We start from the raw sequence: 144,179 nt of genomic DNA on the forward strand, positions 1-144,179 counted from the left end.
GTAGGTTTATGAAGAAATTAATGCTTATTTAAAGAAAATATACCGGCTCCTCAATCGATTAAATATTACAGACCTGTTTACTTAGAACAAAATCTTAAAAAGCACAATCTTTTTAAGAACTGGAAAATCTCTAGGCAACAATTTGGCAACAACGAAAGCTGATGGCTCATCAGCGCGAATCTTTTCGCGACGCCACCGGCTCTTCGCGCTCACACACGTTTCCAAACCTGACGAAACGGCGCGCCGTTGTCGCTGCTCGACGAAGGGGAAGGGGCAACGTCGCGCTCTGTGCTGTCACTCATTTAGTCCGCGAAGGCGCTGCTCGCGAGAAGGTTGCTCGCCGCCACTTGTTCCTGATACTCATTTGTTTTTCCCCTGATTGACACGATTGCGGCGAGTGACAGTCGTGACGCTCTCATCGCTTTGATGCGCCCGACGTCGACTGACAGTTGTCATTGCCGATCGCCCCCGATCATTAACGATGTATACGACTATGTGATGTGTGTTTGTTTATCTACTGGTTATCATTTGTTTGTATCTTGTTGTTGTAAATAAAGTATTGCCGCACGCACTAAACAACCTGTTGACGCGCCCCGAGCCCCCCGAAGCCCGTGCTGGGAGGCCAGACGTTTTAGGTTAAACTATGAACTGAAGTTTGTGGTCTAAAATGTGAAAGAACAATCAGTCAAAATTTTGCGCCACTTGAGGAGGCTGGAGGCGGCCGCCCCATCCACTAAGATGCCCAGGAGAAAGCAAGACTGCCCCAAGCGAATGAAATGTAAGTCAATGTATATTAGTAGTTGTTCTCAAAATAATAACGTTCCTAACACAAATGAGTCCAGTTATCGGTTTTCGGAAACCTTAAGTGTCATCGATGAACCAAACCAAACAAAAATGTTAAAAGAGTCGAACGGCATTCGGTTCGCCAACGAATTTTCAAAGGAATTTACTCCCGGTTTATTCGGTGTTGGCGCGCTTGTCACCCTCGCAAACTCGTCGTGTAAACACGGTCTTTTTTGAGGCATTCCATTCAATTTGCGGCTATTTGTTGCACACAGGCTTTTTTGTTCTATTTATCCACTTCAGGATGAACAGATTTCCATTAGTTACTGAGTGGCTGATTTTTGAAGATTAATGTTCACTTTTACGCAAAATACTTTGCTAAATATCGTCGAGCAGAACTCATTTGATACTGCTCTCATTTCATCTCACCTGAATTATTCTTGTTTAATTTGAATATAAAGAATTTTACGAGTTGATTTTCGCTAGTAATCCCAGGCAGCTATAAAGCTGCATCTAACAACAGATTTTTAAATTTCCTGTTCAGCGCATTAGCAGCCACTTGTTGAATACATACACTCGTTAGGCGAGAATTTTTTCAAATGTCGACTTTGTCAACTCTCGCTTTGCGAGAATTTTCTTTTTTCTCTGCTTTATTCTTACTTGCAGTTTATCGGGAGGTGCGACTGCTAGCGATCAATGTTCATCATTTTCATTCGAAACGTTCAATAGGATTAAGAATATCAACCATATAAACGTTAAGTTGTTATTTTTCCCCATGTGGTTTACTACCTAGCTGAATGAATAATCAAAATTAACGAGAATCAATGACGAGGAATGACGAACGTATTTATAAGATTTATTTTATTAATCTTATTAAAACAGTTGCAAGATTTTATTTTTTATGTCAGATATGTTAACTTCCTTTTCCCCCGTAAAGTGGTTTCTCCAGGCAGTGACTGTCAGTTCCGTTCATTAATAAAAAATTTAAAATGCCATATAAATGTCATCAGATCGTAGTTTGCTGTCGGATAAATTAGAAAAGGAAGAGAACATTCTAGTGGATAAAAAATCAGATAAATTTCGTTGTCAAGTCACTTGTGACTCATCACGTTTGAATGTCGTTCCTTTTCTAACTGTGACTATTAGCACTCTTTCATGATTTTATTCATGGGACCGTGAGATACCAGCCGAGCTCAGATTTTTAGCTTCTTCCAAAAGTACTCGAGATGCGCTCTACTGATTTTGATACAAACAGGTCTCGTTACTTCTTACTATAAAGAAAGCACGAGAAGACAAGCAATAAAATATCCGGCCAAATCTAAGACTCTGCAAAGATCTCTACGAAAACCAATAGCTGGTACAATATTATAAGATACAAATTGCAAAGTTTCCAGTGACAGAGGCCTTAAAACGGCGCTGAAAGTGGAAGCCCTTTGCTTATCTACCGCTAATTTCTCGTATTTTCCGACTACTTGTAAGTTTTAGCTTAGAACAAAATCTGAATGAATATCAAAATTAGAGGCATCGTGTTAAGCAGTTGATGAAATTAGAGTTGTAAACATGTAAGAGTCGTAAGGCTTTATTTTTGACTTCTATAATCTTTCTTAATTCTATGCCCATTTAACCGACCCTCTGCCCATTATCGTAGATAATGAGAATCGAATTGCAAAGACCTCTACGAAAACTAATAGCTGGTACGATATTATGCGATATAAATTGCACAGTTTCCAATGACAGGTCACCTAAACACGATTTCACTGCTGTAATATTGAGACCTTTCCACCCACACGGCCAAGAGCTTAGACATGATTTAAGCTATATTATGGTATCCTTCCACCCCTGTCCTGATACTGAATGCTCAATTCTCTCCAAAAAGCCGTAAAGTTGGCCTATTTATGATAGACTCAGGACGTTTCGCCCCCGAGTGCTTGTCGCACGTTCGTCCATCCGATATCTCGCGTAGGACGTTTCGAAATTTACAACGTGGCCCCAGCTTTACGTTGACAGGCCGTTGTTTTCTTCTCGAAAGGCGGCCATTATTTAGAAGGTCCATGGAAATGGAGAAAGAAATGAGCTGAAATCAAGTAATCGGATCATCACCATCGTCAAGTCGAGCGTGGCGGTTTAATTACTCACAAGTCAGCGAGATGAAATATAGATTTGGGATCAATATCACCTGTAATTAAGCCACATCTATCACAACATTCCGACTCGATGTGAATGTTCTTCGGTAATGTGCGTGCGTATGCAACATGGCGGCCGCAGATCGCAGAGATAAGACGTCGCATCGCGGGCATTTTTCAATCGAAAGAAACCTGTTCCGGTGGCTTCCTTTTGCATATCGCTCCGAGAAGACTTTGGGTCGAGGGAGCAGAGATAGGCACAATATAGTGGGACTGAAGCCTCACGGAATTCTATTATTCACTCAACGCCACAAGCAAACCCTATGGGTGTTATATCATTTAAATATTAACCATTTCAAGGTCATTCCGAAAAGACGAATTTGACTGCGTATTGCAGGGACTACGATAAGTATCGGCTTTATGGGAAATGGGCGGGGGGAGCGAAATTGGACGATGGTCCAGGGTCGCGGACCAGGAAGGGTGTTGGACTTTCTTTGTCGGCGGTTTTTCTTGGGGGTAGGGGGGCGGTGATTAAAAAGTTCACCCGAGCCGTCACACTTGCGAAGGCCGTCTTTCGTCACAATAGGACCAAAAGACTTACTTAAAAGGTCTCGTCAATTATAGTCTATAACTTTTGGACTTCATAATAAAAATCTTAACCCGAACTAACCTAAATATGTCAAGAAAAGCGATAGACAGGCTGTTTCGTAGAACTCATAAATCCACATATTAAGAGTGTGGTTTGGTTAGTTCAGGTTATTTTTCCTTTCAAGCCGTTTTTGTGTCGTAGAACTTTTTCCATTTAACCAAAAACGTCACCTTTTCAACGTAATTGCGATGTTCTTCTTGTGTGCGATTTTTGGAAAGGAACCGTTTTAATTTCTATATTTTACAGTTATTGATTTGTCGTATTGGTTTACATATGCGCGTGATGTTTTTCGCAAATATTCCATTCTTCTAACGAATGTTAACTGCCATCCCTCAGGAACTAAACGTACCCACACTACTATATTATTTCTCATTTTCCAAGTTATTAATTAAAATCTGATTATAAAAATTTCATGAAATTTTTTATCGTTTATTAATAGTTTTATCGGCCATGTTTGAGGTAGGTATATCAGTGTTCGTATTCATTTAAAAATCTGGCTTAGGATTAAATATTATAGCCCAGTGTTCATTTTCATTTTTCATTTTAAAATTTTCATCTACATCAAGTGAATCTATTAAAATACTGAAGCGTGCCGGGGTCAACGGTTTAGTTATTTTACGGTATATCCAGATTTTATGACATTTCTGATCTAATGTGCAATTCTAAATATGTATATTTTCTTACACTACTGAAGCGACCTAAAATTCTTACTTTTGTTTCAAATCGAGGGTCCAGTTTTCATCAGATTATTTTATTTTGATTAGTTTTAGTTTAGGTTAGTTCAAGTTGCTTCGGTTTTAGTTATCTATGCCATATATAAACATACTATACTATAGGTTGTATATATACATATATGTACGTATATGTATGTATATGTAATTTGAACCTATAGTATAGTATGTCTTCCATACCTCATAGCGGTAAGGATAACTGCACAATAGATTAGCTAATTATCTGATTAGGAATTTCTTAGAAGCCAATAGTGACGTACGACAGCTTCAAGAAAAGTATGTTTGCCAATAAATCAAGCACTTTGTCGATAATTCCAGTAAACACTTAAACTGAAAGAATCTTAATATTTCTACTGATTATGAATATTCATGCAAATCTGCTGGTTAGCCATCCGCAATGCAATTGATGGAAAAGACTGGTATAGCGACTTCAAGGCAAAACAATTTAGCTTGCACAGTAAGAACTTTAACCCAAATGGCTCTAACTTTCACTTGAAGGCTAAGTAAAATCCATTAAGTCGCATATATATAGACACTTGAAAATAATACGCCGCCCAAAGAGGCTATCCGGCACTGTCTACAAGACCGTAAAACATTTTATTACACAATAAAGGCCCAGTTTGATCCCCTAAATGACAGGTTATAAGCCAATTTGCGGACGTTGCCGAGCCATTTAGTTTTTTCCTCGGTGCTATTTTTGAAATCGACCCTTTGGGTTGATGAAATTCTGATGATCATAGTAATCAGTCATAACCGGCATATTACATGGTTTAATTTCATTCGATCAGATAACAGGTTTGTAGGTAAATTGCCTTCTTAGTGGTGCAAATTGTGGCGACAACAGTCCTCTGAACAATAAAAAATCCCGAAAGCAGGCTAATTATTATTACAATCATTAGTTCCTAAAGAAGATATTACAAAATAAAATAAAACAAGATTATTAGCACATTAACTGTAATTAATGTTCTGGGCGGCCATTAGCATGGTATCGTCTGCATGCGGGCTTTTAGAAATCATATTATGAATTAATATCGAATATTTCAACGTATATGCGAACCCAGAGAAATAACAAATCATCTATAAAAAAAATCGTTTAATTTAGTTGATAAACAAAATTGTAAATCACTTCTGATGGACGTTAAAAACATTCATCTAGCTCAACTTCTGGCCTCTGATGTATCACCTAGCAAAGATGCAAGTAAAAACGGCACGATCAACCGCAAGTACGACCAAACAGGATGTGTCGTAAAAGATGTATTTAATATCGTAATTTAAATTATAATTTACATATTTCTCTAATTAATAGCCCAACGTATTCAAGACCCGTGGCGAGTTTCAATAGTAAAAATTGCCTGTTAACAGCATGTAATAATGTGTATGGGAATGTTTGTTATATCAGGTGGATTCTGTATATCTTAGTGCATCGACCAATAATAATAATCGTGTGTAATAAAACAAGTGTGTTAGCGATGCTTTTTAGGGAAATATGAATGAATACACTTTGAGATGAATAAAAAAAAATTCTAAACTAGATTGCATGAATCCATATCGTTCTAAAATTATCTAAAAGTTTCAATGCGAGAATTATGATGGATGAGGAGAATTCGTGAATTTATGAAACATTTTTTTCTCACAGACATAGCAATAAAATTTCTGTCAGTGTTATTTCTACGGTACAATAGGTGGTGAATGGAATACTCAATTTTAAAATGAGACTTCTGACACTAAATTTTCATAACTATCAAACGTAGGTTGGAGTGAAAAAAAAACGCAGTTTTTGAGGAAAACATTAGTGAATATGTAAAAAATTGTGTTAACTCCGTGCAGAATATGAAAGTGCCTGAAGACGATATAAATAGTAGGAAAAATAGAGTGAATGTGGCGAATGTGAAAATCTATGAACAAGACGAAAGAATGTATAAAAAAGAAGGGAAAATTCATGATAATTGGAACATCTGGATTGGAAAAGTACTACCACTGAACTAACCAAGAAGGAACTGATGGAAGGAAGAGGAAATGCTATTAAATGACTAACTTACAGATAGAAAAAGTATTATATTCCTTATCGTTTTCCGGGTTCTGAAGCCTTGTTTCAAGGACATTTCGTCTGCATCTGCGGTGAACATAGTCCAAAGCGATAAGGCAATGAGTAATCTTCTGTGCTCGCCGATAAAAATTGAGGAGGCAATTTGATTGTCATAGTTATACTTGCCATCATCCCATGCTATAAGCTGTCCAAAATCCATAAGCGGGAGATATCATTGAAACAGATAATTAGCGTTATAAGAAGTCCCACATACGAAGACGTTCTCATTGGTTCTGATGTGGTTTCCTTAACTAATGAAAATGGTGCTAATCAAAGAAGTAATGGAACACATTGAAAGAGAATTTTCACTAGACATTGCCAAACTGTTCAAATATTGCTTAGAGCAAGTTCTATGAGCAAACTAATTTGTAGAAAATCTCTATTCAGTGCTCGTGCAATGTTCACTTAAGATCGGACAAAAAAGTTTAAATACATTAGAATAACGGTTTAAAAGCACTAAAAAATGTGCGTGCTTAAAGAATTCATTAAATGGCACATGGCGTCAATAGTATTTTCCACTGTCAATCACGGTCTTACCTAGCGTTGCATAAAAAACTGCATGAATGTAAAATGCACGGGTCATGCTTTATTGTGGCATTTCTTTCTTAGGAAATCGTAGCTTAAATAAATATTGAAAAATTGTTGGGAAATTAGAGCTGCAAGTTAAGCTGTATTTGTCTGCCCATTTCTGGCACAGAAAAATTCTCTGAATATTATTAGTTTCTTCCCTATGCTCCCTTTTGATTGATTTTAAGGATTTAACGTTCGCACTCTTAGATACATAAATTGTAATACATACGTAATACATCCAAAATTATTGATCTGTTAGAAGAATCAACAGGCGAGTATACGAGTAACTTCAATTAAATAAAATGATTATAATAGTGAATTATATTCTTGCTAAGTTATTTAGCCTAATAGGTTAATCTACGATTAAATGTTTTCAAGGGTTAAGTTATTAAGGTGGTGCCAACTTTAATTGTTTTCCATAGAAAGTAATGCAAAATATTAACTTGTCGCTAAAGTTAACAGCACATTAATAATTTAGCTCTAATCAGTTCGTTCGTTTCACAAGCCGGGCTTGAAAATTCAGGCGCACTGCCTCGTCCTAAGCAGTTTCAACTTTTTTTCACTAAACTAAAGCCAAAAAATGGTCGGTTGCTATGCCTTTAAAAATCCAACGACTGCAGCTCCTTATTAAAGTTTCTTTATCTCCCTAATTCTAAAGCAATTTCCCACTTAATTTAAGGACTCCCACTCCTAGCTGCAACGTCAACTCCTCCGACTTGCATCCACCCGGTATACTGGGAAGAAAAACTAGGGCGAATAACGAATATGAAATCAATGCCACTCCAGAATCCCGCTGCAGTTGCACTCGGAGTGTCCCTGTCCGTCTCCAGATTGAAACGTCGACGTCTCCTTGCAGTGACAGGCAGGCGGGGGACCCCCCGGGGGAGTGGAGGGGGAGAGGTCCCCGAAGGGGGGGATAAAGGGGGTATTGTCGCCGGTGCCCGGGCAGACGTCTTTTGACCTGAACGTGCATCGCTTTGAGCCACAGACTGATCGATCGACGGCTGACGGGCTGACGGGAGACGGACAGCTCAGAAACTGGGAGAAAGGGGGGTTGGAACGAGGAGGGGGATGCCGTCAGGCGACGCTACTGACTGACCTGGGAGAAAATGCAGTTTGGCGTACGGGGGAAAGGGGGCAACGCGATGCGGCATTCTTTGTTCTGTTTAAGGTGTGCCCTTGTTTCGATGAAGGGATTCTATTTGAAACGTCAGCTTTCATTATTGAAGGCAATCAGTTTATGAAAATGTATATGAGAAAATGACATGTTGCAATCCTAAAGATTTTCTGCATCACATTATTACATGCACGATATTTTAACAGTTTCCTTGTTTGGCTACAGACCTCCTGATTTGTGTCGTTTACACAGTCGTCTCTTCAGGTTTCTGACAGATAGTTAGCCGTACCACGCAATGAAGAATTGCGATGTTACACAGACTTCCTCCTGTTTGTTTCCAGGTAGAAGGTTTGGGTTTTTACACCCGAGTGGTTTATTTTGAAACTGACGATGATTACTGTTCTCTTCTTGATTTTTATTCCTTTTTAATATCTACACTGGAGCTGTTTTGCAGTCGATACTTGTAAGTTGTCATGTTGAATGCAGAAACTGTTATTTCCTGTAGGCTTTAACCACAGTGTAGCAAGTGGGTATATGTAGTTTCTCGCGAATAACTTGATACTTCCTGAATATAGTGAGACGATCTGAAAAGCCATGCCATGCTAAGTACAGTAAGAAAAACTCACTGGTCGACGACAAAATTTGAAATCTGAGCGCAGCAATGCCTCTTGATGGTCTGAGACCAATTAGGTGGTTAAGTACGTGATTTACTTACTGTTTTAGGACAGTAAAAATTTCTCTTTCATAGTCACCTCGAAAACAACTAACAAAATTACTCGAGCAGTTTGTTTTTCTTCGCAGCAGTACAGCGTCGCATTGTACCATAAGGGGTTGCGCTCTTCGTAACAATATCGTCCAGGCAAAGTTTAAAGGCAACTGTAAATCTTTACATACCGGGCAAAATTTTATAAATTTTAATTGTCTTTATACGTTTACCGGTTCGTAACAGGTAAATTTCATGCAAAAACCATAAGATTGAGTAGTTGGTAACAATTATTTTTGGGTGTAAAAGCGTTTAACTGGACTGAACAGATGCGTGGTACTCATCGTTCTCTGGTTATGTTTTATCATTATTTCCAACGTCACGTAAATAAAATATTCAATAAAATAGATGAGCTTTAATCAAACGGTCGCTATCAACTCCGAAACACGGCCATTTTAAAATTCTGCCGATTTATCAAGTCCGGCAAAAAACTTCGTAATTAATTCGTTTCAATCGTTAAATTTAAACAAAATCCTGGACACAACCGGGTTTTATTTATTATATAAAATATGTCCAATACCTGATTCGAAACCTGAAAACATTAATTCACTCCATTCGGACGTTTCATCATACTGTACGGTGATTAATCTGCTGATGAAACAGAATTTATTTGATTGTTTTTCGTTATTTATTGCAAAATTTAAAAGGAAAAACAGTTTTATGGCCGGAGTGACTCGATTAATATGCAAAAATGTCCGGCCCGAAAAAGGTTAATGTCGAAACGCTTTTTTGATCCGAGTGATTTCTATAAAAATATTGCGTCTGATGTTTTAAAGCTGACGTTTTGAAATGATCTCCATATATTGGAAAGGTCCGGTCATTATCATTATAATGGTCGTTAATTATTATGCGTAATTGCCATCTCGAGATATAAGTTAGTAAAAAGGAAACGTTAAAGTGTATGATAGGACACATTCCGTTATAATTGAAGTTCAGCCTGACTTGATAGTAGGGAGAAAGTATTCCCCACCAACCTGTTTACCCCTGAAGAATGTTTTTCTCTGGTTTAGGTGTCGACGAGGGGCCAGATTTGATGACGAGGTCTCGATAAATGGTGAAAACTCAATATGCAGTATATTTGCCATTATAGAAAGGCTTCAGATTCCTGCAATGTCGTAAAGTAAAGACATTTTTCCAAGTTTACATTATAATAATTTACTGTGCTTACTTATAGCGAGAAATTTGCTATGATGGTAGTCATACATATATGAAAAAGTCTTTTACAAATAGAATTATTTAAGCTATGAATAAGTAATGGCCTGTCATAGAATGGGTTTCCTGTTCTTGAATAACTAGATCAGAAAAAGATCTTAAAATTGACTGACTAAATGATGACTGAATTTATGTCAATGATGTGATCTGGAATATTGGTCTGATCAGCACAACACCAATGTTTTGCCCTGGTATTACAATAGATGGAGTAAAACATCAAAACAATATAACAGATCTAGAAAATTCCTAAAACGTCAAAGCTGAGATCATAGAGCGCTTATATATCGTGATTTTTAATCCGATTCTTGGATCGAATAAAGCTCATATCAACTTTAAAAATATAGATATACACGTTCAGAATCGAAATTTAGATCAAAATGAAGAAACTGCATCAAATCCTCTTTTTCAAGAGAATTGTACCGAAATTGATGATGTGAATTGTATATCAAAGGTGGTATTTAGTGGGATAAGGTCGGGATTAGAAACCAATTAAGACTGAAATAACATATGAGTCAAACTGAATCTGTTCTTTTTGGATATTCTTCTCTTTCTGAATTACTTTCTGTTCTTCTGTAATTCTCCCTTCAATAATTTTAAATTATTGAAATTGAGCTTCCATTAGATGGAATAATCAAATGGGTTCGGTATCACTAAATAGATGCAATTGATTCAAACTTCTACCGATCTAATCAAAGAATCGGATGGATTTTTACTCCAATGTATCCTTACTCACAGAGCTCCAAAACACCTACGAATTAAGTCTCATAACCAATATCCATAGAACGAACTTTATTTGTGTTATTAAGATATCTTGGTAGATACCTCGCCATTACTATTATTTGGCAATTGAAAGCACTATTATATTTAAACTTATAGTTTTCTATGTTCAAATAAACAGGGTGATAGTGAGTAATAAATGAAAAGTGAAACAGGTGCCCAGTCTATAAAACTAATGATAAGAGAGCTAGTTGAGATGACTGATCTTTATGTGGCATTGTACTAGGATCTATACAGGGTGTTGTTGTGGTGAACGTACAAACTTTGAGGGTTGTCTTCTCTCAATAAATGTTGAAAAAATTAAAACAACAAAATGTTCACCAATGTGTCATTTTCATCACACATGGTGTCCAGGTTAACATCTTTGTGTTAACACTGTCTTCAGCTCATATTATTTAACACTGGTTGCATATTTGGCCATAGAAGTAACATATTGCTCCCTGTATAATATGACAGGCAACTAATTATAACTTTGAGCCCCATTGGTACCGAACCTGTTTAAAATATGCAAAACTTCAGAGTTGAATTTTTATGGACTCTTATTTTGGTTTTTTGATTTTTTCGGCTGCGCTAGTTTTGAGAGTTTGAAGAAGGAGGAAATAATTGTCTTTATCAACCACAGTCAAAATTTCACATGCAGGGGAAAGATCTCTAGTACACTTATGAGATTGATTCTTGCATAAACTACACCCATCGCAATATTTGTAAATTCTTCTTCCAGGATCCAGAGAGTTGGTAAAAAGGGGTAAAGTAAACGCACGTACACGGGCGGTAAAAAGTTTTCCGGCAGGTACATCTATGTCTTACCCACAAAAAAAATTGACATTGACATATGCCATTTTGAATTTTGGGCAGCATAACTTTTTATAGTAAAGTGCTACTTTCAGCTTACAAATGCATGCAGTAAAATCATTTTACTGCACTTTCGTAGTAAGTAAAACCAACACTGATTATAATTTACTACAAGCATTTTTTCGAACTGTCCTGCAAAGTAGTATTCTAGGCGTATTTACCCATCCCTGACAGTGTTTCACTGGCAAAAAAAATACGATAAGTCTAGGTAATGAAAAACCGACTTTATCTCTCTTTTTAATCCTCAGTAAACATGAAGAGTGAGGCCTGAGTTGAGTGCATTACACTGCAAGGCTTTATACCATATTTTACGGGTTTTACTTGTCTAACAAATTATCCCATGCTGCCTTTGTTTCTTAAAAAATATTTTATTAAAAAATGAATCCGACCCTTCGAAATAACTTACATCAAACCAGTCGCAAAAAAAGGAAGAAAACTCGGCGAAGCATTTCAGTAATCAAAAGGCCAAATATTAAGGAAAATTAATACAGTAAAAAAGCCAAATTTATTGAGACAAGGCCTCGGCTCGGTCACAACTCAGGCATTTTATGAACTTGATCCGCCATTGCTTGCATGCTGAGTGTGTGTATTGTCAGTGATGTATACATTCGAGAAGCCAATAATTTAGCCGCTATAATGCTCTGCCCAAGAAATTATGGAGATCCTGCTTCAAGAAAGAATGTTTTTGATCCAACTGGCCTACTATGAACGCGGCCATTCGAATTGGACGTGATTTGTGTCTTATTAAAAAGGACGCTACCTGAAAATGTTTGTTTATGGTCTCAAAAATTTACGTTCATTTAGACAGAACTAATTAAGATAACTTTGTTCAAGGACAGCTTGCAGAAAGTGGCAATTAGGGCCGATACTGAGTGATTTACAAACTAATACCGATACAAACATTCGTTTCCAAATATCAAGATTTTATTGACTACGACAAGTATTACGATTGTCTCGCACCATTCCTTCAGTCAAATTGAGGTGAATGTGCGTGTTTAAATTCTTTGCTAAAATATCTTTTGCGTCGAGTAGATATTAACCTGTTTCTTTAATGCATGCAAAATCATCCATTAATGACCCCCACTAATGCATGATTTTGCATCGATAAATAGGCCTCGCTTGTGGTTTGCGTCCCACCAATCGTAATGCTGTATACTTGTCATGTGATGAGTGTCTGTAGATTTTCTTTTTTCAATCTCAATGAAGTTCAAAATTCGGTTTTCAATCTCTTTTTAATTTCTTTTTAATTTTTAATTCCGAAACTTTTTTACTCTCAAGGAAGAAGAGTGACTTTTTAATTCCGAAAGTTGAATTATTTATAATTTTATTGCGTTACGTTTTCTTTATTCACAGGTATATTAATGAGCGATTAATGCACTTGTTCATTAAATAGCTGTTATATCTTAAGCTGGATTTATAGTTTCGTTAACTTACGACGCAAGATGTAACGTTAAAACATAAGAAGAATGGACATGTCGATTGTTTTAAGCTTTTTTCTGTTTTGAGACGAACAAGTTAACATAAGACATGACATCTATCAAATCCATCATCAATGTATTATTTAATATAGATTCTTAACGACAATTTTTACGGCTTGCATTAAAGAAACTAGTAATCCAACTTTATCCTTCTTACGTCTTAGCCTTACGTTACGTACGTACTTTAACGGCATCATGAATCCCGCTTTACTTAAAGCCACTTCCAGTCAGGCCTGAGTCCATCATATTTAAACGTAACATTAATTATATTCTGCAAATTCTGCATATTCTGCGAATATTTTGAGATTTAGTTTGTGTTAGTTTTTGGTTCTGATTGCTTATATTTCTTCTGTAGTGCCACTTGTTACACAATAATGATTTTGAACCTCAGTAAAATTGTTTCGTTGCATAGTTTTTGCCTTAGTTGTTTTATTTAGAAAGTTGCATATCATACAACCTTGAATTACGAGAGAAATTACACATCCCTAACATAGACAGATCGATATCGTGGTGCGTAAACTCGACGGCGTGACTCGACGTAAAATTGTCTAACCATTCATTCAGCTCATTCATGCCGTGGCTCACGATGAGATGGCAAATATTGGGACGAGGACGGGAGGAAACGTTCCCTTTCTCAGCAATCGAAATTCGATTAAAATCCATGTGGAAAAAGAGACAATAAATAATTAAATTACTTCGACAAGGCGACCCATCAAATGCCCTTTGGGATATTAGCCGTCCAATATCTAATATCACTTGTCTGCTGTTCGGAAAGAAAAAGAGAATATTTCCAGTTTGATTTTCAATAATAAAGGGCTAAAAACAGAGACTGTCGCCACTGAGCCGTCAAAACGTCCTGCAAGCCTGCAGGAAGGGAATCAAGAAAACTAATTAAAACATCAAAGGTTTCCGGAGAACGACAACGTCGACGGACGTGAACCGTAACTGACGGTCCGATTGAAACGTCCCTTGTCTATCCCTCACTGAAAAAGGGTTCACGGAATGCGATTGGACAGGTTTCACCTTTTGAAGACTATATTGCTTTAACTAATAATTTAAGGTACCAGTTGTTGAAGGACCTGTGTTATTGTAGGAAATATCCCAAGTAGATAACCTGATACAGGTTTAATCGAGGGTTTAATAGAGTTTCGATAAAAGTGAAGATAAACGGCTCATTATGTCAAGTCTCGTAAAGAGTTGAATCTCGTCTCCTATGTTATGACAATAACACTTATTTGCGCGCCTAACCGACGACTGTATTTACTTAGGCCAGGCTCATTTAGTGCCATACCTCCTCGCTTAACTGCTTTTATCTAAGATCAGGTCTTTTTCACCGGTTTAAGTTATACATACCGGTTTCTGAACGCATTCCCACTTATGGGCTTTTAACCAGATTTATTTGAATTCTTCGAGAAATTAAATATCTGCGCGTAAATGTCTTTCGGTCGACGCAGAGGAAGGTCGTTTTATATTGACGATTTGATGAATAAATGCAAATTTTGTTTGGAGAACTGGAGTAAGTTGAATGACATTCGATAACTTAAAACAAATCTATGGTTGCTTGCTTTATGATTTGAAGTGTCGGGATGTTATGCGTATCACCCCACCAGGCCAAATTACAAGCAATTTGTCTCCATTTATCTTGAACAGAAGAGCGACCCATATTTTTTACTGCAATTTTCCAGCAAATTGCTTCATATAGTGTATTCAGCGTTTCGGAAAATAAGCGATTTAGACTTTCTCTTAACAGGGACTCTTCCTAATTCTCTTTTTTTTCTTTTTGCTTACATATCCAGAATATTTTTTCATTATCGTTTTGGTACTAAGTTTGCCAAAGTAATGTTTACCTCAGTAGACTCTAAGCACCATATTTTCCCATTATGTAAGGTTCATATATTTAACTCAAGATTTGAAACCATCTAACCATTATCAGTTGGTAAATTATGCATCCGTGTTGCATGTAATAGGCACAGTAAATAATGAATTAATCCATCTTTTTTGTTATGTAACAAACAGGGCGAAGCGTGATTCAACAACGCGCGTTACACCCATGCAGAACTTCATTGTTTGGTGCGCTTTAACATTATAAAGAATTATTGCATCAATCCTCTTTGAAGACGTTAACAAGAATGCGATTAAGTGGTACAAATGAGCGATGTCGCAATATAATTCAAATTTTCTTATCAGGCCTCTTAATTGGTACATATCCATCTATGAATAAAGTACTAGTAATACACTTTACAAAACTAATTAAATATACATACACTTGTTTAAATTGAACTTTATTGCTTTTTGCTATCTGTCAATTATTTCGAATCATTGGGAATAAAATGGAAATGTAGAAACGCAAACAACCATGTTAGCTACTAAAAATTTTACATTTAAACCAAATACGTTTTAGTAATTTCTCGGCTTTGCGGTACATAGAATAAATCAAGACAAAATTGAAAATTTTGCTTTAAAACTGAATATCACCATTTTCTGTGCAGCGGTAATAACATTCCATTTCTGAACATGCCATAGGACAATCGCATTTATGCAAATTTCAAAAGTGCTACAGGGTCATAAAAGTAAAATCGCCTAGGATCGCTTCAACATCAATTTAATTAATGGACATTGAAAAATATTACCAAAAAATTAAAAGAAAAGAAAGCGGGGTTGTCTTGTGAGTAGTACGAAAATCAGCATTCAGAATGGTTCACTTGTGACAATTTTCTTTCTATCTTGCCTGAATTTTAGTAGTCCTTCAGTTCTTCTCACATGTATGAATTTGTATAATAATTGGGATTTTATTATATTGTTCCAGAATTTTTCGCACCATAATTTTGGGGTCAATATTGTTACTTCTAAACGCTGTTACATTAAATATAAGTAAAAACTCCGAAAATCTGTCATATTCTGTTGCATTTTCTTCTGCTCTTCCCTCTTCTTTTTTTCTCCTTTTTTCAGATTGTTCCACATCATATTTTGGTGGATAAGTTAGTCATCAATTCTAATTAAGGAGAAAATATAATCAGAACTTTCAAAAAATTAGCAAAAATTTAAAATTGCCTCTACGTCACCTCCGGCCTCACCTCTTCAACTCTGTTACATCGAACATTGTTCTGTTGTCAGGGAATTGAATACAAGATGGTTTTAATACATCAGTTTTCACGAGTGAAGCTATGAGCGAGTTGTACGTAATGCATATGAATATTTGTACGTAACCACATTCGTACTATAATTTCAAGTGGGCTTGAAACTTCAATATATTTAAACTGAATCCTGATCCATTGATCGTATTTCACGAAGATGAAACGAAACTTGAATGGTTATTTAGCCAGAGAATCATATTTCACAGGCCTTCCACATATTTAACACTGGAACTAACCAAGTTTGTGTGTAATAAAAAGGATTTAATTATATCGTGATTTGGAGTCACCCGGATGAAGTAAATCCTGAATTATTTTGGGATTGGCTCGAACAGTTTGAGCTGCAAGAAATGTTGATTGCCCTATTTTTTGCGATTTTGAAAGTGCTGTTTAATGAAGGTTCTTAAAAATGTTTTTCCAATGCTCCAGGACATTACTGGAGGTAGCCAGAATCAATATAGGACCCATATCGCTCTATTAAACAGCACATCAAAAATTTTTACATTTTTACCAAAATGTCCGAAGGGAGCAAGTGTCTACTTTTTGCCACTTTCAAAATTCATATGTTCATATCTTGCGAATACGTAGAGCAAATAATTTTAAAAAATCGCTCAAATGAATCGTGTCGATGTGCTCGAGGTTCTTGCTTAAACGGCTTGTAAAATCTCTTTTGGTTTTTGAGGTACGGGATCACTGTTTATCCACATTATTTTATAAAAATCAATATACACATAAAATAAATTTGTACTAATATAAACAGTTTCATAAACAGTTTCATAAAGGTCATATTATTTTGAAGTTAGTAAAAAGGGTCAGATCAGATCTGTTTATATTTAATATGCAAATTCGCAGATTCGGGTAATTTTTAAACAAATAGTTATTTGTAACGCACTAATTACAAAATATTTTGAGATCACATATTTCATAATAATGGAAAGTTTTTTTTCGTTGATAAAGGTATTCTGTAAGCTGGAATTAAAATAGGATTATTATTAATACCTATCATTCCATTACAAGCGTTCTCTAAGGGAAATGCGATATGCTTTGTTTCTAGGCCATGCAAGTTGAGGAGGGTTCTGTTACTCATAAATCTATCACGGAGCACAATAATTAAAAAGAGTAGCATTAGTTCTGTTTCCAAGCCTATCACGATACGTCAACTGAATTTATTGTTACCAACAGACAGATTGTACCGATACAGGTCATGACATGGCCAGATATAAAAAAAAATAGAACAATCGATACATTCTTATTGTTTCTTGAGCTTCAACCTACAGAATGGGTTTCTATACTTTTCATGGTTAACACTGGTTATATTAGGGCTGTCTGGGAATGAACAGAAAAAGTTGTTATGAACATAAAGTCAGAAATGCCTTCGAAGAGCGAAAATAACGGACAAACCTATAGCTTTGCAAATGACTCTCAATAAATGCTTTTTTCTTAACTTAATACCTCGGACGCTATTAATAACCCACGAGTGTTAGCGAGGAGCTTAAGTTCTTCGAGTGAATAAACAGGTTTAAGTCATGAGTTTTACGCCACATTTTTTCAGCTTTGAACAAATTATGATGAAAAAATAACGATTAAATATCCATGATATTTCATTCTGGAAATGCAATGAATTTTATTTCAAATTGTCACCTGTGTTAATGGATTATTCTTTTTTTATCACTATGAATATCTCAAAATCGAATGAAACTATATTTATGAATGAAATCCTTTTTGGGAAACCAATTAACTGAGAGCATCAAAAATTTTGTATCGTAAAACGAAAAACGTAAAAAACGTAAAATGTAAAAAGTACGTATGCACCTATGAATCTATTAACTCCGAAAGAATATTGCCTAACAGTAAAGTTTTTGGACGACTCGTAAAAAATTTTAAGGAATGCGAAAGAACAAAAAGTGCATATGTTCTTGGTTTTTAATTAAAATTTGACTTAAAATACTACAGGTATTTAGGGAGTATACCATAGGACAGGGGAGAACCAAAAATCTTTTTAAATTTAGCAAAATTGTGCAGGAATATAAATCACATAAATAGGCAATTACTCGCATCTTTGACCAGTCCATTCATCGGACATGACTCTGGTAGATTTTGTTGAAAAATTAATGCTCATTCTTGATAAACGAAATATCACAGAATCAAATATATGCATAAAAGTGCAAGTTGCGTTTTTATGTATCTGAGTGGCGAAATGAAAAATATAATAAACTTATTCCCGAAAGGGCGAATCTATCTGTATCCATCTAGGTCGGACATCGATAAGCCTGAGGCCATAAAAACGTCAATAGTACATCACATAATCTGTGTACATTATCGACAGCAATTCCTGCAAAATATTCATGACTGCTCCATCCATGCATCAGGGCGAATGGTAAATGTCCGTTGACGTCGTGTCGTATCGCCGAAATGAATCATACTTTGCATGCATCAAACCCGTCAATCATTCGTCACATAGTTTCAGTTGTGCTTGTCGGGGGCTTTTCCATCAGCCCGACATAAACTTCATTGAAATATGAACTTGTTATTGCCGTCAGTTTATTATCCTGACAGTGGCGCAGTAGTGACAGTCGAAAAAGGAACCATAAATTGCGGTAAAGCAGACACGAGATAGTCCGAAGTCAACAGCATCAGAAAGGCTAGGTAGTACCCGGTAGAAGTTATCGGGTCGATCACGAGCACCGGCAGTTGATTTTAGGCGAACCGCTAATGAGGAATTCCGATCTTTTACTTAAAAAGTTAAAAAGACACTAACGAAGGCTATTTGTTAAGCCGGGTCTTGACTGACTTATCGGGTCCGATACGACGCGACGATATGTTCAGTTTTCGTGGCGATTTGTTGCCGTTTTGCTTCTTTTGCGGTTTGCGTTCAGATTTAATTGAGCGCAACTTCGTACCGAGCGCATGTATTATGCAGATAACGGACGACGACGGGTACGCCACTGTCACTCCCAATGGAACTTTATTGGAACTGAGCCGAACGGCCCAATATCGATTCCCCATTACAGCAGCAATTCGCACCATACACACAAAGAACCGAACGAATAATGATAATAATTATAATCCGATTGTGTGCACTGCCCAAATATTATAAATTACCCTCGCATTACGGACTATTACGGTGCATTACATAACGATCGTATTATTTCATATTATTTTATTACGCAATGTCGTATAAGGGCATAGTTGTGCTTGGTTGATGAGGACGAATATTGTAATTGTAATCCCGACAAATAAACCCACTTATAAAGGAGTAGCAAGATATGCAGTTTGTTAATTTTGTGTTTGTGATAAATGTTGCGTGAGAGTACAGTGGTGTTTCGTTGATGAGGGCAAATGTTGATACTTTAATATCGACGAGTAAATCGACTTATAAGGAGTAGCAAGAGATGCAGTTTATTGATTCTTTGTGTTTGTGATAAGCGTTGTGTGAGGGTATGATGGCGCTTGGTTGATGAGGGCAAATATTGATATTTTAATACCGACCAATGAATCGACTGATGGAGTAGTAAGATATTTGTTGATTTTGTTTTTGTGCTAAGAGTATTGTAAGGGTATCTTTAGCATCCAATGGTTATATGTTCTATTGTTTCTGGAATACCCTGTATACGTAAATAACCATTTTAATAGGTACTTTATTTTCATTTAAATACCATAAAAATAAAAATTTTTACCTCGCTTAGAAAGCTCTTAAATCAAAACTTGACAATTTTTAAAGCCGACCCTGTACACATCGCTAAGTGGCCGTGAAAAACAGGTGTATTTATCAGCCAACCTGTCAAAAGCGTTATTTTCCCAACGGAATAAAATGCTGCAAACTTCGAACTTTATCGGTATTGAAGAAACAATAATGCACTGGATGACGCTGTTCAAAGCACTCGATTGAGCCGGACATCTATCGGCCTATCGACGCGTCCATTGTGTCGGACGGTCGATATTTTTAGAAAACGAAACCTTTATGGGCTCATTTTTCTCGGGTTTCGGCTATTGTGGGCTGGAAGACTCTTTTTTTCTGTTCAGTTTTGTTCTGGTTGAAATTATATTCGCAACTAGTGGCTCCCTCGCGGGCTTTGAAGAAAAGGCAACTGGAAGACATTCTCCTTTCGAAGCCACTGTATGCCAACAAATTTAACTCTATTGTTACAAACGACAACAACAGCAACTATGCGGCCGTATGTCACGGTCTTAACCGAGAATCCCGGGGACAGACACAAAGATAAAGGTTGTTTTTTCTGCCCGATCTGTGACATTTGCTTAGTCGCAAATCTTGTGCAGTCAGCGGTCTCCACGTCACTTTTGAGTGATTTACGCGACTGAGAGGACCCGACTTGTCTCTTCTTGGCAACGGGCTTTACGTGTGTGCCCCGTGACTTGCAGGGTTAGAAAAGACATGTATCGTCTTTTATAGTATAAAACATAAGTTATTTTGAAAATACCCATTTTAAGCTATAATTATTATTATTAAACAAATTCCGGGTGTTACTTAATAAAACAATATTAAGTTTCTTCTGTGATAATCATTGGAGTTAGTAGTAGAATTTCTTTAGTTTTAATTATTTCTCATAAAAAGCCATTGAGAGAAATAGTATAGTCCAATGCCGGTAAGAAGGTAGTTACTTTTCAACGATGCCTCACCTAAAAATATTTTGCTTACTGTTGTCTGATGAGTACTAACGAGCACGAAACTGGTAACGGTCTGGCTTGGAATTTTGCGTCCACTGCAATATGGAGCGTTCTGTTTGTTGGTGCATGTCACTAACTTCGAATCACTTAGTATAACGTAATTACATTAATTAAGGACAAAATAAAGTAGGTAGTCGAATTCTTAAAGCCAGTTGCAGCATCCATAAAAAATCGACAGTAAATATTGTCAAAGCTCAATTTCACTTCGCATAATATAAAATTTTATTGTCGCAATAAAATAAGAGCGATTATTTTAAAATGCTGCAGATACCGTCGTAAATTATACTGACCTAGTTCCAGTTGGTTTCATGAAGATGTTTTCGATGTTCGAGATTTTGGATAAATCTGTCTTAATTTCAGCATTATGAAATTAACATGGAACTACTGACCGTCATTAGTTGGCTTTTAATCATTTTTTGAATTCGTCTGGTGAATTGAAATGTAATATTTTTACGACACTTGATGAAGTCAGCAGAAACTGGAAGGAAGAGAAGCTCAATATGAATTAAGGACCGAATTCGAGATAGCTATAATGCGTTCCTGAATGTTATTGATTTCCAGTTAATTCGTTGATCATTCGTGATCATGGTGATGTAGAGTTGAATACGTTCTATATATCTATTAAAATAAGTGCTGCACATCGCGGTTTTCGTAAGAGTTTCTTTGGACGTTTGTAACTATAATAGTTCCCTCAGCTTTGGCATGCGGCCAATTGTTGATTTCCGTTTACGAGAGCCATACTGGCTCTTCTGTATTGCGTCTTTATGTTCTCACTTTCTCCAGTCTGTTTGATAAGGGTTTAGAGAAATATTCCTTTTGGTTTGGAATTTTTAAGAGATTCACCAGACCTCAGCAACATACAAGTCATCACTTGAATAAAATGTAATAAACCAAAACACTTTTGCGCGCATGACGCAACTTGCTGGTATTTTGTTAAACCATCCGATACTTCGAGAATTATAGTTTTACAAATTGTACTTGAAAAATCCCTCCTTGATATGATGGTTGCTATAGAAAAAAAGTAATAATTATAGATAAGACTTCAATTCCCCAGACTTGGACAGACCTACTTATAAACATTTAACACTACTTAGAGCTTTTATTCATCACGAGAATGACATCATGAAAGCTTCTGGTCCGGAGTCGTTTTAAATGAATCATTTTTATGTGCTCTTTGCTGACAGTCGACTAAAAGCATTCTGTCACAAACATAATAAGGATTTATAGGCTGCATGTATTGTTTATGGCTGATGAAATTAGGCGACATGGTATAAATAGGCTTATTTGGTTAATCGCTTTTAAGTTAACATGCTTTGCGAGATAACTGGCTATGAGCTATTATGTTTTTTTATGACTTGAAAAAATCAACTTTTAAGGAACTGCACCGATGAAAATTTCTTTGTTACCTACTTAAATAATAAGTAATGCATTATTGTAGCAGGTGATACACACCTTGCAAAGGCGGTGAGTTAATGGAAACATTGAAAGCTGACGTCTATAATGACTAAAGCTCAATTAAAGCAGAAAAATAATATTTTTTATTGATGCGATTAACGCACATTTTTTTGTAATAAATAATGCTTGTTTCGTTTCCGATAAAATATTGTTGTAAGGTAACTGATTTATGAATAATAATAGCAAGGCTTCGATTATTCCACATTCGATTTATAGACGTTGGTAACGTCTATCAGTGGCAATGAAAAGAATAGCAGAACTCATAAACTTATTAAATGCATAATTTTGACATACATAATTCTAATACAGAAACCTCTCACTCGAAATGAGAAAATACAGAGCGAGAGAGATTTTTAATAATCTAAGTCAAACCGTAAAAATTTGAAAACGTTTCCATGCTTAATGGACCTCGAAATATTCTTAGTTATTATTAATTCATTTAACTGCTCTCCATAAAATGAACGTTATGTTGAATAGACTGTAATGTAGCAAATATTCTCCCAACACTTTCTTTTATCTTATCTGCAGTTTTGTAAAACTGAAAAGCATTTGTGATTGAACAGCCAGATCAGTTAAACGTATAAAAATCTTAAACTTGTAAGAAATTAAATTTGTCTGACTTATTCATTGTCCGATTATTGTGCTTTAACGTGAGAAATTTTCATTTAAACGATATTTAGAAATAAAAATTATATGAGTTTCTACAAAATACATAATTTCGGTGCTACAAAAGATTTTAAAAAAATCAAAGGCAAAAAGTTAATTCGGTGAATGATGATTGGTTTCCAAAAAAACTTTTTAAAATTTTCTCCACTTGTCTTCCTGTCCTAACTCTTGAAATTTCTGAGATACTGCTATATTCAGCGCCAAAAATGGTGCTGAACCTATATTTCTCAGGGTGTTAGATATTACAGCGAAGGAACATGTCTTTTAGGCAAACAGTATGTATATGTGCCTTGTTAAACTTAATATGTCTTTTCAAAAATATCTGGATCGGAATAGTAAATAAATGGTAATATTCAATCAAAAGTCGTTTTCAAAACGTGCACTCGAAATGTCCTAGTTAATAAGGAAAGCAAAATTACGTCGCTTCAATATTCATGAAACAACATTCGTATGCAGTGAAAACTTTCTATTATTTTTGTATCAGGGAAAAAATTGAAAAGTTCAAGGTAAAAATCTGATGGACAGCATCAACATATTCATTAAATACCAATTATAAATCAATTATCATTTATAATGATTAACCTACAGCCTTCCATAAACATTTTTATGGATCTATTGACCTATTAGAGCGGGCACCGCAAGTGTACCTACCTGCAGTAACCTATAAATCATAGAATTATCATATTCATAATCATTCTAACATTTATTACTTCAGGCCGCCATTTTATCGCTTTTTTACGATGTATTAATTTGGTTTGATTTCCTTTTTCAGCTAAACCAGTGTCGAGAGTCGACCGTTTACTTCAATAGGGGGTTCCACATATTGAATAGTCTAATAGTCCTTTTAATCAGTTACACATTCCTTACAAACCTCAGTAAATGTTAGGAAACGCATAAACGCGTCGAACTTATGAAGTTCGGTCCTGGTTCTTTGGGTGTGAAAAGAAAACCTTGAAATCGATCTTCTGTGTGTGTTTGGACTTGACTTCTGACTGGTGAATTCTGAATGTTTTGACTCTACGATTGGTTCTTGCAATTGAATAGGAGGAGTGGTCGACATGTGTTGCCGAAGAACCATTTAAAATTATAATCCGCTTGCGGCTGGATGTTATGAAGACGTGAAGGATTAGGTGTTTGACACTACAATGGCACTAGTTACTACTTAAAAAATTCACGTTGTTTATAACTTGATTTTTCACTTAGCTCAAATTTACCTCCGCTTTTCCAATGCCGTTAACAGTAATGCATGCAAACTGCCATGCTCGTTGGTCGTCTTGATGAGTAACACAATAACGAGCAAGAAATCCCACACATATTTTCTCGGTATAATAAATTTATTATAACAGAATTTGCATTCAGAACAGTGACGTGTCAGTTGTATTCCTATACTGATCACGTCGTTCTTTAGTTCCTTCATAAACTCAAGTGTTTGTTCTCTGGTTGATCGTTATCACGTTACCGTCAACGATTTGTGATGTGTGAGTTTTCACATGAGGGATTGACATTCTAGTTCGATGTTGGATATGAGAATGAGCTACAGGTGTTATGAAAGAGTAAACTGGTGTATTAACTTCTCCCAAGTATTCAAAGTTAACCTGTCATCGATCGAAATTCTGTGGGACTTAACCAACTTTCTACGGTACAGGCAAATTTAACCATGGCTTAACCATAGAGTTCTCAATTAAAAATATTAAAATTCTGAGTTGAGAAGTGACTTGATGATATAAAAATTTAAAACAATTTTTGAATTCTCCTTAATTGTGGTTTCATTGAACCATTATCAATATTTTCCATACGATGAACATAAGCAAAAGAGGTGACGTCCAAAGTTGAGATATCTTGTTCAAGTTATTGAACTTTTAAGCTCGGAATCTCGTAAACTAAATACTTCTAATCTGAATATAAATATTCGTTATAGTGAAACTGTTCTTGTTCATGCTCTCATTTTCATTTTTCGCTTTGCTCTGATAAAATTAATCTCTCTTGATTTGGAATACGATGATGATATTCGAATTCTTGTTTCGCTTATGAGCTTTTTTGTTTGATATTATTTGATTGTATCAGTTGTGAATGAATCGAAAAAATTGATCAATTATTAATCCTCCTTTTTGGTGCCTTGACCTGACATCATCGTATGTTCTTGGTTCTCTTTCATTTTGGAAGTCATTGCGGCACTCCTGAAGTTTTGGATCCCTTTAAGACACGTGTAAATTTTTGATAAACTGCCTTTCGGAAATAGAACACCCCAGAAGTCTTAACTAAAAAGAAACTTTGGTTAGTTCAGTAGTTTGTTTTGATTACCTTTGCCAATGTAGGAGCAGTCGTTGCCAAACGCAGCCAAAGACACCAGCTTCTTGCCAAATGTAAATAATTTTTTGATTTTTGATTTTCTCTGGAAAAAACCTAATCTCTTCCTTATTCTATCTGAGGGTTCTTTCTTTTGTCTTGCGTTTTTTCTCTCTTCTAATTCTTGGAATTTCCATTTCTTCAGATGTAAACCATTCGAAGCTGCTAGGTATTTCGCTTAAGAATTTTTAAATTATCATAATGGCAGGTGTTTTAAAGTGTTGTGGTGCGAATAAACACGTTTAAGTGACAATTAATAACTAGCAATTAATAAACAAGTAATAACTACCTGAATAGGAAAAAAAATAGTATAAAAGCCATGTTTCATACGGCCATTGGCGCATTCAACCATTGCCAACTCGTCGCTTTTTTCCTCGTGTTGCAAACTTAGATTCGGTCGTTAATGCGTTATCTTATGAAACTTGTATCTTAATGTATTATTATTACATACTGTCAGGTGTGTAAGCAAATTAGATATGTTCAAATTAGTAGTAAATATAATGTTATTTCGAGCCTTGCTATCTATTAAATAGTCGACTCCTAATATTTTAAATTTGAATAAAATGAATGTAATACTACGTACTCGAAATAAAAATATTTGTTAAATGAATTAACGTTTAAAAATGGAAAACCGGGCGATTAGAGAACGTATGATCAGCAAATGTTTACATTTATTTAATTTTTCCCAGGAATTATTGTAACAATACGATCTTCGTCCTACTTAGACTTATAAGTAACTTCTCGATACAAATCAATTATTATTCTCCGATGTAAATAAATTAGCATAAAAACAATTATAAATGATGAATATTTAAATGATGAGGTATTCAAGACCTAGACATGCCCGGCCAATAAATATGTTCAACTTCATGACAAGCCAATATTTATTGGAACGTAACATACAAGAAATAATGGGAATATTTTAAAAAAGGCGAAATATACCCCGCTTATTAACAAGATTTATGGGGCTTCATGGTTATGGAATACCATCTTAAGGTTTTATATAACAAGGAAAAACGCGTGGTTTATTAAACCACATACTTGCTGCGGATGGTTATTTGGGTCATATTTGCTTGGATGAATGTAAATCATGTATTGATTAGGCTGATATTTTAATCGTCAGTGATATTAAGAGATACATTTTCAATCTATTGCATAAGCCACACTGCCTTATATTCGTTTGAGTTTTCTCAAGCCGAAAACTATCGGTAACCATATATCAACAGCATGGCGAGTAATTTATACACGTTTGTGGGATTGTACTGAAGAATTATGACACTGGCAACGAATAATGGCAAATGAGAAAACGAGAAACTCACAAACAACTTTGGATGCATGGCAGTCTCGAGATCGCTTACAGTACACACCTTTGAGATGGATGATTGATAAATTGTATGAATTATTATCCACGCGAAAGGTCAAAGTTGTGTAGAAAACCTGGACTTTGCGTAATAATTTTAAAGTCTGAGAAAGCTACTTCTGGAAGAAACGTGATTAAAAATGTCGACTGTATGATCATAAATTATCCATATTAGTACTTGAACTATACAAAATCAAACCATCAAGAATTAACGAGGATTAGTCATGCATATCACTGATGTGTATCATATTTCAGCCGAGGAATTATTACGGTACTGTTCTACTTTCATCATCAGTTCTAAGTGGATAATGCACAGCGACTATTGTTGTTGGAGCTATTTTTTTATAACAATAGGTATTGATAGGTTTTATTGCTTAAATGTCAATCTTGATATTGGTTCTTTTATATGCTTTCAAATCTGAATAATAATATGACTTTAAAGCAGGCACACGATTCGATTAATGCCTTAAGTTCCACTTTCCCAGACAATCTCTAACACTTCAAACACTGCTTCACTAATCTCTCCTAGACATTGCAGAATAATCTTCATGAAAAATGACCATTACTTGCATATAACTTCAATCATATTCCCCACGTATCAAGGTATTAATGCAAATATATTCATTCATTATCATTACAATCTGTCTAAAACACATGTCTCAAGCCAATTTAGTGCTGGTCTAAGGGACTTGGAAACGTCAGCAAATCATTCACGGGATGACGGACAAGCGGACTTGCTCAGACCCATTAAATCAGTCACACCTGTGACAAAGACTTATCGTTAATGCTAATTAGGGTATTACGAATGGGGTATTGCCTGGACGTGTGTATTGTGGTGTCCTGATTGTTGTCGATTCAATTAGCTGCGTAAATTTATTGCTATTGCTATTTTCTTGGACAAATATTATTTCATTGTTGACCATTGGGAATAACATTAAACTTTTACTAGATGACCAAAATCATCTTAGCGAAACTTGGAATAATCCAGGCGAAAATTTCGAAACTTTCGAGGTGCTATTTATCTCTTGATCCGACAGATATGGATCCTATATGGATTCTATATTGGAATTATGGATCCTTAAGGAGGCAACTCGAAGAACCTTCATTTTGAAGTACTTTCAAAATCGCGAGAAAATCGGTAATAAAATGAGTCCATATCTTGGAAATGAAAAGAGGTAGCGCAATGTGCGCAGTGCAAACTGATAGAACTCGCCGAGGGGGTTTATTTATATCATCGCTATTTTTTTATGATATTGCTCTTTGAGTTCCCGAGATATCGACGTTTAAATTTTGAAAAGTGTTTAAAATTGCTTTCCTTAATATTTAATTCATAGCTGTAAGGTATCGTAACTAAAATAATGGAGGCTCATCTTATGTACTTCAAGAAAACGAACACAATTGAAAAATCATGTAGGCATCGTTCTGGTTCGAGGTGTGGAAGGTACAACCCGAACCAACCATCTCACGTATGTCACATATAAAGCCTTAACAAGGACTGGGAATGGCATTTGAAATGCCGGCCTTTTCTTGAACAAGATAAGGTATTTCATTGTCCTACACCCGTTAATTTCATCATCTAGACGACGCTGATTCTACTATACTTAAAAATAAAATTATAAGACTTTAAACCTCCCATATATTTTACACACCAAAGTCCATAAGATTTGAAAGGTCCAACTGGGTTTTAAAGGAGAAGTAGTAGTAATAAAGAATGGTGATTAGAATAGAGTATCTATACAGAGTATGTGGGGCTTTGTGATCAGGATTTTATTAAAAATTGTTTGAATTAGTAGCTGTGTAATATAGTAATTATTGACTTAATATTTCTTTTTTGTTTCAGGTAAGTTTTGCCACACTTTCTAGAACTTCACGTGTATGTAAGTACCTAAGTACAACGGTGAAATTTATGATATTTATGGGTTTGAAGAGGCACTTGCTAAGTAATATCTTGTTCAACTAAAAATAGACCAAATTTTAGTAAATAATATTATTTCTGAGAATCGAAAATTTGGGTACCTTTTGTATATATCCACGTTTATTTTTGGCTGCAAACTTGATCATAATTCCTCTAAAAACAACTTAGTGTCTGTCTAGATTTTGGATGAATTTGTGAGACTTGACGAAAATATCATACATCGTAGTTAAATGCCTGGTTTAAAATAACGAACGAATTTCATAGCCAAGTTCATAACTTTTTTATAAAACACCTCTTAGAAGATGAAGCGGCACAAAGGGATATTTTCCGGAAAGCCCAGAGAATTGATCACAAGTCATACTTCGCTTAAAGGCAATTATGGTTGCATTCCTCATTCTTTTTCACCATGGCCTTCTTTAAGCACATGAATAGAATTTAAAAAATCCAGTAGATCTATAAAGATTGATGATGACGTGACACATTGCATCTTACTTGACGTCCATTTGATTGAATACGTTAACAGACACGAAAACTTGTGAGGTCATGGTCAGCGTTTATTTCCTGGACCTTATTATTAGAGCAAGCGATGTCGCACTAGATTTTGATTATTGGTATTTAATAAAGTGAAGAAAAAATAAAAACGTTTTTCTAAAATTTCAATTTTTTTTTTACACCTCCGAAAGCCATTGGAATTTTTTTAATTTTGAAACTGCATATTCTCTAACTCCAAATTGCACAATTTTGCTCCAATTTAAGCGACCTTGTATGTTTTATGGTTACCAAGATTCTCTGAGACCAAATTTACATGATTTTTATGATTTTTATGACATCTGTGATATGTCTATGATTAATGTTCACCGCTCAGATGCAACCGGCTCGACAGCAATAAATCACAAAAATCAAGTTTAGGGTGAAACGATGACAGATAGGAAAAAATATCACGGGGCACTTTTGGTATTTCATCAAACACTCCATCCCATGATGATGCTTATTTTGCGTTTTCCCCATGCGAATTTGTTTTTTGAGGAAATTATTAGTATTCAGTATACATATCTGTGCCACTGGTGAAATGATGATCATTGGATAGTGTTTATTCTCGTGACATTTTATCAGAGCATTCTGTGTGTCCAAATTGGCGTGAACCGCTGTGACAGTTCGGGAATAAAAAAATATTTTTTACCAAACTTGTGATGTAAAGTGAAGAACGAGATGTTGATGTTAAAAAAAGTGATGGAAACTGATGATGGTCTTGGAGTTTCACTCATTTCTTCTTCTCTTTCTTACTACAAATTTTATAATGCTATTGACGCATACATTCATTACCATTTCATTGCTGCGCTCGTGCGCCAATTTGCTCTCTTATGAATCTTATATTTTAATATACCATTGGCGCTATAAATATTTCTGGCGTTTTCTTCTCTTGCATACATTTTATCATCATACATTGCACTATGAACAGAAAAATTTGTAATATTGCAGCTTCATTCATTCACTCACGTGTTTATTGTTAGAAACGGCCCACGGTCTAAATTCCCGTTTCGAAACGAGTCAACATTTAAAAACTTTTCAATCGTCCTAATGCAAAAACAACTCCTCTAATCGAGTGGTGGCAAGTCGTTCATCCCGCATTAGTGGGCCCATAAATCGCCCGATAAAAAACGGGCGACATTGTCGCTGTATGCAAATAGGGGGACCGGGGGGGCCCGCAGACGTCCCCGCAGTGATATATGGGGCACCGGGTGTCACTCGAGTGATGCATGGAGACAACCGCTCCGAGACGACTCGACTTGGCCTGAGCTGCAAGAAATATAACAACACTTTCCGTAATTGGGAATTTCTGATGAGAATTATTGTTCAAGGAGGACACTTTTTGTCTTTTTCTGTATAACGTTTCGTTATCGTTAACTGTGCTACGCCTCTGGCTTCCTTCTTCTGGAGACCAGAGGCCAAGACGCGCGTTCCGAAAACTTTCACTCGAGCTGATGGATTGAAGTGGACATTAAGGCTATTCCGACACCCTAAAGAAATATCTGTCCATTTGCTTATGGCTTGGTCATCACTGTCCCCGGAGAGGACAGTTACCCATCACTGTCACCTGTAGGGAGAGACAAACATTTGTTCTTGGATTTGTCTGGATTCGCGTTCATGTTATTATCAGTATCGATTTCACAACGTAAAAATTGCAAATATAAATCAAAATCGGGGCCCCCACCCCGTGCACGTCACCGGGGCACAATTCATTTGTTTGATTGACGTACAGTTGTGGCCCATAAATTTTAAATAAATAATAGATGTCGAACAAAGGATAGATTTGCTCTTTCAGGGGCCCGGTTGTCAATGCACGTAATGGTGAAAAATTATACCCATATTTCTGAATTTGTGCGGGTTTGATGGTTAACGGTAGTTTTAATGTCGATGTACTGTTGTGTAACGTGTTGAGCATAGTTGTTTAATTTCACATGATTTTTGGGAGATTTTTATCGGAACAAAACGCAACATCCAAAGATCAGTTTATTTTATAATTCAATAGCTTCAGTCATCAAATAATGTTTTGGTTTACCGGCAGTCAATGCTTGGCCTTTCTCCTGTTCATTACTCTAAATTTAGTAATAAAACGTAACGACTTCTAAAGGAAAGCATTTTTTACAGGAAAAGCTGTAGCTAATAAGGTTCCGTATTTTTAGCAATTGCTCCAATATAAATTATTACTAATTAAATTTAGAAAGTCCAAAGTTCATTCTGAGTGATTACGGTTAATTGCTCTTAGCCATGAGAGCACATCTCGTCGAATGCGAAACGCCTTTGGGAATAGATTTATCTATCGTCGCCGTAAAGGTAAAAAATTTTAGAAACATCAGCTAGACTTCAATCCCGCAAATTCAGTTCGAATGTTTGTTGAGCAATTATTTAAATTTAGGTATTTCGTTCACATTTTGTTTGAAAATCAATTGTCACAGTTCTTAAATGAATGTTTTGTAAATAGTTGCAAAACGTTAATTAGGTCTAATTAACTGACAGAGTTATAGCTCAAGTACTAAATAACTGGATTTCACAGTAGTACATTAAGCCAAACACACATTGGCTCGCAAAGCCAAGTTTGCACAATGAAGGGGCGAAGCGACGAGTTGGTATTAGACGACGAAACGTGCATTTTATATTATTTTTTGTATTGAGACCGAACAATCATAACAAAGGCAAAAAATAATCAGTAATTTAAGATATCTAGTAATTATAGGGTTGTCGAAAGTTCGGTTGACAGTACTAGGGAAAATTATTTATGGCAACGGTAATGTAGCTTTTAATCAAACTGCTACCAGTGCGCTAAAGTACTTTGATGATGAACTTCGATTCAGTTTCAGTTAATGTTCCAAATCATCTTGTATCATTTGATATTGCTATTGTATACCATTTGATATGTAAAACCTCACGGAAGTAATAAGGCCAGGGGTAGACCAATTAATCCCACCCCGTATATTTCAGCGTGTATAATAAAGTCTCGTAAATAACTCAAGTTTTCGTTTGGGAAACAGCCGGCTTCACGCCACATCAGGGCCTGAGTGACGGCTATCGAGATTTATTACCGTTTACTTTCACTAATAATTCATTTTTCGCAAAGAACTCTGACACAAATAGAACAAAGGGACGCCGCAGGGGCTGCAAAGCCAGAGGCGGAACACTGAATTCAATGGTTTCTTCCTCCGTTATTTTCAGAATATTTAGGTTCCAGTCAAATATATTCAAACCTAATGTATGCAGTTTTGCACCAGAGAACAATTATTTGCTATAACTCCGTAGCAGGTACCAGAAAATTAGTATCAGAACCATTGGAAGGGAAATCTACCCAAAATTGCGGATTCTTTGATATACAAAAACGAATTTTTCTCGGAACTCGGGCGTTATAAACATTTTCAATGAAATATTTTATGTTGCATAGAAATTATTTTCATACATTATTTTCATCATCAAAATTCATACATATAAGTAGGTACGCTACTTCTCAAACAAAAGAAAACTTGGCATTTTTAGTCAAGCCACCCCTTGATTCTACGCCATTGAGGACGAGTAATATATTTTCAATATCGGCAATGAAATTGGTATATAAAAAAAAATCAGTCATCCACCCAGTTTTTTATGATGCGCCACAGGGTATTCCGTTTTGGAAATTTAAATTGGTTGTCAAATTGAGAAACTTTTTTCCTGACATTATAATTGTGAGAATTTTTTACTTTTTTGAGTAAACCAGATGCTGAAAGTTTTAAAATAATTTGACGATTTTAGCAAGTATCAAGTTTCTGTCATGAAGAGAATACTAATCATCAACATCCTGATGTCTAGATAGCAAATTAGTGTAATTTCTTTTGCCTAGCTTGTTACATTGATAATTAGGTATGAAAATAAATCTGAGTACTAAATATAGAGCTTAATTACATGCTTAAAGCTACATATTTCAATTTTCGTTTAAAATCCATCATTTATTGATATTACTAAAATGAAGAATAAACAAGCAAACAAAACCATGGGAAAGAAATTATGCAAACCCACCATCTGGAAATTGCAATTATTCCACGTTGTTCTCATATAGTTTCAATTACTATTTTCATATAATTACCACCCCAAGTACTATAATTTCTATAAACATAGGCATAGTAATTATCAATAAAATATGTGTGTTTATTCGATTTACCTGAAAGTAAAACCTAATTAGGTTCAATAATAAACGTTTCGATGTATCAAAAACACGAAACTAGTTACTAATGCTCTTTCGCCATAAAGAGCATCAGTTTGACCAGTCGTCTGGAAAATTTCTTGTTATGTTATTGTAGGTGCTTTTATTTGTCTCTAGTCGAATTGTTGTAGGTTTACCAATGTTCGAGTCAGATCTGGGTCATTCTTCGGACTATGACATGCAATCCTGCTATTTGTTTAACAGTTTTATTGACTTTTACTTTAGAGAATAGCCCATTAGGCCTATTTCATGCACGAATTGTTTCAGCCGAATGCTCAGTCACGTGTCAAAATTTAATGTGGATATTTGGGAGATATCAAAGAAAATTAAATAATTAGCGCACTGTAAATTCAGTGATCTACACAACGATTACTCCACATACATAAACCGAAATCATTGTTTAGTAATTCGAAACTGGATGATTAGATTTTCCTGTATCGAGGGCGGTTGTTCCTGGCAACTGAACCTTTGTTTGCAGGCAACCAGGTAATATTTGATTTATAATTTAACTTGGATAATTTTACAAAGTAACAATCTTTTATTTTTCTTTCCGTTTTTGTTACGTCAAATTCGCGATTGGTGTCTTTGAGCCGTCCCTGATATTGCATTGAGAGTATCTGGATAATTCACTCTTTTCTACATTATTTCATAATTCGAAAAAAAAAGTGTGTATGAGGTTCTAAGACACATGAAAAAATGAACTTTCTCCAATAATAATTATTGACCCTCCAATGTTATTCATGGAGCCGCAATATGAATTACCGGAGGCATTTGGCCTATAAATTAGCCGTCAGAGCCCCGACAAAAATTCAATAAAGAAGGGCATCTGCAACGTTTTACATCAACAAATTAACAGTGACGTTTTTACAGTCGTCGTCGATTTTTCCCCGTGTCTCTGGCATATTTATGTGTCGACAGTTGCTGCGAAATAAACTGCATGATGAATGCTCTATCCCTTTCGAGCCAAAGACGCTTTATATAACGATTATAAATCAGTTACTTCGATCTGGTCGAAACGTCACGGACACAGGACCGGACCAAGACAAATATAGACTCTAGTAGTAGGTAGAAGAAGTTAGCTAAGTAGGTAGTAGTAGGTAGCGGAAGTTTGCATCTTGCAAATACAGATTTCACGATTGGCAGAATGAATCATTCCCTGCTTTAGGGAAACCGCAAGAAAGGCATGTGTAGTATTAAATGTAGTTTCCATTTTGCTGTTGTGCTGAGTACGCCTATGAAAAAAGGATGCAAAATCCACAAATATAGCTAGCAAGTTTTAGATTTTCATTCTCACTGAGACAACAGCAAGTGTGCTATACGAAGTCTTGTGATTTTGTTTTTAAAGGCTGATTAGACACATCAACAAAAGGTGATTCATATCATAATAAAAGAGGTTTGTCAAACAATTTATCAATTAATACTGTATTTTATCATGTTCACTACATTGACTTGAAAGATAAACTTTTTGTTGACATTTTTTCGTGTGTTTTCCACTTTTTTTAAATTTTCGATTATAATTCAAGGTTAAAACGATATCTGGAAGTCAGGTCTGCGCGCCAAGTAATAGCGCAACCCCCCACCATAATCTTCGCCCAACAATATGGCCATTACGATCGATGCTCCCCTCTAGTCTGAATTCTAGCGTCTTTTAAATCTAGTCTTATTTTTATGTATTAACAAATTTTTCTCAAAATGCTAATACATATACGAGGATATAGGAAGTTAGTCAGAATTATGATCGTTTGCCTATGTATTTTCTAAAATTAGTTGGAAATTTCATTGGTACATAATACATTAATCTTGACGACAAGAAAGGACTTGGCAACGTCGCCAGGACATTATAGGTCCTTCCAAAACAATTTCCCTAGTTTAATTAGAACCGAAATATAACACACCCAAATAAATTATTTGTCCAATAAGTCAGTTTTATTGCCGAACTTTCCGTAAATACCGGTAGCGCGTAGGCAACCCCCTAATCTTCCACCCCATCATCCAGCGGCCCATAAAAGGCCGGTGAGTCACGTGTTTCTGAGTGATCCAATCACTTGATTGATATCTGCCATTAGCCGGTGACAGGTTTAGGACTGGTCCCTGTACAGCTGTCGAGTCGTAGATCACAGTTTCTCGATTAAATGTCAGCTTAGGGGCCACCAAAGGTGATTCTGAGAGTGCAATTTGGCTTAGCCTCTGAAAAAATTTGTTTTGTGTTAATCATGCCTTAAAGTCATCATAAAGTCCCCAATTTAGATCAGCAGGCTAAATTTATTCGTTGTAAACAGGTCTGAGGGTGTGTATCATGTAGATGTTGTGGACATATAAAAAAACATTTATATTTGAGTTTTCTTAATCCCGACGCAAGGTCGCGGTAAAGGCCCTTTGCCAGACCGTTTATTGAAACGTCAATTGAATTAAACAAGAATGCTGATGAAGTTTAAAAATTACATTTCATATTCAATTATATCTGGGAATATCAAATGCCGAGTTCCTTTGATGTCCGATTTACCCCCCCCGGCAACCGGTTAGCGAATTCGCCTTTATTCTGCGGGTTCCGAAGTTCGCAATTTAGAACGAAAAACGTTTCGTTAAATTAGTTTGTTTCGATTTTTGCGTTGCCTTTGAGAATCTAAAAGATATGGCAAAGTTTTTCTGATTAGAAGGCATTTTAGCCGTAAATAACGGTCTGTTCTATGACAATTATCGGAATGTTTTTAAACTGCTAATAGTTCTTCAAGAAAATTTCACTTTGATAAGGTAATGTCCATTTATCATAGGTTATGCGGAAATATGCCTTTTAAATTAGATTCTGCTCACTACAGAATAAGAAAAATAACGACGTGAAATTAGAAATTTTGCCAAGGAACTGGTAAACATTACTAGATATAATCAAATTTCTTAAAGACTAATAATGTTTTGAAATTGAACAGGGCGTTAAAATCTTTGGCAAGAAATAGCTCGCATTGCATTCATAGTATATTACACAACAAACACGAACTCATTTCACGAATATGACCTTTGCGAATAAGTCATATGACTAGGAAATCAAAACTTCAAAATTCAATACTCCTATCACCAAAATGGCTGTTGATGTTTGTTTGTTATACCTCGTTCTTGTGGGCACCGGTACGAAGCTGTGGGGAGTAAGCTTATTTCCTTATTGTTGCGCGGGCAGCCCGAAAGAAATGATTGATAGGCGTAAAAAATATTTGGTATTAAAACGAATAGATGTTCACAAACTTCAACCTCTTTAAGTCCAAAGTTTAAATTTCAGATCCTTCATACATTTTTCGGCGCTTCAGTCGAAATTTGATATGTATACAGGGTGGGAAGTAAATCACATCGGACACGCCAAATATCATTCCGTGGTATTACTTTGACCATACCAAACTCCGTTGGATTGACATCAATAAAAATATACGTTTACGATCTGATTATTCTCAATGTGATTTCATGTAGTTAAGGAAAAAAAGTCATTATAAAATATATACCGAATTTCGTTTTGCATAGCTCGTATTATAGCATTTGAGAGAATTTACCAAAGTTCGGTACGTTTTTTCAATAAGCTAATCGTTTACAACTTACTTTCAATATAGTATTTCAATTTGTTCTCGCAATACTAAAATCATCCTTCTCATTTCGTCTTTGAATGGTTTAATCAACTCAAAGAGTTTAATATTAAAACCGAGATTTTAGTATCCCAATAAATGTTTATGGTAACAGTTGGTGACCATTTACTTATATAAATTTTAAGTAAAGGCGACATGAAGGATTCTACTTACTTTACGCTTTTATAATGGAAAATTTAACAATACATATTGTTACGGCTGGCGTGCGGCCGCCACAGGTAAAAGACAGAGGCAAAAAAAAGGTTTGCCGTGGGCGCTCGACCAAGTGATTTATTGCTTCCTTTTATGTATGTCAAATATTCTGGTATGTTTGTTTATTTTAATGTTTGCATGTTTATAAGAAAATAGTGGATTCTTCTGGTCTTAGGATCTTTAGCTATATAAGGAGACTGTTGTTAAGTATGAGTTAGCCTAAGACTGACAAAAAGTAGTAAGTAAGTCTAAGACATACAGAAAAATAAGCGATTGTAATAAACGACATTAAAGGTTTTAATAGTGAAAGAGTGATTGACTAATGGACTATTAGTTGGTGAATTGTAGTGTGTGTATTTGTCGAGTTGATAAATAGTGTTTATATTGAAAGAGAGTGCACTGGAATCACTCGAATCCCGAAGCCCCAACAGTATTTAAGGCGACTTTATATCATCACTGGAAGCTACATGTTTGCAAGTTCGTATTTCGTTTGAATGTTTGATTATTACTCAAACTATAGGCAATTTCCACTTGCGATTAATATGCATTGTTACCCAATCAACTAGGTAACAGTTGCAACTGTTTGAGATTCGGAGCAAAAGAGACGTCGGATTCTATTTAAATATATTTGAAGCGCTGCGCGTCCGTCAGCAGAAATTCCAACAAACGCACAAAACTGTTGACTCTGTCTTAGTAGAGCATCGGCCTAATGCGTGTCACGTAAGGACTCTTAAGTCTAATTGGCTTGCCTCCGGTTGTCTTGATAACTTTATAATCATTTATTTTCTTCTCAACAAATTAAAAATTAAAAATCTGGCTTTCATTAATCTATTCCCATCTTGAATTACTAAACAACAACACAAATGCAATTAAAGCAAAACACAATGCCCTGCGGAAGGGTGAGAATGAGAGATACAAAGTTTTCATCATCATAAAAACGACCTTTAAGACAACAAAGGTGTTAATGATCCATTCCATTTATCACGTCCAAACATCGCTCAAAAATTGGCTTGATAAATGTAACTCACGATGGCACGGCAGTCTGAGATTGATGGCAGGTATATAAAGAAAAAAGGCCGTGTCTTTCTCCCTTAATATGATGATTTTTCACCATAGTTATTAATAGAGGCCCTATAAATAACCAGAATTCCAGTAGCTTCTAGAATCAATCGGAGCTGTCGTCGGGTGGAAAGTGATGGATATAGTCCATCAGTCGTCGCGCGGCCTAATAAAAGCCATGAGTGAGTGAGTGATGCCTGTCGTTAGCGCCCTGCCAACTCACGAAAGATGGACGGAGATAGCGAGAGGACCCACTTAATGAACGGCGATTTTGATAAAATTATTCCATTGGTGAAGGTGAGAATCCCAAAGAGGTTATTTTTTCGTTCGACTTTATGAAGAGACATTTAGAGCACTGATTACAGCTATTGTAGATGGGTCACTTGCCATTCTTCCTAATCGTGTTCTGCGTACGATGCGTCTTTGTGTTTCGTTTTGAAGAGGAAAATTTCAAATTACTTTTCCATTTTCAAAGATCAGGAAGCAATAGTGAAGAAGTTCTAATACACGGATATGCGACATTATAGACCAAATAAGTTTTCAGAAGTTTAAGGAGAGCACAATAACGCAATGACAACTGCACCTATTACCTACGGAAACGTGAAGGAGCGAATTGGAGGTACTTCCATGTAAATTAAATTAGAAATGCTTCAAACAGTCGGAGGATTCTATGACATTTCCTTTGTCAGGAATGGTAATCAACTTTCCTTGCGCTGGGTGCACCCGTGCTCTCAAAAATTATCGATAATTTTCGGTGCATTTATTATTATATTACCCCTGACATTTTGGTGTTTCCACATATTTTTGGATATCCACATCCGCCGTAAATATTTTAAAATAATATATCAAACAACTGATAATTCAACCTGGTTTTTCCACTAAATTAATTTCAATCTTTCGCGATCCAGTTAATTAAATCAAAACATCCTTTGATGGCTGTTGCAGACACCCCAACATCACGAACCTTAGTTGAAGCAAAGAACGTTTTCCATCAATATTTTAATACACAAAGGCAAAGGTAGTCAGATATCCATCCCCAACAGAGATCGACGCCTCTGGGCAACACGTGGCTTTGTGTTAATTTAGGCTGTTGCTTATTAATCTTCAATCACAATACAAACGGAGATACTGATTAACTTGTCTAAATACGACTACCTATATCTGCTTAAGTCTTTGACCTGAAATATATTATAGGTTTGATCCCGTCACAAGAAGTTGCTAACAGACTTTGGTCGCCATTTATCGTTCGTTTCTAGGATAGGCACAGTATATGCGTTAATTGCCAATCTAAAATTGTTATAATTTGGAACCTTACGACCACATGCTGGCAATGAATCAATCACACAGGCGTCTCCCATTTCCATGATCAAAGACCAGGTGAAGACATATTGGGCCTCTCTGGATTCCCCGCCTAATAGAAACTATTTCTAAAGGATGCTTCTGCAGATTTACTGCCTTCCGGGATTAGAATTATTATATTTGGTACGGAGTGTAACATCAGACTTAATTTCGATGTCCTAGATTTGGCTACATTCCGCACAGTTCTAACAGGGGTGTATTTGAGATTGTGGCCAACTTCGTCGAATCGTTTTCAGTTAAGAAAGTGTGGCCGGAGCAATTCAGCAAAGTAATCCGAACTCGCAACAAAACCCTCTGTAATTCAATCAGGTCTTTCTGCAACTTATATGGATATTGTTCCGATTTAGCGCCAAATCCAGAGGTAAAAACCCGATAAACCGAAGTCGTTGTGGATCGGCCGTCGGTCTGCCGACATCGGAGTCAGTACAACAAACTCATGCTCTTAGATCTTGATATCTAGATTTTGACCTTTCAACTTCTACAGATTTAATGTAAGTACACTTTTCCCACACTCGGACCACCGCAACGTACTTACAGAATTAAGTTTCTCTTTTACGGGAACGTCGGGACCTTGCGAGGGTTGGTTTCACCCTTCTGAAGGGCACGCCACTGCTCTACCCGTCAATTTCCTTGGCAGTCTCGCTCCTTAACAGCCTTCAGTCTAAAAGCATGCACGCGATATATGGAGGGACATTACGTCAAGGCGAACAGATGTATAAAATAAATATCCGCGCTGTATGCGCCCCGACGAGAGCCATGATTCCGGAATGGCATAAATCAGGGCAGCGGGTTGCCACTAGGGGGCGCCCGACGTCCCCCCACCCGCCGCCGATAGTCAAGTGTTTCAAGGCGAAAGAGATTTTCTTTCGATACGCGAGGAATTTATTGAATGAACGCAGTTGTTTTGGTGTGAGAGGGTTGCAGCCCGAGAAGTTTAGTATTTTGTTGGAGATGTTGGAGATTCTGAAAAAAAATTTCATTTTTTCTTAGAACCGAAAAAAATTTCACCTTTCGGAAAAATGTTTCATACTCGCATTCAATTTTGGAATCTCTATATAAGAAGAATTCGCGATTATGGGAAATTAGGATTTTTAAGATTTTCTAACGATTAAAAATAACATTTCACTATTAGTGAAGAGCGAAATATGTATGTATTCCTGTTTCTTATTTTACACTACACCACTTTTCGTTTATAACGAATCTGAAGGGTCCGTGGAAAACGGTTCGCTAAGCGAAGTTCATTATAGGCATTAGTGGTAATGTATATCACGCATATAGTACATACCCGTTTTCATTAATATTCACATATTCGTTTTTTATTAATCTTATTTGAAATGATCGATTATGGTAGTTAAATTAATGCCATTAATGTGTAATTCCACTTCTGCTAATCTATCTAGAACATTTTGTGAAGTTTTTCGAGACTCGAGAAATTACGAACGCACTCAATATATTTAAGTGCCTTTGAAGTGGTCGGAATTGGTATTAACTCCTCAATTACTGTTTTATCTTGATCTTCATGTGGATCCAAGTCATGGATATGAACCAAAGAGACGGAAGCGATAATATTGGAAGTTAACTTTTTCCCAGGAAAATGAGTTATGATCTCTCATGAGTAACTCTGACAGCTCCTTCTCACTTTGATCGTTAAGCTTTTCAAATATGGTCATGTTCAGGGTGGTCCAAATTCGTAGTTCGATGGAAACGAATTATGCGACTTTGCAACTTATAGGATTCAAGACCGCAGTACCGAGCCACGAATTTGGACCACCCTCATACATGGTCTCGGTTAACTTGCGCTTGAAACAAAATAAACTGCTGTCTGTAGGAGTCTTGATCCTCTTAAGGATCTCTTATTCACAGAGGTCATGATAGTTTGATCATATTTATCGTTTCCTCTTCATTATGTAACAATGAGCTACTCTTAGGCCGAGTTTTTTAATCATGGCTTATAGGCTCCGTTCTATTAAACTCGGCCCTCGTATATTATGTACCATATATAAGGAGTCTGTTCCTTTCAAATGACTGTCAGTATAACTTCAACGGATTTCTTATGGACGACGAAATTTACGAGGGTCGAGGTTGGGTGAACCAAGCTTAAAGCCACGATTCACAATTACTCGACCTTAGAGTTTGTGGCAAAATACGATTAAAATTGTTTGTTTCAAATTAATCAGATATAATGTGCCCACGTCAGGCAATACTTCTTTCAATTTTTGAGATATTTAGGTGATATTTCATACGCACACCATTCTCGACGCCAGACGTTTAGAATTTAAAGGAATATAGGTATTGTCGAATAAATGGAACATGTTTCTGTGATTTTTTTCTATAAATACACGAACTAGGTTTTGACGAAACAATAATTCAGCTTTGCAGAAATGATATGATTTCATATACTGGAAACTTGATGGACATAGATATACATGTAGTTTATGCATGAAGCCAGCGAAGCAAAGCTTCTTGAGGTATCCCATCAACTATATTAGCAATTTACTTTTTAGGTAGAGCTGCATGAATGAAGGCATAAGACTTGTCTCTAATTGCAGTTGTATGTAGGGATGTTATTGAAAATCGATTCTGATAAATTTGACTGACCGATATTTGAAGCTATTATATTTTCGGTCAATCCTGAATTGTTGGAGTTTTATCTTGCACTACTATTTCGTTGAACGGTAAAAATAATGGGCCATATATGTAGGGCCAGTATATCCCAAAGCCATCAGCCTTGTCAAAAACTCATAATATATCGGCATCGATATCTGAAAGGTTGAAACGTGGCAACTCACAATGAGCCGACTGATGAATCGACTCCCTTGACTGATTTATGTCGAATGCGGTAAATTGTGTGTAAATGGATTCGGCCAAATGGCATCGAGATATATGGGCCCGGGGCTTTACTGCCTGAAAAGCTCGCCGATTTTTAGCCGACTGTATTGCTTCTCTTAGGTATATGTGTTAAAAAAGTTCTACTACCCGTTTCGCAATAGTATGTCATATAAAGGGAAATTGTAAGCTAGTCGTCTTCACTCAGGGTAACATCATCGACCACCAACGTGGCTACAATCCTCATTTACGTAACAAGTTCAAAAGGAGAATCATCTTTCAATATTTTTTCTTACAGAAATTTTAAGCCTATGTCCATGGTATCAGTCACGGAAGTAGATTGATTAGTTACGTAGACATAGGTATCAATGATAATTATTGTCCAGTAATATAAAATTGAAGGTCAGAATTTTAATTTCATGTACTTTACACTAACACGCACTAACAACGCACCTACGACAATTTTTTACTTCTGAACAAGGATGAATCGTCCCCTGTACGACCTCTTTTCAGTCTAACAACTCTACATTTTCCAGGTTCCTAGTCTTAGGTGCCTTTACCTCTTCTTGATATCGCAGCTGGAAAACCCTTCGATCGCCAGATATCCTCTTCCCATTTTCGTCCATTTTCACTAAATTCACCAATATAATGAGTCTTCCATTTGGCGCGTTAGACCTTTAAGCTCAAAAACAACATTTATTTGGAATGTAAATATCAAATCTTGACAGCAATATGTTCAGTACATTAAGTCAATTTAATGTGGACAGATATACGATTCAACAGTGCATAGAAATAATTCGTATTTATTATGAGAATGCTTGGTTTGTTCGCCGGACATTTTGCGCATTGCGAGAAGTTTCCGGTCAGCAAAATTGACTATCTGGAAGAACTTTTTATCGTTTAGTTTGAACAAAGTGGCTTAGTTGTAGATAAGTCAACATTTGTATGTGATGGGGGTGGCAGAATAGAGGTCAATATCGGTGCGGTAAGCCTCAGCCTAACCGATGACTGAAAATTCTCAATTTCGCGTTGTTTTCAAGAACGTGGCGAAAATCGTATAGAAGTCTTCATCTAAAGGCTCATAAATTTCAAATCATTCAGGAACTGAAGCCAAACGATCATCGTTCACCATCAGCCTTGATGGTTGTTCTTCAGAAGCATAAAAATAATGGAGGAACTGTCGTGTTAACTGTAAGGAAACCATTCCATTGATTATAAAAGCGTGATTATAAAATAGGCGTTTACATAAATGGAATTGCACCACGCTTGTCATTTTTACGCTCTAGAGGATCTACCATGAGCGTGTTTCATATGGTTTTGGTCAGCATAAAGTTTAATCAGGTTATGTTGGTCTTAAAGAACTGTTTCTAGGAAGTATTCAATATTGAACTCTCTAGTATATAGTACTCTTTCCTGGTCATCGACGATTCGTAGCCTTATCTCATTGTTTGTCTCGAACTACCTGTGATCTCATCTTATTTCGTGTCTCGAGCTTCATTCTGTAGTTGTTTATGAGACGAGGAGTCCGATCTCAACTTATTTCTGAGTTCGAATCATCTGGGATCACGTCATATCACTCAAATTTGTCACTCTTCTTTTTAGAGATTTTTTGATACTAACTTGGTCCCTTGGTACATTTTGGTTGGGCAGCGGATTAATTGTAGTATTAAGGAAGAATCGTGGGATCGTTGGTTGCTGTAGGCAACTTCAAAGAAATTGTGTTCTCCGCTGATGGGTCTTTCTTTTTCTATAAAGAAAACCATTTGAAAACCAACAGTGGTTTCAACATCTGCGGGAAAACTACCGCAAATATCGAAACCGCCAATCAGACGATTCGTTCGATATCGGTGTGATGGGAAATGTTTATTCCCGATTTATCCGTTGGGTCTCGCCTAGTCGCGTGCATCGGGGTGCAAAGATCGGGTAGTAAATTTTCATTTTTACCGTTTCCTTTTTATTGAAATTACGCGGTTATTTACTGCCATTAAACCGGATAGAACTATTCGATATTTTTGATTTAATGCGTTTTCACTCGGCTTTAGTCGGCCATGTTTTGTCAAAATTATGGATACGTATCGTTCAACGAGTTTTGGATTTGGCGTAGTTTGAAGTATGCGGTTGCTGCTGATTTATTGCCTCCGATGGGATTTTGTCGAGTGTTTTGTCATAAATCTAAGCATTTTTGCTTATTCGCGATAAACGCCAACGTTAAACTATAAATATTAATGATGCGAAAGGGGCTTTTCTGCCATGACCAATTTTCAAATCGACACTCAGACCATCCGCAAATACACCGGAAAATGACCAAAAACAAAGTAGAAATGTCAAACGTTCCGTGCCCATTTTTGATTTGTTTCGCTGTATGTGACGGCTCAATTATGTAAAATACCGAATTTTAAAAAATGTATAAAACATTGGAAAAGTATCGATTTCTTGTCGGTTCTTTTAATAAGATCGAGCTACATGTTTTATCACTAAATTGATTAATGCATTGAAGCCCAGTACTTTAATCATTCACATCATCATTTCGACATCGCATCTAGTGACGCTAAAAGAATATATTTTAAACAAAGCCACCCAGAACAAAAAGAAGTGTACCTATATCTTCTTTGGAACCTGTAAGCGAAGACCGGATGGCGGTAATCCTAAGCAAATAAGAGCCATGGCCCAGTGGATATGGGGCCCCTCAAAATACAGTGAGGGCGAATTGCGAGGTATCAGCATCGGAATTGCGCGATTACCGATCAAATGGGGCCGAAAAGGTCTTCGGGCTGATTCCCTATAAAGGTTATTTGTTTGTTTTTGTTTATATTATGTCGTTTCGAAGAGGGTTGTACATCAGGTGAAGTAATACAACTGCAAGAAAATTTTTTTATTGAAATAAATGGAAAAAGATGTGAATGATATTAAAATTTAAGGATTGTCCCTGAACATTATATCATCAGAGGCTTAAAAATTTATAGCTAGACATTTTTCTCAGCCGTAAAAGCTTCACGTTTTAAGGATTTGATAAATGCTAGTAGGTGCACTTATTACTTTAAATCAAAACATTTTTTATTAAACTAACAAACTTGATTACTACCCTTTACTAATAGTATTCCAATGCCATGTCAGTACTTTACACAACATCAATATTGTTAACAATATTTTCCAATATTTCTCCTGAGGTTTGCTTATTTAACCTTAAAATATGCGACTTATCCACTTAACATATTGGCAGAACGGTCTAGTGCTTTCTTACAGTGCCACTCCACAGGGAGGTTTGTGCTCTTCGTAACAATACTCTCTTTTTAAAATTATTCGTCTCGATCAGATGTACATCTCTGGTGTTTTTTCAGCTAATTAAGGCGAACATCTTTAATATATTCTGAGAGTTCGCTGAATTATGTAGATTATTGCAGTGTTCATCTTAAAGATTGTACCAGACCTCTTCTAATTTTGACTTACGTGGTTCCACCACACCTTCCTTCATATAGTAGCAATACACCGAGAAAGTGGGAAAGTAGCGTACGGGACATTCTTGCGCAGATATGATTTTCTGGACAGATCTTCTTGGGCGATGTTTAACGTTGAAGATATACTGTTGGAGGCGCAATATATATCTGGATATTTATCCTTCGGAGGTATTCATTTGCCAGGCTCTCTTCATTGCAATTAATTTGTCTGACATTTTAAAAATTCTAATACCTCTAGACTCCAGTACGCTTCCAGTTTTTAAGACATCTTGATATGAGCCTAGAAAAGTGATGGAATATTTCACCATACTGTTGGAAGAAAACATCCATCCATCCAAACGTATATTTCCTGTTTTCATTGACTGAAATTGTTCGGTTTGGCAGTGTCTCATGAAGGCATGACCAGTGTAGCTCCTATATTTCAGTGTTCTGGATGCAGATACTAACACGGTATAATGAATTCACGTGTCGCTAATAAATCAATATACACGAGATCCTCACTTTCCCGGATCAAAGAGGCAGGAAAGCTGCCTGACGGATGTGTCGTCTTTGCTGTGCCAGATTTATGAGTTTCCAGGATTAGAAACTACATGAAAATAATTCACAATTAATATTTCTACGGCAGTATTTCTTGTCGAAGTGACGCGTTTAATGGGACGGTCCGGGTGATAGATAGAGAAAATTATTATTTATTGCTGGCTCTCCCGTATGCGGGGGATTTGACGATAGGAACGGAAAATAGAACACTTGGGACTTTATGTCACCCGGCTCTTAGTTATTACGGTCATTAAAATGTCCGATATTAATCAACGAGTGCTGCTAATAAACTGCGGCCCGAAAATATCGAAAACACGTTTGTCACATTCTAAAATATCTTCAGATATTTTTCTGAAGTATAAGTTATGATTTTCTTCGTTCGTCTTGATTTCCAGCTCTAACCACTTACAGGATTACCAGTTCCGAGACCATAGAAAGAATTAACAAGAGTTAAATCCCAAAGTTCTTAAGTGTTTAGGTCTTCTTAAGACCTCAAAAAGGTCTTTAATTCTGTCTTAATCATGCCTATGTACGTCTATGTAGTTCTTCAGACTCTTGCCCATGCGAAAAAGCAACTTTACCACAGGTTGGTAAGAAAACAATTATTACATACGCATGTTTACTTCTACGTTATTACGCATTTTTGTAAATAAATCCCCTTGGCTTTAATAGCAATTTGGCTAGGTAAAATGTTAATATGATCTCTATGAGACTTCCCGGAAATTAATGAAATTTTATCTAGTACTGAATTTATCTTCCAAGTTAATCTGAGGATATCCATTTCAATTGTGTGATAAACAGTTATAATAACCAGCATTTATTGTATTTTATTATATTCACTTACTCACCAAGCGCAGATGAATTCGCAGCATCGATCACCCTATAGTATTTTAATAAACTGTCATTTGTGAAATATTACTAAATTACATTATGAACTACGGTATAAAACGCATTAGCAAAACAGGATCTTTGCATCATAAAATTATAACGATTTACCTTTCCGAACTCTATTTATCGTGCGTGCAACTGACTGAATTTTAAAAATCGACGAATTTATGGCCTTAGACCAACAAGGCTGTGATTTATAATTGAGCTGTAAATCCACGGAGGACGGAAAAATGCGCGGTCCATGTTGAACATGTGTTTTCTGTAACTGCTCAATCAGTTTTCATCGAACGATGCTTTTTTTCTAGTACGCCACTGTCAGTTCAGCAACCTAGAAATGGGTATATAAAAAGGCTGTGATATAGTGACGGATATATTTCAGAAAAGGCCTGTTGGCGGGACACTGACTGATATGGCCTGGCACTGTCTTTGACAAGATAGATTGTCCTTCAAGAATCCATCATTCCTCTACAAACTTTAAGTTAGTTCGACCTTGTTCAGGATATATCATCTATTTACAGGAAAGTTTCCGATAAACTTTGATCTAAGAGGATTTTCTTCTTATGTCTCAGATTCAATATTGTTGGCCATCACCTTCATAACGAGAAAATCTTTTAAAGCCTTAACAATTATTGTATGTACCTAAAATAAAGTCGAATAGCTTGAATTCCATGAGCAACAGTAAATTATTTTAAAACCGGACAGATTTTTGCACTCTGTAGTGTCAAGTTTTCATAATATAATTAAAACTGGCTTATTGGAGCAAATAGGAGCTATTTAAAATTACCTCTATCCATCTATTTAGAATAATCTTGATACGACTGAATGGGCTCTGGGATAGAGTCTGCTGTCTTCGTTAGGCTCATTCAATACACAAGAGCTGAATCTATCCGAACATAAACCCTGTTAAAGCTCTCTTGAAGTGAACAGGCCTCCAGACAATTTTAAATCTCTTCCTCATTTTTAAAAAATTTATTGCCATCTTTATAAACAAGTCTGTTTACAAAAAAGCTCTGCTGAAAGTGTTTTAATCTGATCAGACTTCAATACAATTTTAAGTCAGTTCTAATTACTCCTAAAATTGTTAAAACTGTTTTCTAAAACTGTGTTAGGAGGTAGAAGACTTAAAATAACGTTCCATGCTTGTTCACTAGGACCAGTAATTATCAAGTTCTTTTACCTCTAAGTGTATTGTAAACAACGTTGTCGAAGATGACCACAAAATATGACTTTCATTGATTTCTGATTCCCACGCCGGTATTTGTGCAGACGCCAAAAAAGGTGACTTATAGAATGTTATTGGACGAGGTTATAATAAAACCTATTATCCCCAGAAGAGAAGTTTGCATCACGTGTTAAACGAGTGTCGCAATTCTTCTGAAGGGATGATGTTCTTTATAATGCGAACAGTACTATACTTTATCTAAATATCGGTACATTTCGAAAGTTAGCTAAAAGTCTCATTTAAACAATATAAAAAAATGATCTCAATGCATAAAAGTTCTTTGGTCTCTTGGTTTACTTTTATGCTTCCACTGATTTACACACAATTCATTTTGAATTAAATCTTTAATTAATTTGGTTTTAACTAATTAAATAATTAATAACAAAATCTATAACATTTTGATGTTTTACTATTGTTGGCGTTTCAACGCGTCGCTACCTCGAAATTTAAAATTCAAGATTTACCGAAACTTGACCTTTAATGCCTACTAAATACGCAGAGGACCGCTCTCCATATGGAACGTTTATTAGGCCTATTCCGGAGGGAGACAAATATTTGCGGTAGGCTTGTATTTATTACTAATGGAGCGTGATGGAATACACATTTTATCACGCTCGATCGGATTTGTTGCACTGTAGGGGTTAACGCGCTTTGCCACGTATTTATCAACAGATGTAAACTTACATTTTCTTATAAAACCGCGGATAATAGAAATATTCCTCAACTGGATTTACTTTTTTTTATTTAGCTACGTTTTCAATACTAAAGCATATCGCGGTCCTGCCACAATGCGCTGTTAAATATACTTTGATTCTATCTGACTTAAAACGGTTTAAACCCAAGTAGATCTTAGTCTCTGTAAAGAAACCCTGTTAAAGGTTTCTTGAGTTGAACAGACTGTAATGCAGTTATAACCTACTTGTAAGAAGGTTAAATAATTCACGTTCTTAGTAAATAAACCGGTTAATCAGGTCTTTATCGGATATTCCAAGGTGGTTTGAAGGTGTCTTTATATAACGACTCTTCAAACTATGTTTCCAAGATTTTTCGGCCCTTCACAAATTTATACTCTGGTTAGTTCAGGTTAGTTTTAGGGGAGCAAGACTGTAAATACCTCGCAATCATGTTAGTCACAAATATTGATATCAGTGTGCAAAGTACGTTTTTCGTACGCAACAATTAGTGTACTTGTTTTGTATAAGGTTATACACTCGTCAAACTTTGTAGCACTTACCTACGGCTCCACTCGTGCGAAAAGAAAATATGACAGCACTAGTAAGACAATATACTATTTTACGTACCTATGCATTATTATGCCAAGACTAAGTCACCTCGACGAATAAGCCAGATGTCATTTATACGTCTTGTGAGTTAAATGTGAAATCAGCTCCACTTCTGTACCAAACTGATCAGCAATTTTACGTAATGAAACAAGGATGCCACGTTTCCTTGTAATCTAGGATTAATGAGGGAAATACCTGTAATTAAACCATTTGTCATATTATCACTTTACATGATGGAATCTAGAATATTTGGTGGTTGGTGACGTTTGGATTATAAAGATTTTTTTCAGAAAAATTAGTATCAGGTATAATGAATAAGGATAACAAATTACATTAATAGGACTTGATGTTGTTATGCTTAATAAGAAACTCGCACATTGTCCCCTGTACCTGATGATTTTTCTGAACCATTATTGTTTCGAACAAGGAAAATTGTATCTCTAATAGATTATAGGAAATTTGTATATATATTATCTACTGAATAATTTCAAATGAAATTTAGTGACGATTATAAATTGTGAAAGTAACAAATAGATTGAAAGTGCTGCGGCAACATGGCACAGAGATTACGTTTGACGAAAAGGAAGAGTAAGACGTTGATTCGACCTCCGTCACGTCAGTCGTTCGTCTGCTGTCATCTTTAGCTAAGTGACAGGCTGAATGACGGCCCGTGCTGAAACGAGAAGGAATTTTAATTCCGACCTCCGCCGCCGACAACGTCAGCTTTGATCTACTCAATCTATATTAGGATAAAGAGACGTCTCCCCTTAATAAAGTTAACTCTCTACGTTGCAAGAAAGGGATCTTAATTTGAAAAAAGTAACAAACAATAGATTTCCCGAAGTGCTTTTTTATCGTTGCCTTACAGATCACAATAATTCCAAATTATAATAGAAAAGGCTTAGGTCGAGGCTCAAGTACTGCTCTTGTATGCGAAAAGCAAGAGACACATAGGTTATTTTTATTACAGCAATGTAGTACACATAGTTTAAAAAATAGAACTCTAATGCCTCTCACCCTGTACAAAATCCCATTATATCGGTCGATAAGCGACAGTTGTCAAGTGGCATGACTGGCCTCCGGTGTGATTGATGAATTGTCCATCATCTTGTCGGACCAAGTCAATCAATCTTCAGGTGACGCGGTTTGTGTAGTGCCCTTATTATGGTTCCAGGTAAAAGTTCCGAGGAACAGCTGATGTTTGGATGAGTTATTACTTCGGTGACATGCAAAAGTTCTTAATTGAAATTCACGTAAATCAAACCGTATAAAGGAAATTTGTTTTCTGGTCTGGGGTCTTATCCGACAATGGTTTTTAGCTCTAGTCATAGTGTTTCTTAGCCGTTACTCAAACACACGTCGTTCAAATTGCCGATAGTGTCAATGTGGACGTTTTTCCTGATACAAAATCCGATAACTTTACCAAACGAGACTGTATTGTTATAACATAATAAGCGCAGCCCATAACCGCACCTGCCAATCAGACGTCCATCCATCGAATCTCATCACATCAGATGAAATTATCACAGTCGCCGATATTGGGACCCTGCTTGCTCAAGCATGCAAACTAAATCGTCAGATCCACATAGCAGATAATTTGGGGTACATGGATTTTCAGCTTTATTATTGCCTGCCGATATTGGATTTTCGGCCAGTTCCCTCTTCAGGGAAGAATTTGGCAGTTTCGATCAGTATTTCTTCAATTCAAAATTCTTATGAGAATTAGGTCTACAATTTTAATTAGAATCACACGATGAAGCATTAAACACATCTCCTAAGAAATGTCTTATTTGAAATGTTATTCGTTACTATGTATTTTTGATATAACCCATTCTGTATTGTGATTCCTGGTTGAAGTAACTGGTAAATTGTTCATGTACAGAGCGTTTGAACGTTAGATTTCAACTTTCTGGTTTTGACCGGCAAACTGCTACTTTCAAGTAAGTAAAATGAATACAAAATGCGTACTCTCTGGCCGGTAGCACAATTTTCTTTTTCAATTTAGGATAGTATCTCCTGTAGTTGTTTATGAATTTCTTTCGAAATGTTAACTGTTCTGATTCTCTATGGTTAGACTAAAGAAGATATTTTTTCCTGTTCCGTTGCACCCCTATTTAATCCGAACATAACCCGAACTAATCTTCAAACATTTTTGTGGTTGACCCTAGAAGACCCTGACCTGAATACTAGAAAATTCGATGACTTGCAGAGGGATTTCGCTCGCATTTCTTTCGCGGAGCAGGCCTAAAGTAGAGTTTTGTATTACGTATAAGAATTTACGAATTTTTTCTTTAATATGAATAATTTTCAAAAATATGTGTTTATAAGTTTCGTGTCTTAATGATATGTTTCTGTCAAAACGTACTTTTTCCTCATAATTTACAGTTTATACAATTATCGCAGGTGGTTTTTGTCGAAATATAAATATTTTCATAGAATATTCCTCAAACCCTTTGAGTTTCTGATATTCTGCAGTACATAAAACTCATAAGTGATTGATCAATCGCTTCAATTCAAAGCCGAGAACTCCCAACGTTGAGAAAATAATGGGAAACGTAAAAAGCAATAATTCAGAAAGGCCCATTAGAAGACGTCACTTTTATTATTCCCGGGCAATATTTATAGTGATAATATCCAGAAAAATTATGTGAATTCTCTGTGTGACTTGAGTGAGTATAGCCTTCAATCAAGCTGCGAGCCGAGTGATATTGACTTACGGCTAATATTTATGGGCAATTTAGTGTCATTTCGCAGGGCACCGATATTGGTCTGATAACCACCCGCCTATAAATCAAAGTAATGTTCCATTATTGCACTCTCGGCGAAACCGCTCTCTTTGGGATCGAAGTTCCCCTCTTTGTGTGTGTTTTAATGTGACAAACTTTACTTTAAATGGCCTTATGTATAACGACTACCATCAACCGAGGTCCTCAAGTGGACGAGTAAATAATGCACTTGAATATATTACAATTGACTCCATTATTCACGTGGTCTACAGCTGGCGTACGTGGAGACATCATATATGCAAATTACCATAACGGCTACCATAACCATAAAAATTCTTCCAATGTGAGCTATAATACAGCTCCACGTTAATTAACTTAAGTAGTGTTGGGCCTTTAAGATACACGATTATTTCGTTATTTGCATGTGCCACGTAATGAAAATCTATTTAGTCCCGTCGACTTCCAAGTGACTGAAATAAAATAATCTTTCCGTCCGTCGTAGCTTCTTCGCAGCTGTCAGATGCATCCCGAGCAATTCATCCTTCGGGGTTGTTATCATCCCCGGTAAGTCTATTATGTGACGTTTCGAGCTAGTTGACCAGACGTCCCCATTATCGACAAATGTCCCACTGACTGAATGCAGTGGCTCGCGAATTCTTACCAGACAAAAGACGAGTGTCTCTGACAAGTTGGCATTAAAGTATCTAAACGGATCGTCTAGGCGAAGAATCTTTTCGGAGAGATTTGCTGAGTTGGATGTCTCTCGAGGAGACAATAGGTTATAAAACAAGAATAGCCTTATCTGAAAAGTGGAGGAAACAAGAAAAGTATGACTGAAATTAATGTTTTGCGAGCTCCTTGACTTCGGTTTGATGGAATCAATTCACTTTAAATCAGTTAGTCAAATTGTTAGTATTCTTCGAGACATCGATTGGATGGATTTTCTTTAAATCTCGCCATATTGAATTTGCATGAAAAACTTTTTAATGTTAACGTTTCTTTGCATTTGAAGATACCTTATTCCCGCAATGATAATTTTATCTTTGTTGTATTTAGGGGGTACTGAAGAGATAAGTAAAAACTAAGACCACTTTTCCATTGCGGTTTTTTATAAGCTTTAACATGACCGTGTTGGCTCAATTCTGTGACATTTCGTTTGTCAAGAGTGGTCATCCACTTTTTTCTCAATACGGTTCTGGCAAGTTTTTTTGTTGATTTTAAGGCAATTTTTAATTACAAATTCATTGGTGTATAACATTTAGCAATTTACGCAATGTTTTCGATTTTAATTACTTTTCTTATTGTTTTTATGAAAGAAACATAGAGGGCTTTGCATAAACTAGAGCGCTCAAGTCAAACGTGATAGTTTCAATTTCCCATTGGCTTCAACACATATCTGTGGATTCCAATAGAATGGCTCACCCGCACATAATGCAAGAGTTGTGCAGGAACATCTATCACATAGAGCTTTTATTATTTATAGTGTATATTATTGTTATTAGACCAGGGTACCCCGGTCGTCGAGGTCCGACAGGGAGACCCCGATCGTCCAAGTTCTACCGGGGAACCCCCGTCGTCCTAATTTAGTTGTGAGGCAATAAAGTACAATGTAAGTTCTGTTTGATAGTAAATTTTATGCTTTTCCACCGGTCTTATCTAAAGTTTTGTTATGTGGACTCTTGTAAGGTCGCAGTTTTACTAAACATGTTCATATTTGTATTTGCTTATCGCGACTTCCCACAAAGAAAAACCATAAAATCTCCTTGTGGTTAGTCCAAACTTACGTGTTTAAAACAATTGCATATGTATCAGGAAAAAGAACAACAAACTGGGCTTAAAGCCAATTAAAAGGCTCGATAAGCTCTCTAAATCGAGCGAATCAGCTACAAATCAGCCCGTGTGTGTGTGTGTACGTGTATTTGTGTGTTCAGCGAAGCTGCGGGTAATATGCTAAGCAATGTGGGCCATTCTCGGCAAATTTGCAGGAACTGGCAAAAACTTTCTTGAACTTCAATTATTAAAAATAGTTCTAATCTCCAGTTCAAGGAGTATCGATTTATCATTTCGCTGATTCGTGTGCGGAAAGTACGCCTGGATAGGATCCTTCAATTTATTTTTAGTAAATAGGATCCTTATATGGGGAAGCATTTCCTTACCTATCTAAACTAATAGCTGTAGTTTTAGGTAGAATGCCCCTTTTGTATGCTAAAAGGCTAAAACGAAGCGAATAAAGCATTGTGCGTTCTGTTATCAGTATGAAATGCGATACACATTTAATCCAACAGGTGTCGTTTTATCAACTGAAAAGATGAATTGACAGAGTAAAGTGCGTTTACTGGTTAAAAGCGATTCAGTGCTTCCTCATGCTCTTTTTGGGCGTGAGTGAAAAATGACCCTGCCAAATTAGGAGTCGTTTTACAATGTTACACTTTGTGAGCTTCGAAATGTAACTAGAAGTGACACTTAAACACCCCATCTCTATGTGGTCGTTTCATTTTACTTCCCGAAAAAGCGGCATGCTAATACCCATAAAAATCCCAAGCACTTTATCTTATTGGACCTCGGACTCTACAATGACCCGAAGGAAACGCTGAAATGTTCCTTTCTACTCTTCATTATAAAACGGGGCTCCTATTTCACGAAAATGGGAATACATAACCGTATATAAGCCGGGAATAGTGACCATATTAACACTACAGTCGGATGCAACGAACAGTCTTAAAGGGGGAGTATTTTCGCAGACTGGACGGGAGAAATAATCAACATAATAGCTATGGAATGTTTAGATATTTCTTTTCAGTCCAATAAACTCTTTTCGAGTTTCTTTGTAGTTTCGAGATTGTTTTCGAAAGTTTGTACCTAGATTTTCGAGGGGTATTGTTGATTTTTTTATATGTGCCGTAACGAGGCGCCGGCATTCCCTCTTGGGGGACAATTTAGCAGTTCTCTTACCATTCTATTTCCGTTTGTGTTTAGCAAGATCTACTAATTCAATCAATCATAACAAATGTTAACCAAGTTCTTGACGTTTGCTATTTTGGTAAATTAATCAACTCTCCTTTGTATTTCAGTTTCGTTACGACGCCCTATAAAAAGGTTTTTAATACGTACAAAGTTATCAAGTCTTCAAGTTCCAATCTCTAGAAACAACAATTTCCATAGTATTACCCTAATTTACTCTAAGTGTCAATCAAAATTTGATCTTCAATTGAACAAGGGAATCACACGTATCTCTTCTAATAGACATTTTCAGTATTAAGCGCATTTAATTAGCTCAGTTTCTTGGGCCAAGTCTGAAAACTCGTTGCCATGAAGTCTTTGATCTCACCGATCGGTCAAGAAGGTTGATTAACTGATCCTTTTAACCAGGAAATGGTTGAATATGATTGATATCGATAGATTGAGTTGAGTGGTTAACAATGGAAATGGTACTATTATTCGTCAAGTTAAAAAGTTTTTGTTTTTGTATTGTTTTGCATTGAGGTTTCAAGCAACGGAACCTGATTTGTTTGTTGTATAATACTATGTATGTTGTACATAAAATTAGTTTTCAAGCCAAGTCGAATTAAGTAGATTCCGTTCTCAGTTTGTGAGTCAGATCCTTGATGATAAATAGCAAATGCTTTAATCAATACCCCACGTTTACGGTTCATCTACTATGAGTTTTTTAATGACCACCCACTGGTTAACCGTAAATTTGCATCTTAATCGATGATTTTTGCCAGCATAGATTTATATGGTGGCAATATGGTGGAATTTACTAAAATTTTGTAAACTAATCTTACTCAGTAAAATCGGCTCCTGTACTGAACCAGAATTTTATTTGCAAATTCTAAATGCGCAGACAAAAACTTCAATCCCTCCCTGCACATTGTCAATTAAAAGCCGAAGAATGTGGACGGTTAAACCTGTGTCTGGGAAATGGTCTTTGATTAATCGGTGACACAATTCCAAAACACTCTGTCTAGTCTGTGTTTGTGTTAATTAGGCACATCAAATTTAGTTAAATAAATGAGAGTGATTAACATTAAAAATAATGGCGCATTTCCAAATAGCCAATCTAGCACAAAGCTTTGGACATTTATCTATCATCATACTAGCTTTTGGGATCTTCATGCAAAGGAATAAAATAGATAAATTGTAGGTCCAAAAGTCTCGTTTTAATTGGAAAGCAATAATAATCCTGCACTTTCATAAATAGTAAAAGCTTAAATTATTTCCATCAATTGGGCTAAAAACAGCGCTCAACGTCATATGTTCGATGTGACATGGAGATAGATAGCCTGCCCACTGAAACGTCAATGCGGGCCCATAATTCTCCAGATTAAATCCATTTGAATAATATAACTTTAAAATATTATACATTCTGGCTTATTTTATTGACGGCTTGACATTTTATAAATAAATTACTCGCATCGTGTTTAAATCGTTTTGGGTAATTCCACAAAAAAATGCTAACTCGCCAATGTCAATATATGGCTACTTTTAATTTTTCGTCGAAGGGGTTAATATAAATTTTAAAGCTAATCAACTAAATAATGAAAAAAAAATGCTGACAACTTTCGACCATATGTCACCTTACTTTATAAGATTTGGTAATTTACATATAAATATGATTTGGCGTTTGTCTCCTATTGGAAATAAGGCAGCTTTCAAATTTAGGCGACTGCCGAGCAGAAAAGCTCATGATAAATACATGAGTCAATGACCTTATGAAAAGTAAGTCTTACATTATTTTTTCTAGTGAGCATAGCCAAAAAACAATAGCAATACGGTTATAAAGTTCATAATCAACCTTCTAACAGTGTGGTTATGTAGCCATAATCGTTCCGAATTACAAAAAAATACTACGAAATTGGATCTTCAAGGCTACAAGAAGTGTCGGAATATTGGTCGTTCAGAGCAAGATATTGACCAACTTATTATGATGATAACTTTAAGGTCAAATTAGTAATGTGTCGTCAAATTTTGCACAATAGTGTATTCTATCGTAGGCATATAAAAGTGGAAACGAATGAAATTTGAATTGTATAAAAGTCACTTTTCACACTCCAAATAATAAATAAATTTGGATTGGTGGCTGAATTAGGTGCCCAACACTTTTGGAAATTGTTTCTCTAAAGTAATGTACTTCTGTAACCTATATTTTCTCTTTCATTTCAGGTAAGTGTGCAAATTTCACCCCAAACAGAAAACGATAAATTCAGTAAGTAATTCTAGAATATCTAAGATGCGCTTTAATGTTAGCTAGCAGGAAATCAAAAACCGTGTGCAGAAACATAACCAGGTAATCCCCTATGGCAATCGTTTCTATAAGTGGCGAGTTTCATCCTCCGACTATGTCGTGAGTACTATAACCTCATTTAAATAATTATCGTTTAAAGTAATAAACCGCAGAATTCCAGCCAATATTTTAACGATAAATCGGCATCGACCGCCTCTTCATATCGAAAACCGCTGCCTCCATCTCCCTTTGGCACTTAATTGAATGTCCAGGTGGTGCGTGGCCAGCTATAAAGTGTCATAAACCATGACTTCGCATGTCCATATAGTACGTACAATACAAGACACCGAGCCCTTGTCTCGTAAACAAGACATCCGGCTCATTTTTAGTACTAGTAACGCCTCGGCTCTCGTACTATACCAATCTGGTGGTAGGTGATATCTGAAAGGTTGATATCCTGCCTTGGCAAGGAATTATTAGGTTGTTCAATCGGGATGTTGGATCTCCAACTATGCTACTGCTTCAAGGTATGGGCAGAAGTTTCGAATAAAGGTTTAAAAAAGTATATTATGTAACAAGGAACTAAAAACCTGTACCTAATAGTAAAGGGCAGCAAAAGGGAGAAAAATCGATATACTAGAAACTATATATTGATTTCGAAAAGTGGTGCATATGACAAGAAAAAGGGGAAATTATATACAAAGAACAATGTGTTTTTGGCATATTTTTTTGAAGAATCTTTGAGTAATAGTAGCAACAGCTTAGACATATCAAAACACCAGAAGTTTTTAGTATTTCTAAAAACACAAATTGTGATTAGAAACCATAGGTGGCTAAAACGTTGAATGTAGATCAAATAATTAAATTGCTACTATAATCTTTTGAAAATTTATATTTATTGATGACGCTAAATGGTAATATTACCATACTGTTACACTTTTGAAACTCGGTCTGATCATGGGGAATAGCAGGGGTCGCCTCGGAGTGTGAGTTCTGTCAATTATTACTGATCATGATTTTGCTATAATTTTTACCATAAAAACCCCAGAGTCATGTGGATCGAACATTTGTGGTTAAAAATTCTAGTGTAGAGAATGATATTGTTATGGTAACTGTATTATACGCGGTACATATTGAATTGAGGAACGAGGTAGACCAACGTAACAATCGGTTTTTTCTTATATACTGTGAAAACAAATGCCTTATTCAATCTGCACGAAAAAGTTCTTTTGCTAAATTTTCACAAAAATTTACTTCTTTTCTCAAATTATCAGGCGCCAATCTCTACATCAGGTATTGTTTTAGGTATGATACTGGTATACTTTACAGCATTTGATAATATCAGCAATTATAGCTAGATAAATTTTTGGAAAACTTCAGGAAACTTGTTCGGTTTCCAATGTTTCAGTTGCTTGTCCTTCTTCTATCACACGTCAATTAGTACTTAAAAATAAATCAGATCAAATGGAACATTTCATTTCTCTTAAAAAATTTTCAAACATCAACATTAATATTAATAGTATTACTTATGATTTAGAAATATACATAAGTGTTTCCGATTTATTGATCTTTTATATCAGAGTGAGTAAAAAAATTGTTTACTTTTTTAGGAAGGAATGATTCACTTTAGTCTTTTTCAGAAGGAATAAAATTGCCTCTTGAATTTTTGAAAATGCAGTGTTTTTTTTTCAAACTATTTTAACTCTCGGCAGGCACTACTACTTTTTTTAAATTAAAGATTGACTTTTAGTTCCTTGCAAAAGTTTAATGGCAAAATTGATATTTTAAATGTAATAAATAGGAATTCTTATATATTAAATATAATTTATAACAGTTGTTCTTCATATAATTCAATAAATTAACTTAAAACTGTTGGGCTTTGCTATTAACAAATGTGAATGAAGGTAAACAAAAATTATTCAAATCAGTTGGCCAGAGATTTATTTTCACAATACAAAATCTCGCCGAAAGTTTTGTGTCCCAGTCACTCTTTCGATAAACTACTGACAAATTTCCCCCATAAACTGTGTTACTCCTTTTCAACTCGCGGTTATATATCTCGGTTTGTCTCAGCCTTTCTTGACTGGCTAATTTATCAATTGACATGGCATGCTCTAGAGTCACAGAAAGAGATGAAGATAACTATAAGTTAAATATTAACTGTGTTTGCTGTTAAAAGTTTTAGGACAAAAGCCAATCAAAAATGCCCCACTTTGCTGCAGCTATTTTTAAGTGGAGCTGCAAGTGACATGGGAGCTAGTTAGAGTGCTCTTATAATTTTGTTACGTCTACTGAAAGGATGACATTAAAGCAACTTAAATAACCTGTCAATCAAAGTCAGGAAACGTGAGCTAAAGAAACTTTACGTCTCGGGCAAAATCCGATGTTTTAATGACGTGTCCATCGCACATGACGTTTCATCGATAGAAAGCCTCGGAACACAAACACATATTGGAGCTCCAAGTAAAAAGTTGAAAGTTTGCCTTTAAAAAAGAGGAACCTTTCTTCTCGCAAGAGTAATATTTAATAAATTGAAGTGAAAACTTTTTTTTAACAATTACAGGGATTTGACATGGAACTTCCAATATCTCCCTACAGAAGGGAATAAAATTTCCGGGTGCTGTGGAGAAAAGCAAACAAAAGCAGCAGGAAAAATATAACTGTATCAGCTTTGAAACACAATTGTCTGTTGCCATCAATAACGAAAGTTTCGCAGTAAAAATGTCACACGGCACAATGGCGGATAACAGTTGAAACCACACGTGTCTCAAACTTGATAGAAATGTTGCGATGCCTCTCAATCTGCCTGATGTGTTTATGAGCCCTTCGGGATTCGATCGAAGGGAAAAAATATCCTTATCATAATAAATTTCGCAATTTAGCGTCAAAAAGCAGCATGGATAATCATAGTAAATTAACGTTTTTATTTCCTAAACGTAAGAGCTTAGGCGATCAAGGCTCAACATTTCACGAAGGAGATTTCTAATTAGACGTATTCTAAGGAATTCCCGATTAAAGTTTTTTCCCAATGTCTTGGTAATAAACTCGCCACAAACAGTCTAAATATGTGTAAAGAAACACAAAAATAAAAACAAAATAATAAGAGCTAACACTCCAACATGTCATATTTTGAACTTCAAAATTTCAAAAATTCTCCAACTTAGGAATAGCATATGCTACATGAAGTTTTCTTAGAATTCAACGTAAAATCTAAAAAGAACCAATTATACCTAGTGTTTTTTTTAAATAAGATCGTTGGTAGGTCTTACAGTTTTTTGGGACACATTGCACATTCGTGGATGTTTCGCTTTTGAAGTTTACAAGATATCGTAAAACCTATATATTGACCGACGCAAAACTATTGTAACCTACCATATAATACAAAACTATCATGTTGCAATCGATTATACAACGTCTCCAACACTGTATGAGCGATTCGAGTCAACATACAGGACGTTACTTATAATTCATGTCAATTTAATCTAATCTGTGTTCCTGTAATATTAGCTAAAATGAAATGTGTTCAACATGGGCTTGGGGATATTTACCACGAGAATTCCTCTATTACAAGAAACGAATTGAACGTAATTTGCATAATATATTTGTTTCACTTGAAATACTTATGCGCCGCTCAGTTAAAGATACTCCGGTCGTTCAGGTTGATACAATATAGCAATCGGAGCTGTAACGCAGCTAATCTTGTATTCCCAGCACACAACAGAAGAACATTATACGAAATGACTCGCGAAGTCAAACTTCTCGAACTCGTCTATATTTTAAATAATTCTAAAGCCCATCAGCCCATATATACATGGAGCAACATCAAACTTTTCGCATCGGGCAACTTGAGCTTGAATCGCGAATGTGCCATTCGGTTTGAGCGAGCCTGCAACTTTGTCGGTTTCGTGTTTTAACGGTGCCCTCCGGTTCGGTCCAACTTTCCGTCTATGTAAATTTTGCGTAATAAAGAAGCGGGCGAATTGTCTAATAATAAAAATACGAAACGGTTTGCCAGAGTTTCATTTCGTCTGGCACAATGCCACGACCGACGATGCACCAGGATATCGTATCGTTGTTGAAATGTATTAACGCAAGGTCTCTCACTGAATTTCCGGCCCGAGATAAGCAGATCCTCTTCCGTATTCATTATCATCAATCCCTGATGTACTAAAATTGAAACAGGCCTACAATCCGCAATTAATTAGCATTCCTCATACACGCTGAAAGGTGACATTTCTTCCTCGGCCGCTCATCTCCAGACATTTTCCAGCAAACTCAGCTCGGTTTGTGTATTATGCTCCACGTCACACGTGACGAGCAGTCAGTGGCAGTGTCGTCTTGGCTTCATCTTTGTGCTTTCACCACTTGGGTACTAACTAAGCCGTAAGTTAAGCTTTAGTGCGGATGTCATCCTTGTTACAAGAAAAATCACCGAGGCGTTTGATATACAATAAATTTTAAAACTTATGTTGCACCATAAAAACTGCAAATTTGACGCAGTTCAATCATACATCTCATTTTCATGTGAAAATAGTTCCAAGAACATTATTTAATCACATTTGGTTGAATGGCATTCCGACAAAAAAAATTTGTGGCAGGGCGCTACTTTCAGCGCGCCAATGCGTGTGTTAATTCCAATTTACCGCACGCTCGTAGGAAAACATTTTTACCGTACGCAAAATAACGAAAATTGAACATACAGTATAAAGCAGAATTTCATAACAGGACAAGGTTACCAGTAAATAAGAAAATATGATATTCATACGAGTATTTCTAGGTGAATTGTTTATATACAGCTAAAGCCATAGATCGTATGTAAATATCCACTATGGTGGTTTCAAAAAAAAAGGGTCTGCTTTCTGATCTAACATTTAAACAATGAGGCGCACGTTATTCTAATCGTAAATCGTCATTATTAATATTATGTATTATTAGGGATCAATGATAACATCAGGTAGTTCGGCTATTAGGTAATCAGCTCATGAGAAAAACATTTCTCTCGATCACCATTAACGTGCAGAACCTTCTTCCTGCTGTTAGTCAAACGCTAAACAGCGTTTGGTTATCAGTGAGTGATGTTGCACTCAATTATCGGCAACAATTTCTGTTATGCCTGAGCTACAAGATGTCACAGTGGCTCATTTAAAAGAGAAATGTTTCTGGTGATGTCTATGCGAAGCTAATTCGATGAAGGGGGTCGAGAATCGAAATATGTATCTTCTTTTGGTACAGATGCAATACAAGACGCTTGGACATTGATTAATTTTGACGGGAGGATTGAGAGATTTCTAGTGCTTACAGAAGGCTTAGGTGGGACGTTGAACAGGGAGAATGTGAGAAGCTCTCGCTTCCACTAGTTCGCTGCTAGTCGAAAGAGCCCCGTTATTTGAACCCCTTTAACCATTTTGCATAACGCCATAGAAAGAGCACACCTCGAGTTATCTATCTGCACTGAAAGGGATCATCTTGCTGATCGAAGTACGAATGACGAGAACTCAAAATTTGCAAGTTCGGAAAAAGCTCGGGGAAGCGGCAGGTGGCCTAACATGCTATTTCCTGAAATACTCGTGGTTTCCGTGGAGACGTAGTTATTTTCGGTGTGAAAAAGGGAACCACTGAAACTCCTCTATGGCAAATATACAAGAATATGGCACAAATTGGCATTTTCGGATGAACGCAAACTATTAGGCAAATCAAAAATCTCTCCCATTTGAAGATTAATATTACTTCTTTTTACCAATAAACACAATATAATTTTAGGTCGCGTCGCGACCACATCTTCGACTTTTAAAATGAAATAGATGATGATTTTCCACTGCTGTCGCATCTCGTCTGTACTCTTTCGTCGTCGTTTGCTGTCTCTTCATACCGTCTCCCCTAGTTACACTCTCTGAGTGAATAAATAGAAAACAGAGCTGGCTATCGGCAGATAATTTAATTTAAAATGAGATGAATAAAAGAAGTCTGCTGCATCCCGGGAGTTTGTGTCGCGTTCTGAGGAAAAACTTCGCGTAATAGAGGCCTGAAGCGTCGAACGAACTGAGTAAGGTAAACTAGAGAAATGTTGACCTTCATTATTTTCAAGTTTTTCCTTTATAGGAACTGGTAGAATTATCTGCACGGTCTAAAATATGGAACACTCAGGTGGTACCTGGGGTTCTCTGTAGAAATTTCGGCATGTGTGCGTCGAATGTAACTAACTATTAGTCTACCAGTAACAGGTACGGATGGCGTGCGCAATGCTTAAAATGATCAGAAAGCGGAAACTGCGACATTGACTTGATATATTTAAATATACATATATAAATGTCATTACCTAATAATATTCGATATTTTTAGCTTCTTTGTATACGAGTATATAGCGTTTGGGTTTCCAGGCAATTTTTCCAGGCAGGTCCTGGTTTTGCACATACATATATGCGGCCGGAAATGTTACTCCGCAACCAGGGCATACAATAGACCGGAAAAATATTTCTGTGCCGCTGTCCCCATATAGATTACGTTTAAAATTTACACATTTAAAATTAATCTTCAATTGTAAAAAAATAGTATCATATTCTCGGCTTCTGATGCTTGCTAGCCTCGGTTGTGCCTCGGAAATCAATTTACATCGTCCGTCGCCCAGGAATATGTTACTTTTCCTACTAGATGCACAATATACTATTACATCGCTCCAACTTCATTCATCTTTCAGATCCATCAAATTTTTATACATAATGCCACATCACTCCGTATAGAAAGCATTAATACACCAACGACTGGGTGTTCAGCTACGAGGTCTCACCAGGCAGTCAAGCGAGTAACAGAGGGCATAAAAAAGGTACAGGATGAATGTAAGAACTACAAAAGGCCATCAAGAGAACACGGTCTCGTGCGAGTTTTAAATTTCAATTAATCACACTCCCGCCGCCCTGTCAACGCTACGAGTAGAATTAGGTTGCTGGTTTACGATTTGAAATACTTTGCATTAATAACGAGGCTTTCCTGCAAATGGGGTTTTGTGTCGCAGTAGGACCTTGAGTTTTCTACTCCTTTTCATTTAAAACAACAACAAAAAATGTATTTACTCGTACAGGGGTAACATAAACAAGGACTGTATCACCCCCTTGTAGCCAGTCTGTTGAATTTAATATTACTTCAAATTTGAGAAGAGTTACGTCTCCTTTCTCTCAGATGCAGTCATAACCATAAAAAACTACGACTATCGTTTTTTATAAGGCCCATTCAAATAAATTACGGTCCACGAGGCGTCGTGGGGAATAAATTCGAAAACCAACTGCTCTTCCTCATTGTGCCGAAGAATTTTCTTATGATTAATTAAAACATCTTCATAAATTTGTCGTTATTGTCGCAGAGGGGACGATTACACCACGTTCGTCTAGATTAAAGCAGGGGAGTATTAAGAAACTTTTTTCTTTTTAAACTCAATTTCAGCACAACAAAGTGCTAGAAAATTACCACTGAGGGTTAGGCTGTAATGACTGGAATTACGATATTCTAGTTTTGCAAATTTCAGTCTTCACGGTCCAGTCGCGAGACAGAAAACCGACATACGTGGAAATAATCTTTACTTCAAGTTGATTGACGGACACAAAATGAAATGTGGCTAGTTAAGTATACTGTATACATTTAAAAATTCTTATTACTTTGAAATAGTTGTGGAGCTACGCTCTCGTAGTGTATTGTATGATTACACAGAGAAGACACCGACATTTCATAAAGTTACATCAACATTACAATACAGTCGAACAGCTAATTTTTTGGTCATTTTCTTACGAGGCTACGGTAAAGTGGCTTAACCATACGCATTTTTGAGCGTTAAGCGGCACTTTATCGCACGTTGGTCTAACATAAGTGGTCTGTTTCAGTGTCAACGCTTTCTGTGGACATTTGACATTGACGTGCGTTTAGTAAGTTTTTTTTTATCACGTATGCGTGTGAATATGTCTCCACACTAATGCTTAATTCGACCTACAAAAGACAAATTAGGTTAAAGCAGTATATGCTCGTAGGAAAGATGCTGCGCCTAATACGTGTGATATTTCTTTATCATACTGGGTGCATTCAAAGTGCGGTAAAGTGTCAATTTACGCACTTGTTAGATAGATATCAAAGTTACACTCATTAAATTTTGTTAAATATTTTTATTTTCAAATGGGTATGTTCTAATTTTAAAAAATACTAGTTCGTATCGGTTATGAGCTGAATTGAAACAAATTAAAAAAAATTTATATATATATAAATATTTTTTTAATAGGATCATATTATATTAATACATGTAATAGTTATTTACCTAACAGTTCGAGAGACGATAGAGTCCGAATAATGTCAGAACAAGCACCACTACATCGTACTATCGTTTTACTACACCGTTAAATGAAATAGTTATTTTCATAACAAATACGGAAAGTCGTTCTTAACCGCACGCTGTCTGGAGTTGAACGAATGGCGCGAAGTGCAGTTCGGTCGGTAATAGAGTACTATAAAGACACTTACCTACGTGTTAGATACAATATTTTTCTTATGAGTGCTTGTCTTAATTTTTTTTTTCTTCTCGAAGTGAAATTAAATATTATATGCACAATATTACCTGTGTAATACACTTTGTTTTACTAGCGGTAAAAGTTTTTACTGCATGTGTCCGGTGAAGTGCTACTTTTTGTCCACAAACACGTGCGCTAAAGAAGATTTGCCGCACGCTCGTAAGAAAACGTTGTGATGTGGTAGTGTTTTTTTACTACGCTTCGAATCTACTCAGTCGCAAGCTATTTGTACTGGCACGCAGCAGAGTTAATACAGGTAGACTTAAGTAAAGTTGGAAACTTACATCAAATGTCTTCGCATCTTCGGTTAAGATGTGGGTTGATCAAATTTAAAAATATTCCGTACACTAAACACAAATCATCTCTTCTACAGTTCAATATATAATAGGATATGCTCAATGCACGAGCTGTGGATGTCATCGTTTTTAATTGCGTGGATGGAGACAAATAACTCGACCCATTACAGGTCGCACAATTATTTTTATCGAATCTTAATACAGATTTATGGGAGGAATTAAAAATATTAACTCGTTCGATTTATAGTCGACGTCAGCCATCAATCATGGACCCCAATTACGAAAAACATGTCAATAACCTCCGGCCTTAATTTTCGACGTGAAGAAGTAGTTAAATATGTAAATGCCGCATACTGAAACATGTTCCCGCTCGGATAAATCAACATATTGCTTTAAATAGAGTGATTTATACCAATTATCGTAAATTTCGTTTTGTATGATAGACCGTACACACACAAGCCGTAAATTTTACTTTTATTCTATGTACTCTTTCGAGTGGTCCACATGAATGTCCCCTGTTGAACTGAAAAGAATTGATGAAAGCCAGCTATGTCATTCGAATATATAAAGCTAGTAAAATCAAGTGTCTTTTCTCAGTGTATGTAATAGACAGTGACAGTTGCAGAATTTCACAACTAAGTGACAAAAAATATGTAAGTTTAAAAACTTCATCCCAAAATTTCATACATGTTTAATACACTCATTCATTTGGCAATTTGTGTCAATGTCACTAATATACATCATTTACACAGAGAACAATATTTATTTTCTATGACACTATCCGATGTTTTATAATAGTTATTTAATGATCAAGTCTATTAATGATGGTGATTAAGTCTAGACTCTTCGCTACGGTTGCACGTTAACAGGAATCGAGACTATTAATCGCTCATTAATACAAGTGTTAGTTACAACATTTTTTGATCGACGGCTTCGCTAAAAAATCGAAAGCAATGAAATAATAAACATTAAAAATTCATTAAAATTATGAACAAACTTTTGGAATCAAAAAATTCCTTTACTTACTCTTCATTTGCGTTTCGGTTCGAGATTGTAAAGGCCTACTTCGCTGATTAAGCTGCGCAGAAAATAAAAACATTTTTCCAAAATTCAAGCCTTTTTCGAATACCTCCGAAAGTCATTGGAATTTTTGAATTCTCAAAACGGTATATTCTTAAATCAAAATGTGTGGAACTTTGCCTTACTTTAACTTACCTAGTATCTTTTATAGTGACCTTTATGGTTGAACTTCAGGAACAGCCACCGTGTGTTGGCTTATATTGGGAATTTTGCCTACCTGCGATTGGTGGCAGTCATCACCAGCAAATCAGTTTATTTCTACGTAAAGAATTACGTTTGTGACAACGGCAAGTCCATGTTAGATCCAGGGGAAGATTAAGGAACGGTTTCTATATGATTTAAAGATTATTTTGCCTGTAGGAGTTGCAAAGTTCCGCAGAGAAGAGACCATATTTTGATTTCCCTCTTGTAGACGTTGGCGAATCACCATATTTCAGCACCAGCCAGTGACATATTAACGACACCCCGATAAAGAATATGAAAGTTGTCGGGATAAACAAATCTATAAATAATACCGCTCTCCAAAAGGGACTATCGATCGCGACATTGGAAGACGGCCGTATCTTTCTATTGCCAAGATCCTTTTTCTTCTCGTCAACGTATACGATACGATATTTATAATGAGAAATCGTTTGATATGTGCAACTAAAAGTTTATGGTAAAAGGTAAGAGAATTGGTTGAAAAGCAGAGCCCTCGCACGATACTAAATCTTTGCCCCATCTACCCCTGAGAAGTTCCCTCTGCGTTTCCTGCTGCGCTTGATGGTTCCAGAACAATAAAATTGATAAAATACTTGAGAACATTAGCGTCAACTGGGAAAGAAATGTGACCTCGTGTGCCGGAGGTCTGCATTATTAGTTGTCTCAAGCTGAGGAGTTATGTTTTTGATGAAGTTTATTTATATGGCTTGCCGTATAAATCAAGCTTTACGCCACATCATTACATTAGTTCAAAACAGGTAAGGTACATCGAAAACAGAACAAAAGAGATGTTAAAGGCGTCCTACTTCTGATTCAAATTTAGCCCATTCGTCAGCTTGTTGTCGACATAAATCTGTCATTAGCTAACAAGTACATCGTGCACCTCGGCTGTTGACGAGGCGGGATGTCTCTTTTCCACGATCTTCGGTCAGTGTTGCCACATAATTTTCATTTCAAGATTGAATAAATTATTTCAACACGTTTGAAATTTGTTCAGAAGAAAATGATACGTAGCCAATAATGGAGACAAGACTGCCAACAATTTTCATGGTTGATACCGTATTTTTGCAAAATTTTTGGAAAAAGATTAGATATTGATAACTTTCAAAACTTTTGTAATATTTATAGAGTGGCAAGGCTAAATGATATAAGTGCCAAATTGTGGATATCATGTTTATTAAGTGAACGGAAGATTTATTTTGGACGAGAAATATTTTAAGTTTCGGATTTTTAGCGTTTACGTAGAAATAGGCAGGATGTAATAAAATTACGAAACGGAAAATTGCAAGGAAATCTGCTTTCCGGCCATTCCAGTGGTCGCATTGATTAATACAGATAGATAGAAAAAGAAATTGAGCATAAATGGTGACAAAATAAAGCAGCTAATTGCGGAAATTAAGGAACAAAATGCGATTTGAAATCAAATAAGAAAGTCGGCGAATGGAATAAATGGAAAAAAACTTACCCAGTTTTTGGCAAAATGGCTGTAAAATCACTTTCTGTTGCTTCGTCGCTCTTTCTCTAATCAAATTTAGTTAGAAAAAGGCTTACTTGCTATGTGTCACTTTTTATATGGAAAACATGTAGTTTGCGTTGCTGGTGTCGTGCCGAACCCAAAACTTTTTATAGGTTTCTGTTCATTGAACAGAAAATTCTTACTTTGTACTGCATTATTATTCGGGAAACTAACTGACCTTCCGACTTTTCGTACGGAACGGGTTAAAGCCTCACTCATTTATTGTGGTAAAAAGCTCTTTAATAATTTTTTTTTAGGGTTGAGAACTCAGCTATCCGGATTGAAGATTAGGTAGGAGATTAAGAGGTGTCTTCTTTGCAAAGGTTACTACTTTTTCGACGAGTTTTCCTCCAATATGCAGGCTTTACATTTCTTTATGGTTCTGCTTACATCGATATTTGTTTTCTTTTTTATTAATTTTTTTTTCACTGTTGGTTTGCAGTTCCTTCTCTGGCATCACACTTCACGTTTTACCTTTTGTGTACCATTTAGGATATTATTTACTAATATTTAAGTTTAATGATTTCTTTTAGTTCAATAAACTTTTCGTCTTAAATTTTTTGCCTTCTTTTTATTGTGTTTTTCTATGTCTAGGTTAATGTAGTTTTCACTTAGTTCTGACGAAGAACGAATCAAGCTTGCAAAATGCATATATAGTAAATTTGATTGGTTTGGAAATAAGAGGTGAAATATCTAGATAGACTAGTGCGTTTGAAACTCTACTTAGTCAAGACTACTTTCTTCTTGAAAGCATAATAGACTATTTTTCGTAACAGTGGAATAACAATATTCTACTTTCACCTCAAATTTTATGAGGAATACATTATGTGGCATCTAAATATGGTCAAAACTGAAATATTTGAAATATTTTTAGTAATGCGTAAATGTAAAATATTTTTTCTTTGCGGTTATACTGCGTCCATCAAAAATAAGTAGGCAGTACAGGTTTCTAATAGTACTTTTATGAGGATCAATTTCGTTGTTCATATAGAGCATTATGATTTATGAGCCAAATACATATTTATATATTTTCCATTAATTATTTTCTTATATGATGAGGGACAGCTCTTTTTTATGCGGAACTAAAACCATAGCCGGCAAGTCATGACTTAATAACTAAGAAAAACATTATTTATTTCAAATACTTACCTCATTACACGAAATAGGAACATTAAATATTCAATCTTCTTAAGATTCCAAGATTATTAAGGTCGATAAATATGGAAATTAATAGTACAATTAATAGCATATTGCAGATTTATTGTGCAATGCATTTCACTTTACTCGTGATGTCGTTTTTTTCGGAAATGTTGAAGTTGATTGAACCACGAAGAACGGGCATTTATTTGTAGCTTCCTGTGATGCTTATCTCCTCTCCTAAGAATTGAAGAGGCTACTGATACCATTACTTCTCGATGTGTCGTCAAATGTATAAAAAGTATCTATTTCGTTAGATCTAGCCTTTTTTCGAGTTTGACGGGAATTGATGTATATTCTATTGTGAATGTGTCAAAATATATAATTTATGTATCAGGTCGAGTTTAAAACTAAAGTTTACAGCTGAGCTTAAAATATGTGACTTAGACCTTAGTTTTCAATGCAATTTGAGGTGAAGTGTTAGGTTGAATTTTTCAATTTGAAAAAACTACAATGGCGAAACACGATTGAAATATGTATTCGTATTTATGGAATTTAAGGAAATATGAATTTGTAGTGAATGTAGGTCATACATAACAACCAAAATATAATAATTTTTGTATTAACATGCAGTCTGTCGCCGTTAAAATACTCCTAATTTGTCAACCCACTTCTGAACAAATCACTCCCAGTTTCCATGTCCGTGACTCACATTATCAAATTAAAAAAGACTTAATTTATGACTTGTAAACAAATATATCCTCATTTGTAATTCACATTAAGTATTAACATTTTATTATTTCTTAACTGGCGCCTTAGAGTTCCGCTGTGACCATAATAACTGTCCAATTTAGATAGATGAGTGTCAGAATTTGAAGATTTATTTACTGCCTGAATTTGGGCTATTATGTCAAGATGTTAATTTTTTCAGTGTTTTACGCATAGGCCTTATGGAAGACAACATATATGTTAAGCTTCTGTCTATTCCAGCGTAATTATGGATAAGGTTCTGTTTTCTTCAGGGGAGTCCGAAAAACAGTGGTATAAATGAGCATTGGGTGCTAGAGCTACTAATGTGCCTAGGATGTCTGATGGAAAAAGTCGGCAAATTGAAACAATTCAAAAATAGAATTTGAAAACTATTTTGTTAAAAAAATCGTTGAAATTTAAAGAAGATATTTACTTATTTACCAACATTATCGCAGAATTTCCAAGAAATTTAAGTGATTTGAGCATAAGGTCTTTGGACATATTATGCCTAATTGGTATTAAAACAACACTGAATAACAGTGACATTTAACACAATGAGGCATAGACAATAAAATGGGTTTTGTCCGTTTCGGACGCTTCTGGTGAAATGTTAACATAAGCCAGTCGTGTTGCGGCTGCTGCGGTAAATCAATCCAAAACGGGCCCCGTTTGATGCGGCCACGGCCGTGAATTACGGCCCTGCACTCGTTTTGTTCCACGAATTTAAGCGATATGTTCGCCTAGGTTAACCGAATGGACATTACCATGTTACGCGTGTGTCAGCCTTCGCTTTTTCGGGAGCTGAGTCTTCCTCGCTTTATGAAAATTGAACTCGGATTTTATTAGAGAGATACAGTTCAGGTCGAGAATTCGAATTCGGACTCGTTCTCCAGAAAAGTTATTTTTCGAGCGATAAAATCCAACGACGACGCGAAAGGGGCCATTCCGAGCAAACCCTGCTGCCGGACATTGCGGCAATAATCGTTCTCGTTTTGCGTAATGTTGCGTACACGGGACTGTCTGTCTATCCCACGTGGTCGATTCGGATAAATGGGAATGATTTCGATCACCTTTTTTTAAATTGACATCCTGGATTGCTGCCTGAATTGCTCTTGCGACGTCAACAAATGTGGACACTCCACTACTTGGCAGTTTAACCATATATGAATTCAGACGGTTTGATGGTAAATAATGTATTGGCCTAAAGTGACTGAAATAAAACTAGAACCAAAAAAAGTTGACCCCATTCACTTACACTCCTATATGGCACGCTTTGTTAGAGCAATGTTTCATCGCACTGTAATGTAAAAGTATAAAGTAAATACACCTACTCCAGCAAGAGAAAAACGTTGAAATTCTTACTGAGTACGTTTCAGGTTGTCCACCATTTAATACCGAGTGCATTTGCAGGTATGTAGGTACTAATAAATGTGTCTACCGGATGAATAACTGAGACAGATTATCACGGAAAATTTTCTACATATGTATGTCACAAGGACAGAAAGGTCAAATGGTCGATAGCTCTATGCCCTGGAAATGAAGATTTTTTGAAATATACAAGGTGTTCCAAAAACAATGGTACAAGTGAATATGGGGTGCTGAAGAACAAAAAATTAGAGCGATTTAGTTGAACTTGTTTTATACAAAAGTGGGTTTTTTCATTCTAGAGGTGTCAAAGTAATTTTGAGAATTGAGAATAAATCTCACAATTTTTGATTTACAGATTTAGAAATTGATCGTAGGGGGGATTCGGGTACGATAAAATGATTCAAAATATTCGTTTCAAGCTAGCTAAAGGTGGCGTCACCTACGTCTTAACGATGTACAAAAAATCGACCTAACTTTTTATCGCTGCCCCGCTAACTTCAACATTTTTTAATATCTCTTTATTAACCGGTTTTTGGAGTTTTCGAAAATCATGTCGAATCATTGATAGTGGATTGTCATACCATTGAGTACTATCGATGGCTGCAACCACCTTTAATTTGTCTGAATGGAGAGCATTTCACGTGCTACTTTGACCACTTCCACTTATTGGTGTTCGTGAAATTACTATATGTAATTTTCGGTATTAACCTTCAATAAATCCTTAGTCAAAAACAGAAGAAACCCCTGCCAACAACTGCCGGAAAACCCCACAGATACATCACATCAAAGTGAGATCAACCTGCCACTAACTAGGCTGTGTGACACAATGTCCATCTTTAATCGTGACAAGATGACGGGGGGAGGGCAACGGATGGCTGTCACAACCACTCACAAACTGACTTTTCAAAGGGCCTTCCCCCCACTCCTTTCTAGTTCTAAACATCGCGAAAGGGCATCCCGCGATGCGAGATGTAAACAGTTTGAAGTCAGTTCCCGATCCGAGCGGATCTCGGCCGACTGCGACCGATCGGCACCGGTCGGCTTAAACGAGACGAGAGCTGCTGAAAACAAACGCCTGCTAATCCGATTTTCAGTTGTTTTCTATCGAGTGATCAGTGATTTTTCTTTAAGTGTTGATAATATTTTTTTCTGGTTGTTTGTGATGAGAATGAACATTGGCGGTTTTGAGTTTGAGGACTGAAGACAGGTGAAACAATGCGGAGCAAGAGTGTGCCGGTCAACTTGTTGATAAGGAAAATTCATACTGCTCTAGGTAAACGTCAACTACTGTTTTTACATGTTTCGGGGCAGAGACGTTAAAAAGTTTAAATGGATTCCATCAAATTCTCATCAGTTTAATTTAACAATTTGCGCACATAATGGGCATCATAATGAAGACGCCAATGGTCATCATAAGGAGAAAACTTCTTCCAATAAGTGCTACTGCTTTCTATATTTTCTCAAAGTTTAATTATTGTTTTGGTTTCATGCTATCTAAATCTCAACAGGATTTTTTATTGTTTGCTATTTATAGTAAATGTCCAGTACAACCTACTAAATAGAAAATGTTGTCTGCTGGATGTGAAATGCTTCTCCAATGGTTGATAATATATCACCGCCCACTTTCTAAGCTTGATTTTGATTTACCCCTGTTTCTGTTTATTATGTCTCCTAATTTTAAACGGAGAAGCAATAAATTATAGTAAAACGGCTTGAACGTAATAATCAACCGCATTTTTAGTTGGGTAGTATAGCGGAAAATGGTCAGAAGAAATGGCACAATTATTGGATGTACCATGTACCTGTTTTTTGTTTTATTTTTTCGCTTAAGTACTTATTTTTATCCTTGTAAGCAAATCGATCGAGAAATTGCTTAAAATACGATTTAAATTTGGGACACGGTTAAAAATTGATATAGTAAAGTATAAAATGTTGACAGAAAGTCGATAAGTGAACTTTTCATTACACAAAGTTATTATTGTCACTATTTTACTTCCTCCATTTTCCTTGAAGCCACTGACTGCAAAAATGAAAAAATGTGTGAAAATTCTTGGTTTTTTATAATTTTGTTTTATGGTGTATTTAAAAAACCGCATGTTTCGACCAAACCAGAGAAATAACAAAATAATTACTTAGATGGCCAGTAGAAAACTTTACAAATGTATTTAAAAACTCAGGAGATTTCACGAAAAAACACATCACTTATTATACAAAAGTGTACATTTTAATTTAACTTAAAATCAGATGTATTAATAGAAATTTTTTTTTGGCTTTTAGAAGATCCTAGCATTTCATAACTGCGAGAATTTTTCTACATAAGCATATATTTTTTAATAGTGGTGAAGGTTACTAGGTACTCAAATAATGAACATGTATATAGCAATCTTGATGTTGGGAAAAGAATGGTGCTGTGAACATTAATGATCTGATCTAAAATGAAAGTGGAAAAAATCTTGCTTGGCTCTTAGTCTGTATTATATTGGACCTAAATATAATGCAAGCAAGTGGCATATTAAATCGCGGGTTTGGAGTTCGTTTTCAATTATGTCTAAAACGTGCTCATTTCTGCCTTCACTGCGTAAAGATGACCTCCAGCATTGCTTTGGTAAATGTTTGAATATTTAGAATAATGCGATTAGGAAATTTTCATCATCAGTTTTGTCTACATTTCTATTAAGTAAATATGCTATTGAAGTACAGCTTCAACTTTCATGAAGTAATTTTTCACTGACTTGAGCATATCAAATTCTTATATGGCACATTTGAGGAAAGAAAATACTTTAAATAAGTAGGTAGTACTATTACTTTCCTTTCGTTCTATATTTTCAATTTAAGTACATTTACTTGATGTTAACTAAGGAGATTACTTTCGGATTTAGATATTCCAATCAAATGTTCACTTTTTCTGGGTGCCTAGATCAAGGTGCCGCGGCTAGTGAACTTTCTGTGCTTACATACTGTCGGTGGTAAAGGTTTCAATTATAATTCATTTGATCCATAAAAGATATAACATATAGGCATTATAGAGGTGACAAGAAAAAGGCGGGAACTTACATAAGCAGAAATTTTTCCTCAATAAATTAATAATTGCAGATTCGCCACTACCTGGGATTGTGGCTTTAATGGTGGTCTGTTAGATAATAATTGCTATGTACAGAAAATTGTGAATAAAGAGGAGATTGGCGGAATAAAAGATTACGCACCTACTTTCAAATATATTATATTATAAATATGACTAAAATGAAGATTCTCTATACTGAAAAACACTATCAGACATGAATGAATCATGATTTATATTAGTTATGGTCGAGATTATAGTCAACCTGCATTCGTTTTAACCGCTGCCAAGACATGCTGGATTCAGTGTTTGGATATCCTATAATTCAGTAGAATAAAAAATGTTCACATTCAACCGAAATGGGCAACTTCGTGAATAAATTAGCTTTAAAACGATATTGATAGATTCTCTTTAATTTTGATTCTTAAAGACGAGGATATAATCTGTAGAAGAATTTATAAGAATACTCAAATCCTAAAGACGGTGGAGGAATAACAAGACGATTTTCATCATCTCCAGCCACCAAAAAAATGGTTGAGAAATTAATCTTTCAGTAAATTCTAATAGATATTGGAGTATAGTAGAGCCGGTTAGAAGATTATAAAATATGATTTGTGTGTAAAACGTTATACCACGGACCGAAAAAAGATTTATGTCCTTGACAACATAAAATAAAAAAACGACTCAAACTTCGGTCGAGGACGCAATCTTCTTCTTTCAACCTTTTACACTAAATGCCTATTCCGAATTTTCTAAAATTCAAAAGGTACTAAAATATGCATGAGGGGCTGCTTTCATTACTGTCGATATTCGATTAAGCTTCAAAAATTAATTTCTGAATTATCTATTGATTCTAGACATTGATACACTGATACACGGAGAGAGACTAATGTTCAATTTGAAGGAAAGAAATTTCTTGTTCGTGATACAATATTCGGGGAGCCGAAGCTTCACCGTAACACGACTAATAAAAATTTGTAATCATATCAGATAATTAACATTTTATTACGAATTTATATCTTCTTTTACGACCATCTAAAATTAAACATTCAAAACTAACGAGGGAGATTATTCCCAGTTATTTAACCTCAATTTTTATACACTGGTGGAATCCCTTGGCGGTCGGACAAATGACTCGGTGTCAAAAGGGCCGCACGCGCCACCACAATGCGGCCTCTCCTTTATAAAAAGATTCCCTCTTCCGACTTCCTAGCTCTTTGCCACCGACTTTTCTTTCGATTGCTGGGTTGCCAACACATACAAGAAGTATTTTTACAATTTCCTTTAGAATTTCATATACATTAACTTTCTTTCAAATGAGAAATATCTATTTGTTTTTTTTAAATATACACTGTGTCCAAGAAAACGATGTCCGGAATGAGGATCTCGTAAGCGATAATAGTTATAAACTTTTGCAATGGAGAGCATTACATGCTCTTTTTGAAACTGTCAGAGACTGTCATACTGAAGCTTATACGAAACTAGAATAGAGCGGTTGCTTTCATTTTTGTTTATCTCTTACCATAACATAAAAAAGAGGAATTCTAAAGTTTCGGTTCTCTTATAACTGAAAAATCAAAAATAATTTTGTAGATCTATTCATATCGTAAAACTACTCTCTTAAATGCGCAACTTTTCTCCCATTTAATCAAGTCTGTATCTATTATCATTAATTAAATTCCCGTTTTGGACATCCTTATCATGGACACACTGTACACGTAATAAGGCTGAACAGTGCTTGAAAAGAGGGGTGGCACATTCCTAGAGAGATTTCCGACAACAGGGCAAGTTTGCAGTTTCTTCTTTCCTTATTATCTGGATCTCGTCGCATTGTTCCAACAAAGTCAACCCCAAGCCAATTGTTAACCTCTCCCGCTGTTTGATGTGTCGAAGGGGCCCCAGAGACCTCGATACAGGTTTAACTCGATCGGGTTTGGGGAGGATAATTTGCACCGGCAGGGTTAATTGAATTTTCAAGGGGTGGTTTTGTTCTCCCAACACAATTCTTTATTAATTTCTTTCCATAAGGGCAGCATTTAAGCGATGTGTCAAATAGAAAAGGAGGGGACCTTGCGTGACTGTGGATTTTGATTGCCAGTTATCAATCTCCTGGAGGTTATTAATACGTTGGCACTGAAAGGTGAATGGCAGGAGGTAAATGATAGGCCCATCTGTTTAGTGCGAAATAATCGAGTGAGGCTGAACGAGTCGAGAAAAAGGAACTGAATGTAATGATCTCAATTATCATTTATGGAAATTGCTCCGTATAAATCAAGGGGGCTCGCAATAATCGATTGAGCATTTCAATCTGATGTAGGCTGTCACTCTGTAGTCTACTGAATTAATCGAGGCTGTGTGCAAAATAAAAAATGCCCTCAAAACAGAGGGATACGGAATGAAAAGACAGTGAAAGATTTCTCGGTACGTTTATATTTTAAAATTGATACGAGCCTGGATATTATGACCGCATTTGTCAAGAGTTTGATATTAAATCTCCAGATGGGGTCATATGTCTTTTACAAAAGCTGTTCTAAATCTTCGGTAGTGTAATTTAGTACCTGGCATAAATCAACCGGTAGACGGCGCTGATTAATGGCTCTGTAACGCTTTTTTGAAGGGCTCCTTCTTCTACGAGTAAAATTCTGGACGTATGGAAATATTTGTTCGGATTAAACGAATCAAGTCAAATTAGGCAAGGCAATAATATATTCCCCACCGTCTTGTGGCATAAATAAGGAAATCAATCTATTACAAAACGGTTCTAAGAAGTGTGATTAATAAAGTAAATAAAATATTAATGAATTACTTAGATTTAGTTTTAAATTAAGTTCACGCAAAGTCTGCCTGTGCAAAAATATTTATGTTAGAGCTTGTGGGGGGTTAATTGATTTTCTAAAGATTTTTGCCGAATGGCAATATCAACCGATTGTTCCATAAGATTTTGATGAAATATGAATAACTGCAAATGTTGAAATCGAACTATTGATTTATCAATTACAGCTTCTGCAGCAATGAAGAATTGCTAAATAGCTTTTGGTAAATAACGAAAATTGATACTATGCAGATGGTTCTTTTGTCATTCCTTTTATTGCGACCTTCAAGTCCATTGAATCTCAGTTTTCAAATTATATTTTTGTATATTTTCAAGTTTCAGAAATCTCAGTTTTTCAACTAGAAAACGTTGATTCAGAATATGGCCTACGTTTTCTTCGTCCTCCATGCCGCAATCGGTATTCTTTGCTATTCCTATCTTGTATATATCGTCATCCAGCCGACAGTGACAAGTTTTTAGTCTAATGATGATTCACGTTTTTTTCACGGACTTAACGTGACACAAATGGTGCGAAAGCAAGATGACAGTTATACATTTGAGTTTGATGTGAGACAATATCGATTCTCCTTGAAAGACTAGTGTCTCCAATTGGGCCTAAATGTACATATAGGTATATTGAGAAATATGAAATATGTTGTAAAACACAAAAACGGTTAACCAGTATAAGTTGAATGGATTTTAATGGATGCCCTTGGCTTTTTTGTTGTTTTTCAGTTAATTTTCATTAATTCCAACTATTTCTAATGCAAAATGAACGTTGCCATGTGCTAATCTAAAATATCATCAGGGCACACATAACATTAGCCGAAGCGGAGTAATAGGACCCTTTGCCGTGACAAGGTCCAGACGTATATTAGACTTTAAGCAACTCATAGCATATGCAATGTTTCTAAATCGTCCGTTTTCGAATGGACAGGAGACCTACTTCGGAATGTTAAAAAGATTTTGCCAGTCAGCTGCCTGTTTTCTACACACTAAAACGAATTCCTTTTTGACGCTCTCTCCTATTCGGCAAGATGAAGAAAAAACCGTATCCTAATATGTAATAAATTATAATACGTATTCATAAATGGTTCAAAAGTCAACTTCGTTGTTTATAGGTACTTTCTTATACACATTACCGCTACATTGAAAGCAGATTAAACTTGAGCAATTTGCCGCGACATACGATAAGTCGGAGCTTTTTTCAAATCGCATAAAGATTTATTGCAAATGACAATTCACGTAGCAAATATTTAAATGTTTAATTTAAAGTTGGTTAATAGTCGTCGGCATTGGAGTCATAAAACTTTTCAAAGTGACTGCCTGCGTCTTTCTCTTACAAGTTCTGATTAAATATTTATTCTCAGATAAACAGAACTTGTCGTGAGTGACGTTCTTTTATTGATATAATATGTTCCATTCTTTAATATCGTGTAATTTCTTCATTTTTGCTATCGTACAATAATCGTACCTTGCTGCAAAAAAAAGAACAGGGCACTATGGTTATCTTACATTGGAAACTTTGTGGTAAATACGTTGCCACAAAGCTTCTTTCAATTTTATAAGAGAATTTACGTTCTTTGAAGAACCACAGCTCGTTCGAAATTGCTATTTAGGGATTCAATCACTTAACAACTACTTGTTGAAAAATATATGAAAGAGGCCATCATGACGACAGTCTATTTGCTCAATCCCGTTTTCAAAGAAATTGAGTCATCCAATTAAATTTTCATTAAGAAATTTGCTGTACCTGAATGACTAAGTGAAGACTATCACTTCAAATATACCCAATTGCATAGGAAAACGATTTACATTTTTACTCGACTTGTGAGGTAATGATGCTTTATTTAAGCACAGAAGACATGTTTCTGGTTTAAATATTTTCAAAATTGTTTAGAAATATCACAACAAAAACAATTTATTTTTAAAGCGCCCACAATCAATAGAGCCTAAGTGAGCTTAGCAGCTGAAAGTCTTGGATTTGGCACCATTGTTTATTCGGAATACGCTATTGGATAATCTGGTTTTACCTCGCCTATAACCTGAAATATCCTGGTAAGATCAAGATTGAGTCACCATTATCATACGACGTATGGACGAGAAAGTCAGAAGCTCTGAATTGTTGAAGAATTTGGTGATGATTCCACCTGCATTCCCAGCTGCTCCTCTACAGATGAGAATATCCTCCAGAATATTTATCGACTTGAGCCAAAAACTAAAAATATGTTAATTAATTAGTCATCGATCATCTACAGAAGTTTAATTCATTTTTCCTTGTTTTAAACGTTAAGAGACCGCACAAGATCAAAGAGTAACTAGTCATTTATTGCCTCAAAAACGGCATAAAACGGATCCCTAATTAGAGCTATAGAACTAAATAATCAAGGTTTATTAATCCTCTCTTCAAACATCTGGTCCGGATTTAAGTGATTTAGTGTTGCAGGTGTAATTAGGGTTGGTAAACTGTGGGCCTGATTCTGTTTGTTCGGTTTTTCTTGCTTTGCACAACAGACGTAATATAGAATAGGTATGGAATAGTTGTCTTTACAATGACCAAAGATGTAGATACTTTCAAGTGAATATGATTTTTCTAATTTTTACAAAAAAAAAGTGACAGATTTGGTAATCGCTACGGGTGACTAAATATTTCGTAACTAGTAAGATAATATTTTACTTGTTTAAGTATTTACGAAATGTATATTTATTTTATATAGAGTGAAAAAAAATGTATAGGGAACTCATTAGAATATGCTTTTTTGTATAACTCGTGCCATTATGCGGAATATCGCTTCGCTTGTTTCACTCATTACGTAAAGCTTTAATGTATTTCGTAACTACAAACTTAGGTAGCTATTATGGATGTCATCAAATTGAGATTGTAACACGTAGTAAAATCATTTGATAACTTGAAATGAAAACACAGTTTGTTCACAGTTAAGTCCAAGTCAGCCGTAACTTCGATTCCTGGAAATTGTATCGCGAAATGGATCTTGAAGGATTAAGGTTCTCCGCACTCTTTTCGGCAAATTATCATCAGCTCTTTTTGTCTCTACCTTTTCAGCACTTCAGTGACTATTTTCGTACCCAGAAGTTTTTTCTCCCTATTGGGTAGGCGAAGTTGTAGTCGTGTGTTCCGTAGCATTCACCCTGGTTATTAGGAACAGTAAATAGACCCATTATAGACCGATTAGCGACGAAAAGGTCCATAATTAATGAGCATTCTACCTTTCGAAAGCAACACGTGGGCCACACAGAATTCCACTTTAATAAGATATAAAAACGCAGAGGAAAGGAGCAGAGAGAAGTCCATCCATCTAATCCCACTTGACACGAGTCGTCCGATGGCGTCTAGTCGAGTTTATCTGGTTTCGATAAAATGGTGACATCTGACGTCCATCAAGTCCAATTAATCGGTTCTTGCACGTCGGGAAAAAAGTGTCGATGCCTTAAAAAAAGTAAGCTAATCTGACCTGTCAATCTTTCCTCACATTATAGCCGAACGACTCAGGTAGATGGGACTTTGTCTGTGTTTTAATTACTTCTTCCTGGGATCAAAACAATTTTAATGATGTCAGATGTCAGATTGTCGGTTGTTGTCCTCTTACTAACGACATCCTTTGTCTAGATCGAGGATTTATTATTATTATTAAGGAAATTTCAGTTGATCCCTTATACCGGTCTGCGATAAAAATTAGGAGTGGTGATCGAGGATGTGCTCTGATGGCCTTCAAGTTCTGCCAGAGGCAGACACAAAAAGTGTGTAATGTCGATTACAGAGGAATTGAAACACGACTTCGACATTATCCATGGACACAAACACATTATTTCTAAGCAGGCAAGACAGGTAAGGTGCCTCCACCATAAATTATACATCCATCAAAAAACCTATTTTTGGAGCAAACATTATTTTCATTTGGCATTGTCACAATGATTGATGGACAATTTTTGTAAATGTATGTACATATTATTAGTTTCGAAATGCTCTACCCTGGCTGCCAGTCACTTTTCACGGAATTTCATCAATAACGATTGATTGATACCTGGCAATCAATCAACTTAATATCCAGGTGACAGCGCACTGCGACCTGCTTACTGATCGATGGACTAGAAACTGTCGTAAATAACCAACCAACAACCTCTAATTTTTTTGTATCAATGTTCCTGTTTTATAATTGATTAATTATCCAGTATTAACAGAGAATCCTTATAGTGTCTGATGTTGATAAATCTAAATTTAGCCTCTAATGGTGAAAACTTTCCGAAGGTTTCACAGTCGATTACAGGTTTAATGGAATTGCATCTGTATCTACGCTTCATAATTGTGTTAATTTTTCCTAACATTATTTTGTGAATTATCTTTACCACCAATCTATTTGCAGGAATTCATTCAAAAGACGTAAGACGTAATTATCTAACATCTTAATTAACCAATTAAATAAGAGCGTTTTCTGCACGTGCGCAAAAAAGTGTACTTTTCTGTATCAAAAACCTTTTTTTCTATAATAGAGCATAAAGCAGGCTTTTGGGGCCAGAAATAAACCGCAAAATAGTGATTTTACGCGGAATTTACATGGTCGTTTAGCAAGCAGACATGACTTTTACCGCTTTTGTGGAATTGGAATGAATTAGTTTGTTCATGGAAACAAATTATTAAATATAACTCAAAAATAAAATATTTAAGATAAACAAAAATCGAACCAGTCAACTCTGTCCTAATTTACCCCACCTCCTCCTATCGTTACCAAGGTCCTCATGTTGGACTCAAAAAACGGATACCCTCTATGTGGCCGGGTTTTTAATTAATTTTAAATTTTGTGGCTGGTCGATGTGCTCAAGGACAAAACCCAGGAATGTGCGGAAAATGTAAAATTGTACATCACTTCTTCACTATGCTCTTGTCATTGAACACTACAACTTTTTGACTATAGTCAGTGTTCAAATTAAAGCCATTGTCAACATTTAGTTCTTATGCTATCTTCTGCTTGGCAATTTCCCTTCTTCCAAAAAAATACTTCTCCAACACCCATAGGGCACATGTTCCTCCAGTAACCTGACAAGATTTAAACAGCTTCCAGCATTCAGGAAATTCTTTTCTGGATAATCAAGCGACAAGTCCGATTTTCGTACAGTTAATTTCGGAGTCAGACCCCGTCTGACTGACGGACAGTTTTATTATTGCCCAGAAAGAGCGGAAAGAAGAAGAAAAGTATGTGCTAATGGAACGCAATATGTCAGGGCAGAGGACGAAAACAGAGAGGGTGCCGATTTCGTAGAGCGAAGTTTCAAGGTTTTGCGAAATTAGCGATAATGCACAGACAGACATAGGTGGATTGATATCCCGTCCGTTATCAGCTTCCTAAAATATTTGTATCCTTTTATGAGTTATTACCGAAAGCACATCAATCAATCTTCCTTACGACACTGCTGAATATAAATAAATAAATGTTTGCAGCAAATAGATTTGATGTAATTTATGATACCTGGTAGCCTATAATACTTTGTGTCAGTTAAAACGGGTTTGATGTATTTCGTCTAGGTAGCAAACGCACAAACAACTAAAAATGCTCGTGTTTGTTAAAAGATGAAAGGTTGTAAATCTTCTTCATTTCCTCGTTCAACGTATGCAGTAACTTCTTATCTCCTCGTCAGTGATAAATTCTAATTATTATTTGAATAGTGCAAACGGTCTAAATCTCTTAAAACTGGGGAGGAAACATCCTCCGAATGGATCAGTGCACCCACTTCTTGGCATTAGAGGCGCCCACGTGCTCGGGTACAATTAGCACATGACTTATGGTCGCCATTATCTCAAAGCACACCTCTCCACTTACGGTGACTTGTCCATCGCGTTTTATGACTTTAAAAAATTACAAACCCACATTGAGATTGATGGATCTCGGGAGCTTTCAGACCAGTCATTTGTCTTCCTTCCGCTGAACTCATGAGAACAATAATGCCCTTTGATTTCTTCTGCAGATAAGTTGTTGCATCTTAGGTTACCTAGGCTCAGGACAATCAAAGAGTAACTAAACATAGTTTCCTAAATGCAGTTCTAATTATAACGACTTTCCGTACTTACCGCGGCGAATTAAATATCTCCCCAAGCGTTTCCCAGCTTCCAGAATCAATGCTCGCTTCGTCATTGATTTCCAGACGGACAGCAGGATGGGTCAGGGGATGGTGGGGGGAAATGTCACTCGGACAACGACGCTGTCACTCTCCGAGACGTCTATCCCTGAAGCTTCGTCTGCGGCGACTTACCTTTAAAATCGATAAGCTGCATTTGTTTTATCAGGGCATTGTCGGAGGGTTTGGCTCTGTCTTAGACAGACGGATAATCTGGATTTTCATGATTTTAGAACGTATAATTTAGAAAAGGCAGTATCGATATTTATGTATTATATCTAGATTTGAGTTAACACTACACACCGAGATACTGTTGTAAGTTGAATGGGTAGCAGATTCGTAGGGACTTTGTGGCAGAGAAATGCGCGTAATCAAATAAGTATAAACGAATTAGGAGGATACGCATAGATAAAGGAATTAAGAGGATATAAATGAATAATAACGCTTGTATTATGTATTAAATACTTGGGATATGCCCATCACGTGCGAAAATTCGTCGGAAAAAAGTCAATACCATTACTTTCCACGCTATACTTCTAGCACAACCCATTAGTCATGACAATATTTATAACGCTATTATGAATATAATGTCCCATAGCTAATTAGTCCGAGTCAAACCTGCTTGAGATACTTCTCGTATTGGAGTCATTTAGATAATAACGTCCAGTGTCGAAAACTTTGAGTCAGATATTGTCCGTGTTGATATTCATAATACTACATTTATCGTATTTTTCCAATATACAGTGTTTTCAAAATAAGGCAGATGTCCAACATGGGGATCTGGCCGGTTCTGGTATCGGGTTGCCGATGGGTCGATTTACCTTTTTACAATTATTTTATACCTTTATAGTTTTCGTTAGGTATTCTTACCTAATAAATTTTCTAGATTCTTTACTTGTGGAAACCTCTTCGTTTTTCTCTCTCTTACTTTTTTCTCGCTCTCCATCATGATATTTTCTGCACGAACCTCAATTCCCAACATGTGTCGCAAGGGAAATCCTAGATGGTGGTACCATCGAAGAAGTGTAGGCTTAAAATGTAGATACCAGTTCGATCATTCCCTGTGAACATCTCTGAGCTAGAATGAACTTTCACAAGTGATATTAGCTCTTTTGACATCTTTGTATCATCAAAACTCAGAAATAATATTTTTTCCCCTTATATTAAATCGGAAGTATCCCCAATTTATACCCCGCTGTTCTTCGCATGTATGCCCATGTTAATCTGAATGAATTTTCCTTTGCATGACTACTTTTAACTAACAACCTATTATTAATTGATTTCAATTAGTAAGACATAAAAGCTGAAGGCTGACTTGATCGTTATCACTTTATTGTTTCAAATTAACGCTTATCCGTAAATGTGAAATCACACACCCACTTCGCCACTTAAAAATAAAGTAGGATGTTAAGCAATAATAATTAATAAATCATTATTGCCAGCAATATTGTTATATGTCAATGTTTCGTCGTGGTTAGAGAATTATTGTTACATTGTTGTAAGATTTTTAGGCCTTGTTCTTGTTATTTCTAACATAAATCTTTCTTTTTTTGCAGGTAAGATATATTGCAAAGTTTCCTTGCCTGATCTCACCTAGAAGCCTATGATAAGTAAGGGTATATGATAAGTAGATGCAAAGTGTTTTGAATCTGTGACCAATATCGGTTCTAAAAATAAGCGTTATTTCACAAAGCTAATGTCGTTATAGGAAAGAGTGCAGCAGTTACAATGTAATAAAGCAAGACTAAGCGATTAGCACGCTGCCTTAATCTGACATATTTACTTCTGTTTGAAGCTAAAAATATCATATTTTATGGCAGCTTGTGCGGAGAACTCAGCACCATTTTAAATTTAAATATGGAGGCTACTTGGCTTGTTTTGTGCAACATCCTGAAGAAAGACTGTTTTTGCTATATGAATCATTCCTTCCTTAGGTAATATTTGTTTCGGGAACTGCAAATATTGGTCAATTACCGCCATTAGAAAATCTGTTTATTCATGATGATGGTTAGGGCCCGATGTTAATATCCATTGGGGGCAACTAGTAGGTTTGTATCATGAAACTCGTTATGGTTTTGAAAACGTCAACAATTCTACCGCATATTAAATAAGTCGTACCCGCACCTATTCGATTCCAATGAGTTTCCTGTCCAACCTCACCCAAGCCATGAAAACACTTATTTTTACCGCAATTTTTTTCCTATGCTAATTTTGCAGAAAATTGTTTTTTGTAAATTCTTTATAGGAAATATATACTGCAGTCTGTAGGTACTCGTATATGCGCTATTTGTTGCACTTCGAAACGTCGGGATTCTTATTATTTTCATGTAAAATATTGTTGCTATCCTGTATATTGCTAAGTGCTTTGTTGATTTATAGCAGTTCCTGAAATTTTCAGTTTTTCTTCACAATTTTTCAACTATTTCAGACTATTGTTTCTATTGCGTATATTGTGTATTTAGCACGAAAACGAGCATATTTTCAGCCGATGATGTCAATTGATAGCCAATGCTGGTGAGTGTTAGAGGACAAGAATGTAATCATCAATGAGTTGACTTTTGCCACATCAAAACACTCTAGAAAGTTGTCACTTCTCCGGAGATTGCAAGAAAATACAACATTAAACTTAAGCATTAATAATTCTTATCGGTGGTAGTCAGTTCAGGCGGACAGACATATTGAAAATGAACCAAATTGCCGAACACCCCATAAGGAGAAACCAATAAAAACCATTAGATCCTCGTAAAGTCGCACCATAAAATTTAACGGAGTACAGTCAGGGAAAATAAATCCAGGTTTTCGTTAGTATGCGCTGCAAGTCCTTTGATTATTGCTTCTACTTTAGATCTAAGAAACCGCGTGCTCTCTCCGGCACACGAAAGTCTGAGGGTATCAATTCTAAAACCTCCCGTAGTTAATGCTTTAGCAGTAGGTACCTGAAGAAGTGTCCAATAATAAGTTCCCGTGTAGAGGTGCGGGTATCGAAAATGTCGTAATAAGTACTCGTATATCTTCTCCGGGTGGACAGAATGACGAATGGGTAGTTGGTTTAATTAATGCAGAAATTTGCAGAAACGCTCAAAATTCGCTAATTAATGGCGACGTAAATTAGAACAACAAATAAATCAGCAGTAAAGTTGCAGTAGCGTGTGTGTCAGCAACGATGCTGACCGCAGTGGCCGGTAGCAGTACAATAAAACGGGCAACGGTCCTTCTGCATGGCCTCTCCTTTAATTTAGTAACGTTCGTTAACGTGAGTCGCATTAATTTCGGCTCGAGTTTTCGCGCTACAGCCGATGCTGATTATGTATTTGCTACATGTCTTTGAAATTTATTGGCTTGCGAACTTTCCAGCATTCAGCGGATTTCGACTGGTCGAGGATACCGCCTTGCTTTACCTCACACTTTTAATTCGTTTCCCCTATTCCTTCACTATTCGATTTTTAAGTGGCATATTTGATCATTTTTTTTAATCAGATATAAAGTTATTTGATAATGTGGGTTATAACCACAATCGATACTAACTATGACCATTTCTTGCTAACGAAACGAATTCTTACATTTTATGGCATAACAATTACAACGGAAGTGATTACATCCTATAGCTCTTTTTTCATCAAAGTTTATCAAATATACATATAGTCAAAATTTATTGTTCAGAATAATGTTAAAAATAATTTTCGGTTGTCACTGTTAACGATGGTTTTAGTAGACTGTCGGGATTTTAAATAAAAGAATATTCCTCAAATTGTTTTGCTAAAAGTTTGCGGACTTCTTTCGATCTTCAACAACAGGTGGTCGTAGCTTAATTCCGCTCTGACTTAAGCTCTCTTATTTCGGTTCATTCGCGCATAAATTAGTGCATACTCCTGCCATGGGTTAATCATCTTCTAGTGTGGACGAGCACACGGAGTGTTCTTTACCTCCAGTAAGCAAGCCTTGACAGAAAATCGAGATCTTTCTCTACAAACACATTCATCCCCCTGTCGACTGAAACACGTGATTCAAACACCACAAATATATTTTTGTTGAGTTTCAGGCTCGGTTGCACGTTATCCTTCACCTTTTTCTTAACTTTCTCTTAGTGCGAGCAATATCCACGTGATTACGCATTTCGTAAGTATCCAGAAGTATTTACTGATTGGCAAATTATTCTTTTTATACTCGTATACCAGCAAATTATGTAAATACCAATAACATAAGTATCATCTATAACGACACATCAGCATTAAAGATATGTGTGTGTAATGAAGCTACAAATCGTGTGTAATAATATCACGTAACAATGTTCAGCAGGGACACAATTCTAGATTGACTTAATCATGCCAACCGCGCTATGGTGCGCGTATTTTATGTGTTGCTTCGCCATTTTGGAGTAAAAGCATAAATGTTATCTTTAGAGATTTGCATGATCATTAAGAATTCAATATAAGTTTATGGTCAAGTGGCTCATCCAATTCTTATTTTGTTGGTGTTATTGAACTTGGTAAGTCGCAGAAAAAGCACTAGACACTACTCGATTGCAAGGCATGTTACGTTGCTCGACGAAATTACTGACCTCGTCTGCAGGTCGGTCGCAAACTTTCTTCTCGCTCGTAACATGTTTCTTACTCTTCTTGTAATGTAATACAGTACTATCTTATAATTACATTTAAACACAATTCTCAAGCTCCGGTTAGAAGTTCCTTGTGTTGCATAGCACTCAATATTCCAGCGTTGTCTACCCTCACATTAAAAAAATGTCGATTAAATCAATGTACAGGGTGTCCAATTTTTGTTGGGTATTGTGGGATATATCATCTCTTTTTCGTAATCACAATGGCTCCCCATCGTTTCCGACTTCCGACCATGTTAATGAATAATTATCGATTCTGTTGATAGAAATCTGATTGACAAGTGTCGCTTGTCGCTTGGCGCTAAAATAGATGTTATTGAGCACAATGCAATGCCGCATTCTCGACCTAAACCGTGTAACCTAAAAATATTTTTAAATGCTCCCAGCAATTAAACACGTCTAGCCACTCAGAGCTCTATTAATAAAACAGCTTGTAGCGATCTTTGCCATGCATCAAACACGGCGCCCATAAATCGTCTTCTAGTGTGACAACTGTTAAAATTGCTTGTTAAAATTTTACAAGTCAAAGGCGTAGTTGGGGGGACTAGGTGCTAATAATATATTTAGTACACACCACTGGGAAATAAACATCATACGAGTTATTTGAGAATTTGTAAATTTACCTTTTGGGGTTGAAAATAAATCATATATGTAGAGTGGTGGTACCAACAAATATTTATATTATGGAGACTGCTTAATCAATCTGATACGTAGGTAGTTATCAGCTCTGCAATTTTAAGTCATCTTGGGCATGTTCACCTCTGTCGCAGTGTAAATATGTGACATTTTAGTTTAGTAAATTCCTTCAATTTAAATTTGTTAGAGATGTACGGTTTGTAGCGTTCTAGCGAGCAAACTCGTGGGGTAAGGTGCCTAACCATCGCCCCTTTTAAGCTCAGTTATTTCTGCCCCTTTTTGTATTTCGGATATCCATAAAGAATTTGTTTATCACAAATTGCCGTTCTATTTGTCATCTGAATTGACTCCACGGGTGCTTAACTTACGGATTATGACTTCCCTCCATGTAGCCTCGCTTGTTTATTCCTCTTTATACTCCTTTTTTAATTATCTGGTTATTATTTCCATCATCATTTCGTTAAAACTCGACTGACCCCTCTGGAATTGAACATCTCGGGAATCTCATTAAACAATGCACTCACCGAGCACCACCGTAGTTCCAAACGTCCTTAAAATAAAAACACATCACGTCTTAAGTTGGAGCTACGCTGGAAATCTGGAAAAACTTAATGGGCGTCGCGAAAGGATTGCATCAAAGACCACCCCGGGCCCTTTTTCTAGGGCTAACTTCCGAGGTGTGCTGATTGCAGCGATCATCAGCTCGCTTTGCTGAACGAGTGAAAAGAAAATAAAGTGATGGGGAAGGGCCCGAATGCCGCTAACTTTATTAGACGCGTCTAGTTTCGATTAGAGCCCCTCACTCCCTTCACCAGTCTTTGCTTAATAGGATATTTCGTATGGGGTTTATCATGATAGGAAGTTACAAAAATTAATTTAGTTCGCAAACTCACTTGTAAAAATCTGATTTTGAAAATGAGGTAAAAAAATATCTTCCGATGATAAAGGATAGATGACTCCCTGGCAACTTCTGCAATGCTGTAGTAAAAGTGTCAAAGACATAGAAGAAGAGTTTTAGGATCAGGAGAGGGAGTAACGCGGACAGGCGTAGCGTAAATGCACCACTTGAATTGAATTGATACTTTACGCATGCACATGTTACTTTCTACCTGTTAATAGGGCGATGTTTACATGTTATCTAAAACCTTATTTCTTAACATCATCATCTAATATGGGAGATTAGAGGAATAAATTACGCCATTTCTTGTTTCACATTAGTGAGCAAGCTCGTCTTATCTTCCAAAATATTTGAGATAATGGCAGCCAAAAGGTTACGCTTCGTTTATGGTTGGAGATAAATCAATGTATTTTTAAAATTTTCAAAATTCGTGATTATTTTCAGTGCCTGTTTTTTTAATTATTCATTTTGGTAATGTTTTATAGTTCTCTCAAAATTAATACAGGAATATGGAAATCGATTGTTCGATTTCAAACTGTTAACGAGGCACTGTAGTAATAGATACAGACTTAATGTTAAATTGGTTTAAATTGGTTAAATGGGAGAAAAGTTACGCCTTCAAGGGTAACTTCAACTGTAACGAAGAACCAGAAGAGCGTGTAATGTTATCAGTTAGTGAAAATCCCGAAATATCGCTTCGCGAAATTGAACGCATCACAGGTATCCTGAAATCGACAGCTGGGTTTGTTTTACGCAAAAAAGGTACCATGGCATTTATTGCATTTTCCTTGAAAGGGGATTTGGAGGAAGCTTCAGATAATCTGGCTCTAGCACATCACTGTTGTTACCTTGAACACACTATATTATATAGTAGTTAAAAAACTTCAATTCATTTTGTTATTTCTAAAATTCACCTTCACCTAATTATCCAATATATGTATATTATTTATGGTCTAACACATCATTTTATTTGATATTTGAGCTCATCATTTTTGACCTTTTAATATTAGTGGATTATCTAAATAGCAGTGATGAATAACTTACCCCCTTATATGTACTAAATCCCTCTATACACAACTCGTCATTGTAATATTGATCAATCAATTAGGGTAATCGGATTCAAACACAGGCTGCCTTTTGCTTTGTAAACGTGACACATTATTATGCAAGTTACCGGTATATTAACAACAGACTGTCGCCAAGGAAGAGATTCAGGAAGTAGGGCCGTCTGTCAACTGTCACGTATGGGCGCGCCGCATTTGTCATGGTGAATCATGGGACATACGGCTATGTCAACCAATACGCCTGACAGATTTATGGGCCGAAGCAATCGCCTAAATGCCACTTTTATGACGTATGACTGTTTATGTTTAGCAGTTATTTCCTGGGAATTTTCTCGTGCAAATTGGGATCTGGTTTGGTGCGATCAGACCTGTTCGGTCAACTATTGAAAAGTAAGATCTTTTCGATAGAGAGGAAAAAAGAAAAATGTATCCTGTTTTAGTGTTGTTGAGCAACTAATGCATAAAAATAGCAATGCGACCGATTGATATCGATCAAGGAGCGTGATCAATTGTTGCCACTTGTGACAAGTGGCAATCACTTTTCATTGTTGTGACAAACGATCATTGCGCCTATTCTAAATTGTTTTCCAGTGATTGCAAAAACATGAATGTTTGTTACCGAATTCCGGTTTATTACGGTGTAATATCCTACTTGCTCATCACAGATTATTGTTTGATTAGTGTATTAAAAATGTGCTTTGCACAATTATATGAATAGTGAAAAATACTCGCATACGCACATGACGCATTGTTTGTATTAGTTTGCGAATCACGATTTTCAAGTTGTGGGGGTTTTTATGCATTTTCAAAGATAGACATAGAACAGAGTATTATGGATGCGCGTGTAATGAAGGGTTTCATAAGAATAATTCTCCTTATGTGCCGCTGTATTGCTATATTTTTTCTATAGCTAAAAATCCTCTTTAAATAACAAAATGAGTACCAGCGATTTCTTTGAGAAAAAGGAAAGACGGTTCAAGATTGCATGAATGATATTCATGTTTATTCATCTGAGAAAGCAATTCAATAAAACTTTCTGTGTTATAGAGTCGATTTCTTCTATAAGTATTACCAGCTTTTCCAGAATAGCAGAATTTTTTTGCTAAGTTGTTTACAAATCAAAGAAATCAATTTTTGTAGCAAGTAAATTAATTGGCGGTATTGGTTATCGTTCCCAAAGTCTAATAATGGAAAGTATCGATCGTTACAAGTTCGAAATGCATTTCCCGTGCTTACATGAAACTATCCGCGCGCACAGGAAAATATTGTTTTCCGGACTTGTAATAAAATGTATTATTAAAAAAATTGGAAAATATTTGACACTAGACCTTGAACTAAAAGTCGAAATGTGTGTTCATAAAATCTAAGGCACTTACTTGGAAATGCTAAATCAGTAATTCAAATTTGCAGATGAAAATATGCCACTCATTTGCTTCAATATCGGCATAACTAAAAATTGCCATTGTTAAATTTGTAGTAGTGGATTAACTTCATCATGACAAGAAGATGTATTAAATTTCTTTTTAATTACCCATGCATCACAAACGATGATTATTGCACGTTCCACCGTGCATAAAACGGTCTTTATGATGCCCGTATGGTTATTAGGGGAACAATATTAAAAATTTCATTTGCGGCATGGTTAAACACTTTGACAATTTCATAACATTTTTTAACGCCTAAAAGCTTCAATTGTAGTATTGATGTACTTGGAGTAAAAACTATTATATGATATTCGTGTTTAAGAGCCTTTAAAACCTTTACGCCTTATAAAACACTTCGCTGCGCGACGTGTTTTGTAATGTCGCGCGTACTGTAAAGGCTTTTTTATACACTTACAGAATATTATTAAAAGTTGGCGTTTGAGGTTTTATTATAGTGCAGTCACATCCAACAGAACTTATTATAGAAAAAAAATCCGAAGCTCCATATTATTGATACTGTATGTAGGATTGGAGCTAAATGAAAGAATTTTTGTTAGTTCCCGGTTGAAGACGTATGCGCCATGATTTACCTCCAATTATTCCTACACCATTCGACTTTAAACTTCAAAAGCAATAGCGAAAAAGTCGAATTTAAACACAGGACCAACAGAGCAGACAAACATCATAAACGGGCGGCGTCTTGCTCCGGCATTATCCAGTTAATTTCCCACTTATTCCCGTTGATTTTCGACTTTGCGTTGCCCAATTTCGCCTAATACGTCCCGAAGGAGCCACAAAACATTTCTGGAAACGCGTCACCGACCGACGTCGACGAAAAACGAATGAATAGACACAAAAGGGAGAGATAAAGAACGCCAGGCCAAAAGGAATAATGCATAATTCGCTCATAAAATATGTCGGGGCTACGAATTGAACGCTATCCTTCAAAGGGGGCAGGTTCGACCTAAGATTTATTGGGCAATAAAGTATTATAATTAAACGGGCACAGAAACCAGCGATGTCACTCGCTCTGGATCTATAAATCTAAAGGGTGCCCCCCCTCTTGCCTCACTGGACTACGTAATCATGCGGGGTGAAAGATGAAATGACTACCTCTAATTACGCGGGAACTTACTACAAACTTCGAACCAAAGCAGCTGTAAAACCACATATCGTCTCAACCGCAACATCAAAACCTAGGAGTTTATTTACATTATTGTTGTTTTACGAGTGCTAATAGATTGTAAAGTTTTTGTGAAAGTCTCCGACAAAAGGGTTGCCACTTGAAAGGTAGTAAACGTATATAACTCGGGTGTAAATACGTCATTAAAAGGCTGTCGTAGTAAATTTCAGAGTAATAAAGTTCTTTTTTGTTGGAGGGCCCTGAAATGGTATTCTCAGTGCCTTAAGCACTAGAGGCTGGTATGAGGCGAAAGATGAAATTCAATATTCGTTGTTGCCAGATACAGATTTGAAAGACGACCTCTTACGTCGCCCCGGCTCAAAAGAAGCAAAGCACTTTATAACGTCAGCCTAAACGTGATTTACGTCCGAAACCTTATTTTATATAACGTCACTGCAGTGAAATCTAAATGTGTCAGGGGAGCCTAATTTATTGGTACTCAGTGTATGCTTCGTACAGGCGTCACATCTGCAAAAAGCAGTATATCCGTCGTGTGACGCAAGATAATGACAGCTCTAAATCAAATTATGACAGCTGGCTTAAAATACCCTCTTGGTTAGAGGCCTTTCGGGCACGTTTTTAGTCAGAAAACTTTTTCGGTCTCACGCAACGATTTATTGACGGAATATTCATAAATTTTCATTTATTTCAGCTTGTTCCTTTTGTTGGCATCGTTGTAAGGGACAGCGAATTACGGGGGGTGACTTAAAAAGGGAATGCAATGGTTATGGAATATGCCCGCCGAAGGTTCGAATTTCAAAGTTCCTCTTTGAAGGAATTGAAAAATTTTATAATGCCGACGCATGTGCCTATTTACTGCCAAACTTTTACGACTAATAAATATAAGCATTTGTTTGTTGCTCGTTATTTATTCGTGATTTATTTGTAGCGAGACGTTCAGAAGCGGCACAACTTTGAGCGTAAATAACTCGCGAGCTGGCGCTCCTGATCTTTTTCCAACAGACGTGTTTTAGATTCGCGGCCTCATTGTTCTTTATGGATTGTAAATAATTCCCAATTTAATTTGCTTTCCGAGATAATTGTAGTTTACAGCTGTCAACGAGTTATGTATCTGACGTGCTGGCAAACTTGCCATGCAATTTCTATCCGAATTACGTGTTTAAAGTCAAGCCGTGATAGGCGTACTTTAAGCGGTTATCCCTTCGAAATTCAATCATTGTTTTAAAAACCCTCAGGTGTGGCTGTAGGTACTAAAAGGTTTCAAATTTTGTCGTCAGGTTCAGATTATTACGAGTAGATACCGAAGCTAAAACTTGGATTGCATTTGCACCGGCAACGGTATATGCATCGTGGAAAATTTGGAATCGTTTTTTAGCACAAAGGGAGAACGAGGTTCTGACTCACCCTAGTAGGTATGTTCCCAACCGTCAGTTAAATTCTCGTTCTCGATTTCGTGAAAAGCGAGAGGCTCCTAGGAGAATAACCGAGAAAGCGAACCATCTTCACTTCTCACATCTTACGTTAATTACGTAACAAGAATTGGAGGAATGGAATCTGAGCATATATGTGCGTATTATAACTCTGGACGTACTCTGGAAGATAGTAAAATAAAATGTATAAATTTAAAAAATCCTCTACGCCATTTGTAACCTCAATTTCCAATTTTTTTTTGAAAACTTACGCTAATCGTAGTTTCTGTGTTTCTCTTTCATGCCAAATTTCCAATTTGCGGCTCTTATGCCCCTTGTCAGCTTTCAGTCAAGGCATTTAATTTTTTGACCTAGACTAACCTCAGCCTTGTTGATCTGTTTTGAACTGACCAGAACTAACTGAGCCAGTGAAAAACTTAGGATGCCAATACTTGCTTTTGCCAAAAACCCGATGTTTTGAATCGGTGAAAGCGGCGTATTAAGACACCAGTTTTATAAGGTAATTAATTCACTGTCGCATCAGTCCGAGTCGCAAATCGAGTGACGAAGTGACGTGTTTTGCAATGAATCTGCGAAAATGAGCTTATGATTTCTGTATTTTATTGATTTTTTTCCTTTTTTATTAGGCAGGATTCTAGATTTCATTTTCATATTTATATTATCTATATTAAGTATTAAACAGAGAATGTAGACCGAAAATTGTGAAAGATTGGGGTACCTAACCAACGACTGCAAGCGCAATCTGATGTAACCGTCAGATTGGTAAATTATTGTTTACTTCGCTAAAGGTGGGTTGATATACATCTATGATCTATGACTTAATATTTCTCGTCTATGGCTTACTAAGGGGTTGTGGCACCCATGAACTTGAGTTTACTTCCCAAGTTGATTTATTGTCAGAAATTACATGACAAATTTGATCAATAAAGCAAGTTTGAAGGTAAACTCGTGTTAACTTCGTTGGTCCAAGTGCTTGTAAATATTAAAAGTAAAACTCGTTTATGTCCCCATCTATGATTTAATCAATAACGAAACTAATCAGAACAAGTTTTATTATCACCTGATCTTGATTCGCCCGTTGGACAAAAAGCATATTCCTCTTTACATGCTTATTATTTTAATTTAGATGATTCCGATCGTAAATTATAGGAAACACCTGATTTTAGTACTTTTAAGAAGATAGATGCATGCGCATCGAGTTCTTACGACGAGTTGTACGTATATTTAAATCTTAAACTCCAGTTGCAGTTAAAATAGAGATTGTGATGGACACTTGAATCCCACGTATAGTTTAAAACTAAGGTGTACAAGAAACTAACAAGATAAGTGTAAACCGAACTGGATAACTATTGGGCTAATTTCATAAATCTTGAATATTAAGTCAGATCATAGATAAGCATAAACCCACCTTAATCCGGTTCTTCTAGGTTTGTGAGAACAATACTATTAATTAAAGTATCACTGTTCTACGGGGCGAAAAAGGCGTTATTTTGATTGCGGAATTAAAAAAACGTGTTATCGGAAATCAAATTCATTTTGTAGTTATAGTTTAATTTTTTTCAATGATTTTTTTCGTAATCATGGAATCTATCCATATCGGCGGAACGAGTTGCAATCGGTGGCGATTCGAATTTTGAATTGTAGGACTCTAATCTTTCGACTCTAGATTTCAGTACTCACACGCTTTTAATTGACAGATGAACCTGGAATTTCTGGCTCATATCCAAAAATATAAAATTTTTGCCTTCCAAAATGTCTATTGTTGACACTTTTAATTCATGCTAGTTACACGTGTCGTATCACTCACCAATGCGTGATCACCCAACCTTTTGCCAATCCTCCGTCTTGCCTTTGCATTGTCACATCTATCGAATTTCGATGTCGTGATTATTTCGATTAGACAACAGCAACAGCTGAGTGGTCTAGCTGGCACCTGTTCAGCAGTCCATCAAACCGACCACTATTTTTCTTTTTCAGATTATGAAAGCTAATTAAACTGAATTTCCTGGTGAACTAGCATTTTCCATTAGGACTGATCGAGAGTAATTGCCGACGATTTGTCGTGAGTGGTCATTGTTAGGTCTGTCGTGTCCGACGCTAGGTATTTCGGTTGTTGCTCTAGTTTTGTTATTCGGGACACTTGTAATGAACGTCTAGCTTGACACTATTATCGCATGAATTATGGAGCATTTGGAAGCTATTATTAATAAAGTTTTGGTTTTAAATATTGTACAATAAAGCCTTGAATTGCAAGCGCGAAATGTTTGAAGAAAATATAAAACACTGAAACATATTTATTAACGATACAATCAAGTCGAATTCTGGTGGCTCGTAAAGTAATAAATACGATTAGTATTGGTACATGCAATGCGGTGCTACCCAGTTTCAATATAGTCGAAATTTATTAGTTTACAAGGTTGTATGATAATTATTGTTTTAGCCTTAAAGGCGGCAGGTTTACACATATTTAACGATAATAAAGAATGTCACTTTAAGTGCCGACTACCGCTTATGAAAATTGTTATTTTAATTTTATTTTAACAGCAAACGCGCTATTGTGACGCTTTATAGTATTTTACGCAAGCTCTTTCTCTTGAGTTTGCCTACCAAATTAAAATTATGATGTGTGGTGGTAAATATGTATGTTTGCTATTGGCGCTATCTCGTATCTAATTATCTGATCTTGCCGACATTAAAATTGATAGAAAACAAAGTTCAATGACATTCTGTATTGAAATACACGATGCAGCAAATTGCTCTCCCTGGTTTCATCAAGGCATTGTGAAATGAAACAATATTGTAGAAAGGCCGGTAGGGTATTATGAGTATTGTTAAATGAGCAAATGACTTGTGTTTTTCAAGAAGACGAATGAGCAACTTATAGGATGTCCTTTCCTGACTATTATTCTGACTTGGCATTTAGTTAGCACGATTGTTATGATGCTAGCAAATTTTAGAGTTTGGTCAGTCCAAATTCGTTGGCAAAAGGATGCACCGTCCCAAAAAGAGACCACCATGACACTACACTATTCTGGCTTCAGGTGCTAGCTTATTAGCTTCCCCAATACCTTATTAGCTTAAAAACCAAACTAGTTCACTTTACACAATGTTAGCGATATTAGTTTTTTCCTAGTTTAGTTGCAGTAGCGACTAAGACTTAAATCTGAATGTCTCATGAACTTTAGGAGCTGCAAAAAAAGATTGAATAATTGAAAAATTTTAATACTCATATTTCGGCAACGATTCCAATTTCTCGATATCTTGTGCACTATGCTTAAAATGGTAGCAGCATTAATTGATAGAAGATTATTTCTATGGGAATTAGTCAATTTTCTGTCGTTTTCACTCGTTGCTACGGAGATTATCCTTTTGGCAAAACTCCTCTAAGGACCAAATTATGGAACCCTTCGATAATTTGGCCCTTAGCTAGCTGCAGCGTTATTTCAATTTACCTAACTATCGGTTTTTTGTTTCAGGTAAGACTTCCACCACCATGACCGTTTCTAGTTAAATCAACATACTCCATCAGGTAACCAAATGCATCTCTCGATTTTCTCCACCAGCTACCTATCTTTCATATACTTTAATTTAAAGAACTTTGACGCCTCTGAAATATAATCCAACATCGCTACACTCCCGCATCGCGGAACAAAAAAGGTACAACTTGATTTACGTTGATTGACACAACGTGTTCGTCTCAAAGAATGACAGCTCTTGTCTCCACACTTTCATCATGACTCGCTGAATACGACAAGAGCAAGAAGACTAGAATCTCAGGTATAAAAGGCCGTTTTAGGTGCCCAATTCTTGGAGTTTGCACCTTAAATTCCCTTTCAGAACAAAATCAAATTTCTCCATGAAAATCAATTACACACCTACCTTATCGATGTTAGATTGTTTTTTTCAAGAGTTTCAATTAAATATTGGTAAAGTTATTGGGTGTGGGATGGTTTCATGTGCATCTGGGTTAGAGAATAGCATCCCATTGGAAAAGCATTAAAGGCGATTGTCAGATATTACAAGATACATCTGATGTGACTTTTGAATAAGTCGTCGGTTGATTGATTGAGTTGCATTTAATTGTTGTTTTCGAAGAACTATTGACAACCCAGCGTGGAAATAATTGAAGACTTCGGTCTTCGCAAATTCGTTCGCTATCTTAGGTCAGTAAACTATCTCACTATTAATTTTTCACCTTCGACGTGTCCGTCATCCGCGTTTATAAGTCCATCGACGATGGTGATTGGTCGCAAGATTCGCAATACCGGGAACTAATTGTCCCAGGTGTACGGCACTATTCTTCAACAAAACCCATGACAGGACGTTGCTGATAAGACGTTAGATAGGAGAAGAACGCCGGCATAAATACGGGTCCTCGTGAGATACGGTATACAGAGGCTGAAAGGCGAATACCTTATGCCACCGAGAAGAATGCCTTATAGGAGAAATATGCGCTCAAATGAAAGACAATAGGGCATAAATTGTTGCAGTTGCCACTGTCCGACTGAGAGGTCGTTTTATCGTCGAGTTTAGGGGACAGGGTGCACGAAAATGCTGTGGAATGGACACAGTAACCAGTCCTCATCACCTTATCCGAATAGTTTTTCATAAACATTGTGAAGACACGTAAGGAAGCTTCACATTATTTTCAACTTCACCAAAATTTACCGCACCACGAAAGGAGCACAACTAATCTGTAGTACAAAACTATGGAAACTAAAGTGAAGAAACATGTTACCCGACTGACCTCTTCTTTACACACGCTCAAATATTATATTATCTTTCCTAAGCCCCGTTAAATTCTATTCTTGTCATTGGCATTTTTCTCAAAGTCGTTTCCTCTTCCTATTTATCCAGTTATCTTTCTCCTAGTTATCCATCTTAGCCAAAATTTACGATTTATTCAACATGGCTCACGGCCAGCTCACAGCGATAAATTGCATTCGTCAGAAATCCTTATTTTAAAGAAACGGTCACATAAACCCACAAAGCATGGGACGCTTCGTTTTTGAGATACAATTAGAGCGTTCAAGTTTGAGATACTTTCTTAACATTTTCTTTCTCCGATTCCTAAAATGTTAAGATATTTGAGTTAAATTCCCACTCTGAGTTCCTTTCCGTTCGTCCTTTACACGCTCCGATAAATCTACAGGATTTGAAAATTTGTATTACATATTTTAATCGTTACTAATTGGAGAAAAAATAATTTATTTTACTTAGCGAAAACGCAACTTTCTTTAGTTTACTTCATAGCCTCGTCCTCAACTCGTCTGTTAATATGAGTGTGGCAATAAATTTGTAACATTTTTGCGTTGTAAAATAAATACACCTTAGCAGTTGTACCTTACTTACATGAGGCGTAAGTAACTCTTGAAAAATTGTACGTACTGGTTTTTTATTGTTCAAATTCTAGAACAGTCCGCATTGGGTACGCGTGGCTGCAGTTATCTTTTCAAAAATGCAGGGAACATGGAAATCAGTATATTTTAAAAACGGTTCAAAAGCTTCAGCCTCAACCAAAAAAAAAAGCCGCCAAATTAGAGAGTATAAGTACAAAATATCAGATTAGCACGGTACAAACCATGAAAAATAAAATCTGTAGCAAATACATTAGAAGCTCTTATTGCCTTGCCAAGTAAAGGCAGAACAGGGCAGCGAGAGATAACCTAAATAAAGGTATAAACGAAAGCCTTGATGTTGATGCGCTCTAACGAGTGAGGGTTGACAAGTAATAAGAAGACTATCAGCCTGGGTAGATGGCGAGGGGTGCGTGGGGGGCGAAAAGGGGGTGACGGATGAGTGACAGGGCTCATTGTGGCCTCGTTTTGACTGACGAACGGCTGAATCGCTTTGTTAAGACATCTCAGCGTTGCCGCCTTGAACTTTATTTTTAAGAAATAAGAATTTTTTATGTTTCACGAAGTTTCAATATATGCTAAAATAACAGAATAAGCTCTTCCTAGTGGTAAATATTTGAACGTCATCAAAATGAATTTCGGGGATATGGGTCATTAGGATGACACCATAAACTTCCTTGGCATGTGAATAACCCAAGACATTCACATGCCTAGTCTATGTGTGTGTAGTTTACGATCCATGTTCAATTTCAAACTCTACCTGAGAATGTTCTTGGACAATTTTGGCGAGTAATTTTCCCGGTAGTTGGACCATGGCAACATAGCGTTCTTTGGCACACTAACATTGCGATGTTCTCTCGTCAGTGTGATGAACAAGTAGACAGGTGAAAAGATGAGTGCTTTTCAGTTGAAGGAAAATTAGCGTGCGTTTCTTTGTTTCTTCGTATATTGTGCTGTCAGTTTGCGGAAATAATGAAAGCGACATGGTCATGCGATATCGCGGAACTTTTTTCAAGTGTGCATGTACTATTTCAGCCGCATAAATTCGATACAATATGATTTCCTCTCTCATCCTAGATACCTCGATACAGTGCCAATTTATTATATTGCACATTACGCGTACCTACCTCGGGTACTCTGGTTAACTTATTCAGGCGGCATAACTATTATAATTAGATAAGTAAAGATTTATTATTTCCTTCGGCCAATCACGCCACATTTCTATTACATATCACACGTGTATTTCAAATATTTTAATTCTCCGTAAACTTGGTTTACGTGTTATAAATGAGTGTTCAGATTAAAATCATTGGCAGTCGTTTATTTGAGGTGGAGTTTTGGCACTAGAGTTGGCATTGTATATTATTTTATTGTAGTATTTTATATTTAAACTGTTACATCACAACTTAGAATTGACTAACCGGGGAGGGACCAGTATACGTTACAATAGGGACCCTGCAAAATTTTCAAGCTATTTCATTTAATAATTCGGATTTCAGAACAATTTAAATAAATAACGTGGATATTCGCCTCCATTTCGATGACGGCGTCGAGATGTACTTCAATATTAAAAAAACTTATCACCAAATTTATGTTATTGTTCTGCTATCCCTGTAGTTGATAATGGATGAACTATGAGATTGATATCTTTGCTAAATGCTAATAACTTTCGCCAGTAAGGAATATACAGGAGGGTCTAATGTTTTAGCAGCAAAATGTTTATCATGCATTTGGTATGGAGAAATAGTGCTACTTTACGAATAAATTATATGAATTGATAAATTACCCCAGTACCAAAAACCAATATTTAACCAAGACGGACAACTCATATTGAATTTGACCGTTAACTTCAATAATGGCCGAACGAGACGCACATGAGGTGTAAAGGAAAGTGACAGTTGACACTTGAGGCATATAAAATAAAAGTAACGTATAATTTACAATTTGTTCACCCTCTATCAGCCGAGTCTAATTAGTATCATTGTTTCTGAAACACTCTGTACAATTATGTAACATAATATATACATATATATAGCTTTTGATACGTTTTTGGTTGTCCTTAATTCGTCCTTGACACCGGAAAACCATTATTTTCAGCAGCACCACCTGCATGGGTAAATGCTAGACAAGACACACTAAATCTCTGAATCGCAACGACTCATTACAATGCGAAAAAGGCAGCGTTTAATTGCATTCTGAGGCGCCAACCCATCAGGCCATCAGACGTTACGTGCCCGAAACCTGCACTCCTGCAATGGATGGATTGCAGCTACACGATTGACATACATGTGTGGGTGGTTGCCGACCCTGTTGCATATTAATGGCTTCGGAATTTAATTTATTACCGGCAATTCCACCTGCATAATCTCGTTTGTCCGTTTGACCTGATGATGAATTTTCTTGCCAACTTTCCGTTCAGGAAAAAGTGAGGGATATCGCAAGAGTCACCCAATACTTCCAAAGCAAGCGATATCAGATTGCCGTTAATGAATGTGCGAGAGAGAGAGAGAGAAAGAAAAAGGGAGAGAGAGAAAGAGAAAAAGAGAGAGAGAGAGAGAGCATTAACTGCGACGATTCGGATCTTTCGCCAATTTATAGAATCGTCTGTGAGATCCTTGTTCGTGGCCGCTGGGCTGCTTCTGACTTGGATTCTTCGTGTAAACGGCCCCAAACATGAACAATTTGTTGATAACATCGTTGAAGAACGAGCTTCTGCGGTATCTGCGAAAGTTTTTTGTTCGTCATTGCAATAGCTCACATGCAGATCGATTAAAATTGCTCTGGACACGGTTTTTTGATCTCGTTTACTTGTTGTTTATGAGATACTTATGCCTCTAGGCAGGACTAGGAGTCGGCACATATCTAATTCTATCATCACTTAATTCACTTTAACGCAGAACGTTAAGTAAAAATGTATTGTAGACCCTAGTTGGCTTTATTAGTTCGTGTTCATTACCTCTTATCATAGTTTGTTGCTAATGATGAAATGATAGATATTTCTATGTCTAGGTGTGTCTTATCATTTGAAAAAAGTGAATGAAAATTGTGATAAAGCTGAAGCTCGATAACGAGTACGACATCCAAGTCAGGTTGAATTGGTCTTGACATTTTTGAATGTGATCGTAAAATTCAATACTGACAAAATGAGTGACATGTTACGTAAATGACAGTGATAACTGACATTTTCGTCATATAAAATGGCACTAAAATAGCTCTACGTTGAAACTGTTTTCAAATACGAAGAAACCGATGGTGACACGCATTTATGTAAAATTTTATTCTTAAAAATAAAATATTTGGTATTATGCTGGAAGGAATATTCGAACAAACGCGAAAAATTTAAATGTCAAGCACTGATACCAGGAATTTCATATATACCAACAATAGCCTACATAAGAAAATTTCCATAAAAATGTGTTTATTTATTCTTATAATAAAAATCAATATTAATGTGTATGGAAATAATTCGGTACAATATAAGCACATTGTATGTTCATCTGAATCAGTATCAAAAACTTCGGGAATATCTTAATCAGTAGAAATAGTTTTGTTTTGTAGCTTACTTCTTGTCCTTTGACTTTTTGCTTTGTGCTCTTAGCGGTTTTCTCTTGTGCAGGAGAAAAACAAGACCCCTAGTAAATTAATTAAATGAGTAAAGTAACATTCTATAGACTCAGCTTCTTTCTAGACAGTTACCTAAAGCTGTTTTCACTCACTACTTCTAACTGTGTAATTTACTAAATTTAAACAATAGATCGCCAGGGCAGGCTCCTCAACCTACCATGTAGTTACAATTGGATCCCGTATATATCTGAACAAACGGTGTAAATGTGATTAATCTATAAAAGACCATGTACGATATCATCAAAAAGCCAAATAATTTTGATGTTTGTATTTATATGATTTATTTCGAACTAGTTGTAGCGGAACTAGGAAGCTGAAATTCTCCTGAATCAGTTAAAGTGAGTTTACGTTATCACAAATTTCGTTACGATTTATATCTGTTAAAGTCAGTTTACCTTTCGATAATAGAATAGTTATTTAACTAACACAAGACGCAAGAAAGTTGAAATGAACTGACAGTAGATCGAGAAAAAGCATTATACTCGTACACAACTCGTAACTCAACGTATGTTAAGTACGTCGCTCGCCAAAATTACTGATCTCACCTGCAGCTCGATTGCAAACTTTCGTTTCGCTCGTAACGTGCTTCGTACTATTCTAGTCATGTAATATATTATTTTACGAATAGCAGTGGTAAAGCGCTAGTTTCACTGTCCAAATGAGTGCGGCATTATGTGTGGTATTTATGTCTATTTAACACACTCATCCCCGTATTAACTTAAAATTATATTTTTGTTAGTTGGTATGACCTGTCTGAAGTAAATTACGTTCTTCAAATTCTCTTTAAGTTAGATAGATACTTTGGTAAGTGTCCTAAAATGGGTTAACCATAGCTAACTTTGGGGAACTTGTAAGGCCCTCAAAAGGCAGTTTTCATTATCTTTCGTCTGAATTCAATTTTAAATATTATTATATACATACATTATATTTTAGTATTTTACTTTACGTAGGGACCACATTAGCGATTCTAAATCTGGATTAACCGGAACTAAGCTTGTAAAAGTTAGGACCCACAAAACTCTTAAATGAGTTTACTTTCATGTTAATCTGGATTAAAAATCATTTTTCCAGTTATTATAATGACTACATACAACTTATAACGACCTAAATGGAATTGCAAGTCTTAAAATTGTCCAGAAAGTTCACTAAAATGAGCATTAGTTCAAATCTAAAAAAAACTTTTTTTTGTGCCTGAAATAAATGTTTTCATAATATTTTTCGTTAGTCTGGCTTAAAATCTGAACATATTCCGGTGCCTTTCGGAGGACGGGGGAATTTTTCAGGTTCGGAAAATTTCGTTTTGCTGCAACATGTTTTATGCATTATTGCAAAAAAACTGTCTTTAAGAGATGTCTCCCGCGGTGCCGGATGCGATCGTTTCTCTTCGGGAAAAAAATTAATGTCAGTTCTCAGGTAACAGAAACGCCACCGTAGCAGTAAACTCCTTTGTTTTTAATTATCTGCTATCAAAAATTGGCCTGTTTTTTTACATATTACGTAGGCAGCTAATCGGTAAAATTTTTACTAAAATGTTTAAACCGAAAAGGAATAAAAGGAGCATGGGAAACAGACCAACAAGCCACAAAATCAGTTCTCGTTTCTCGTTAACAGTAGCGCTCTCGTCGCATAAACTCGTACACACACGAACGAACATATCTATAACAAATCAAGGCTTGACGATAAAAAAAGCAACGTTGAATTCCTGCTACCCGGCAGCAGCGAAAGGCGGAGTGAATCCTGCAACATCTGACCAATGACTCGACGAAGCGACTCACCATGTAGATACAACTGCTTAACGATACTAATTACTTTGATTTATGTTCGTATTGTTCATTGTTGCAACGAGAACGCCCTCTTTTGGAACGCGCTGGAAGGAGGAAGGCTCCTGGGAGGGGAGGGGGGGGGGGGAATGGGATTGCTGCTATTCCGGTTTGGTTGTTGGGGTTGTTAGTGCTCTCCTTATATAATTTATTGTTATTATTGTTATTTTATGTAAGTCAAACATAAATATCGATCGGGATATTTTTGTTTTAGTTTGGAAATATTTTTATCTCCTATTAGCTTTTGGTTGCTCCCTGATGCCGTACTCAGGCAAAAATCTATATGCTCAATGTGCTCATAAAAAAATAAACAAGTTTGTAGGAAAATGTTTATCTTTACCTATCGTAGGTTGCCAGCAGCATGAGAGTGGGGGAGATCTAGACAACAAACAACAACTTTACGACACGCCGGGCCTTATCTCAATTCATATAAAAAGTGTCTTTATAGTTCTCCTCAGTTCAAGTTTTTTAACAGTAAAGTTAGTGCTTCTTTACTGAGTAATTGTGTGTTGTTTCTGTACATTAATTTGTTATTAACTTCGAACCGAGAAGATTTTTCTCGTCGCAACTATTTCAATTAATCTGAATTAGAACAGTAAGTAGGTCCAAATTTCTTATCTAAGTACTTATTGTTACTTAGGGTGTTCCCTAATTGATGGCAAAAAATATAAAGGCTTATTTCTTGTTCAGAAACTTTCTCGTATAAACATGGGATCTAAGCTGATTTGCTTCCGAGATACAAGGCGTTTTTTTATAGCTGCCAGAATTTATGAGACATTTAGAAATAGGGTGAGAAATTTGGTGTATAGGGTGGCATAACTAGATTTATTCGCTAAAATATTCCACAATACAAGAATTTCTGAACAAGGCAAATTATGATAAAAATGTGATGTTTTCTGAAATAAACACTTATGTTAATTATAAATATTTTTAAGGAGCTAATTAAATGCGATATTTGACTAAGTTTTATCATATCTTTTATAAGTCATCCACGGTGAAATGGCAATTGCCCTTTTACGCCCTGCGCATCTCGCAAAATATTATTACAAGTATTATTTGGAAAAATAACTGCAAGCCCTGCGAAATATATGTATTGCTTTTGGGGCGCTAACCTGATTTGACAACGTTTTAATATCCGGGATGATTTTTTTAGTTCAATAATTTGAGCAGTCGATGCTGATGATGACGATGATGATGATAGAAGCTGAATGGAGGCGTTTTCAATTTTTTTTCGACTATTTTTAATTCTTCTTGTTTTTTCAATTTATCTCATAAAATAAACTTTAAAAGATTATTTCAAAACCACGTAACAACCTGTACTCGTAAAAAAGCATTGCTTAATACACAGAACATCAAAAGCTTAAAAAAACGTATTAAAACAAGTGGGCCCGTATTTAAAATATTAAGCTAATGCCTAAATTTTCTGACGCTGCTCTGTAAATGACAAGTGTCTATGAAAAAAATTTGGGATAAATGCTGCATTTAATATTAACACTTTTTATTATTTTCTCCTGCCTCCTCCCTTTTGGCAGTCGGAATGGACCAGAAACTGTACATATCTTCGACGAAAACATGATTAATCTTGCCACGTTCACGTGGGCAAAAGATCTGGTTTTTTATCGCGATAAAAACAATGTTTTATCGATACCAAGAATACTTATTCGGTAGTAAAGTGATATGATTGGCTCAAGATGAACGTCTCGAAGAATGAGTGCATTTTTCCTCTTAAAAAGATTTTAATGTATTTAGTTGTCGTCCCCGTTAGCAAGTCCATGTAAATGAGCAAGTGAAAACCATCTCAGGTTAGTTCAGGTTAGCTGCGCCTAATATTTACGAGTGCAGACTCTACCCATGGCATCGTTTAAACTTTCCCACAAATCTGCTATATGTAAGCAATATTTTTACATCGAACACTATTCATTCACGAATGGTTGCCAATTTAAATGGTTAAATTCGTTCGAAACTAATCGCTAAACTTTTCAACGACATCTAAACTTCTCGTTATCAGTCCAGAAAATCCAATTCCCTCGTTTGTTTCCCTTAATGACTACCAACCCCGCTGATTGACAACCAAATGAAAATCTGATTCATTGTCTCGTCATCGCCTTTGTCTTTTAGACTGTTCATTATAAACTTTCTTTCGTACTTACGAGGAACTTGCTCTATCAGCCTCTGAGACTATTAATATTTTACTTGTCCTTTGTTTTTGTGTTTCTCTGTCCCATTCTAGGTATGAAACTCGAAACGTCTTAGACGTTGTTTTTATTGTTAGAGAGACATTAAAACTAACTGCGTTTAAAAGAAATAGTTTGAAACGATCCGAAATAATCGGGCTTCTAAATTGGAAAATTAAGGATTCGGTGATGGCGGCAAAACAACAGCTGGAAGATGGGCCTCGAAGGCTCGCCATCTTACAAAGTTGAAAATTATGCATACTTACAGATACTACACGTGTACATTTGCCTCAGAAGCAAAACCCAAGATATTTCAAGTCTTGTACTTCTTCCATTTGCAATATGCAACGTAATCTTCAGGACTTATCCTGAATAAAGTTCTTAAAGGAAAGTATGACTGATGATATGGGCTCATAATAAACTGGACTACATTAATAAAGATTAATATACAACGTAGCGCAGAAGTACTAAATCACTCAACTAGTGACATCTGCTGCTCGCCTTGAACTATCACGTTTTTCATCGTCGCCATTGCTTGGAGGACGTATATACCAGGTGTTGCCCATAATTGATGGTGCAGGATATTTATTACTGCTTATGTTTCGTTTTAACCAGGAGCATTCCTATTATTATTCACCTGAATCGAACCAACACCCATATTTTAGGCATTTTTTGCTTCGTTTCCTCCGGTAGCCTTTCACTTCGTCTCCAAAAATACCTTTGTCTAGTCAAACTAAACTAATTGCAGCACCCATTTATCTCCAGTTGAATTAAAGCAAATTAAAATATCTCTACGTCATAGAGCCTCTCGCCAATAAATAAAACACTAAAACGAAAAGTGCGATAAATCTCCCTTTTTCTCATCCGAGCTTTATCAAAGACGCAAGCAGCCGTGTTTCATATTGAAATATGGAAGCTTACATCCTGCTTTTTAATGTGTCCGTACCTCGGGTTCTGTTGCAAATTACCAGCCGAAGTTATTTCGCTGATAACATAATTCACTTAACCCAGCCCTTCCAAACCGATATTTTGCAAAATATCCTAATTTCCTTTTATTATTGTTTCAGGGGAAGGCGGGGAGGAAGGCTCACCAGAAGAGGGTGACGACAAGCAGGAGGCAGAGGAGGAGACAGGTTCGATAACTCCCACCTCAGCGTCTCCTCCTCCCATCGGTGAAGACGGACAGTCTCCTCCACCTGGCGATGTCCCTTCTCCAACTAGTCCCAGAAGCATTAATGACGATTCTACCCTAATCAGGTAAATTACCTTGTGGTCTCAATCATCGCAGTCTAGGGCAACCATAATATTTGTTTCAGAGAATCAAATTCGAGGTGCCACTCCCGCGGCTCAACAGAATCCCAATCCTTCTCCAGGTATCATTCGGAAGAAAGCGAAAGAATGTTGGCGGAACGAGCAGCTCTCCTGCATAGCGCTACATTAAGTCCCGTGGGAGTCGCGCTTCCTCCTTCCATTCCAGCAGCGTTACTCCCCTCTCAAAGTGCCGCTATGGCCGCCTACCTCAATGCAGCGGCGGCCGCTGCAGTGCAATCTCATCGCCTAATGATGACTTCGCCTCTTCCCGGAGGGTTTACCAGAGCGCCAGTATCTCCTCTAATTAGTTCCACATCAAGCCCTCCAGGATTATTAGTACCTCATGCGAACGATCTTTCCCCAAATGCTGAAGGAATCTTGGATTTCAGCAGAAGGTGCAAGTCGGGAGATGAAAGTGATAGTGATGCTGTTAATTTGTGCAAGCCGGGCACTCCTCCTGCTACCGAAGGCGGTAGCGCTCCTTTAGATTTATCGGTAAGCAGCAGGAAAAGGAGTTCTGATGACAGTACTTCTCTGCATCAGCCTCCACATCGGAAACCGAAGATGGAGTTTAAGCCGGCAATTCCTCCGTGGCCTCCAGGGTTAGGAGCACAACATTTGCCATATTTCGCGGCTGCTGTCGCTGCTGCAGGACTTTCGCCGAAAGCTAATCCTGCGGATTTGTGGAACGGCAAAATGAAATCTGCTCCTCCGGTCCCAAGTGAAGCGACCAAGGCGTTAGAAAAGATGAGTGAGCTCAGCAAGATAGGTGGTGAAGATTTGTTTAGAAACATGAGTAGTAGCGTGCCCGGAAATTCCACAAGCAATAGGCACAGTGCCTGGCAGAGCCATTGGCTCAACAAAGGGGCGGAGCAAGCTAAAGACGTTTTAAAGTGCGTATGGTGCAAGCAGAGTTTCGCTAGTCTGGCTGCCTTGACCACTCATATGAAAGAAGCCAAACACTGTGGTGTTAACGTTCCCGTCCCTCCGATGCAATCAAACCCTCTACCTTCCCAATCGCAAATGATAACGTCGCCTTCAAATACCAGCACTAGCACGTCCTCCAGCAGCTCCAACAAACCTAATCAATCTGATTTGAACATGTTGATTAAAGAAACAATGCCCCTGCCCAGGAAACTAGTGCGAGGGCAGGACGTATGGCTCGGCAAGGGCGCTGAGCAAACCAGACAAATATTGAAATGTATGTGGTGTGGCCAGAGTTTCCGGTCCCTGGCTGAAATGACTAGTCACATGCAGCAAACACAACATTACACGAATATCATCTCACAGGAACAAATAATCTCGTGGAGGTCTCATGATGATGGCAAAGGAGGAGGAGGTGGCAGCTCTAGCGGCCAAACTCCACCAGGTGGGGCCAGCAGCCACGTTAGTGCAGTACTAACCTGCAAAGTGTGCGATCAGGCTTTTAGTTCCTTAAAAGAGCTCAGCAACCATATGGTAAAGAACTCCCATTACAAAGAACACATTATGAGGTCCATAACTGAGAGCGGGGGTAGGAGAAGGCAAACCAGAGAAAAACGGAAGAAGTCGCTTCCCGTTAGGAAACTGCTGGAACTCGAGAGGGCGCAGCATGATTTTAAAAACGGTGAAAGCGGAGGGATATTAGACAAACTTCGAGATTCTGCCGGTGTCGGCAGAATTACCTGTGAGAAATGCGGCAACAAGATTGAAACCACTATGTTTGTGGATCATATTAGGCAGTGCGTTGGAGGGATGTCCAGCAATCAAAGAAACTTCCTTAAAAGTGCCCTAATGTCAAACAACGTGATATTACCTCCAGAAAGCCCTGATCGCAGCAAAATGAAAACTCCCTCGGATAAATCACCATCTCCAACACAAAGGTCACCCTCAGTGTCAGATGCCAGTACTAAAGAATTAAGCGCCCCTGTCGAAGCTAATAACGGATCCAGCCCCTCAGTTCTAAATGCCATAGAGAAACTCATTGAAAAGAGTTTCGATTCCCGATCGAGGCAAAATCCTGGATTCCCTGGTCCTGGACATACGCAAGCCCCTATGGGATCAAGCATCCTTAAAAGGTTAGGCATAGACGAGAGTGTTGACTATACTAAACCTCTGGTAGATGCACAGACTATGAACCTCCTCAGATCCTATCACCATCAGCAAAGCCATTACAGTCGTCGAGAAAGAAGTGGGAGTGAGTCTAGCTCAATGTCCGAGCGGGGTAGCAGCCGGGTGGATTCTTTAACCCCTGAGAGAAAAATGGAACCTCCAGGGGTACCCTTAAGTAGCACCCCTAGATCCACGCCTGATATCAAGCGAGAGAAAAGCCCATTTCCTGAGAAAAATTCAGAAAATACCGAACAGGTGACTGTTAAACGTGAAATTGAGGATGGAGATCAAACTTCCGCATCTGATACAGAGCTCACAGTAAAAGTTAAAAAGGAAAAGGAAGAATGCCCTGAAGACGAGCGGCATAGCTATCATAGCAATGGGGATGTAAGTAAAGAAGACGAAGACAAACGTAGAAGTCCTCAGGCCAGTACAAACGATCAAAGTCCATGTAGAAACTCAGTGGGAAGCCCTGCAAGCAGCGATCGTTCAGGAACACCACGCAGCACTACCAGTGAAAGGAAAAGCGAAGGAGGTAGCTTAGGAGCTCTAAGCTCAATGTTTGACAACTTATCAGGGGCCAACATTTCCGGCGATGGTCCCACAACCTCGGGAGGCAAGAAAGGCTCAAGTCACCCACTGGCAGCCTTGCAAAAACTGTGCGATAAGACTGAAACTCATACCAACAACAGGACGCATCCAGCAACTGTAACCTCGGCCTCAGTGCCTAGCACCACTTCAAGTGCTGCTAGTACCACCCCTGGGGCCATATTGGCCTTTAGCTGGGCTTGTAACGATGCAGTAGTGACCCCGGACTCGATAATGAAATGCGCCTTCTGTGACACCCCGTTCATCTCCAAGGGAGCCTACAGGCATCACTTGTCCAAAATGCACTTTGTCAAAGATGGTGTAATCCCAGACCCGGTGACGCTTAAATCGACGTCGGGGGCGTCGAGTAGTAGTAGCTCCGTGGGGGTTCCATTGAAAGGGACCACAGTGCTTCCTGGGGGTAGCGGTTCCATCGCCGCCCCGAAAAGTCCATCGAGTGGAGGAGGTTTTGAAGAAAGCCCACACTCGAAATTCCTCAAGTATACTGAACTGGCCAAACAGTTGTCCAGTAAATACGTGTAAATAGTTTCGAAGACACATTCCTATTTTGTAAAAAAGGAGGTTGTAAATATAAATTTATTTGTGGATGTTTCAATGCCCTGGTTGTTAGTCTTGAAGGCATAAGCCCGCTCTTCCAGGCGGTATTTTGTGATGTTATCATATCGTAAAAGAGAAAAATGAAACCCAGTAGTAATACGATTGTAGTATAGTCGTGAAGGTTGTAAAAATTCTTTGCATTATGCAGAAAAATCTCAAGTGATTTTTATTGTTATACGAATTTTGAGTCACTGTGTATATATTGTATAAATCAGTATTTTATGAACTTTTCGCAATTTCGGGCCGCCCAGTTAAAGTCAAATTTTCCCAGGGAAGGTTTCAAAATCGTTTTCTGTTTTGTGATATTTTGAGTGTTCATACTTATTATTATCTTACTGCGTAAGAAATTTTGAAGCTTTCTTAATCAGCGAATCTCATCCAATCCGTACTATATTTATTTTCGTGGTAGAAGCATGAAGAGGGATTTATTATTAAATTTGACTTTAACCGACCGACAGTCTATTTTGAATGATAACTAAGATAACAAATTAGTTGTTGGTTTTAAACCGGAACTTCTAAAGTATTACAGAGACGTAGTTGGTAAAACCTATTTTTATTGTTTAAGAAATAATGTGTTTTTGGAAAGAATACAAAATATTATAGTGTCTGGGTGCTCATTTTTGCAAGATTATTTACGCCTTCCTGGAGAACATTTACGTTTTCACTCAATTATCCCATTTCAAAGGAAATCAGCAAAGAGTCAATGATTATTATACGTTTGGAAAAATGAGTTTCCGGATCCTAGAACTTAGTATACGTATTTCGTAAATATCTCCTCTTCCATGAAATGTTTTAAGGAAAAACGACTATTTATCAATAAAAATATACTACACTGAATAATACAAAAGATGTATACGCATTAGCTAATAATCTCGGCAAAGCTCTTTTTATGTTATATTGAAAATTTTAAACTTATTTAATTATTTTGTTGTATTTGATCGCAAAAAGCTCAAATAAAATATATGTTAAAAATTATTGGTTTCATTTTTTCACTTCGTCACTCCGACATACACATATTTGATGCCCTCGCTTGGACAATTCTCGATACGTTTTATTTCAGAAGTTATGTTTGGAACGAAATAATGGAAATCTACGAACAAACGGCGATGGCATTTGTCGATTTTTTCCATACGTTTGGATGATTTAGAAAAAACATTATGTATCTAATTTTTTTTATCTAGTTAATGATGTAGCCTGTATGTGTCATTTTAAAATATACCCAGACACCTTGGACAACATACATCTTTTACGTATAATCGAGAATGAAAGATATTTAGACTTTGTCTTCATCTTTTAAGTATCTTTACCGGTTTTTAAGGGTGGTCAATTTCGTCTATTGATTAGGGCTACCAGTATAATAACAGTAAAGTAGGTATTGTTTGTATTACGAGTGGTCCCCATCTTATGATTGCATATTTTTCTGTGTATTTGATCTGATAACGGCGTAGAAAATGTCTCAAAATATATTTTACCAGGCTATTATTTGGCCTGGTTGCAGAGTAACGGATATTTCCGACCGCATCTTTACGTGAACAAATTCTATTTACCTATGAAAAAAATAATGACTTTTGATACGCAAAAATACGTCGGAAAGTCGCTAGATTCAAAGACTTTTATTTACTTTAAGAAAAAATTTTGAAAAACTAAAAACTAATTAAGTAACCTGAACTAGCCTGAGTGAAAACTATCTACAATTTTCACGCAGTCAACAATTGGTTGAGTTACATATTAGTCTATCATATTGGGTATTTTTTGGTTCATATATTTACTAAAATTCTCATGTAGAGTAGATTATCATATTTTATGTGTATAGTACGTTTAAGGAGAGAAAATGGTTAAAATAAATAGGCATACTTTCGATTTGTCGCCTATTGTAAGCTTAAATACTTTTACTTGAAGTTCTAGAAAAAAAGAAATCTAGAAAAACTACTTACAGACTTAGTTATTCATTAAAAGTATTCGATTTTTTCTGTATAAGTAACTTTATTCGAACCGAACTGAAATTTTGAGTAATTTCTGGAAAACTGTATAAAATAAGTGGTTCGATATAAACATCTGTTTTTTTTGTTCGCATTAATTCAAGTGTTGTTCAAAGTAAACATTATGTCGGGATAAGAGTTCCTGCCACTTCTTACCTCTAATGGTACCGGTTCCTATCGGAATATCGCAACAGTAGGTGCCTTAATATCTCAAACTGTAAAAGTCACTACCAAACAATCCAAAATAACCCGAATTAAGCGTTTTCCTCCCATAAGGTAAATTTTCTAAAGGCACTCGGTTTGGTGTGTGAGTCATTAATGATCGATTTTGCATACGTTAACCAAACGTTTAAATAATCAATCGACGGAAATAAAGTTTTCACCATCTGTCCATTGCAACAATATCGACTTTTTGTTCTATAAGTAAAAAAAGTCTTGTATAAATTGTCTTAATATAGTTAGACATTGTAAGACGCTAACTCAAAAACTAAAACAGAAAAAAGCCAAAATTGACAAGAAATCTGCTATACATACTTGTTATCTTTTAATTTCAAATTTCCATGAATTTTTATAATAATAATTGTCCTACATATTTAGTGTGTCTACTCTTCCGCATATTTTTTAATTCAAAGAGTGGCTGTAGCGTATACGTATCAGTAAGGAAATTCTTAACCAAGGACATTTCTAGCGTCCTTCTCATTCATACACAAAGCGATGAAAAATGATTTGGCCGCCATGAATAATAAATTTAAAGCCGTAAAAACCACACCTAGTGTTGTCACTAGTTATGTTTTATGTTCACTTCAACTTAAAACACGATTATTATTAATAACAGAAAGATATTAATTTAATTGTTTACACACGTTTTGTTGGGTTAATTGCCTAGTTACATTGGTGTTTTAACAATTTATTCCCTAGTTAGTTTTTCAAAACTGTTAAGTAATAGGCATGTTATAGGCGTGTATCTCTCATGAATCTTGGGAGATTATCATAATCTCATAATAATTCAAATGTGATTCTTGTCGATTGTAGGAGATAGTAATTAATACGTTCAGTTGTGCAAGAAAAATTCTATTGACATCAAAGTAGGAAACTGATCGTATGTTATAAGCAAACAGGATATCAATCAATAATAAATTTCCAATTTTATATGTTAAATCATGTGGTGTCATTTACGTATGCTTCCAGGCACTTATTTAATTTTATATGCATTAAGTGGGTTATTCTACCGCTAACAAAAAATGCATGCATTTTTAACAGGCCGCACATCCATCACAGGGAACTGGCCCTGAAAATTAGAAACATCACAACATTTAACCCTCAAACCAGGCCAGGCTCGGGCAAATACACAAAAGTTAAGGACCCTTTCGACTCATTCATAAATAATTCAGACATTGTGCATATTTGTATGTGAGTGTGTGTGCGGGCGGAAGTAGACATTTTACTACTCCACTGATGTCGTCGTCTCATTTGGATTTCACACACTTTTCTAACTGGCAGCATTTTATGTTGTGTGTAAATGGCCGTAAAATCGTCCGCAGGTAATTATGTCAGCTAAATAAATAAGCAGTTATCACTTTTGTCGGTGACATGGTGACGATTTTATTAGAGCTCCAAATATACTGAACAGGCCTGGGGGCACAGTAGCGAGAGGCCTCTCTAGGCTTGCACTCGTGGGAAATAAAAAAATTTACTACTATGGCCGAACGATAATATAAATGCTTAGAGTTTTAAAAATCTCCAATATTGTAAATATTTAGATTTCAGTTCCCTGACTGTTATGTCAATTTGAACTCCAAGCGAAACGTCTAAATGTTGTTTAGATTTAGGCATCGAAACAATAATTGTGTCTAATGATATACAGGGTGTTTCGTAAACATGCCGGCAAACTTTCAGGGGATGTAGAGCTCATAAAAATAAATATTTAGATCGAATAGTTAAAAAAGTTAGGTCAGAAATCGCTTCCTTACTAAAATACTGAGTGTTTATTTTTTTTTTATATTTCAAAAACAGTTTGGGATACGGATATGAAACTACGGACACGCCAGGGAAACATATGCATGTTCTGGAACAGGCAAAATATTTCCACCTACACCACTGACATCTGTGCGACCTTTCAAAGCAATCTTTTTAATGAAAAAAAAATGGTACGTCACTGATATTTTAAATACGAATATATTTTTAAAATATTTCATCAATTCTCAATAAAAAAGGTCTCTTAGTGTTTTGTTGCCGAAGTAGCCGTTTTCAAGCTAAAAAATAATTTCTCATTCCTGTGCTTAACAAAAAATCCGTATAGGTTTTCAAGTGCGATTTTTTAAAAATTCTTTAGAAGGAATTAATTTAATTTTCTTTTAGTAGAGGTAGAGGACATGAAGACAAATATGTGTGAAACATGCCTCATATATTTATGAGCTCTACTACATCCCCTGAAAGTTTGGCGATAGGTTTATGAAACACTCTGTATATATACAGGGTGTCCCAGAAATAAGTGCCATAATTTGAATCAATAAAAGAACTCATAAAAAGCAACATTTTTTCAAGTACATTTTTTGCGTAAGAGGTATAGTTTTCCAGTTCAATTCATTAAAAGATTTATTACAATTCCGCTACCCGCCTATGGCATCTAAAATTGTTTACCCCATTTCGGATCTTTCGCATAGATATCCACCGAATTTTTTGCATGTTTTCTGATGTGCATGTCTTTTTTGCGAATATATTATAATAAACGCGTACAGCTAAGTAGCAGGAGTTACTGGTTATTGGAGTTTTACGTTATTTACTGTTAAAATAATTGAAATTTTTGACTTACCTACAACAGACCCTACGAGCCCAATTCGAATTTTCACGGGCTTCCCCATAAGCCAACACCACATCAGGGTATTCATTATTTGTAAAACGCGGCATTTCACACGAAAATGTCTTAATACTTTCAAACACTAACACAATAAGAGAAACGACACGTATCAATCGTAAGCAGTACAGGCCTAAAGGCCTTGCGGTGCATCGAGCTTGACTCACGGTTAGTAAAAAACTTTATGATAAGAAAACATCAACAAAATATCCAGTGTGTGTTTGGATTTTTTTTTAAATCCATAAGCGGCGCCATGGAGTGGTTTTAATAGGTAAAAATACCGGAAGTAAATGTGACTTAAGAAAAAAACTTCTTTGACAAAAGTTGTTACTATTGATGAGCTCTGTTACTTGTTGAAATTATGGCACTTATTTCTGGGACACCCTGTGTAGACGATCATACGATCTCTCACCCCGTTTTTTTCTTCATGGAAAGATACATTAAAAAATTGTCGAATATACGTCCAGAAAAGTAGCGTAACGTTAATTGACATTTATGCATGAGTATTTCCCAATGAATTACGCAAACGCTAATGGCTTTAACGTTTTCTGTTATTTAAGGGGAGGTAGCGGGTCATTACCGTTATTACTGGTATATGTATGAGGCGTTATTCCTAAACACAACGATCCGCCTAAAATGTATAAAACATATTCATAAGGGTATGTGACTGCACATGCTATGAAAACAATTCAACATTTTTATGTAAACTTTGAGATCGTGACATTATTTCATGCACTGGAGATTAAGAGTACTTCACACAAGTCAAAGAATAAATGAAATTTTAGAAACAGGAAATCGAATTGTTTTGATGTCCTCTACATGATCCTCCTCTGTTGCGTTGTGAATCACCTTGTATTTTGAGGTGTTGGACCTCCATCGTTTTGAGATAGACCAACACTGTTCAGTTCAATTGTTCATGCAAGCTAGTCCTTAAAGACTTATTAAAAGGAAAAGGCATTAGCTTAAAATTTTGATGTTTCTGAAAATTCACAAAATATCCAAAGGTATGGAAAATATTGATGAATTCGATATTGAAATTTTTTGATAAATCTCTCAAAACTAAGACAAACTGATTTGATCTAATTCAAATCGTTGAGCGGCTCCAGATCTGGAAAGTTGAAAAACCTGATAATGTTAAGGGTTAATAGAGTTAATAGAAAAATCGTCGAATCAAGCAAAAGTTCAAAATACTGTAGTATTCAAGGAAACAGTATACCTGCTTTTTTTGTTCCTTTCGTACACCAAACCACATGTGTTTGATATTTTTTGAGGTAATAAGTCGTTTTCTTAGATGTTGGTACCATGGTCCGTTTTGCCTGAGCAACTTGAATATTCAGTTTATCGATGACACAGTTAAGTTACTCAAAGCGTATACTTTTACAACGTAATACAAAACGTCTTTATATCAATTTCATCTTCCCTTTATTAAAAGTCCTTATTTATGTTTCTGGATTTATTACCTCTCCGCAAATGTTCCAGTTACAGATGCCTCGAGCTTTAGAGTTTTGATGTCTTCGTCATAAAACTTGATTGTCTTATATTGAAGTTTTCCTATTAGCCTTTGTTGACGGCATCGTATCTCACTTGGCAAAAATTGGCGCGGCTTTGTTTCTCGCCCGAGGCCATTAGTGACAAAAGTTTCTCTGTCGCAGTCTGTTGTAGGCTCGATTTCCGAGTATAATGAAAAAGAAAGTTGTATTTATCGGTGACAGTTGATGTCTTAATGAAACCGTGCCTTCTTCGAAGAGGAATAATTTAGCGAAGCCCCGGTTTAATCAGCAAAACTCCTCCGCAGAAGTATAAATTCTAAACTTCTTTCACCAATGTCGGGCCGTCCGTCTTCGGGCTGACAGCACAACATTCGCCGATGATAAGACTAGCATAATTTATTTGCTCCTTTGGAATTAGAAACTGTTAAGGGTAAATATTTATATCCACTTCATGCTAATGGCTTCGGAGGGGAGTTTCGTAATCGCGATTAGGAGCAGTAATCTTCCAATGGAACCTTTCACGTAGGGTTCGAATTGAACAGCAAAAGAACACGAGCATGCACTTGCGTACCCCTGGCTTGGAAGTTATGCACTGTCATTATGAGGACATCTTTATTACAATTCAGGGAATTATAAAATGAACTGGTTATGTTCAGATACTATTTATTTGACGGGAATATCGCGTTTTGTACCTTGTTAAAATATATGACAAATAAGCATGAAATTGTGACCGTCGGCCGGTAGCCCAGGACACCCTGTGGCTCATTAACATAAACAGTGAATTTTTTATTACGGCGGAAAAATGACCGTCACCTTAATGTGTTTCTCCTTCAAGCCAAAATTTGTTTATTGCAACTCGGTGCTTTGGGTAGAATCGCGATTTTTCCTCGGCTAGTTATCCATTGAACTTACACTCACGCATAGGTGCACTATGGGACTTTAGCCAAAATCAATTAAATTAATTAAAATTGACAAATTTGAGAATCCTTTTTTGACAAAAAATTGATATAAATAGCTGCGATATTGTCCGTGCCTTTTAATTAGGTCTGGCTGGTGAAAGGTGAAAAACTTCTTCGCCGCACTATAACACCGCTTTCCTCAATTACCTAGATAATTAAGCAAAATTTAATAAAAGAATATAACTGATATTTTTATTTCCAGAGTTCTATTTGATTAACAGAAAATAACTGTGCGGGTAAATGAATATAAAGTGATATTTCAAAAGTTTTTGATATTTGGACGACTCTTCCATTTGTAAAACGATTTAACGCCGTGAGGTTTTTAATAATTTATGGAATATTAAAATTATTTTACATTACCAAAATGAACGGATTAATCATACGTGACAGCATTTTAATTTTTTGCTTATCGCCCTTTAGAAATACAATCCCCATGACGCCACTGTTTTGGATTTAATTATGTTTTAAAATCACGTAAAAATACCTAAATAATTTATTTCAATTTCTCTGTTAAACAAGCATGAACGATTGATTGGCCAAATGCGCTGATATGAATGACACTTCGATTCAGGTGCATTTGCGTTAACTGAGTTAGCTACGGGCATATCTAGTGATTATTTATTGGTTTGGTTTGGAAATGTTGGAGTGTAAGAAATATGAGGCGCTACTAGTCTGAGCGAATTGCACCCTGGCGATAAGGATAGCAAGTGCTCATAGAACGATAGCAAAGAACCCTATGCTGGTGCTGGCCAAGACGCCGCCAATTAGGCTGAGAATAGATGAGAAGAGCCTAAAGTGGGAAAATGAAAAGGAGAAAAGGATTTATGTCGAGGAGAGAATGCTGAAGGAAAGGGAGAAAATATACATAAAATACGAGACCAAGACCAGATACATGACAGCAAGACTAAGACTGCCTGTGAAAAAACCAGATCAAGGCCTGTTTTGCAAGCATCGTATTTTTTGTGAAACTTCAAGAAGTAAAATACCTGCTCACCAAAATTTGCAAATCTTTCATTTTTAGAACGTTATTACAAACCTCTAACTTTGAATTTAATAAATTCCCATTTCGAGCGATAAGGAGGTCAGTACATGCATACATGTTACCGGGTTTGGGATTATTACGAAATTTCAGGTTTAGCAAATTTTCGATCTTTGAACATACGTGATAGGCAATACGTAAAAGTTTTAATTTCTCGTTGTAGTTAGAAGGAATGCGTGAATCATAGAAATTTAAATTTGTTTAAAAACGATAATAAAAAAAAGTTTAACTCTCTTATTGAAACGAACTTTCTTGGGCAACGCTCCCTGCGAACTGTTGAAAGATTTCCCTCCTTGCTTAACAATATTCAACGAATCTAAGGTTATGACAAGGAGAGGGGGAGTTTGATCTTCAGCGTTTAGTTAACCGAACAAACTAATTCGTAACTGAAAGAAAAGAGCGATTTTCTCTATGAGGCATAGTAGTCATCATTAATTTTTTTCTTTTTACATGCTACTATTAAATATAACACGAATTTAAATATATAATATAGCTTTCCACATTCCTAATCTATGTACCTATAGAATTTAATATGGTTGCCGACATGCATCGAGGTGCAATATTAACATCAGAAAAGCAGGAGCGCGATTCCTGCGTCTCCTGCGAGATACACGTCGTTAGTTATAGTCGTGGCATGATTTAAGAGGGCCTTTAATGGCCCAATAAATAGTGGCATTTCAATACACGACACCGATCACGGCCATTTTGCTATACATTAACGGTTAGGTGGCCCGCCATTTGAGTCAGTCTTCGGCTTTTGCAGGAATCGCTGGTATGCAGGCGATATGGTTTGACGCTTTGGCAGGATGCACACTCTGAATGACAATTATGCGTCCAAGATCGTTTATCTCCTCTGCGAAAGCTTGATGGTATATGTTTGTGTTAACTGGGGGATAAGTGTTTAAGCTAGGTAAAAGAAAAAACTACGATGTTGACCTTAACGCGAATTACGTGCGAGTAGCAAGCTTTGAAGCGCATTCATGGTCGAATGATTTAAATTGCGTTCGAAGGTTTGAAATTTTAAATTTGAGGTGGTTTCTCGACTCATCAGCGTGTAGACTTGCATGTTTTGAAACTTTTACAAAGGCACATTCCGAGCTTTTGCTTAGACAGTTTCTACAACAACCATATCGACATTTCAACAGAGAATGCGAGTAACTGCTCAACTTTCCACATTTTGGTTCATCTAAATAATTTTGACCACACAACTTCCGGACATGCAGCAGATTACTACCAATTCTTGAAATTGCGTGCATCCATCAAGTTTATTCCGCTCCTGGGCCCCATTGTCGTCAGACGGCATACCGAAGTCGGGCTGAGAGTGGATGAGAATGGTGGGGCAGGATGGTGAGGTGGAGGAGGACATGCAAAAATTACACAAAAATGAAATAGAACTGATGCTGATGTTGATGTGGATCAAAGTAGGAGTTCCGATCTCTTGAAATCTTTTTTCTCCGCTCAAGCTTTAAGTGATTTTTGGTCATAGTAATTTCTAAAGTAGTGGAACTCTAAATATTTCTATTAAGCCGAAAGCATTATGGTCGTTCATGGGAAACAGTGTGGCCTCATAGTTTTTCTGAGATTTGCCCAACTTGCAGATTTTTTACTAGTTCACGTTGAAGCCTGCGGAATCACTTCCAGCGCAGCAACATACCTGAGATGTCTCCTTTATGCAAAATGGTCAACCGATGTCCATGCCCAGCTGTAGAGTAATGAAGGCCCGCGAAGTTTTTCGACCCTCGGAGCTCCATAGCGATTAATGGATATTTGCGCGCCGAATTGACGACTTTTTTGGCATAAATTTCCTCCACAAAAAGCGATGATGTGAAGTAGTGGAGTAGTGAATGCTCCTGAAATGAAAGGACTGCATAAGAAGTCGTTCCGAATAAACAGTTACGGCACAAGTTGTCAATCTGAATTTCGTCAGGCCTTTCTTACGTTCTAAATATGCATGAAGAGCTTTCCGATCGAATTTGCCTTCCAGATTAACTTATCAAGCTGATCGTTTTAAATGCGGGTATCGAGTTAAAGTTAAAACTGTGTTATCTCACTAAGCTCATGAGTGCATTTTTCGAGGCCAATGTCACATAATCCGATTTTTGGCAAGTAGGACTGATAATATGCACTGATGCGATGTCAATTAAAGGAGATTACGCAAATTTCGTACTTAATATTATTGTTGCAATGCAGTAATTATTTTTTGTCGAAGTGTGTTTGTGGTTGGTTAGCCGGTAAATCTCCGAGCAACACATCCAATTATCTCGCATTATTTTGTGCATTTCGCCATTTTGCAGACGGCTTCGGGCATGAAATATAACGATGCCGATGCCGGGGCTCTTGGCCAGTAATTAAGCAATCTATCAGGTACGTCTGATACTCAACTGCGAAATGAATTTACGCTTTATCCATAATTCAAATTTATTAAGGCCGCGAAACAGTTCCTGACAGGAGACTTATAACTTGGGGAGCGATTGCCCAACCACCACAGGTAAGCTCGAATTCTCCCATGGAAGAATATGGAAAATTCAGAACGACGAGCGTTGTCCTCGACGGACGAGTGAGAGCGAGCATGGCGGCGCAGTTATTATTGACTATCTGTCTTAAGTTGTAATTTACACCCTTAACATTCGGGGTGTAAAAACGGGTCCCAGTCTCAAACGCATATGAATCATTATGATGAATTAACGACAAACATTTAGAAAACACCCCTCGAGCGGAGCAGATCTGAAGCCTCGCCAACGGACTCCCGTTTTGCCCCCGACCACCCTTTATTGTTCACTTAGTTCACGTTAAAATACCGGGGATGAGCTTAGGAAAATTTCACCGCCAATTTTTTTTTGGCGATTAGAATATGTACCCTGGCGGGACATTTGAATGGCCAACGACTACATTTTTGAATACTCTTTTTGGGGTAGCTCTCAACGCTCGGGTTGATTTTGGTCACATTCAACGAAGCACATCTAAGCCTTCCAGAAGATTATTCGAGAAGCGTTTTGGTTCATAAACGATCTTCTTCACTGGTTGAACTTACACGAAGCCCCCTTTAATAAATTTTGCCGTGTTAGTTGCATTTCGTATTCCTTTGACGATAATGGGTAAATTTTGGTTAAAATGGTGATACGTCTAGAGGCATAATGGCAGCCTTCTTCAGAGCACATGTGCACATCTATTAGGGAATAAGTTTGATAAGAGTGACTTTAAAGTACGCTTCTTTGTTTTTTTCTTAAAGTAGCTGAATAACAGATTATAAATGATACGCAGATGGCTCATTATTTACTCAGCGAGCTAATCGGCCACGATGTTGTCATCATCCCTTGTTGTTTTCTTTATGGTTGGCATGGAAATGAATGTTAAATGAAACGCGTTGTACTGTTGGGTTTCGGATTAAAATTATGCTCAATTTAGGTAAATTTATTCTAATTTTATGAAATCTAGTTAGACGTAGTAGTGAAAAAAATTGTATGTATACAGGGCGGTCGTGAAGTACTTACAATCCTCACGTCTTAGACTGGATTTGAACTCGACGTTTAGGCCATAATAATGCCTTTACAACCTTGTTGTGTAATATGCTATTAGTGACTCGATTTTTTGTTCAAATACTGTATAATCAACAATATACTTTGTAATTAAATTCACTGACAGTAACATACATATTTTTGAACATTCCGCAAGCGCTAAAAAACTTGGATCAAAACACAGTGAAGCTAGAAAATATCAGTGCTTTGCTACGCAACTTTCAAAGCTTTATTAGCGTTTTTTGTTATTAATGGCCAACTAGATAGAATTTAATGTAAAATTTTTATTAAAAAAAAAAAAATTATTACAGAGATGGAAACCAACCTGGTTCGCGCTGGTCTAAAGTCAACTTGCCCGTTGACGGCTTTAAGATATCGATGATCTTGGATGTATTGAAGCAAGATGAGCGCTGGAATATCAATAAATGTAATTTTATTTGAATGTGCAAATTTACAAATTCTGAATATGTATACGCTCGTTTGGAGATTGAAAACCTTAACCGAAAGGGGATTAGAAACAGAGCGAAGACTATTAACTCTAATTTCCCACTTGTCGCAAGAGAAGACCCAAACTCAAGAGAGAGAGTACCATATCTGCTTTTGCTCCTTAGCTCCAGTAATTTGATATTGAATTCAAATAGTTAATTTATTATTATCTAATTTACTTGCACATTTTTAAAATTTTATTTTTGCTACTACTTGGAGGCTTTTGAGTGTCCAATAGCTGTTCTTATGTGGTTACACATCTTCCGCAGCTTTACTCGCGATAGATATTAAAATATAGGACGGAATCCGGAGGGGCTAAATCTGATTAATTAGCAGCCGTGGTTGTGAGTTGTCTCATAGAAGCGGAGGCACCACGTATAGATAATCGGTAGTTTCCAGGAATATTAGTGAGACAATATTTGCGGAATAAATGTTCCTTTGACGGCTAACAAACACGGCATAGACCCGACTGGTCGTGGCAGTCTCTGATTTACCGCTATTGAAATACAATAAGGCTGAGAAAATGATTTTTGGTCACTGTGTGACATACGTGATGTTTGCATAAAGACCGCTTGTTAAGGGTAAATAGAGCCGAACCTTAACAGTTCACCACTATTTGCTTTGACCTCGGTGTTCTCGTACATAATTTATTGCGTTCCCTAGACACATAGAAAGCGCGGTTAAGATTTCCTATATTTTTATATAGGCACCGTTAGCCAAGAGTTACTCAAATATATCGGAGCAATATATCTCGTGTGTCCCCATAAATCCCCCACTATACATTGACTCCTTATTCATTGAACAACAGTTTTATGGCCGCGGCGTAAATGATGGGCCTCTCTATCTGCAAGCCAGCGGCCTTCATCTGGCATGAATGTCTTGGATTCGCCTCTGAAAGGACCTTAAATCATTCCAGTAATGGCGCTATGAATCTTGACGTCCAATTGGATCAAATTAAATTTCCCTGAGAAGACTATGTGCTATTAGAAGTGACCATCATAAGGGTTCCCATACCCCTGGCAAAAGCTTCACTATCACATTGTTAATTATGTGAGTTAATAACACGGTTTTAGGACTGTACAGTATATTTTAGCATTAATTTATCGCTGTGGTGGCGGCCATTAAAAAAGGACCTAGCAAGAGGTTCGAACGAACGCCTTTACAATATCCGCAACATTGAGTGATTGCTGGGCAGGCCCAATCACGATAATGCTTTCTGTGATTTATAATATTATAAGTCCGCATTGAATTGTACAAGTCAAAGCAGGTAACTCCCCAGTCATAAATAACATATTTCCCTGCAAAACAGATCGCGATAAGAAATAAACACAGCCAGGTTAAATCTGCATTCTAATTAATGATTATGACGTACATTTATTTTGCTTGTCATTATAAATTTTATATTGTCCGTTCTGGGTCTGTGATCAATTTAATAAATAATCATAATTGCGAGACCTTTTTCTTTGATGGAATGAGAGTGATACTGTGGAAGGTTCGATGTACGCAGAGAAGGTATGTGATACATAACCAGGAAAGCTTACGACGAAGTTTTCAGCTGGCACTTACTTCTACCTGTTTAAATTTGCGGTTTTTACCCGTCTTCCTGACACCCAATTAGACCCGCCTAGAGAAGAAAATTAAATTTCCAAGGCCTACGGCCCCCGAATTGGGACGTAGACGGAAACACTAAATAATTTCAATAACGCATTACCATAATATGCTTTACCGTCTTAACGCACGCTCAAGGTACACTGTAAGATTTGTTTTCAAAGAAATGCAAACACCCGCCCCTGCTGGTGGCTCCCCCTTTTCCCCTTCCATCCCTGCCAGGCTACACCCGCATGCGCGTACGTCTCGGACCGTGTGCAGCATTATTTGCGTGCGTACTTATCTACCCACGTTTGCGCGCACATCCCTGATGAAGCCAACAAGTAGAAACGCGTGCCGCGGGTTTGTCCAACAACATCGTCCCGTCTCCACTCGAACCTTTTGTGGACTTACCGCTGACTTTCCCCGCATGCTCATGCGCGCTGAACTTGTCCATTTTATCATACGTAAGAGTAGAATTTCGTTTAATTGATGTGTTCGGATTTGGTTTCCACAACGTGTAATTGGAGCCATTCCGCGCGTTCGCTTGCAGCCGCAGCGGCAGGGAAATTTTCGGAGAGTGGAAAAAAAATCTGGAGACGCTCGTCTCCATTATGAAAGTCAATCAATGATATCCGGTCTCTCATTAGGCCATCACGGCGTAAGTCTCGGGATTTTTCGTTGGCACCTGTAATATATTTCTACCTGAAAAGCTAACACAGGGGTTGTAAAACCGCACTTATCAGTCTTTTACCGCTCCCATTACCCGGCGTTTAATATTTAACCGCTCGGCGCTGCGCTGACACGAGGCGTCTTTTTAATACCTAACTTTCATTAACGCCGTCTTATAAATCTCTATTGTAACGGAAGCGCGTCTAAATATAAGATAATATCCGAAGAATTATGTAAGTGTTAAGTTTTTACAAGCGCAGAGGAACGGTCTTTTTTAATTTACTTTTTATAACCTCAGATCCATTTAGGAAATAATGACTTTTCGGAAGTTTGTCGGCGGTAAATGGGGAATCGATAAATATGGAATCCTTCGTTACGTAGAATGGGATATACGTGTGTAGTAAGGGTTGTCTAGGTTTAACATGCGAGTGGCTGATGACATTTTTAAGATAAGGAGAACTTGTAAAACTGTTTGGTCATAAAAAATATTATTATACAGCCAATGCCACGTTTGATTTCTTATCAGTTATTGATCATGTTAATAAAACTTCAAGGAGTTTGCTCACTGTGAGTGATAAGAATCTAATGTTACAACTGATATAGTACATTTCCGTCTTCATATGTGGTCTTCGCCGGTCTTCGGGCGATAATTGCACCCGGGATCTTCGCTACCACGAATAATAAACATCAGAAAACAATTAAATGAAATACGGAATTTTCAGTGTTTACGCACATACGTGAAGTTGGGAACAAAATTACAAAATGGAAATTTGCCATCGAATCTGCTTCACGGTTATTTTTCAAATAAACAGAGAACGAAATCGAACACAAATTGCCACGAAATAGAGCAGATAATTGAAGAAATCGTTATTGTTTGCTTCATTTCTTCAATTATCCGCCTTATTTATCTCCCCGGAGACCGTAAGAGATACAACGTCATTAATTTGTGGCGTTTAATTATGTAATTGCTTAATTAGCCACTTGACAAAATGAATTTTTTTCAATCAGAAGATATATTATTCAGAGAACCGAAGGTTTACTGGAGAACACTTACTTTTTTCGAGCCCCATTTTGAAAAATATTTCCAAAATCATCACCCTGTTTTTGTTCACGTCAAACATTTTTGTTGTTGTATATCAAATTTCATGTCTCAGAAGAGCAAATACGTTTAACAACTTTCCATTCATAAAGTAAATATCTCTGTGCAAAGCGAATTTGGACGCGCATTCATCAAAAGAGATTAGTTAAATACATGATTTAATTTAGAACAAAAAATTTGGAAAATGTTATTTAAAAAAGAATTTTTAATAACGTAGTGAAAATAAGGAAGCGTTTGAGGGGATGACTGGATAGCGACGGTAGCAGCAAGTGAAAGCTTTCCCCAAACTTTCAGGAGCGTTCAAGTTCTACAAAAAAGAGGATGTTAGGCAACCCGATGATATGTGTCTCCACTTGGTTTTATGAGGCCTGTGTGTAAACTAAGTAAGCACATTCATCATGGCACATATGTCCGAAGACAGGCACATGAGGATGTAACCTCAAAACGATGGAAAAAAAGAAAATAAAATTGAAACCACAAACAGGCGTCAGCTCCGCCATTTTCTTGATTCATTCAAAATCTTTGCGTTTCAAGCTGGCAAAATATCCGTCTCTCCTTTGCAAATGAAAGTACACAATTGCGACTAATGAAGTTAGTGAAAATTACAACTAAGTTACCTTAGTTTTAACTATTAAAACATTATCGAGAATTTTCAAAAAGCTAGTCCGTTCCTGGCAATAATTTTACTTAGATCTAAACGATTGTATTCCTGAAATTGACAGGATAGAGATAGGCGGTCTATCATATCTGCTGACAAAAGGCGATTGCTCTTAACAAGCAAATATTGGAAGCCATTAACCCGTCCCGTTCCCTGAAATTTATGCCCTCCCGAAAAAACTAAGCACTAAGAAGCACTAAATTTCGCTGATATCTTTTCGCCGATAATTTATATATTTTTGGGGTGTAACTTTGGCAGCCATCTCTACCCTTCGCTGCCGCTTTTCGAACAACAGTCATAATTTTCGGGCTATTTGACTGCTATATCTAATATAAATATATTAGGGAGGGCTTCATTTGAATTTCAACATCCGCGTCACCGTTCTTCTTTAAAAACCAGAAACCAGACTCTCACTTAGGTATATTCTTACGTAATGAAAATGTCCTTGATTTTTGTGAATGTCGTAACACAGTGAATCCTAAGGGAGGCCTAATACACGCTTTTATGGGAAATTCTAAAAAAATTCACACTTTAGGAAGTGATGCAATGGTGAAAACGATTTCTCTGAACTGAAAATTCTAAATTTTAATTTTTTTCCCATTTTATTGCAGCAGGTTTAAAGCCACTTTTTCCTAATAGTTTTTGTTTAACTTTATAATGAAATTCGTTTTCGTTAGTGCTCTTCACTTTTCCTTTTTAAATACTTTCTCAGTTTTATTTTTTAAGATATTGTGACAGGGTTTTTTATTGCAAATTAATTTTAATGTTACAACTTGACATTAAATTATATCTTTTAGAGTTGTGTTAATTTTTGCTAAATTGCATTTCATAACATATGATGAAAGTAAATTTAAATATAATTTAAACTAATTTCTTCTTTACTAAAACTATAAAATATAATCCATAAATTCTCCTTTTTTTAAAGCGTGAGGACCCAGTTCTTATCTCATCCTGGCCAGGACCTGGAGATCTCACATAAAATAACCGCCGGATTTCTGAGTCAATTTCTATAAGTCTTACGTAATTCACCGAAAAAAGTCCCTGTTGTTAAAAGACCTACGTCCGACACACATCTTCAAGCAAACGCAATAATGTTGACTCGGTTAAAAAACTGTTCACGTATTTCTTTCCCATCTTGTCTAACGCAACTTAAAAACTCGAAAGTTAAATATCAATATTTAAAAAATAACTTAATTTAAAGGGATCTCAAAACACCGCAAGATACGTAACGAGTGTTTATATGAGATTGGGCCTGGCTGAAAACAGGTAAAAATCGCACTTTCAAAATTCGATTTGGTTTGATAGTTCCGAGAATGTCATGTCGTTTATGTTCGGGTGTCCCAAGACACACGATGACCGAACAGGAAACCTGGGCAGGGCTCAAATTGAACTTAAGTAAAACTTTTTGATACAAAGCGGCAAAAAGTCAGGGGCGGACGGGTGGCCGGACAGTGCTTGCTGCGTCGAGGGTTTTTTTCATTTAATTTTTAGTTTCGATATTTTCAAGTTTTGGTTAAATTTAACTTTTTAAAATGAATTTTTAAATCATTGAAATTGCCGAATGCCTTTTAGTGATTTTTCACAAGATTATGTGAGAGAATGGAAAGCAAAGCTGGGAACACCATATCTTTATTATCGCATTTTAGGTGTATCAATCAAGAACCAATATCCTAAAATGAATATTTAGGTTTTCTTCACGTCATCGTTCCCCAAAAACCTCTCTAAGAAAACCCCTACTATACAGGTGAAACACCCTCATGCCTCTAGATTGACTTCCGATCAGGGATTTGATGTCCACTTTCGAAATATTTTATCTTCTCCCTATTAGGGATAGCTTGACCCATTCCAAGTCGTTCATTTTCTTTGTATATCTGATATCGTCCCTTACTCATAGACAGGCGGTGACGAAGGTGCCGTGCCCATCTCGCCAAAGAAAACTCGGCCTTGCGAAATTTCAAGTCACAAATTTGGTGGTAAAATTCGTTTAGTACGTTTCTTTTGCCCAGCAGTTTAGTCGAACATTCGCAATCCAACTATGCGATTTCCATCAGAAAAACGAAACAAATATCAGCAAATTACCATTTCCCTGTCTGCTCTCCATCGCTTTCGCCTCCGGGAATTAGTAAGAGCCCGAAGAGATTGATATACCCCGACGTATAATCCAAACCATAATGTTGTAGAATGTATTCATTACTTCACATTAAGTCGCAAAAGTTATTTGTAACTCCCAATTCAGGTCCCTCTGTGTCAGTTGTAGGGGGCGTATCATCATTTACTCGTCTTTGTCTTTGCTTCGGTTTGTAGGGGTCTGTTAAATTAATTGGCCGAATTTGTCACTTCGTGCATCGCATACTTTTAAGTTCACCCCGGTTTTCGATAGTTGATTTCCGTCGATATCGTCATCCAAAAGCCCTACAAACTTTTCAATTCACGTCAGCTAATCAATCTGCCGTTTGATGCGCGCCGTTATTTCTTGAAGACGCCGCGAGTCTTCGGATGGAGTTTGAAACGGGTCTGACAAAGTGTGATTGATTGAAATAAATTATGGTTGCACATCTACCGTTTGTGAAATAAAATGGAGGCATACCTGACTTTTATATTCGTTAGCCGAAGTCGCGGAAATAAATGCCTCGGTTTAAGGGCAAACTTTTAAAATCATGAAAATGGAATGCATTTGCGCTCTCCAAGTCATTACTCTAATAAAACCAGTAGCGAACACACTCACTATAAGTACCCATGCAGTAAGTACCCGACCTCGAGCAATCCTTTAAATCTCGGTACCACCGCAGCGTATGTTTGTACGTTGTAACCGCGGCTGTCAGCAAGCTATATGGACGTAAGTAGCGCCTTATTCGGTACTGAAAAAGTACATTAAAGTCGTGACCGAGTCGGCGAGTAGCAAGAGGAAGGTTCAATTTGAAATTCATCCTCCTCAGTGCGTGGTGACTCAAGATTAAGCAGGTCGGTGATTCTGGAAGGAAAAAAATGAGGAAAAACGCGGCAGCTCCCTCGTTACAAACGTTAAGTCGCAGCATATTTTATGCGTAATTTGTCACCGACACATTCGCTGTCAAAATTCTTTGTTGCAGGATGGGAACGGCCCTCAAGAGATGCAAGCAGGGTCAGCGTTCTTGTCCATATGTCTCGTTACTTATGATAGTCATAAATAGGATGTCACACTCACCACAAATGTGCGAGATTAAATAATGACCGCTCGTTTGTCTTGCGTTTCACGGACTGAAGGATCATTTTTATCTTAGTTTGTGCGATTTTCGTACGCTCAATGCGACGATATAATGATGCCAGATAAGGCAACGTTTAAGGCAAAGGTCGCCGTAAACCAGTAAGGCCTCGCAACAATTTAAACCAATCCGCAAGTTCATCAGAAGAGGACCGCGAACAATAGACCGCTGGCTTAATTCCTTCGAATACGATGCAATATGGAGATAAGCAGATACGGTTTTCTTTCAAGGGGCCCATAGATCTGTCAACGGAAAGTCATTTATGTCGTCCCCGGAACGATAAACAAATCGGTATCTGCGCATGCGGAGTGCCCCTCAGTCACGATCCGACATTTGAATACAATAGGGCCGCGGTAAGGCGCAGATTTCACAGGGACGAGATTGGTCGCTGATGTTGTCCAGCTAGTACCGGATTTATGACCAGTACTGTTCAAACTGTACCTGATGACAATAGAGAGCCCATTTTTTTGCTACTATTAATATACAAATTTTAGACATAAATGGACCATTCCAGAGTTGATCATTACGAGTTACGAATAAAGTATGAATGGCAATATTTAATATAAAAGCATTGTTTCAATCTCTGTGCTGCTTGCCGCCGAACATATATCTTATAGCAAAGCCACTTGGGTAAATGCTCGAATACGTCCTTGATAACTGGACCGCCTCCATTTCTTGCCCCGCACGCATGCGCTGCGAGCAGTGAAAGCAGCAACTTTATTTATTTACTGTGCTATCATGAGTGCTCCTTCTATCAAATGATAATATTGAGATAGAACAAAGGGTAGAGTTGTGAATTTACCTATATAGCCTTTTCGGGTACTTTTTTCGGGCTGGCCCAAAGCAGTACTACTGATTTGGGTTGGCCAGATCCAGGAGCTGCGGCTAACTGAACTTTCTAGAATTTTCTATGATAAATTCTGTACTTCTTTTGAATGAGTTATGGCAGTTTTTCAAGATATTGAAACATCCAGTTGGTAAGTGAAGAGGCAGAAAAGCAGGGATTCACTTATCATAGCTGGCAAAGCGAAATGTTAAATACACAAATTTTTATTAGTTTTAAAATAATGGCATCCCCAAATGCATAGCGTGTACCAAAATATCGTGACACCTTCAAACTCCATTATTTTAAATAAAAGATATTATATAGTCGGCAATTTTCTTTTTTAGAGTGCTTTCTTGTATTTCATATTGTTTCTGATGGGTTTATTATAATATATAAAAAAATAATACACAAATATAATAATAAAAATATTGGATTTTCCCTAAATCGCCAGAAAATGTTGAATATAAATGTTGGTGGCAAGGCCGCAAAAGCAATCGAGCGTTCAAATAGAAATCCGAAGACGACGTTGGGCAACTCGGCGAAACGTGTTTCTACTCATTGGCTTCATCAAGCATGTATATGTACAAAGTAGGTTTACTGATATCATGCTGCGTATGCATGAAGAACGATATACGCGTGTACGGAGGTAGCCAGCAAACCACGAAGGAAAAAAGGAAAAACCAGAAACAGGGGTCACTTCAGCTTTTTGTGGAAATACTTAAAATGTTCTCAATTTCGGAGATCAGTCCGGAATATCCATGGCAGTTTGCCATCGTTACTGTTACGATGTATCCAGCTGAAAAATGGAAAAGGTTCGTGCAGATAAACATAAATGTAGTAAAAGTCAGTAACATGTCCGCAAAAAAATCGACCAACCTCATGGAACATACCGGCTTCGCGGAATCTGAACGGACCTAACCGGAACTATAACCCAAAAGAGCCGGCTGTTTTTAATTGTTAAACCATACAAATAGTATTAAATTTTTGGAATAAGTTTCTATTAACTAAATTCTAATATACTAGTTCTAATCCGTTTTACACATATTTTTAGTAGATTTACTTTAGGAAATTATACCTAACGCAAAGTTTCTTACCCAACCTCTAGTTACATTGACATGTTAAATATTATTAAAACTGGTTTGGGTAGTAACAGTAATAAATTAGTTGCGAGCCACAGCAATAAATACTCCAATATGAATCTACTAATCGTAGTTGATGCTGATGGACGCGCTCCATCCCCCAAAACCGTGAAATATATTCACCACGAAATAAAAGTTATTATTAAAATCATAATTTAGTGCTTTTAATTTCTATATATCGTTATTTATGGAGCGAGAACTCTCCCCTTAATCCTCGGCTTTCTCATGCGGGTTTCAAAGATTGAATGCAGTGATGCCATATTTCTAAATAAATGGTCTTTTTTTAGGACTTTTCTCCCAAGACCCATGACCATACCTCGTCAACGTTACTTTTACCGTGATTAAGTTTAAAAAATAAAACGCACACTTTTTTTGAAAGTTTAAAAGGAAAAAGTCCGCAAATAAAATTTGGCAACTGCGAAAAAGTGAAAAAGGGACGGACTTCGTCAGCAACGTTTCACCCCGGACCGAGGAGTGACAGCCAGCCACAAAGATCGGCCACGATTTATGTCACTGGTTCCTTTTGTATTTTACCTAACGCACCGTGCATTAGTCCCCATAAATCAATTTTATGGTTTTGTAAATCAAACTGCCTTAATGGGCTCACACGTTTCTCCACATCTCTCAGCAAAAGCGCAGCCATTATGCATAGAAATCGCCAAGAGCGCCGTTGAGTGATAAACGTAAAGCCAAAACTGCTCGAGATTTATTCGCATGACCTTTGACACCTCCAACGGAACTTTCATTATTCGCTTATTTAGTAGTGAGTTTCAATAATGACACACTATAAAACCATTAATTCACCACATCCTCTATAAAATCAAAACTAAGCAGCTCTGTTTGCGTTGTAACACCTGCTGTCAACCTGAAGCGGTATCGTGGGTTGACAAACGGGCGCTTCTTTTTCAAAGGTACCATTTAGAGTGACGAAAGACCTAAGCAAATACCGTTTACGAGATACTGAGTAAAATAAACAGGGCATAGTAGGTATAGTTATTCAACGATTGAGTAACTGAAGAGAATGGTTGCTTTTGATGTGGGGGTAAACAAAGAAATTTTTGACTTCACAAGTACCTACGTGTGTAACTAATTACGTTGCACACGAATCGGTGGATCCTCATTTAAAAGTTGAGTGTCTCCTGAAATTCTGTGGATTTTAATATAAACCCTCTGGGTACCGATTTTCTCATGTGAGATGATATCGGGTAGGTGTGTTCCTCGACTAGCTTACAGGGATCTTGAATAGTTTGAACGCATTTAAGAAAGTTTTCACTCCGAGAGTAAAGTTTTCGGATGACTCGTAAGAAATCTTACGCGAAAAGGAATCCAATCATTTAAAAAATCGATAATCAGCCGGAACAAACGTTGCAACGAAGAGCATATAATCTTATGAGTTACTGAAAATCTTCAAAATAGCGCTTCGCGATATCGAACATACCACAGGTATCCTAAAATCAACAGCTGGGTTTGTTTTACGCAAACAAGGACACCATCGCTTTAAATTAAGAATTCGTCAAAGACTCTGACTCGATGATGATGAAAGATGAAAAACATTTTGCGAATGGTATACGTGGAAAAGCGACAAGCAATGGAAATTTCAATAAAAGCAATACTGCAGCAAATAATGGGCGAAGTAGAACCCCGATCTTTACAGAATTGCTCATCACCAACATCCCTTTGGGTATAACACGTGTGTTGGAATGTTAGGCACTCGAATAACTGATTTCTTTTTGTTATAATCATTCTTTAGTATCACCGAGAGCTATTGCATTTCATTGTGTTTAGGAGAAGCTTTAGGAGGAATATCCATCGCGTAAATTTCCTGGAAGATAGCTAGGCACTCGCTCGGAGTATCCCTGGCCAGTCCGTTCTCCAGACATAACCCGGTTAGATTTTTTCTTTAGGACTACGTCAAAAATCACGTTTATCGTCATACTTTTGAGATGGAAAAAGAACTATGAGGGTGTGTTCTTTAAGTTTTTGGAACTATTTGTAGTGAAACTACTTCTTTGAAGGCGCAACTTGTCTCTCATTGAACGAGGTCTGCATTTAGTACTGTTTACAAGATCCCCATGCTGGACATGTTTATCTTCATCTAATATATATTACATACTATATAATCACTTAATATAATATTACTCGCTCAGGGGCTACACGCTACTCAGCGAGTTCTTACTTTTCCTTGAATGATGATAAGTAATGTTTCAATATAGCAGATGGCATCCTTGGAGAAAACTTAAAGCAGAACGTAGCCTATCAAAGACGTTTGATTTTGTAGAAAGTTTGAGCCAAAAGTTAAAATTACGTCAAAACCAGAAAGTATCCAAATACGGTATGTATCATTATTATCCACCAAACCTTTATTTAACCTGTTGCCTGTTGTAAACTCACCCTACAATCTAGTGTAAAAGCTGTTCAGATTGAATAAACTGTTGATCCGGGCCGTCGGCGGCATCGTCGGCAGCGTCGTGACAGCTCACTTAGTATCGCAGCCCCCGAATTTTTCGCTCTGTGTCCCAACAACACTGGCTGACACAAGGCAGCACAATTTTTCTTTCTTTCCAAGGAACTCCCATTCATATACTCACTACTACGAGAATCATTTATTTATTGAGGCCAGAGATAGATAGGATATTTTGAATTTTGGGTAGCTTTAACATCAAGACAGTCACAATGGATTCTAAGATCTTGTTCAATGCAGTCTTGTGCTTCATATAAATCACATTAAGAACTGAATTAAAACTAAATAATATAAATCGGATATTCTCAGTATCCTCCCATCAGTCGGTTCGCGGACACATAAATCGAGCGGACGTCAAAAGATGAATCCGCCCAATAGCGGCGAGCATAACTCACTGTCCAGGTTATTTATAAATCTCGAGAACTCCTACTATTTATGCCAATGGCTATCTGTTACTCGGATATATGGACCGGTCATTCTTCAGATAAAGCTACACTTAGGTGTTGTATATTATATCCCTTCGCCTCGTAACTCGTGTCACTGGGTCTCTCTTTTTTGCAGAAAGACAGAAGATGTTTTGATGTAAATGCACCTTTTAAGAAATATTTTCCCTTAGGCTTCCTTGAAATAAAAATGCAGTGGCACACATTACGTGAAATGTTCTATGTCCCGAAGAGACAATAAATATCCGTTCCCGTTATGTTTTGAGAATTATTACGTTTGTGGTGCCTCGAAGACATTCAGCCAAGTCACTCTCCTAGAACATATTTTATCGCATAAACTAATTCGGACTAGACGGTTCTCAAAGATGACTGTCACGTCATATTAGTGCAGTTTCTGAAGCTTTACGTGTTTCTACAGCCGTTGCTCTCGTTGTTCCTTACGAAACGTAATAGGAACTCTTCAGAGTGCATAGGCGTAACAAATATGTACCTACTAGTTTAAAAGAGACATTTATAAAATAAAAAACCAGTCCTTAGCAGAAAGAAAAAAAAAAGGAAACTGAAATAATTTGCATAATTTTTTGACACTTCTGACTCCAATACAAGCAATATATTAACGCACAAAATTATGCATCATCTGAAATTTGCAATATATTTTTTTCATTTTTATTTCCGCCGCTCTTTATCAGTTTTAATCGCGTTTTCCTTGAACTTAATAATAAAATCTTATCAATCCAACTTCATCTTCGATTCTTCTATGATCATCTAATTTTGCTGACTAGAGTATTTACCTACCAACAAACCCATTTTGTAATTTTTTGCTTTTAAACTTCCTAGGAGTATTGTGACCATTTAGAATAAATTCTAGCAATCCGCACGTTATATCTCCTTACCATCGTACTCTTTCTTTTTTCATTTTATATCTGTATATTGTATCATCTCATTGCATCTCTGATGTTTTTTTAACAACTTTTTGGACACATCGTTGACATCTACTTGAAATTAAATTTCTACTTTCTTATTGAGTGATATCTTCCCAAATTACAATAAACGTTTGTCCAAGCTTTTGGCAGTCGGTTGAGCGTCAAGGAATTACTAAGCTGTCAATTGGGTTTAGATCTGAGACTCTGACTGGCCATCGCATTTCGTTCATATTCGACTCTCTTAGGTATACTTAACGATAAAATTGTTTCGTATTAGAGGTGCAAAGGATACTACACGATAATTTAAAGTATTCTCTGTAGAATGTTGCAACTCGCGACACTTCTTCTCGGAATCACCAAGTCCGAACAAGTTCTGACGTTATGCATGCCCACACAATTACAGACCCTTCACCAAAAATGAAAGGTTGTCCCACGTTACAGTTTACAAACGTACATCTGATCGTCGATATACATATACAAATGATAGACGCCCATCTATCATTATAGGAACAAAATGCGGACATGCAGTCACTGCACATAACATACGTCTAATCAGCCTCTAATTACTTAACATGTTCTCGAGTAAACTATAATTGTTTTGTGGGCGGTAAAACTTTTTTCCGCCCACAAAACAAAGTGGCTTCTACTGGCATCAAATATGTTCAATTTTGTACTGAACGTTAATATTTAATTGAAATAGAAGACATGAAGTAAGCAAAAAAGTTCTCAGAAAAAACATTGCATGAAACACGTGCGAAAAGATTTTAACGGCACTCGTTTGCTGGCTGAACTTCGCTTCAGATCGTTCGATCAACTGCTTTCAGCATCCGGTAAAATATCACTTTTCGCGCCTATTATAACTATCAATTTTATTTGTTAACTCATAGGCTTGAATGAAAATGATTTCATTGTATTTTCATTGTAAATAAATACTGAGTGGTTTTCTCAACAAGTGCGGAAAGTGATACTTGCCACAAGAGATAGGAACAATATTTTGTTTGCGAGCATATTTTGACCTCAAATGCTCTGATGAATAGATACCACAATCACTTTCAGGTAATCGGCGTGGAAAGTGACTATCCACATTACTTCAACATGACAGTGCTGGTTCTATGATATTTCGTCTGTCCAAAATGTTCATCGCTTTTTTTTAAATAAGGCCTTTGTAAAATTTTTTGTCATTTTCCACATAACTTTCTATTACAAATTCATTAATGTATCGCAACGGGAAATTCACGTGAAATAAAAAACTTACCAGGGCCGTATTCAAGAAAAATCTGAATGTCGTTCTTGACAAATGAAATGTCATAGAATGAAACGAAGACTGTCATGTTGGAGTTTGCAAAAACTGCATTAAATTGTTTTGGTATTCTACTACCCCTTGTCATAATGCGGATTTTTCTAATCGAAAATGTCGATTTTTTTAAATAATTGAAAAACCGAAAATAATTTTATGGATCTATTTGTATCACGAAACGACTCTCCTGAATGCACAACTTTTCTCCTACTTAACCAAATCTGTATCTATTACCGTTTAGGAGATCTCCGTGCAGGACATTCTTATCCTGAACACACTTCATACCCTAAATTTTACGGTTTTGCAACTAGCTCTAACAGGACAGACCGGTCTTGTAGCCCCAAATTGATTTGCGAATTTGAATGGGAAATTTTCATACGATCCCTTTCATTTTCAAGGCCCCCTCTATCCTCTGCATTTGGGGGTAAAAATAAAATAAATCTAGTAAACGGAGAGTCGACTACCCCACTGGTTTTGCATCGTCGTGTCACTTTAATCTATCATAACATCTCGTGATGGGCTGTCAAGCGCTTGTCTCGCCTAGCGACACAGTTTTGCCATGAAGAGGCGTATTGTGTCACTTTACGATTATTGTTCTAATTATTCCTAAAGGTGAAGCGACAGCGACACTCGCTGTTAAAGTGACGTTGCCCCTGCGAAGGAAATTCAGTTAGAGCTACGTCACATTCGAGCTGTGTACGCGAAACTTTTGACGGACTTATGCAGCGTTTTTGCGACACAAACGAGGATTTCTTACTTCGGAAGATGAGAAAACTGATTTAGAAAATATTCAGTCAAACGTAAAATTACTTACTTTCGTCCCCATACACACTCATATCGTCGACACTGACAAAAAAATCCTGAGAAATCCACCTGTCCGGGACGGGTCCTTATTTTGGTGCTCGCACGCCCTAAGTGCAGATTGGATCCTTGAGGACTCTATATTGGCCACGAGGATGCGGGAAAGTCACCGACTTATTGAATTTAGTCGACGCCAGGTGTTTGGTCTCGTAATATTAGTGCTATTGGTCTTTTGCCTTGTATTTGAGGGTGAATTGACATCGAGAGGTTTTATAATGTATTATCTTTTAGGGTGCTGGCGAAAACGCCCTGAGGAACATAGCGTCGCAAAAAGGAAACACTTAAGTGCAAATAATGGACAGTGGTCGTATGGTATAGAATACGAAGGCATGTGTCACAATGATGAGAGCGGAAGAAGGTTTAATTCAATGAAGCACGATCGACGCACTCTATTGGATCGATTCCGCCATATCGCAGAGAATGAAGGAATATGAAGAGTGCTTAGGTAGATTATGTGCAATACTTTAATTTCGAGTAGCCACTTTCGTTATTTCTTGTCTAACTTACTTGCCCTCAAAGAATCTCAACATATCATAAAGGTTTTTTTTTTTCTATTACTTGCTGTAAAAGACACCATGATTGAGTATCTTGCTGAGTGACTGTGAGATTCGTGTTCTCGCCAACAGCTGAATAATAGGTTAATAATGACACATATGGCTCGTTATTTGCTTAGCGAAATAATGAAGATGGTTTCCATGGATATAAATGTCAATTAAAACGTCATGGTTGACGTAGTGATTCAAGACGTGTTGTATTTTGGTGTTTCCGATTTAATTCATTCGCAATTTACGTAAGTATTTAATTTTCGTCTTAGATCCATTATAAATGTAATTATCGTTCGTCTTAGATCCCTTATAGACATATAAATGTCTTGGATCCCTCGGTGTTACGCGTTTCGTGATTTAAACTTGACGTTTAAGTCATAATGATCCACTTCACTTCCTTGATACATATTAGACTATTACTTACAACCATATAGGTAAGGTTAACATTACTAACCTTATTACGAGTTAGGAAATGTCATACTACCTATCTCTGCTTACCGCTCTAAATTCCCACCCTCATTTGTTGCCCTGGTGTCCTGGTCTAATTTAAATATCTCTAAAGTTGTTTGTCACACACTATACATTACCCACGAAGTTTAGTTCTCTTCTCTTTGCTTTATTCTTGAATGCATATCAATCAAGCATTTTCGGAGCTCAATATCTTCTCCTTTGTCACAAAATACTAACCTTTAATCATAGCGTTCGCTTACTTATGGTAATTAAAATTTTTAAATGACAAACATGAAATTCAAGAACATCATTTTAGAATTAATTCGAATTATAATCGTGTATTACAGCATCAGGATGGTAAGTAGGTTGTTACCGCACGCAGGTGACTTTTGCAAATTGAGCCGGTGAGACGAGGTTTGCAATTACTCTAGGGCGATAATAACCAAACGTCACACGTATCATACATAACACTGGATCTAAAGTCACATCGATTTCCTGATATGATTGAATCACACCAATATCCAAAAAGAAAACGAATGCATATACTAATGACGTTTTGGCCTTACCAGACATCGTGATTGGGGCCTGGCATGACAGATCGTGATTTAATATGATCCGATTGATCACAGAACTCAGCGTTATAATGCGGTGTAGATCTAATTTTCTTCACGAAATTTGCCAATGGAGTTGGATGCTTCTGAAATTAAAGCGCTCTGGGGGCAAAGGATACGCAATAATAACATCAATTCGTTTTTGACGTTCTGAATTCTAAGATGTGCATAGCCGGCTGGTCACCACTCTAACCGTTTGATATTCACACTATGAGCAAAACTCTATTCTATTCAAAGCATCTGGCGCTGCACGTACAAGAACCTACCGTATATTGCAAGTACCAGGCATCCAATGCACGGTCCTCTTGACACTCATGGACAGAAATACGACGTGCGGGCGTATATTTACATCTTGCACCTTCCACTCTAATGAAATATTCACCGACTATTGTTTTCCGATAAATAATTGCCACCACTAACATTCCCCGGGCATTTCGACAAAGGATGGCTAGCATGGTCGGGATTTACGGAAAATTACATAACAACGACTCTTGAGTATAGTATAATATACATGTGCACCCAAGGACAATGCAGCGATCGTGACTGCCCTCTTAAGGGGAAAAATTGTAAATATCTAGGAAATTATACCATTTAAAGTTAATGCCACGCTTAAATAGTTCTTCGTAGATTATTGTATTCCCTCGCCCTTTCGCAATTAAAAGAAAATCCACAAATTTGTTATTTGCCCAAATTTCATTTACAACGTTGTTTTTAGATGGATCTGCGAGCTCGAATGAGTCACAAACTCTTTATATGTATATATTGCCCATTAGAAGGTAAGTTATCCTTCGATAAAGTACCAGCTATAACTAGCTACTTCCACTCTCATATAATAATTTTACATAGTCTGCAAAGGACTTGGGGAGACATAAACTGAGCTGGGAAATTAATTTTACTGTGAAAAAATTGAGTACCTCAGAATTTCCCATATTTTAAAGATTTGTGACCTCTGGCGTATTTTTGAAATTCCCCTATTTGATTCAAAGGCGCCTTTCACTTTGCTTTAACAAATGGGTTAGCTCCTCGAATCAGTTGTAATTTGAACTACTAATCCAGTGTAAACTTCACAGCAAGTTACTTGTATCAGTAGGTGGGCCAGGAAATTAATTAGTTCTATAGGCTACTTACTGGCCTTTTAGCGTGCCCAACCACAATAAAATTTTCTCTCCACGCTACATAACCCCCATACTTGCCGAATGCGAACTACTTTATTTCATAATACTATTCGGAAAATAATATTTTACGTAATTTACTTTATTCCAGGAATTTAAACATTACATCGTTAGCCCAGGAAGTACCGACTCGGTACCGGGAAGCCCGGTTCCCTAGGAAGTACCGGGTCGGTACTTTCCCGTAAATAAAGCCTGTATTACGCATTGCAAGTTTGAGATGCACGTTTCAAGAAAGTTGCCAAACGCATGCGTAGTTCTAATCAGCTGATCGTTTCGCGAGAATTTCTTACAACTTTCTTGCAAGTTTAGTGGTTTATTTTCCAACTTTTAAGTTGCTATCAAAGGCGAAAGTTACTAGATGACTTTA

General features: G+C 36.7%; 1 protein-coding gene across 5 annotated transcripts; it reads left to right on the plus strand.

The window, feature by feature from the left end:
* The first annotated feature begins 220 nt into the window (after positions 1-220).
* Positions 221-114,476, plus strand: tio (tiptop). 5 transcript variants are annotated; one of them, XM_066398059.1, is made up of 4 exons: positions 221-778; positions 99,398-99,450; positions 109,964-110,153; positions 110,213-114,476. In XM_066398059.1, exon 4 carries the CDS (start codon positions 110,295-110,297, stop codon positions 113,427-113,429), a length of 3,135 nt encoding a protein of 1,044 aa, XP_066254156.1. In that variant the 5' UTR covers positions 221-778; positions 99,398-99,450; positions 109,964-110,153; positions 110,213-110,294; the 3' UTR covers positions 113,430-114,476. The 5 variants fall into 5 exon arrangements, with proteins under 5 accessions (XP_066254156.1, XP_066254154.1, XP_066254157.1 ...); XM_066398060.1 differs by lacking the exon at positions 221-778 and adding an exon at positions 73,686-73,984; XM_066398057.1 differs by lacking the exon at positions 99,398-99,450.
* Positions 114,477-144,179: the final 29,703 nt, after the last annotated feature.

Source organism: Euwallacea similis, chromosome 16 (assembly GCF_039881205.1).
Source record: "Euwallacea similis isolate ESF13 chromosome 16, ESF131.1, whole genome shotgun sequence".
Classification (NCBI taxonomy): Eukaryota; Metazoa; Arthropoda; class Insecta; order Coleoptera; family Curculionidae; genus Euwallacea; species Euwallacea similis.

What these genes read in the sequence shown, in the direction of transcription:
- tio (XM_066398056.1), top strand. Translation starts at nt 73,927, where the DNA reads ATGCGGAGCAAGAGTGTGCCGGTCAACTTGTTGATAAGGAAAATTCAT. An exon ending in GAAAATTCATACTGCTCTAG is followed by an intron (nt 73,985 to 109,963) that starts GTAAACGTCAAC and finishes TTATTGTTTCAG; the next exon opens with GGGAAGGCGGGGAGGAAGGC. An exon ending in GACGATTCTACCCTAATCAG is followed by an intron (nt 110,154 to 110,212) that starts GTAAATTACCTT and finishes TATTTGTTTCAG; the next exon opens with AGAATCAAATTCGAGGTGCC.